General features: G+C 45.7%; 1 protein-coding gene and 1 long non-coding RNA gene across 7 annotated transcripts in view; both read left to right on the top strand.

Annotated features, from left to right (window-relative positions):
* The window catches only part of LOC120369491, a 22,467-nt gene extending 10,715 nt beyond the window's left edge, over positions 1 to 11,752 (top strand). Inside the window, exons 5-6 of the long non-coding RNA XR_005583184.1 lie at positions 4,655 to 4,874; positions 11,612 to 11,752. This is a non-coding gene — a long non-coding RNA (uncharacterized LOC120369491). The remainder of the gene's footprint in view (positions 1 to 4,654; positions 4,875 to 11,611) is intronic.
* Positions 11,753 to 15,853: 4,101 nt separating this feature from the next.
* AFAP1L2 (actin filament associated protein 1 like 2) lies at positions 15,854 to 125,542 on the top strand. 6 transcript variants are annotated; one of them, XM_039481875.1, is made up of 19 exons: positions 15,854 to 16,168; positions 80,741 to 80,869; positions 81,553 to 81,630; positions 88,941 to 89,035; positions 95,168 to 95,258; positions 103,950 to 104,152; positions 105,358 to 105,537; positions 107,860 to 107,949; positions 109,048 to 109,132; positions 110,034 to 110,144; positions 110,873 to 111,084; positions 113,031 to 113,176; positions 113,635 to 113,746; positions 116,367 to 116,579; positions 116,664 to 116,856; positions 120,327 to 120,533; positions 121,466 to 121,659; positions 122,765 to 122,887; positions 124,816 to 125,542. In XM_039481875.1, exons 1-19 carry the CDS (start codon positions 16,153 to 16,155, stop codon positions 124,840 to 124,842), a joined length of 2,505 nt encoding a protein of 834 aa, XP_039337809.1. In that variant the 5' UTR covers positions 15,854 to 16,152; the 3' UTR covers positions 124,843 to 125,542. The 6 variants fall into 6 exon arrangements, with proteins under 6 accessions (XP_039337809.1, XP_039337811.1, XP_039337808.1 ...); XM_039481877.1 differs by having other exon boundaries at positions 15,856 to 16,168; positions 103,947 to 104,152; positions 110,040 to 110,144; XM_039481874.1 differs by having other exon boundaries at positions 15,856 to 16,168; positions 103,947 to 104,152.
* The last annotated feature ends 1,087 nt before the right edge of the window (positions 125,543 to 126,629 follow it).

Below are 126,629 nucleotides of genomic sequence, written 5' to 3'. Positions count from 1 at the left end.
ATTGAAACACTTCATTCACTTTTGAGCACTTTACGATGTGTTTGTTTATTTTCCTAAAAATAAAATTAAAGGAAATCTTGAACCAAAAATGTTAAACAATTTATCTAGAAAATATCAAAATATTTTGAAGGGTTTTTTTTGTATGTTAGGGGAGATTTTTTTTGACTGAAACAATTGAGTGAAATCAACATGAATTCACAAAACATCTCAGTATTGCCAAATCTGCATAAGTTTTGTTGTTTTTTTTCCCACCAAAAAAAAGCTTTGACTGAATTTTTTTTTATCAGCTCTAAATAGAACAGAACAGACTAGCAGACAGACCTGTGGTTGTATGTTCAGTGGTAGAACTTTCCACTGTCCTTTAGCAGAGACAGCTTTTGTGCGTCAGTCTTCCGTGAGTGCATTACTCTTGCTATTTCTCTTTATGTGTTGGGGGAGGAAGTAAAAGACCTGACTTTTCTGAAACCCACAATCCCACAACTAAGTCCATCTCCTCCCCCCGAGCCAGTGCAGTGTTATGCATTTTGAATACGAGGCATAGTACTACTCATGAGGCACCTGTTCTGCAGTGTGAAATCGCCTTCGCAAGAGATTTTATCAGATGCAAATAATGGAAAAGGACCTAAATAAAGTCTTAATTGTGTCCCAGAACAGTCACTCCAGTCATCATCCATCTTCCTATTAAACAAGTGAATTTCAACTACTCAGCCCTGTTGGCATCTCTCTCTTCCCCTCCTCCCCACTCCCTTTTAAATTTCTATTTATATTCTCTCAGTTGTCTCTGCCAGAAGATCTCATGTGGCTACATTAGGCCTTTTCAAAAAGAAAGTTGGATTACAGTGATGTTTCTCCCCAGAGGACGCAGCATAAAAGGAAGATACAGTATAACATCATTATAGATGTACTGAATCTGGCCTATTTAAATGGAAAGCTTAATGATGCTAGGAAAGGCAGGAGTGCTTTAGTTCTGCTAGTCTTCATGGGAAACTGAAGCTGCTATTTTGTTGTTTCCTGAAGCTGACGGGTTGATGCTAACATAAATTCTGCTATGGGAAGATGGAAAAGAGAAAATTCAGTGATAGCGACCGATATGTTCCCCAGAAGTTATTTTCACTGAAGCAGGTTGTGTTGTCGTGTTCTGAGGTTTAATATTTATGGCAAATGGGTTCCAAAAAATAACTCTACAGACACATGTCCTTTAACACACTGGAATAAATTCCAATTTATTTGTGCTTTTATGTATGGACCACTGGCTTCTTTGCTCATGTAAGCAGTGTTGACCTCAGAAGGGTGCTTCTGGTTATTGACTTTGGCTGAGTTGAAGTGGTTTGTGCCTACGGAAAAGGCAACTGCTAAAAAACCTTGTCTTTGGGGATAATGCCAGAATAAACAACCTTCTGTGAGCTCACAATTGACATCAGACCACAGTCTGCGTAGTTGAGGGGGAACTAAAAAACAAAAATCCTGGTGATAGTGCAGCAAGTAACATGTCATATTTCATGTTTTCCCAGATTTTGGTTAAACTAATTTTTCTCTCTCCAATGTAGGAGTCTTAGTGCTGCTGAAAGATGCTCAGGGTATGTCTACACAGCAAAAAACCAGTCTCAGAGCCCAGGTCAACTAATTTGGGCTTGTGGTATGGAGTTAAAAGTAGCAGAATAGATGTTCAAGCTGGAGCCGGGGCCCCAAACCTTCCCCCTCTTCTTGCCAGGTCATTTTGACCTGAGATATAATACCGGCACAAGCTCTACAGTGGATGCAGTTATACCAGTATAAAGGTGCCTTCTACTGATGTAGTTTAATCCCCTTCCCAAAAGGGTAGGAGCACTTATACCAGTATAACTGTAGCCACACTAGGGGCACGGTCATGCTTTAACTAGTTGTGTGACTTCTCACTCTGGTGTGAAAAGTCCCCCTGGAAGAGCACTGGAAGTGAGAGGAGAACCAGCCCCAGAATGAACAGAAGTATCATCTTTCAAGCCCACTCCCACCCAAAGGAGGTGCCATCTGCAGGGGAGGGAGTGTTTGTTCCCACTGCTCGAGCTGACTATAATTCATAACATGTACAGTTTGGATCAGACCACTGAGAAGGAAATGTCAAAGCAATGCAAGCCAAGAGGAGGTGACCCAAAAGACAGCTGGCCCTGCTGCTCTTAATGGGAAATTCCCTCCCCCACCCCCAAAACCATGATCTTTTGAAACAGTTAATGGCTGAAAGAATCTAAAGCATCATTGGAATGTATAAAAGTCAAAGACTTTGTGTAGTTGAGTAGCTAAACAGCTCCTGCTTTTGTTTATATTGGGCCTAATTTGTCTCCCTTTCATCACTGCCAGTCAGAAATCACTGTAGGGAAGTCAAAGCAACCCTATCAGTGGAAGAGGAGAACCAGGCCCCTTGCCTTTCATGCACAGAATTTCACCGTGCTTCACAGAGAGAAGCAGTAAGCAACAGGGTGGAGTTAAGATGTCTGTGATCCTTCTGAGACTGAAGCTTCTCCCCATGGTCTCAAACAGGGACTTCTTTCTCTCTCACGGAAGAGCTGGCTATCTCCCACCTGCAACCACTGCCCCACCCCAAACACCGCCCTAGTTGCTGCTTTGCTTCCCTTTGCACCTTCTCTGAGGAGAACGGCCTGGCGGACTCCAATCACTTCCTGGAACAAGCGAGTAACCTGGCCTGAAGTACAGGATGAGCTTTCTGTGGGGAAATTAAGTTTATTGCAGCTTATGCTCATGAATGAGAGAAGTGTGGGATTCTGAGCTTTCTTATACAGTGAGCCATATGCCAGTGTCACTTACCACAATTTGTTCCACACTCTCCTACATGTGGGGGTCCGGATGGTTTAATGGCTTTAGTGATGGGCTATAGGTAGAGCTGTACACTGTTTGAATCTGAGCCACAGGCGGCCTCTAGGAAATAAGGTGATAGCCCCTGTTCAGTTCCTAGTGAACAAATGTGCATGTGACAACCCCTGTTCCCCATTAGCTTTCTCAGAAGAGAAGCAGGAGAACTGTGAGTGGCTTGTGGTGCCTGAAATAAAGTTCTACTGCTGGAGGAGACTCCTTCCAGAAACAGGCTTGACGCACAGGGGTGGGAGGTTGGGGTTGTACCTTTGTTCCAGGACTACCCAGATGATTTAGGCCCTGTTCCTTGAGACAGAACCTGGCAGGGGGACGATGACAGAAAGTGCCACTCTTATTCCCTGATCCCTGGGTAATCCAGGGGCTCGTCCGGCCTTCACACAGGTTAGAGCAGCCTCATGGTTCAACCAAAGGGGCTGATATGCCATTTTGGGGTTACCAGAGTGCAGCATTGCTCTGGCCATGGCATCTATCCTCAGTCCCATCTCCTGTGTGCCTCCCATGATGCCTGGAGATGCTCCAGAGCTCAGGAAATCCTCACTTTCCTGGTTAGGATAGCTTTATAGCCCATTTGTACTACCATACTACAGGGAAACAAAGAGGCTGGAATGGGGCCTTGGACCTAGCTGTTAGTTGCTGCAATTCTTGGTCAAGTAAATTAAGATTTTCTTTAAATGCCTCCTTTTAACATGCATCCGGCCTACCTTAGCTGTTGCTTATTCAGACCTTTGTGAGGTGCTTTTACACCTTCCTCAGCCACATCTGTGAAGATGTCATATCGCATCTCCGTGTAAATGCTCACACCTACTGCCACGTGTAAAAATATGCACGTACGCAACCTGGGCCTGACCATTACCGTTTCTAAACTGTACCAATTATGGCTCTGGTTCACGGAAATACGAGCCACTCTCCCCTCCCCCGTATCCGCACACAGCGAATATTTTATACAGCTCTTCTTCCTTCAAGATTTTAATGAGCCAAACTTATTTTTCATCTGATTTAACTGGGCTTTGCTGAAATGATCTGAGGGATATATTCCGCTGCTACACACCCAGGGAGGCTTTCCGAGGCTGAATTAGTTCACCATATCAAAAGTTGTCTGGTTTTGGCAGGAAGTGGAGAAACAAAGTTGATTTGCATTTTATTTTTCTTTCCTGCTGCAAATTCTAACTTGTCGCAATTCACTCAGTGCACAAGTGAGAGCAAAACTTTGGTGGACGACGCTCCCTGGGAGATGTGTGCTAACCACTGCACAACATGGCTGAGTATAAACCTAATCTGGCCCACAATATCCCATTCAGCCAGGGCTGAGCACCGCAGGCCTGGAAAACTGTAGACAAATTGGAGGGAATATCAGAGGTTTTAAACGACAATGATTAAAAAGCTGGAGGGGCTTATTTATGAAGAAAGATTTACAAGAGTTCTTTCTCTCTCTAGTTATTTGTTGTTTTATCAAAACAAAGGGGGAACTGTCTACAAGTATTCAAAGGGTGTAACAGCACCACTGAAGAAGAACTGTAAGGTATCATTAGGACTAATAGAATAACCTGAGCAAAGGAAAAGATGCCATCAGTCTCAGGAAGAAAATTCTGCCTCTGAGGTCAAGTAGACTAGAATAGTCTCCCCGAGAAAAAGTTGGAAGACTCATAAGTTGGGACATTTTGAACTAGACTGGATAAGGCACTGGATAATATGTTGTAGAGACCAGTCCTATATTAGCATGGGGATGGATAAAATGACGTCAAAGCTCTCTTCGCTTTCTGACATACTGAACCAAATTCTATTCTTACAGTGCAAATTAAGATTCACTCCTCTGAAGCTTAAGTATAAAACTGGTGAAAGGAGCTGCTCCGCTGCTCGCGGGAGACAATGAGAAGTCCACGAACTTCAGTGAGCTTTGGCTCAGGTCCTGTGTGAGGAGAGGATCAAATCCAAAGTTAGAGAGTTACAACAAAGGTTCCAACAAACATTAGATATTCTAACCTGGACTGGAGCCAAAAGGAGATGCATAGGTGAGTGTAATAACGAAGTAGTAATGAATATAAATCTTCGGTCAATATTGGCACAGTTTCTTGAAACAGCAGACTTGAATATCGCCCAGGGCTAAACAAAAAGGGAAATGATCAAATTTCAGTGTAGTGTTTCAGAACAAACAAAGCTATTTAGCGAGTGGCTGTCCCTGGCGTTAAAAAATTTATAATCGGGAAGAGACCCCTTTTCATGGCCTTTGTGTTTTACGACCAAGCTAGCTACAGAAGGCAGCTTGAAAAACAAATAGGAGAGCATAAAAATTACAGCACATCAAGACACATGATTAACTTGGCATTCACTAGCGACGGATGCACTTATTAGTATGCAAAGGCTCGTCTTATGCTACTATAACACTCTCTCTAAAATAGAATATGCAGCTCTGTTTTAAGGGGTAGCTAATTGGCCACAAAGATATCAGGATGTGGACAGCCCTGAAGGCCTGTTACATCTTAGACCCTGCTCATAAGAAAGAATAATGAAAAATGTAGGGAACAGGTAGGAGTCTCCTATAGACCCTTTACCTCCTGACATGCTCTAACAGACAAATGGATGGGCCTGAGACTGGTTCAAATGAAGTGCTGCTAGGGCTGGGAATTTTAGCTCCTTGCACTAAGGAGTCCATGTAATTTCTAGGGCTGTCAAGCGATTAAAAAAATTAATCGTGATTAATCGCACTGTTAATAGAATATTGTTTATTTAAATATTTTGGATGTTTTCTACATTTTCAAATATTGATTTCAATTACCACACAGAAGACAAAGTGTACAGTGCTCACTTTATATTTTTAATTACAAATATTTGTGCTGTAAAAAGCAATAGTATTTTTTTAATTCACCTCATACAGGTACTGTAATGCAATCTCTTTATCATGAAAGTTGAATTTACAAATGTAGAATTATGTTCAAATAATAACTGCACTCAAAAACAAAACAATGTAAAACTTTAGAACCTGCAAGTCCACTCGGTCCTACTTCTTGTTCAGCCAGTCACTCAGACAAACAAGTTTGTTTACATTTGCAGGAGATAATGCTGCCCGCTTTTTGTTTACAATGTCATCTGAAAGTGAGAACAGACGTTTGCATGGCACCGTTGTAGCCGGCGTTGCAAGATATTTACATGCCAGATGTGCTAAAGATTCATATGTGCCTTCATCTTCAACCACTATTCCAGAGGACATGCATCCATGCGGATGACAGGTTCTGCTCGAAAACGATCCAAAGTAGTGCAGACAGACGCATCTTCATTTTCATCATCTGAGTCAGATGCCACCAGCAGAAGGTTGATTTTCTTTTTTGATGGTTCAGGTTCTGTAGTTTCTGAATCTTGAGTGTTGCTCTTTTAAGACGTCTGAAAGCATGCTCCACACCTCATCCCTCTCAGATATTGGAAGGCACTTCAGATTCTTAAACCTTGGGTTGAGTGCTGTTGCTATCTTTAGAAATCTCACATTGGTTCCTTCTTTGCGTTTTGTCAAATCTGCAGTGAAAGTGTTCTTAAAACGAACAACATGTGCTGGGTCATCATCTGAGACTGCTATAACATGAAATATATGGCAGAATGTGGCAGGATACATACTATTCTCCCGCAAGGAGTTCAGTCAAAATGTAATGAATGCATTATTTTTTTTAATGAGTGTCACCAACATGGAAGCATGTCCTCTGGAATGGTGGCCAAAGCATGAAGGGGCATATGAATGTTTAGCATGTAAATACCTTGCAATGCCGGCTACAAAAGTAGCATGTGAATGCCTGTTCTCACTTTCAGGTGACATTGTAAATAAGAAGCCGCAGCATTATCTCCCGTAAATGTAAACAATCTTAGCGATTGGCTGAATAAGAAGCAGGGTGGATTTTATTTAAATCAAATTGATTTAAATCATGATTTAAATCACTAGTCAGGAAGACTCGATTTAATCATGGATTTCTACATAAAAGTGCATTCTTGTTGGTTGTTATAACCTTAATACATATTCTTCACAACTCCAGAGTTAGATGAGATAGATGTGACCCAAACTGGGTCTCTTTTACGGCCTGCTGCCATTACAGGTTTTCCCTTCTAGGGAGAGAATGGTATGGTAGATCTCAAATCAATGAAGGCTGCATTCAGAAAGACCTCAAGACTTCTGGAATATGCTGCTCAAATAGTTTCACTTTTGTTTCTACTGCCTGTCCCTCCTTTCTCACATTTATCTCCAGACTTCTCCTTGTCCAGATCTATTCCGCCCCCAACAATCTTCTATTCATTGAACTTTTTGAAACTTTGCACTTTTAGAGAGAGGTAAGGGATTGCTTCTGTGTACACGAATTTGCAGAGGGACAATAGGGTTGAGGTCTGTTATTTCTCACCTCTGTATGTTTTATATTTTTTTTATTTAAAAACATTTTTGCTGTTAACAAGCATGTTATCTCTGGAGACACAAATACACAATTTGAGCACTGCAAAACTAAGCACCTCTGATGGTATCTTCTAGACTGAGTCCCAATAGGTAGATAGAAAGATTAACCTAAATAATCTATACAGAAGCCCCTGGAATCCCATAAGATTGGGTCCCTAATCCATGAACTATTGAAACTAATTTACAAAAAACTTTTCTTAAACATTACATGAATATATTGTCTCATACTATAGAATTAGAATTTACAATCCCTATTCCATGATGAGATGTCTTTGAGCTATAATGTATCTTAATTATAACTATCTTTAGATAAGTTTCAGAGTAGCACCCATGTTAGTCTGTATATGCAAAAAGAACAGGAGTACTTGTGGCACCTTAGAGACTAACAAATTTATTTGAGCTAAGCTTTCATGGGCTACAGCCCACTTCTTCAGATGCATAGAATGGAACATATAGTAAGGATATATATATATATATATATATATATATATATATATATACATACACACACACACACACACATACAGAACATGAAAAGGTGGAAGAAGCCATATCAACTCGAAGAGATAGATATACCAATGTGATATATGCCATCATGTGCCAGCAATGCCCATCTACCATGTACATTGGCCAAACCGGACAGTCTCTATGCAAAAGAATAGATGGACACAAATCTGATATCAGGAATCATAACTTTCAAAAAACAGTAGGAGAACACTTCAACCTCTCTGGTCACTCAGTAACAGACTTAAAGGTGGCAATTTTGCAACAGAAAAGCTTCAAAAACGGACTCCAATGAGAAACTGCTGAACTTGAATTACTATGCAAACTAGATGCCATTAATTTAGGCTTGAATAGAGACTGGGAATGGCTGAGTCATTACATAGATTCAGAGGGGTAGCCATGTTGGTATGGATTTGTAAAAGCAGCAGAGAGTCCTGTGGCACCTTATAGACTAACAGATGTATTGGAGCATGAGCTTTTGTGGGTGCATCCGACGAAGTGGGTATTCAGCCACAAAAGCTCATGCTCCAATATGCCTGTTAGTCTATAAGGTGCCACAGGACTCTTTGCTGCTATTACACAGATTGAATCTATTTCAACATGTTAAGTATCCTCACACTTCTTGTCAACTGTCTGAAATGGGCCATCTTGATTATCACTACAAAAGTTTTTTTTTCCTGCTGATAATTGCTCATTTTAATTAATTAGCCTCTTAGAGTTGATATGGGTACTTCCACCTTTTCATGTTTTGTATGTATATATATCTCCTTACTATATGTTCCATTTTATGCATCTGAAGAAGTGGGCTGTAGCCCATGAACGCTTATGCTCAAATAAATTTGTTAGTCTCTAAGGTGCCACAAGTACTCCTATCTTTAGATAGGTTTTTTCCTCAAAAAAGCAAAAAAGCAAAAAAAATCCAATTTAAATTAAAAAAAAATCTGATTTTTTTTAAATCATTGATTTTTATCCACCCTGATAAGAAGTAGGACTGAGTGTACTTGTAGGCTCTAAAGTTTTACATTGTTTTGTTTTTGAGTGCAGTTATGTAACCAAAAAAAATAATCTACATCTGTAAGATGCACTTTCACAATAAAGAGATTGCATTATGGTACTTATGAGGTTAACTGGAAAATACTATTGCTTTTTTTTTTTAACAGCACAAATATTTGTAACAAGAATAATAATATAAAGTGAGCACTGTACACTTTGTATTCTGTCTTGTAATTTAAATCAATGTAGAAAAACATCCCAAAATAGTTAATTTCAATTGGTATTCTATTGTTTAACAGTGTGATTAAAACTGAGATGAATTGCGAGTAATTTTTTTGAGTTAATTGCGTGAGTTTACTGCGATTAATTGCCAGCACTAGTCATTTCTAGTTTTATTAGGGCTTGGCTACACTTACATTTTATAGGGCTCTAACTTGCTGGCTCAGGGGGGTAAAAAATCATCCCCCGGAGTGCAGCAAGTGTGAGTGCTTTAAAGCACTAGTGTAAACAGGCTCCGAGTGCTCGGAGCCAATCCTCTCATGGAGTTGGATTACCAGGAGCGCTGGGAGAGCTCTCTCCCAGCACTCACGCGTGACCACACTCGCACTTCAAAGCGCTGCCGTGGGAGCGTTCCCGCAACAGCGCTTTGAAGTTTCCAGTGTAGCCATGCCCTTAGACTCCAAAGAACAAGGTAGGTCTCTCACATAGTCTTCATATAGGAGCACCATGTGTTTAAGGTAGATACTTCCTTGGCAGAAGAAAGGGGAAAGACAGGAAGAACTAGTTTTTCTGCTGCCCATTACTGCTTCTTCAATCGTTCCTCTGTCATGGTCACTAATTAATCTCAATTGTTCTGGGACTGATCAGCAATCTTTGGATTCCAAAGAGTCTTAATCACAGTCATGAGGAGAAGTGAAGAGGGACAGTAGGTAACACAGACTCAGATTCATGTCTTCAGGCAGCAGAGGTCTCTAGGATTCTCCTGATTTTGCAAACACAGCTTGGTGATTAGTTTTATGCATATAACTAGCACTAGATTCCAGTGGGATTACTCCTGTTTTAGGATAAGCAAGTACCTTAATCATTTGCAGGATCAGGGCTAGGTCAGTAAATTCTGGAAGTTGGATTAAGGATCGAATAATGGCATATTACTCTAGAAAAAGTCTGCATATTAAACTAGTGGATCTAGGCAAAGATACATCTTGAGAAAAAGCGGGGAAGATGGGTTCTGTGTGGCTCAGCAGAGTTTCCTGAAAGAATTCTGAACAGCTCTGCGATGCGTCTCCCTGCTGTGTGAAAGCCTATGCACTGCTTGAAGAAGGCCCTCCTAAATCCAGGCTGTTTCTGAGCTGGTGATGGCTTTTGTCTGGATTTCTTCAGTCTTGCTGACATCAGAGACTGCTCCTCACCAGCCCAAACATCAAATCTGAGAGAAGAGAGGAAACAAGGGTGGGCAAAAACAACGGAGAACACTTCCTGTCTGTACCACACAAAACTGCTAGACAGCTGGGACAAATTAATTAGGAAAACTAACTTCCATTCACCTCCCCCCACCCCCAAATCCCCATGGTCTGTTTGTGCTGGGTTGGAATCCCATACGATTCTACTCCAGTCCTTAGCCAGGTTAGACACAACTTTATAAAAACCTGGAAGAACCAGAATCAAAGCAGTTTCTCTCTGCAGATTCAGGCTTCCTATTTTCTTGCTGGATTGAGGCTCCCGGAATTATGTAGCCACTTTTGTTCTCACGCTGATGTGTACGTAAACAATATCCCAGACCATATTCCAGCTCTGCTGTTGCAGCTGGGAAAGGGAACTGATTGTGTTTCCCTGATTCTCTGTGTTTTGTCCCAGCTCAGGTATAGATTAGGATGGCCTATATTAGGGGCATCACGGAGTGGCATAAGCACCAGCTCCATGCCAGCTGTGCCAGTTCTATGCCTGCTCAAGAGAGATGTCCAATTTCTGCCCCCTTAGTGCTGCATGAGCTTGTTCACATCTTCCAAATAAAGTAACAAGTACATTGAACTGAGGCATAGATCTCGCTTGTATATGTGGCACTTACACATCCCAAAGCTGCCTTTGACTTTAGGCCCAAAGACATGGATGATCTTGTGGTTTAACAGGATATGAAGATTCTATTCCCCGATTTGCCTTCCTACTTGATGTTAGGCAAGTCCTTGTCACTCACCTCACTGTGTCTCGTCTGTAAAACAGGGATGATAATACTCCCTCAAATAGGTGCTCTGAAGCTTAATTCAGGTTTGTGAACCACATTGAGTTCCTTAGATGGAAGACACTTGGATTGTATTTGAAAGAGCTCAGCTCCCAGTCAGGGGTGGCTCTAGGAATTTGGCCGCCCCAAGCACGGTGGCCATGCCTGTGGGAGGTCCACTGGAGCCGCCTGCCGCCCTCCCGACAAAATGCTGCCCCAAGCGCGCGCTTGGCACGCTGGGGTCTGGAGCCGGCCCTGTTCCCAGTCATGCAGCAAGGTAAGTGGCCATATCTTTGAAAGAGCTCAGGTCAGTGGCTACTGTGCCTTCCTGAAAATCTGTCCAGTGGGTCACAACGGGAGCTTCTGGGGGCTGAGTGCAAGGCATGACTCTAGTGAAAGATGGAGTATTGGACCCTTACATAGTATAGATATAATGTGAGCCCTCTGCGGCAGGAATGATTGCCTAAGCACCTAACACAGAAGGACTAAGTCCTGCTAGTCTGTTAGAGACACTGATGTGCTAGACAGCATATTTTACTATTTTATTTTCAGCTCTCATACATAGCAATTTTGCCTCATGGCAATATTTATTTTTATTTATTTTTTTGCAGAAGAACATGGGAACTGGTGGAATGGATCAGAACCACCGTTCCTGTCTCCACAGATATTCCTCTGAGGCATGTCTTGTAAAAATCCTACACTTGGCAGGTAAGGGGTAATCTTCCCCCTGCCTCCCCATTACATGTTTAACTTATTCCCTAATAGTGAGAGGCTGGTTTGAGTCCTAAAGCAGGAAGCTTTTATCCCTTGCAAACCTCTTTGTTAGCATTAACTGTTGTAACTCTGGGTATTCTTCTTGTTGTTATCCATATAAACAATCCAATTCCTCTTTGACTCCTCTTGGCCTCAGTGACATCCTGTGCCAGTGAGTTCCACCGGCTAATTACTCCCTGAGTGGAAAAGTATTTCCTTTCATCAGTTTTGAATTGGCTACTTTTCAGTTTCATTGACTGTCCCCTTGCTCTTATGAGACAGAGAGAACAGACGACTCTTCTCTCCCTTCTCTAGGCCATCTATTACTTTTATCATGTCACCTCTTATTTGCCTCTCTCCTGTCCAGTGGTCCTCCACTTCAGCTATACCTGCCTTTTTATTGGTCTACTTATTTTGTGGTAGAGGGGTGCATGTTTTGTAACTTCTGTAGGCTGAGCATATTGCACACACCAGGGGCTCCTTGCACCCCTCTGTTCCCACCCTCATCCCCCTCTCTTTCAGCAGCTCCCTGCAGCCCCTCCCCCCCTTCCTTATGTCTGGGGCTCACTGTGATCCCCACTGCCATTTCCTTCCCACCCCCAGGGGTTCTGTGAGAACTGCCATCCCCCAGCATGCCAGGAGTTCTGTGCCCTCCATTTCTCCTCTGCCACAATTCTCCTCCACGCATGCCAGGGCCTCTATGTGCAGTCCCATACCCCCCTTTCTCCAGTGCCCATTTCCCCCCATACCAGGCTCCCCTGTTTTCCCTCCCCATCAGAGGTCCTGTGACCTCTCCATTCTCCCCACCCCTTGCAGGGACTCAGGAGTTTTGTGCCCACCCATTTCTCCTTTCACCTTCACCATTCTTATTCTCCTTTCTTTCTCCTTCGAGGTGTCAGCATAGTTAAACTGTGTTGGGAGAATGGAGGGAGCTAAAATGAGAGGTATTGTTATGCTGGAATGTGTTAATGGTTGCCATCAAGCACCAGTTGCAGAGTGGGTTGAAACTGGCAGCTCTGCTAACCAGCTGCCAGGGGCTCAATGAGTCGCCCATTTCCCTCCCTTTCCGGTTTTTTTTCTTTCCGCAATCACAATAAAAGGGTCCAGCCCACGGATGCCTGGAATGTTCCCTGAAATTTTGGAACTCATCAGAAGCAGTGTTCAGGAGTTACTGTATCACTCAGAGAAATGCCGTCAAGTTGAGCATAGAGTTTTGAGAGCCCAGCCAATGAATATATAAATCAAGGGGAAAGCCAAGTATCTAAAATGGTAGTGGAGCCCAACAACAGAAGCCCCAAATGAGACCAGGGCCCCTCCCGACAAGGGACAACATACAAACACAGAGTGAGAGTCTCTGCCCTGAAGAGCTTACAGTCTAATTAGACAAGTCTAAATCCATGGTACGCCCACATCTCGAATACTGTGTACAGATGTGGTCTCCTCACCTCAAAAAAGATATTCTAGCACTAGAAAAGGAAAAAAGAGAAAAAAAAATGATTAGGGGGGGTTTAGAGGGTCCCATGTGAGAAGATTAAAGGCTAGGACTCTTCAGTTTGGAAAAAAGAAAAGAGAGAGAGGGGGGGGGATAGGTATATAAATCATGAGTGATGTTGAGAAAGTGGATAAAGAAAAAAAGTTTATATTTATACCATAATACAAGAATTAGGGGTCACCAAATGAAATTAATAGCAGCAGGGTTAAAACAAATAAAAAAAAGTTCTCTTCTTCATGCGCTCTGCAGCATCAGTGGAACTGAGGTCAACTGAGGAGGAGGGAGGCTGTATAAGCTAAGACTAAGGGGATTGGACTGGGACTGGTGAAATTCATGGTGGCTAAAATGGCTATGGGCCAGGATGGGATGGGTAAGAATCCCTGTCCTAGCCTCTGTCAGAGGATGGATGATGATGGCAGGAGAGAGGAGATCATCTGCCATCATGTTCTGTTCCTCCAGGGCACTCACACTGGCACTGGGCCTGCTCGATAGACAGATGGAGATGGACCTGACCTTGGTCTGACCCCTGCCCTTCCTTTCTTATGTTCTTAAGACTGACCGGGAAATGGAGGCCCAGAGGTGAAGTGAATTGGCCAGGGTCACAGCAGCAAATCAGTGGCAGAGCTGGGACTAGACCCTACGACTCTTTTGTCTAAAGCACTGGGTTGGCACTCGAGAGCTGGGTTCAAATTTTAGTTCTGACACACTTCCTGTGTGACCTTGAGCAAACCACTTATGGACTCCTTTGAGGTGCAGTCAGGGGTCCTCTACTCTGTCTGCATGCCTCTCTGGATTCCTTGTTCTGGCCCGTTGACTCTCCATCTTATCCCTGTTTTTTATTTTATTGTATTTGTTGTTCCCTGTGGTAATCGCTTGCTTTCTGGCTCAGTGGGCAGTTAGGTTTGGGAGAGCCTATGGACAGGTGTCCAACAAGGAGTCCGGTGGCACCTTAAAGACTAACTACAGTAGTATACTACAGGCCCAACAAAGAAAATAACAGAACACCACTGGCCATCACGTACAGCCCCCAGATAAAACCTCTCCAGCACATCAACGATCTACAAGCTATCCTGGAAAACGATCCCTCACTCTCACAGACCTTGGGAGGTGGGCCAGTCCTCGCTGACAGACAGCCCCCCAACCTGAAGCATATACTCACCACACCACACCACAGAAACACTAACGCAGGGACCAATTCCTGTAACAAACCCCACTGCTAACTGTCCCCATACCTACTGTAGTGACACCATCAGAGGACCCAACCACATCAGCCACACCATCGGGGCACATTTAGCTGCACGTCTACTAATGTTATATATGCCACCATTTAATTTGGGCTTGAACAGGGACTGGGAGTGGCTGGTTAACTACAAAAGCAGCTTTGCCTCTCCTGGAATTGACACCGCCTCATCAATTATTGGGAGTGGACTAGATCCACCCTGATTGAATTGGCCCTGTCAACACTGGTTCTCCACTTGTGCGGTAACTCCCTTCCCTTCATGTGTCAGTATATAATGCCTGCATCTGACAAAGTGGTTTTTTACCCATGAAAGCTTATGCCCAAATAAATCTGTTAGTCTTTAAGGTGCCACCAGACTCCTTGTTGTTCCTGTGGACAAGCTCATTTGACAGCACTGATGGGGAAGCTTGTGAAGTGACAAGGGAATTGGCCAAGGTAACACCAGCAACTCAGGGGCAGAGTTGAGCACAGAACCCAGATCTCCTGACTCCTAGTCCAGTGCCTTATCTACTGGATCATGCTGCTTCTCTTGGTGATGTTATAACACAAGTAAGGAAAAATAAAATAAAACCAAATCCCCTCCCAGAATAATATTCAGTCATTCTTTTATACAGTAACTTTCAGCTTAGAGGGTCCCAAAGCCCTGTACAAATAAGAGTCAGTATCATTATCTGCATTTTATAGCTGGAAGTCAATGGTAAGCACATTTCCAGGAAAGCAGGAACTGCTCCTATAATTTTTAAGCTGACTGTGTGAGAGGACTTGTCACTAAGAGCAGAAAGATGAAGCAATTTAAAAGTACAGAGGAATTATCTACTGGTAAATTGGGGGCTTTAAAAAAAAATAAAAGTTAGCTGAGGCACAAATACACAAATTTGGAACATCTCTCCAAGCCCCTGCAAGAGGTCCCCTCAGCTCCCGGCTCCCACTGCCCTCCTATGTGGAACCGTCCACAGAAATAAAACAGTGGATCCGACGAAGTGGGTATTCACCCACAAAAGCTCATGCTCCAATACGTCTGTTAGTCTATAAGGTGCCACAGGACTCTTTGCTGCTTTTACAGAAACAAAACAGTTTGGTCCTTCATCTGGGCACCACATTTCAGCAACAGTCATTAGCTGCTCCTCTTGCTCCGGCAGAGGAACTGTTCATAATACTCGAAGCCTGCTGTTTTCCACGTCCTGATTTCCCCCACCCCCTTGACAGGAATGGAAAAGGAACCACCTATTGTCCTGGGTTTGTTGTTTGTTTTTAAAGGTAGCTCGGTTTTGCTTAGATCTGCTCCCCACCCCCCACGGGTGCTGTCACGTGGGGGGCTGTAGCAGCAGCAGCTGTGACGGACCCGATCGGGGACAGCTACCTAGGAGCTCAGACACACGCCTGCTGGAGTTGCAGTCAACTTTGCAACTAGCTTCTTTAGCACCAGTGGGTACAGCTGCTGTGTGTGATCTCACAGGGAGGAGCGTTCAGAGAGGGGAGCGAGAGAAACTGACTGGAGCCGGAATAAGAGGCTGAGAAGTGGCTTTAGGACAGAGAAATACATAACTGGATTGGTGGGAAAGCGGTCGCCTTCTCGTGGAGGAATCCTTGGGCAGCTGGGAGGGTGAAATAACCGAGCCCCTGCAAAAAAAACCCCGAGCCCTTGTCTGGATCTGCCTACAAACCAGATGGAAAAATTTAAAGGTAAGCTAGGGATGGTGCTTATTATTCCTGGGTGGGTAGGGCTAGCGCGTGGGTGGGAGCGGAGAGGTTTTGTGGGGGAAACACGCCTGCAGAGGGATCTCTTTTCCCCCCCTCCATGGGTTTAAAGGGGTTTGGGGAGCCGATCCCAGTTTTCTTTCACTGTCAGTGCCTTCCCAGCGTGTCTCACTGGCGGCTGATGGGTTTCCGCTGGGGACTCTGAGCGCTGGAGCAGACGGAGGATCGGCTGGAAATTGCAGCTCGGGCTTCTGCACTGAGTAATTCGCCCCAGCAGCGGCGCGGGTTTGGGTTGATTTGGGGTTTTTTTGTCGTTCCCCCCCCCGGCAGTTTCAGGATCCTCGGAAAAGGGGGGGCAGGGCTAGACACCCTGCCGTGTATCGCCGTGGGGGTGTTTTCAGAGCTGGCTCAGTTTGGGGGCGGCCCCCCAGGGCTCCGCCGCTTGGCTCCGTCGGACGCTGGCCCTGAGAGCCGCGGGGGCTTTCCTGGGGCGGCTGATGATTAGCAGGGAGCGAGGGGAATTCAGGGATCGGGCAAAACTGAAGCCCAAGAAAGCAATGCGGGGCTGGAGGGAGCCGGAGTTCCCCCGGCCGGGTTCAGGTGGGCGCGTTGTCGCTTCGGGAGCAGTGGGGCGGTGTCCAGCCGAAATGGAAACAGCAGCAAGTGCAGACAGGCGCAGACCCAGGCAATAGAAGCGGGGAGCTGAGCAGATTTCCTGCTTCCGAGCCAAATCCTCCCTCCGCGCCCCTGCAAGATGCTGCTGCTGGGACTGGGAGGTGAAAGCTAATTGCAGCCCCCGGGCAAGCTCTGCTCTGCTTCAGGTGATCTAGGAAGAGAGGCGGGTCGGGCTTAAGCGAGTTCTTCACCGGAGGGGTTTTGGGGGGTCGCTGGTCCAGGGAAGCCAGTGGAAAGACGCCGTGTGTCTGAGTTACAACCAGTCTGACTAATCCCGTGCAGCGCTGGCTGGAGAAATGCACAGCCCAGGACTCGAGCCGGAGCACGGACCCGTACAAATGGAACTTGGCCCCAGAAAGCGAACCCCGGGGATGTGCTAAAATTCCCAGCCTCAGCCCTGGCAGAGGGTGGGCAAAGCTGACCTGCCTCCCTTCGCTTCTGCAGCGGAAAGGACTCCCACCTCCCCCCACTGTGCGCCTGGGGGGCATTCAGAGCACAGCCACACGAGTTGCGTTATTTCAGCAGGACGAGCTGCTGGAGGGGAAATGGCAGCTGGTCTCCAAATAGGTGTTTTGTTCTGCTGTTGAGCTGAGTGGGTTGTTTTTGTAATGAATGCTCTGGGTTGCTGAGTCAGTGGACTGTACCCTGTGGAGCCAGAATCTGAGCTGCTATGTTGGTGTAAATGCACCGAGGTCCATGGGTTACTAGGGACTGATGCCGGTGTAGCTCACTTTGAGGAGAGCAGACGCGCTCCTGAGACAGACGCCACAACGGAGGAAAGAAAGGGCACAACAGTCTAGCCAACAACAACGTCTCCTCCAAGATTACACCTGTCACGTCTGTGGGAAAAGCTGCAGGGCACAAATGGGGCTCCTCAGACACTGAAAAACCAGTGAAGCCCCTTGGCTGACATCATCCAGAGAGAGCAAAGATAAAAATCAACCTGGCCCCTGGGGTGGCCTGTTTTTAAATTCTTTGTAGCCTGTGCACACCCGCTGACTGTCCCTATTTAGGAAAGGACAATCACAGGGCAAGACCCTCAGCTGGTGTAAATCAACCTGCACCTACACCAATTTATGCCAGCTACGGAGCTTCCTGTGCAGACAGAGCCCTGTAGTGTAGACACAGTCTACTGCCAGAAGGGGCCTGTCAGTGCAGGAATGCCACCTCCCTGAACAACATCAGCTACATTGATTAAAAGCCCCTTTCCATCAGTATAGCTGCACCCACACTTGAGAATAATCCTGGCATAGCTGTGCCAGTCAGGTGTGTGGAAAAAGCCATATCCCTGAATGACATAGCTATGCCAGGATAAATGTAGACCAAGCCTTGGGCAAAACATAACTTGGTGAACTCTAACCACTTCCTTCTGGGGGGATGCCCTAAACTAGTGCGCACTTAGGGTCTGATCCTGCTCCCATACAAGACTCCCATCTCTGGAAGATGGAGCTGATCTGTTCTCGGCAAGGAAAACCTCTGAAGGCTTGTGCTGCAGAACAGAAGTGGCAGTTGCTTTATTCACTGGGCCCCTTCAGGATGTTTTGGTGATTTTTAACAGGGAATTTTGTGCTCAACCAACAAGTTCCAGCCTGACTTTTGATTTAATTGATACTTGTTAGTGTGACAGCAACAAGATTTTATTAGAATGAAAGTAGCTGCCCCAAAGCTGTGGTGGTTGTGCCCATTTTAAATGAGGTTTAACTGACCTGGTGTAACCCACACACCTGGTTCTGGTGTTCTGTCCCATCTAGTGGCACCACGATCACTTGGAGGGTACGTCTATACTACCTGGTAGATAGTGTTTGATGTATTGGGGATTGACTTATTGCATCTTGTCTAGTAATCTAGAACTCAGCCTAGGATAATGTTTGTAGTTGTTAGTTAACTTGATCTAATTGGCAACCTCTGAACTAGAGTTAAAATGGATTCCAGTTCAGGTGAAATGATTACATGTCACTGTAAGACTTCATTATCCACTTGCTGGCACACATGTGTACAGGAAGGCTTACAATTAAACAGAGCCATTTACAATCAATGGTCCTAGTTAATGGGAGGTATCAAGATTCCAAACCACCATTAATGGCCCAAACTTTCATAGAGTATCAGGGTTGCAAGGGATCTCAGGAGGTCATCTAGTCCAACCCCCTGCTCAAAGCAGGGCCAATCCCCAGAACAATGCCCCAGATCCCTAAATGGCCTCTTCAACGATTGAACTCACAATGGGGGGTTTAGCAGGCCAATGCTCAAACCACTGAGCTATCCCTTCCTTATCCCCTTTGCTTAATTTCAGTAGGACCTCAGAGTTATATTTCATATTCCTAGTTTCAGATACAAGAATAATACATTCATACAAATAGGATGAATACACTCAGTAGATTATAAGCTTTGTAATGATACCTTACAAGAGACCTTTTGCATAAAGCATATTCCAGTTGTTATATTTACACTCAAACATATTTCCATAAAACATTTACGGAATGCAACATCACACCCTCCTCCTGAACTTACTGCTGGAGTCTTGGACACAGTCCATGGCGAATGCAGTACATGTAAAATCCCCCCCCCCCATACACACACACACTCAGGTTGGGCTTGCTTCCAGCTACAGAGTCCTTGGGGACTGTTCCCACCGGAGCAGTCACCAGGACCCCAACTTCCACCTCCAAGATAAGTATCTCTGTGCACCTCTTCCACTCCATTACAGCCAGTTCGTGCTTCTGGGTCTCAATTTGTGCTTGTCTCTGGGCCTTAATTTTTTTGTCTTTTAAGTCCAGGCTTTGCTGATGCGCAGCCTTTTCTTTTTCCAGGGCAGCTTTTTGTGCTTCAATTTGAGCCTGTTTCTGGGCCACAAGTTCTTTGTCTTTTAAGTCAAGGGCTTGCTGGCTCTCTCTTTCCTTCTTAGCAATCTGTAACCTGTGCAGTTCTAGCTTGTTCTGAGCTTTACTCTCACCTTTTTGCTGATTTTCCTGCCTCTCTTTCCCTTATCTGAAATAAGCAAACAGAAGATAACAAACCAGTAACCACTTTGTCTGTTCTCCAGCCACCACACTCAAAACTCACTTAAAATCACTACCACAGTCTCAGAGCAATCAGCTGTGCACAGATCCTGCTCGACTACGCCGCTGTGATGGGTTCGGTCACAGAGACCCCCTTAGGATCAGCTTTTTTGCCACCCCAAGCAGCGAAGACGGGGGAGGAAAACAAAAAAACAAGCGGTGGCACTTCGGCGGCTGCTCTTTGGTGGCATTCGGTGGCTGGTCCTTCCATGCAAGAGGGACTGAGGGACCTGCTGCTGAATTGCCACCGAAGATCCAGATGTGCCGCCCCCTTCCATGGGCTGCCCCAAGCACCAGCTTGCTGTGCTGGTGCCTGGAGCCGGACCTGCTTGGGATTGTCTCCAAGCCCATTTTCCCTGCCAGCTTGGGACTCCAGAACCCTGCCTTGTTGAGCCAGACCTTCTTGAGCTAGTCTGCTGCAACACAGACCCAGGTCTGGTCCATGCCGCCAAAGCTGCAGACTTTAACCAAAAACTGTTCAGCAGATCACCTGTCCAGCACCCAGACACCCAGCTCCCAGTGGGATCCAAACCCCAAATAAATCCATTTTACTCTGTAAAAAGCTTATACAGGGTAAACTCATAAATTGTCTGCGCTCTCTAACACTGATAGAGAGAGATGCACAGCTGTTTGCTTCCCCAGATATTAATCACTTGGGGTTAATAAACAAAAGTGATTTCATTACATATAAAAAGTAGGATTTAAGTGGTTTTAAGTAATAACAGACAGAACAAAATAAGAACAGGAGTACTTGTGGCACCTTAGAGACTAAACAAGCAAAATAAAACAAAACACACAAGTCTAAGCCTAATACATTAAGAAACTGAATACAGGTAAATCTCACCCTTAGAGATGTTCCAATAAGCTTCTTTCACGGACTAGATTCCTTCCTAGTCTGGGCCCAGTCCTTTCAGCTGGTACTGACTTTGTTAGTTCCAGCTCAGGTGGTAACTCAGGGATGAAATCATGGCAGCCCTCTTTATTCTGTTCCAGCCCCTTTTATAGTTTTGGCACAAGGCAGGAATCCTTTGTCTCTGTGGGTTCCCACCCCTCCTTCTAACTGGAAAAGCACCAGGTTTGAGATGGATTCCAGTTCACGTGACATGATCACATGTCACTGTAAGACTTCATTACCCACTTGCTGGCACACTGTATACAGGAAGGCTTACAATTAAACAGAGCCATTTGCAACCAATTATCCTAGTTAATGGGAGCCATCAAGATTCCAAACCACCATTAATGGCTCACATTTTGCATAATTACAATAGGACCTCAGAGTTATACTTCCTATTCCTAGTTTCAGATACAAGAATGATACATTCATACAGATAGGATGAACACACTCAGTAGATTATAAGCTTTGTAATGATACCTTACAAGTGACCTTTCGCGTAAAGCATATTCCAGTTACGTTATATTTACACTCATAAACAAATTTCCATAAAACATGGAATGCAATGTCACAGATGACCCCATTATTAAATATTTGTTCTCCATGTTGGCACTTATAGACTCTGATCAAGTTAATCTTTAACCACCTGTTTGTTTAGATAAATAGATTGAGTTATTTCAGTCTACCACTATAAGGCAGATTTTCTAATCCTTTAATCATTCTCAGGGCTCTGCAGATGTAGGCTTCATTGAAGAAAATGAGGGAATTTTTTGGCATCAGCCACAATTGAATTTGATGAATCATATATATTTTTGTACATACCTTTAACTATTAGGTATGTGAATATTCCCTTATTCTCTCCACACTGTGCAATGAGCATTGGGGGTTTGCTTCACACACTAGCAGCCAGAAAAATGGCATTGGTGGTGAGACACTGTGTGCGCAGTCTGTAATGTACTTTGGAATGAAATGGGCGGCATAAATGGGTTTTATTATTACAATACCCTTCCCTCCACTCCTTCCTGCCTCCCCCCCCCCCCACTCCAGGATGGTACCACTGAACAACTTAACAAAAGGAAACAGCTCACAATGCAACAAGCCTGCACTCCAAAATTGCCCCTTGTAAAATACCTGTAAAACGTTGTGGGCCCCACCCTTCCTTTATGTTGCAGTGTTTATTTCTTTGTCATGTTGCAGCTTGGCATTGGGAAAGCTTCCTCCCCTCCCCAAATACACACACCTTTGCCCCTCTTTCCCCCCCGCCTCTTGTCCTTACACAACAGGATTTGTTTGCATTGATTCCCAGCTGGGGAAGAGAGATTGTGTTTGAATGAGCTTATTGTTTTGGAGTTTTCACTGAGTCTTTTCACTGAAGACCACAGCCCTGGAACATATTAAGTGGATATGCAAAAATGCCCATGGTATTCTTCTGGAATGTTTGAGGTTTGTAGTGCTCTTTGCAGCAATGGACTGGGCACAAGTGGGTAATTATAGTAATGTGGCCAGGTCTACACTAGGAGCTCTAAGCTGGTATAGCTGTATGGGTATGCTATCCTGGCAAAACCCTCCTAGTCTGGATGCAGCTTGTGCAGGCACAACTGAGGTAAAACTATGTCTGTGCTGCTGGCTTCTACGTTGGTCGGGGTGTGAATTTTGTAGTGGACTTGGCAACGACCCCCAAGGTTTTGTGGATTCCACATAGGGATATATTTGACTTTTCAAATGTAAATGCTAGAAATAAACTCACTCCAACCATTTCCAACTTTGGATCTGGGGCTAAACGTTTGACCCACTTTATAATATGGTTCTGTATAGCTGGAAATGGAGTCAGTAGAAATGTCCATCTAAGATACTTAGGTGGCCCCTATACAGATAGTGTCTGCGTGCCTCAATCTTTAATGTATTTATTTATTTGTTCTTGCAACATTCCTGTTGCTGTTGTTCAGATGGGGGAACTGAGGTACAGAGAAGCTAAGTGAGGTGTCCAAGGTGATAAAGGAAGTTTGTGGCATATCAGGGACTTCAACCCAGTCTCCCATGTCCTAGGCTCATGCTATAAACACCTTCCCGAAGGGGACCTTTTCTCTGTGAAATATAATTATGCCCTGACCTTCCCTTCAGAAATATTACAACCATTCACATAACCTGTTCTGTGCTCTTCAAAATGACTGAAGCCCATTTTGGATTAAAGAAAACCATGACAACAAAATCTGTCCCAAAGTGACAGCAGTTGAAGTGCTCACAGTAGTGGGGGGAAGAAGAAGAAGAAGAAGAAGTAGCAGTGGAGGGAGGGATAGCTCAGTGGTTTGAGCATTAGCCTGCCAAACCTAGGGTTGTGAGCTCAATCCTTGAGAGGATCCCACTCCACTTAGGGATCCAGGGCAAAATCAGTACTTGGTCCTGCTAGTGAAGGCAGGGGGCTGGACTCAATGACCTTTCAGGGTCCTTTCCAGTTCTATGAGACAGGTAAAAGAAAACTTGGAGGGATAGGAACCAAGAAAACACATGGTAGATGTGCAGGAAACAAAGACTAGGCAAAACATGGGTATGTATGTATAGGGCTGAGCATTCTTCTTTAAAGCTGTGTGAGTGTAACCCTACAGTATTCAAGCAGGCTCCTGCAACCTGAGCTTATTCACTTGGTTTAGACTGTTGAGTTATCACATCTTATATCCCAGGCTGACAAGCAGGACAGACCAGCACCATAAGTTTGCCAGTGGCTGAGGAAGCTTCATGAGGTGACACTAGTTTATTTGCAAACTGTTTTTTATTTTTCTGGTGCTAGGAAGTCTACATGCATCTTTGTCGTGAGTGCGCACACATACGCACCTTCTTAAGACTCAAGAGAATGGGTTCCATGTAGAAATGAGCCTGACCAAAACAACCTGAGCCAAACACGCTTGAATTCTAGGAAAATGCAGATCCAAGTCTTAGAATATAAAACTACGCATGATCCTAACAGTGACACTTCTCAGTTTTCACTCAGGGAGAGGCTTAGGTGCTTATCTGGCCTCATTACCATTGTACCCGAGCCCCTCCCCATCTTTAATTGTATTTATCCTCACAACACTGCAGTCAGGCAGGAAAGGGCAGTGGTGTTATCCCCATTTTACAGCTAGGAAAGCTGAGGTTGAGAGACTACAGGTGAACTCCTGCCCCCAAGTTGGCAAAATTCTCATTGACTTCAGTGGGTCAGGATTTCAAGCGAAGTGACTTGCCCAGGATCAAGCACTGTGGTGGAGCAGAGAACTGAACCTCCTGCTGCTGAGGCAATGCCTGAGTCACTGGACCATCCTTCTGCTTTGGGAGGGTTTCCATACATATAGCAAGGCCTCAAGGGGAGGATCTTCAATCTTCCCCTTTTCTCCATGCTTTAGGTGAGGGGCCTGCTCAAAGGATCATCACACCTAGCCATGCTTCAGAAGGAGGGAATGGCAGGGTCCTGTGAGGGAGAGGAGTGGGCTGAGGGGTCTGCGTATGTGCACTTGCTTCTCATTAAATCCCACAGAGGAGAGTGGTGTGTGCCCCAGCCAGACAAAGCTTTAATAAAACAAAGACCCCCTGGGAGACTTCCTGATACTCCGGTGGGCCAGGCCGACCCTGCTTGTGGTGTAGCCTGATTTGAGGTGGGTTAGTCGGGTCGGTGGAATTTATCCACTTAATTTAATTGTATTTGATTAATTTTCTAATTAATTAGTAATATTGATAATAATTAATAGATATTAATAATATGGGTATGGCTCGCCAATGTGTATGATCAGAAGATAAAGTTCGTCCTGAATCAGGCTTCACAGAGTTTATAAAAGGAGCTTCGGGGTATATGACAGGAACTTACACTGAGACCGAAATAGTCATAAAGACCTTTTATTAAAATCAATGAAACAATAAGTAAATGTAAAAACAGTTCAAGATTACAAAGTTACAAAATATCACAGTTCTTTAAGAGAGAGATTTATGATAATACACTGTTATAAACTCACTCTGTGCAGTAGCACTTTGGATGTTTTTCACACTTCTGATAGAGGAAGTTAATAGTATGGGTTTGGCTTTAACCCTCCATAAACTAGATGCTTTAAAAGGTAAAGCAGAAGCAGAAATTAGATTTCTTTATACTTACAGCTTTTGAAAAGAAATAATACCACGGCCTATTAATAGTTAATAGCCTTCGTATATAGGTAGCATCGATGCGTAGATGGGGTGGAGGCGATGGAGTAGACAGGAACAGATAGATGGGTGTATCGCCTGCCTAATGGTGATTTGTTTCACCTTTTATAGAGCATTATTCGGAAATCTTCCTCCTATGCCCAAATTTCATCTTCCCCCCCACGGAAATGTTAGGGTACACCTGCCTCATAGGCTAACGTGTGTGCGTATGAGTGACAGTTATGTACGCATTTGTGGTGTACTTGTTAGATTTGTGGGCAAAAATCCCTATTTCCACCCTTTACTGTAATTGGTTCAGTTAAAGGTCTCCAGACATCTGCGTAGGTATTTTGTCTTATTATTACTTTTCTGAGTAAGGGTCCCAAAGGTTGCTTTCAGCGTCACAGGATGTCTGACCTGGATGTATATTGCATTTCAGCTATTGCAAATCTATAAATCTATAAGCCTATTACATACTTAAATTTATCAAAAAGACATTTTATACAGACCAACAGATTAATCCTCAGGGCTACAGTGACATGCTGCAAAGCTCATCTGTGGGGGCCGCCACTGTATTGCCAGCCCCAAGCATTCAACAATCATGAGCCAGGCTCCCCCAAAAAATCATGAGACTGGCTTTTTTTTTTAATGAAAGCTGTGAGTATCTCACAATCACAGGTCTCCAGGAGCTGGAGCTTTAAGAAAAACACCAAAGAGTGTGCGACAAAACCTGCACCAGCTGATGAAGCTGGAATGAGTGGGGGAGTGAATGTGGTCAGGCAGTGGCTATCGCAGTCAGCGTGGTCTGGGAAGGTCAATGTGGATTCTGTCCATGTGCCTTGTGGATTTTACATTTTGCCTTGTACATTTAAATCGCTGTGAAGGCGAGGTGTTCAGAAGGCTAAATAAATAATTCCCCAGTGAATGCTTTTAGAGGTGGCCATTTCACTGGGCCAGGAAGAGAGGGGGGATTTCTGGACACTGAGTTATGTCTACACTGCAGTTAAAAACCCACAGGTGGCCCGTGCCAGCTGGCGTGGACTCACAGGGCTCCGGCTAAAGGGCTGTTTAATTGTGCTGTAGATGTTTGGGCTCAGGCTTTAGGACCCTGTGAGGTGCGAGGGACCCAGACCCAAATGTCTATACCACAATTAAACAGACCCTTAGTACTAGCCCCTTAGCCTGAGTCAGCGAGCACAGGCCAACCACAGATGTCTAATTGCAGTGTAGACATATGGTGGGAGGAGGGTTAGGTGGGGAGCCTTTCTGATCCATTTTCCCCATATTGTAAATCATCCACCCCACTCCCTGTCATCTTCTTGGTCCTGAGGAGGTTTGGTTCTCTCTATGGCTGATTCCTGACCTCCCACTTGGATTAGGAGCTAACCTCAGCGAGCTGAGTCATGGTGGGAGAAGCGTGAAGGAGCCGGGAGACTGGGGCAGGCAGGGGTATGAGGATCTCTACTTGCTCCTGGGGTGGAGTGGCAAATTGAGAGGCTGTGCAGGTCCAAAGGAGATTGAAGACCCTAGTTTAAATGAGGATGGAGAAGGGAAGAAGGGGAAAGAGGTGGACTGGAGACCTACTCCTCAGTGAAGATCACCAAGGATGCTTATGCCTATCCTTGGAGAGCTAAATTGTTAATCTTCTCCCTCCCTCTGAAGGCTCGTGTCATATCTGGAGTCTTCCCAGCAAAGGAGGATGATATGGGAATCTTTTCAGAGCTGTTAGCCATTCAGGGCCTGCTCTGTGAGCGGGCCAGGGAAATGTTGTCTGTGCTGAGCATACTGGACCAGATTCTTTTATACAGTCTTGCCAGCCCAAGAGTTCAAAAATAAGGAGTGAGGACCCTCAAAATTATGAGTTTGGCTTAAAAATGAGATTTTAAAAAAATCTGGGGTTCTTTTTCTTTGTCTTCTGGTTTCTGAGGCTTTATGTTATACATCAGACATGGTTTCAAACTTTTTTTCTCTGCAATCATGAAGTTGATAGAAACATTTTTTAATGATGGCTGAGAATCACGTGACTCCAGGAGCGGTGGCTTAAAAGACCAAACATCATGAGATTTGCAATAAACTCATCAGAGTTGGCAACGCTGGCAATGACCTGACTGCATTAGGCCACTCGGGTAGCATAAAGGGGTCAGATACTGGCCTGCTGAGAATTCCACCAGTGGAGATGCTACTGGTTTGTGAAGTCAGCTGCCCTTCCACCTGTCCCATCATGGGGAGTATGCCAGGGAAGGGAACATGGAGGAGGCATGGCTTCTCTATGCTTTGGTGATGCTCCATGATCTTGTAGTGGAGCTCAGCTTCAGCTGGGAACCTGTACTGCTGTTTCTGCAGCAACCACAGCTCAAAGAGTGGATGACTGCGACTGAAAGGAATTGAAGCTAGATGTCTTCAGAAACAAATGGTAATGCTAATGATTGGCGTTGTTTAGTAAATGTGGTGGGTGGGCCAAAAATCAGTGAGAACAGCTGTTACTAAAGGAAAGGCAAGCATGGGTAATTGCAGCTGGCAAGGAAAGCCTGACTTACTGACTGTTATACTGCAGACTAGAACGTGGTGAAAGAGTTTAGCTGTGGAAATATGGACCCATTGGGTATCAGCAGCTGGGGATATGTTTGAAATCATACAGGGAAAGCATGAGAAAATGGCAATTGTTTGTTCTAAAGTTCCAAATATGAAGGGTAACTTTCACTTAAATACTTTTTTCCCACTGACCTATTGCCTTCTTCGTAGGCAAAATTCCATGGAAAGCACATCTGATGTTTTGGTGTATGGCAACATTATTTCCAGACAGAGCTGTTTATAACTGAAGGCAAATATCCTAGTAGTATGGGGTCAGACTGTGACTCCCACATAACATACATATTGTGCCAATTGTGATTTTAAGAAAAGCTGATATCTTTTTTTTTTCCTCAAATGGAACAGTCTGCTTTTCATGGGTGCTTTCTCCCCACCCCGTTGTGTTGATGTTTTTGGATATGCATAGCATGATTCTTATCAATGAAGGGAAATATCTGAAAGTCTTGTTGGCAATTCAGCCTGTGGGTTTCTTATCACAGTTTATAAGGGATTCCAAAATTTCCCCAAAGGTTATAGGGAAATTTTGGTGCTCAAAAGAAGTCAGTGTGAACCCCCCAAATGGAGATGATATAGGGTCAAATTTTCAGAAGCCCTTAAGTGATTTAGAAGCCTAAGGGTACGTCTTCACTACCCGCCATATCGGCGGGTAGCAATCGATTTCGATCTCATCTAGACGCAATATATCGAACTCCGAACGCGCTCCCGTCGACTCCAGAACTCCACCACCGCGAACGGCGGTGGCGGAGTCGACGGGGGAGCCGCGGACGTCGATCCCGCGCCGTGAGGACGGGTAAGTACTTCGAACTAAGGTACTTCGACTTCAGCTACGCTATTCGCGTAGTGTAGACCAGGCCTAAGTCTCATTTTCAAGTGACTTAGGCTTCTAAATCACTTAAGGGCTTTTGAAAATTTGATCCATAATATATCAGCAGAAACGGATCCACTTTTAACTAGAAAGGAGTCTGATTGGGAAAATTCTCCAAGAGGTTTTTCCATTGCCATAGGAACTCCATCTCCCTGAGCTACAGTAACTAGGTTGACTGAAGCATTTTACGTGAAGGGTTAGGTGGGCAGTTTTTCATACCCCTGAGTGCCGTAGTTACATCAGCCTAACTTTTAAGTGTAGATCAGGCCATAGTTAGAAAATGAAGAGCAGACTTTGGCATTGGTGGTAAAAAATTAGCGTAATGGGGCTCCCATCCTTCCGATCCTGCTTTTGCACAGGTAACTAACTCTTTCAGGTGTGCATGGAATATACAGGTACAGGCTTCTCTGTCCTGATAGATACATATATCCAAGAACAGATCTCTGAGCTAAATTCACCCCACAAATCTTTTTATTATTGAGTGTGAAAACCATTAAGACTCAGGAGGAAACAGTTGGCTGACAGCCAACTGTTATGCAAGCTTATGCCATGTCACTGGTGGATTTAAACTGTACGTTTCTCCACAAGCAAGTTTGCAACTTGGAGTTTTCTTGCATGAAGAATTTCATCACATCAGCTGCAGCTCTGCAACATTGCAGCAACTCGTTTGTTTCATTTAGTATTGGACAAACCACTGAACATGGCTGACCTGTCTAGTTGGCTTCCATGCCAGACAACTCAAACTTCCAACATTACCATTCCTATTGTGAATGATATGTGCACTGCATGTACTCAGTGTAAATATAATCAGAAGCCACTTGGTATCCACAGGCAGTTTGTGCATAACAGCATGTGCACAATTTGCAATTGCAGCCATAAAATTGTAAATACAAAAATGGAGGCTGCTTTTAAAAACCAGTGACAATAACTGCATAACTATATAAAGCAGGCATAGGGTCAGATGTCAATGGAGCGTCACTGATTTATGCTCGCTAAGGATATGGATATATGTATCCAAATCTTGTTGCAATCTTAACTTTGGAGTCACGACTAATGGCTGCATAATTTCACTTTCCATAGAGCAGATTAAAGAACATTTGCATCTCATAAAAAGGTATAAAGGTCTGTTGCCCAGTAGTTTTACCAACATAGGATCATAGGACTGGAAGGGATCATGAGAGGTCATCTAGTCCAGTCCGTTGCATTGATGGCAGGACTAAGTATTATCTAGACCATTCATGACAGGTGTTTTGTCTACCCTGCTTTTAAAAATATCCAATGATGGAGATTCCACAATCTCCCTAGGCAATTTATTCCAGGGCTTACCCACCCTGACAGTTGGGAACTTTTTCCTAATGTCCAACGTAAACCTCCCTTGCTGCAATTTAAGCCCATTGCTTCTTGTCCTAGCCTCAGAGGTTAAGAAGAACAATTTTGCTCCATCCTCCTTGTAACAACTGTTTATGTACGTGAAAACTGTTATCATGTTCCCCCAGACTAAACAAACCCATTTTTTTTCAAACTTCTCTTATATGTCATGTTTTCTAGACCTTTCATCAGTTTTCTTCCTCTTCTCTGGACTTTCTGCAATTTGTCCATCTCTTTCCTGAAATGTGGCACCCAGAACTGGACACAATACTCCAGTTGAGGCCTAAACAGCGCAGAGTAGAGCGGAAGAATTACTTCTTGTGTCTTACTTACAAAACTCCTGCTAATAGATCCCAGAATGATGTTCACTTTTGTTTGCAACAGCTTTACATTGTTGACTCATTTGGCTTGTGATCTACTATGACCCCCAGATCCCTTTCATTTCTTCCTAGGCAGTCATTTCCCATTTTGTATGTGTGCAACTTCCTAAGTGGAGTACTTTGCATTTGTCCTTATTGAATTTCATCCTATTTATGTCAGACCATTTCTTCAGTTTGTCCAGATCATTTTGAATTTTAATTCTATCCTCCAAAGCACTTGCAACCCCTCCCAGCTTGGTATTGTCCGCAAACCTTATAAGTGTACTTTTTGTGCCATTATCTAAATCATTGATGAAGATATTGAACAGAACCAGACCCAGAGCTGATCCCTGCAGGACCCCACTCATTATGCCCTTCCAGCATGACTGTGAACCACTGATAACTACTCTCTGGGAACGATTTTCCAACCAGTTATACACTCACCTTATAATAGCTCCATGTAGGTTGCATTTCCCTAGTTTGTTTATGAGAAGGTCATGCGAGACAGTATCAACAGCCTTACTAAAGTCAAGACATGCACAAATTTCCCCCAGGAACAGAGAATTACAGAAACCCCTATGACAACCCAGTTCATGTTTCTCTGTCCTCCAGAGCCCAGCCAGGGGGCCAGACACCTGCACCCCCCCCCCAAAGCCCAGCTGCAAGGGGGGCCCCCAGCCCAGATACCTGCACCCTCTCCCTCCCATGGGAGCCCCTGGCCCAGATACACCCTCCCAGAGCCCAGCCCCCTACCCCTTTGCCCAGATACCCACATCCCGTCTCCACTAAAGCCCAGCCATGGGGCCCCCACAGCCTACATGCTGGATCTCAGGCTTGTGTGGAGTTTCCTGCACACGGCTGTCTCCTTCCCTCAGGGTGTGCGGGGAACTGCAGCAGTTGGGAACCATCTAGCTTCCTCCCGCCTCCCCCCAGCAATGTCTTCTATGTGCGAGCTGGGCTCTGCCAGGTCCAGCGGCTCCCAGTGGTGGCCAGCAGCACTGCAGCCAATGTCTGTGGGAGAAAGGAAATTCTGTGCGCACAATAGTAATTTCTGCAAAATTCTGCATTGCGCAGAACTCCCCCAGGAGAAATAAATTATAATCAGGACCATTTCTTGTAGATAGTCCACTTACATGGCTTTGATAACTAAAACCTTTGAAATGTAAACCTATATTGTTGGAGAACTAGAAGTAAATACTAATTGTATTTATCCGTTTACACCTATATATTGTTAGATATTAACAGTGTAACCAGATTAGCCTGTAGATGCTAAACTTCTGTTCCTATCTGTTCCTATATTCTATTGCTGCAGAATATAGCAAAAGGGAATATTTACATTTAGATGAAACTTTGGATGTAATAACATCACTGTCTGTACTTCTCTTTGAAGTTTGTAGTAAACTGTCTATGAACTGCTAGAGTGGTTAATTAGCTGCATGCATTAGCATGAGATAGTTACCAGTGTGTGCCTAGGAAATAGGCGGTTTAATTCAAAGCACCAATGTATATTACCTATTCTTCATCCAAGGAATGCCTACTGTGTTATCTTCTGTCAAGAGGCTATCGTAGCCTGCCAGAGATCTGCCAGGACTGGATTGCTTGAGGGGAGCTGTGATTTTTGGCTTCTGGGTAACTAGGAAGGTGTAGTAGAAGCTGTTTTGTTGCTGAATCTAAGTATTAAAGTAAACCACCGGTTTTGGGAATCATCTGCCCCATTCTTTGCACTTTGCCCTGATTGCTCAGTCTCAGTGAAACCCCTCCAGCAACCACAGTCACATACCCTTTATATCTCTAGCCAGTTTAATGTTGTTTTGTGCCTAGGCCTTTCTAATTTTGTCCCTACATACTTGTGTTATTTGTTTATATTCACCCTTTGTAATTTGACTTAGTTTCCACTTTTTGTCGGATTCCTTTTTTTGAGTTTCAGATCATTGAAGATCTCCTGGTTAAGCCAGGGTGGTCTCTTGCCTTACATTTCCTCTCTTTCCTATGCAGTGGGATAGTTTGCTCTTGTGCCCTTAATAATGTCTGCCATGTTTCTTGAACTGTTTCCCCCCCTTAGACTTGCTTCCCATGGGATCTTACCTACCAACTCCCCAAGTTTTGCTGAAGTCTGCCTTCTTGAAATCCATTATATTTATTGTGCTGTTTTTCCCTCCTACCATTCCTTAGAATCACGAACTCTACCATTTCATGATCACTTTTACCCAAGCTTCCCTCCACTTTCAAATTTTCAACCATGTATTCCTGTTGCTTTTATTGTCATTCTCCTTCAAAACTAGAGGCGTTGTTGTTGCCTTAGGGCAAATCCAGTCAGCCCAAGAGGACAGATTACAATGTAACACTCCATAGCTGTTACGGGATAGTTCTGTTGTGGCAGCCAATGAACAATGATAAAGCCATGCATAGGAAGAAGACTATGAAGGAGAATTGGATTCCAGGGCTTTGGGTAACAGGCAGTAGCACATTGTACCTCTGTAGATTTTACTTTTGCTGCTCATGGTTGAGGTAAATCCCAGAAAGGATGTGTGTGGAATAGACCTTGATTAGCTACATCAGCGCAAAAGCTACATGTGCCTGGTCTCCACTAGGATTTCATTTGACATAGCTGTCTCCAATTAAACATACAACTATTTTTTGCAGTGGAGACCTAGTGTGGTGTTGATCATAACTTCTTGCACTTTCCATATATGTAATGCCCTTGCTTTCCTAACACCATAACAGGCTGAATTGTGCAACTAAGATTCTCACTCAGCCTATTGTTTATATGACTGGATATATTTGCACCTCCCTTTGAATTCCCCTGCTTTAGTCATTTGGTTCATTCAATTTCATGTGTTGCTTATTTACCTCCCTTGTTTTAAACCCATGGCAGCTTTATTCTCCTGCAGCTGGTAATCTTGTGATTGCTGTTCAGACCAGTTCACTTAATGAAGACACGATAACCCAATGGTGCACCCAGGCATCTTCCACTTGGTGACGGCCATGCTAGTGGAATACCGTATAGACACTAACTGATTCAGACCCTGTCATAATTGAATAACCTTTGGGAGCTGGGCTTGGAGTCTGTTTGCCTCCATATGCTATAAAGCATTGGATTCTGCGGCCTTGTCTGTACTAATAAAGTTGCACCTGTTTAACAAACTAGATACATTTTTAGATCAATTTAATGTGGTGCAAACCTCTGATATAGATGTGCAACTCGCTGGTCAGCAGGTGTTACAAGTTCCTCCTCTGTGCTTAATCCAAGGAGGACATGAGGTGGTTACAGATCCCAGTGTCAGAGCCTGGGTCAAGCTAGAGAGACTCTCTCTCTCTTTCAGAATTGTAGGACCTGGTTCTCCCTTTCAGCACTGGAGGTCCGTGGGTCAGTGACCGGTATGGGCCAAAATCATGGCCATCATGGAGGTATTTACCCTTGCTTATGTGTATTCAGCTTAAATCGGTAACCTATAGATGAAGCTAAACAGATTTAAGCGGGACTTAAAATGGCTTAAGTGTGTCTACATTGGGATTTGCCCAAGATCAATTTAAAAATTGCTCTAGATTTAAAATCTTTAGTTAAACTGTTGTAGTCTAACTAGTATAGACAAGGTGTATTTCTAGAAATGGGAGTGAGAGTTAGAGAAAGAAAATAAAATGAAAATTCTACTGCAGAATTGTAAAGTTTGAGTTCTCTTACGTGGCCAAGACCAAAAACAGATACTTTATAAACTCAGGAGGTCAAGAACTCCAGCATCCCAATAACCGAATGATTTCTTTTTAACTCACTAGATATTGTCTACTAAAACTGCCATTGGTCCTTTAGCCTGTCAGTGCCCTTCCAGTGCTCAGTAAAACAAGCCTGGGGCATCTCACAAGGATAATGATGATGATTTCTGGGCCAAAAGGTGTCCTGACTGCTAGTCAAGTGCTTTGACTATATTACAGAGCACTTCCTTTCATGAGTGCAGCTTGTTAGTAGATTCCTGGGTGGCACACACAAGCAACATTTTATGTTGGTTCACATTTGAATTTATTTATTTATTTACTAGGGATTGTGGAATTGAATTGCTGTGGTTATTTAGATCAACCTTCCTGCTATACTTTTGATTTAAACAACGCCATTCCCCCAGATTATTTATTTATTGCCAATACCATGTTAGCTCTTATGATTGTTGTTGCAGCTTTGTGCAAGAACACTGCAGGAATTGCATGCTGTGTTGTCAAACAAAAGCACTTGCAGCATGTTCAGGCACCAGGGAATTCTAATTAATCATCAGAGTGGGACATGAGGATCACTTATACAATATCTGGTTAGTGTTGTAAATAGTTCTCACAGCTCTATACAGGTGATGAAGTGAAGTTGTTATCCACATATTTGGGGCAGGTTTGTTTGTGCAGCCGTTGTCTATGTCCAAAGTCAATTTCACTATAGAAAAGGATACACACCCTGCCTATTGTATTCTACTTCAAACAGCATGCTGGGACCTAGTTCAGTTATTTGGACTCTCTTTGTTACTAAGATTTAAATTCCGGAAGGTGCTCTTGGGCTGTATAACGTTATCTTCTCAGTACAAAAATCTCAGACCAGGTCTTCAGCCAACCACAAAATCTTTGCAGTTGAATTTCATTCCCAGGGTGGACTAAGTTTTTGTTGGAAACTCTCTGTTTTCAGCATATGTTCTTGTTTTTCCCCACAAACATAGCTGTCTCCTTGGCCCTAATTTAAAGGAAACACAAAAGGCCAAATTCGTGCGTGGTGTCACTCCAGCAAAGTCAATGGAGTGACTCTGGGGATCAGTTTGGTCCAAAGATCTTATGCTGGGTTTACTGAGAGGTTACCAGTTTTATTACTCTGTTACTTAACTGCGTTTCTTGCCTTTGACAAGTCCCAAAATCAAATTTTAACCTAGCAAAATCTGTTTCTATTACAGGAGTAAGGCAGAGTTGGCAAATCATTAGCAAAATGAAAGCACTAATATTCCAGGGCTTTAGTATAATTAACATGACTAACACTTGTTCTAGAAATAATTAGGACTATTAAAAGGCAATAATGAAGCAGCTTGCAGCCACATACTCTGTTCTATTATTGTTGGTTGGCATTCCAGTACTACCTAGGGGCCCTGACCAAAACTGAGACCCCATTGTGCCAAGCACTCTGCAAACACATGAGAACTTACATTGTAAGTAGACAAGACAGACAAAGGTGGGAGGGAAAACCGGCACAGAGAGATGAAGTAATTGCCCAAGGTGACACCACACCTAGGTCTCCTGACTCCCAATCTAATGCCCCTGCCTAGCCATTAGCATGCTGTTTCCTGGCATCCTAATTATGACCTACTAGGTGTTGTATCACTGCTCAGTTATATCTCACCTTGGCAAGTAAACAGACTCCATTTAGTCCCATGGAATCAACTTCAGATGTATAGAGGAAAGCAGCCCTTAACATCCAGTTGTGCGGGATGCTGACTTCCATCCCTCTACGTGAGCACACTTCATCTATAGAAAGGCTGCAGCCTGGATTAAGAACTATAATGAACACTCATTAATTAACAAAGGCACTGCCATATTTAGCTCAGAAGTGGCCCAAGTGTAGTTTCTAGGCTGAATGTGCCCTATGCACTTCTGCGATTTGGCCTTACTCTCCCTTCACCTTTACCAAGCTCCAAGGAGAAACATTGACTCCTTCTGGGGCAAAATTTGGGTGCCCCTGTTCTAGCCTGAATCATGCTGTAGAATTACTTTCAGAAGCAATTTAGACTAAGATATTAATTTAAAATCAATAGTGGAAGAAATTACTAGGGAGCTAAGTTGTGAGTATTCCTCACTTAATGAGCAAGGGAAGGATATAATGAATCTGAAGTAAGTACATGTGCATTGCAGAGGAGGTGATCTGGCCATAGTTGTGATGGGCTGGATCACAGAAACCCCCTTGGGAACTGCCAACTGATGTGCCAAGACTACTTCTGCCCCTGCTTTCCCTGCCAGCTTGGGACCCCAGCAGCCTGTCTTGCTGAGCCAGACACACCCGTCTGCTCCAACACAGACCCAGGGTCTGAATTACTTGCCACAAAGCTGCAAACTTAACTGAAACCAGCTTACAGAAGCGTTCTTCTCTTTAACACTCAGATGCCCAACTCCCAATGGGGTCTAAACCCAAATAAATCTGTTTTACCCTGTATAAAGCTTATACAGGGTAAACTCATAAATTGTTCGCCCTCTATCACACTGATAGAGAGAGAGACGCAGCTGTTTGCCCCCCCCCGGGTATTAATGCACACTCTGAGTTAATAAGTAAAAAGTGATTTTATTAAATACAGAAAGTAGGATTTAAGTGGTTCGCAGCAGTGATAGACAGAACAAAGTGAATTACCAAGCAAAATAAAATAAAACATGCAAATCTAAGCCTAATACAGTGCTATAACTGAGTACACACAAAATCTCACCCTGAAAGATTTTCCATAAGTCTCTCTTTCACAGACCGGATGCCTTCCTAGTCTGGGCACAGTCCTTTCCCCTGGTACAGCCCTTGTTCCAGCTCAGGTGGTAGCTAGGGGATTCCTCATGATGGCTCCTCACTTTGTTCTGTTCCACCTATTTATACGTCGGGACTCCTTTGTCCCTCTGGGTTCCTAGCTCCCCCTTCTCAATGGAAAAGCACCAGGTTAAAGATGGATTCCAGTTCAGGTGACATGATCATATATCATTGTAAGACATCATTACCCATTTGCCAGCACACATGTATACACGAAGACTTACAGGTAAAACAGAGCCATCTGCAGTCAATTGTCCTGGTTAATGGGAGTCATCAAGTTTCCAAACCACCATTAATGGCCCACACTTTGCATAATTACAATAGGCCCTCAGAGTTATATTTCATATTTCTAGTTTCAGATACAAGAGTGGTACATTTATACAAATAGGGTGATCATGCTCAGTAGATTATAAGCTTTGTAACGATACCTTACAAGAGACCTTTTGCATGAAGCATATTCTAGTTACATTAGCATATTTTCATAAAATCATATAGAGTACAACGTCACAATGGTTATCCAGCCATCCCCTCTTCCTCTGGCCACATCTCCTGGGCCAGTTAAGCCAGCACCGCAAAGGGGCTGTATCCCAATAGAGAATTGAGCTCTACATATGTGGGGATCTTTTCACCACCTTATGAAAACACACCCCGCTTAGAAGTGGAAAATGGTGCAGAGCGGTACTGGCAGCTCTTCTGCACAGGAAGTGAACAATATTTTACGCATTTGAAAGTAGAGGGAATTTTCGTTAGGCAAAATATAATTAGCCAGGGAGAATGTAACCACTATTATCGATGTATATGTAAAAAGTCATATAAATGTTCTTCATTCACCATTTTCTATAAACAGGAAATATCTTTCAATCCCTTTAAAAGTTGGCATCATGGGAGATAAAATAATAATAATAGGAGATATACCAATCTCCTAGAACTAGAAGGGACCTCGAAAGGTCATTGAGTCCAGCCCCCTGCCTTCACTAGGCAGGACCAATTTTTGCCCCAGATCCCTAAGTGGCCCCCTCAAGGATTGAACTCACAACCCTGAGTTTAGCAGCAAGTGTAACACACTAGCTATGGTTGTGTATGTGACAGATCTATGCTCCCTTTAGCAGTTGGTGCTGGTAGATAGTAGAAACCTGCTCTCTAAAGCTGTGCGGGTCACTCATGTAGCTGAAGCAGAACCGAATTGTGCTTTTGGTGCTCATGGCCTGGGTTCTAACCATTCTGCTGATACAGTGGATCTGTTCCAGAATCAGGACTAGGAAGCTGTATAATTTCTCACAGAAATGAGAGCTGGAAAAAAACCTTTTAGGTCATCTAGTCCGTCCCTTGTTCCTTAAAGTACATTTTTTTGTGTGTGTTTACTCCAATCCCATTTTAAATATTCCAAGTCATGTGGCTTCTGCCATTTCCCTCTGGAGTTTATTCCACAGTCCAATAGATCATTAGTCTTCAAAATGTAATGTGTACAGTGCCTGGCACAATGGGGCCCCATGCAATGACTGGGGCCTCCAGGCGCTACTGAAGTGCTAATAATTACAGTAACTCCTCACTTAACGTTGTCCCGGTTAACGTTGTTTTGTTGTTACGTTGCTGATTAAGTAGGGAACATGCTCGTTTACGGTTGTGCAATGCTCCCTTCTAACGTGTCGTTTGGCAGCCGCCTGCTTTGTCCACTGTTTGCAGGAAGAGCAGCCCATTGCAGCTAGCTGGTGGGGGCTTGGAACCAGGGTGGACTGGCAGCCTCCCTATCAGCTCCCCTAAGTTCCCTGTGCAGCAGCTGCCAGCAGGCTAGCAATTGCAGCTGTCCCTCCCCCCACTGCCATGTGCTGCTCCTGCTCTCTGCCTTGGAGCTGCTCCCCAAGACTCCTGTTTGCTGTGCGGGGGGTGGGAGGGAAGGAAGAGAGGGACTAATGTCAGGGTGTCCCCCCTCCCCACTGCTCCTGCACCCTGCTTACCCCATCTTCCATAGAGCAGGGGGGACACACCAGGGCTCAGGATGGAGGGAGCTTGCAGCAGCTGTGGTCTCAGCAAGCTGATCTAATTAACAAGGCAGTGTACTTAAAGGGGAAATGCACATAGAGTGTGTGTCTCTGTCTGCAATGTCTCCCCTCGCTCCATTCGTGCTGCCTTGTCGAGTGAGAGAGTTAACCCTTGAGGGCTCAGCCAATTGCTAGTTCATCATTTAGCACTAAGGGAAATATCCCACCCTCTGACTCCTCTACCTCAACCAAGCTTCACAATCATCATCACTGTGTACCAGTATTAAACTGTTTGTTCAAAACTTATCGCATGTGTGTGTGACTATATATAATATAGTCTTTTGTCTGGTGAAAAAAATCTCCCTGGACACTAACCCCCTCATTTACATTAATTCTTATGGGGAAATTGGATTTGCTTAACATCGTTTTGCTTAAAGTTGCATTTTTCAGGAACAGAACTAAAACGTTAAGTGAGGAGTTACTGTAGAATAAATACAGGCCTTGATCTCGGAAAGCACTGATGTGCATGTTCAATGTTAAGCATATGAGTAATTCCTTTGGCTTAAATGGGACTGCTCGTGTGTTTAAAGTGATGTACGTGCTGAATTACTTTCCTGGATTGGAACCCTAGTAGGGGAAAAACAAGTACAATGAAGTCAGGAAAGGAAAGAAGGTATAAGAAAGGAACACAGTGTAGGTAGGATGTTTATGTAAATAGAAAGCAGGATGGCAATAGGTGACAGTTAAATACAGTGCATAACTGTTTTATGGCAGCACAGGTTGTTTTTTTATCCTTCCCTTTGGGCTGCTAGTTGGTGGATAATGTTTTCAGTCTCTGCCTATGTGTCTCAGCTTATTCATCTGTACAATGGGTATATACTATTTCCTTACTTGAAGAGGTGTTGTGAGAATTAATTAACTAAAGTTTGCAAAGTGCTTTGAGATCCTTGGATGAAAGTTTATTTTTTATTACTGTTACTGCATTGTTAATATGTAAATTATAACAAAGGAGAAACTGGAAAATGCTTTCTACTCCCTCCATGAAATATGCCATGCTATAACGTGATGAGGTCTTGTCTACACTAGAAAGAGTCTCGTGGTATAACTATACTGGTAGAGCTATACCTGAAAATCCACTAATGGTGTAGCAGCAAGAGAGTTCTTTTAGCAATAAAGCTTATTCTAGTTCACTGAGAGGAATAAACTAGACCAGCAAAAGGATTATTATTTATTATCATCTTGCTACTATAACAGCATCTACCCAAAAGCTTTTTCCAGCATCACTGACACAGGTGTGCCAGCAAAACTCTTAAGTGTAGTAAAGGCTCTGAGTGTCTGTAACTCTTACTGAAGTTGGAGGATGTTCAGGGTGCTCAGCATAGGAGTGAGCCTTTGACATTAAACTCCTGTATCCACAAAGCAGACTTTTCTGTTGAGAGGAAACTGGAAATACACCGTTAGAAAATTAATTTAACTTTCTATGCCCATAGCTATACCCTTTAGAATCTCTTGGTGTCTTTGGACAGTTTCCAGGTCTCATACAATTGATGCATATGAATTATAAACGTCAATCAGTGGAAGTATTTAAAAACGATGGTACCAGAGGAACAGTTACTAACTTTCTTTTAGTCTATTTTAACAAAATCTGACCTCCAGCTAGAATAATGAGACACATACTGGGAGGTTTGAGGCTCCATAAAGCAATATTGGTGCTGAGGGGCATTTAAGGCAGCGAGAAACTGATACAATGAAAATGTCTGCAGGCGTATTTTGATCATCTGATATAAATGTTTATTTGACAGTGACGATCAGTATAATTAAGTGGTAGGAGAAAATAATGAATAATGAGTCCAGCAGGGAAGGAGGAAATTGTGCTTCTATGGAGCAACTGCAAAAGGGTCCAAACATATGGAAAATTCAATTCTATGGCGAGTTAAATCACTCTTATGTAATCAGGATCAATGGAAATGAGCTGATGTCAGTATTGGACTGGCCTAACACACAGATGGAAAACTGTATGGTAACATCCTCTAAGAGAGACCTGCTAATAGCAAGAGAAAGTTCCATTCAGGCTGGTTTTCCATCATTTTTTTTTTTTTTTTTTTTTTTTTTTACCCAGGAAGGGTCTGATCCAAAGCCCATTGAGGTCAGTGGGAAATTTTCCATTGACTTCAATGGGGTTTGGATCCGGTTCTAAAAGAGAGGTGGAAGACCGCAGAAAGTAGCACTCTGCAGTGAAAAATCCTTGTTCTACTAGTCATTTAGGGTGAAATTCACCCCTGTCTAGAGGACTAGTACAAGGCCTGTGTAACGCTGCAATCCCACCTCATCACCCAACATGGGGCTAAAATGGTACCTAAGCCTTGCTGGCCCCTGCAAAGGGATGAATTTCACTCCCAAGCCCCATCACAATGTGTTAGAAGGGATGGTTCGCTACTCTATGCCTGCAGGAGAGCAAGAAGATGGAGCTGTGAGATAGGAAAATGGTTTTGTTTAGAAGACAGAACTGTTTTTCCTTGGAGAGAGAAGAATGGAGACTCCACGTGGACAGCATGGCACTAACAGGTGACAATCCAGTACAGAGGTTTGACTAGGAAACTGAGAGTCAACTCCTGGTTTCAGTTCCCAACCCAGCCACTGTCTCGCTGAGACCTTGGACAAGGTCACTGAACATCAGGCTATGAATAATTTGGAAATCAACATAATACTCTCCTACCTTGTAGGGGATTTGTATGGTTTAATTCAGTAATATTTGTAAAGATCTTTCGATTCTTTGTGCAAAGGGTTCTATTATATGCCACATTTTCTTTAGTGTTTTGTTTATGTCTATAGGTGCTGGAAGGGCATGGGAAGGTGGCCAGGGAAAAAGGAGCATTGCTCAGAGTTCTACAGCATTCCGGTTACACCTCGCTACTGGAATAGCCCTTGAGACTCTGTTACCGGTCGATGCAACTTAGAGATGCTCCCACTTCAAGCCATCTTTGTTCCTTCAACCTCCTGAGCAGCACTGGGTGCCAGTTGGCCTATCCTGAGAATCTGGCCTAGCATCTGTATTACTAATCTGAAAGCCTGTTTAATTTGGCATGAAACAGGCTAACATTTGCCAACTGATTTTTATTTTGAATGAGATTGAAGGGGTAGGGGTGAAGGGAGGGAAGCAAATGATGATTTTGGAGAGAAGATTGCATTGCAGGTAAATTGAGCAGTCTGTGAGGATTGCCACAATGCTGCACCCGGCTAATTGGCAATTCATTTAGTGATGAATATCAGCCATTCACACTAGCAGATATTAACTAAATGGGATCATTTGGCAGGAAACAATGATCCCTCTGAGAGAGTCTCCCAAAATGAAATTGGTTCACCAGTCTGAACTGGGTTAGTATATAAGAAAAGATGCCATTGATTCAACAACTAAGGGAAAAATCCCAACCTTTAAACATAATTGGACTCAGCCGTCTCAGAAAGTGGAATGTGCGTGTGGGTCAGTATTAACAGAGAAATGCCAAAGGCAGAGAGAAGGATGGAATGATCTGACCAAAAGCCATTTCTAAATAAATAAAATAAGAGAAGGAGGTGAATACATGAAGTGAATGCAAACTCCCTCAGGCTGATTCTGCTCTCACGCTGATGCAAATCAGGAATAACTCCACTGAAATCACTGGAGGAACAGCTGTGTAAAGCGGACGTGAGCAGAAAATTTTATGTCTTGTTTCCTCAGTATAAAAACATCTGTGAACTAGAAACAAGACGATCTATCACCCATTCAAAGCATGTTCTCTGGGGAAGCCAAGCCTGGGGGAAAACTGAACAGGGTAGAGGATGTTCAGGAGCCTTCTTCCAAAATAATGTAAAAGCCAGACACATTGTATTTACATGGTAAACTCTGGAGGCAGCTATATTTTGTGTTTGTTGTTATATCCTTGGGGGCAGCCGGTTTAGGAAGAAATCACTTGAGGCCAGACAGCAGACAGCTAACAAAACTACCATTTTATTTACAGACACAGAGCTCACCCAACCGGCCGAAGCTGGCTGGGCTATCCCCTAATAATCTAACTCAGTTGCCATGGGAACAAAAACCATGACAACCAAATACACAACATTTGTACAGTGCCTAGCACATTAGCATCCTGGTCCATGACTGGGGTATAATAAATACAATGACACTAGCATTGTCTCCTGGGGTTAACTAACACAAGTTGCCTGGTGAAATATGGAGAAGAGTTTGGCTTAAAACGCACATTCACGCAATAATTTTACCTTAGACACCACAGACATTTCCTTTACATTTGGTGCAATAAATAAGCCTCTTCTGCTTAGCTCTAGAGACACTTTCTGTACTGTGGAGAAACCACTCTTATGATGGGGCTTCACAGGGGAAAACTCAAAAGTGCCGAGTCCAATGACAAAGCAAATGCATATTTTTTCTGCATAAGCTCTGTCCAGCCCTGTTGAAAATTGGCATATGTCTTCTCTGAGAAACAGCTGCCGAGAAATCTGGGAGGAAAAATATTTTCTTCCCAATCTGGATGATCTGAGACCAACCAGCTGGTTGGGGAGCTTGCCAAATCTCAGTACAATTGTGGAAATGTACAGTAACTGGACACAATGGTTGTGGTCCAGGAGCAAAGGGACTTATGAGCCCTTTTCAGATTAAAGTGTGAGTGCCTCTTAATATTAGGAAACTGACGAATATCTTTTGGCAAAGATGGAGCCATTATTTACTTTGCAATGGATAAACGCCTTCTTCTGTGGAATTTACCATGTCCCTGATTCCACTAATCCTCTTGAATCATGCCTGTCTGGACAGAACCCCAATGTTGTTAGCCTCTTCATTTGAAATATCCTCTTCAGACTAAAAACCTAGTTTTGAGACTGTGATTTTCCTGGTTTGTTGTATAAATTTGTGAAACAGATTATCCATCACTCCGAGAGCCAAATTCTGGCCCAACTGAAGTCAATAGCAAAGTTCCCTTTGAACTCGATGGGACCGGGTCTTGGTCCTAATAGACCAAACAAAATAATTGGAACTGGTTGTGAAATTTCCATTTAAATTATTTTTTCAAAAGAAAATGCAGTTTCTACACAACTAAATTTCGCATTTTTTTTTTTAATTTTTACTTCAGACAAACTGAAACAAAATCGTTTTTGGGTTTGTTTGACCTGACTCCAAATATTTGTTTGTTGAACTGACCAAAAATATTTCATTTCAGGTCAGTCCAACTTTAAACGGAACTTCCCATGATGCAATGCAGTGTCCCCTCTGACTGAGACATGTGATGGTATCATGGGAATCAGATGCCTGCAGGTGCATCATGGGAGATGCAGTCTGGCCAGAGAGGTGTTACAATCTTTTCAGTGGCGTGGGTTGCACGGTCAGTTATGCAGCCCCTCCACAGGCCACATACAGAAATAAAATGGCATCCTCCTTGTGCTTTGACCTCACAAGTATGATACATGTGAGGTCATGACCTCACATGCACTATACATGCAAAGTCATGCCACACACTGGACTCCATTTTTTAGAGCAGGTCTGCTGCAGGGGCTGATGTGTTCTGGGGCTGACTGAATTGGCCTGTGGGCCAGAACAAGTGTGTAAGCCAGCAAGTGGCCCAGTTTCATAGGGAAAAATGGGACCATCGGGCACCTGAACTACAGCTCCTAAGAGGGAATGTGGCACTGTAGGGAGTTGCAGTTTAAAGTTGAACTGGCTGACAATATTTGATATTTCAACTTTTCATCCCTATTCATAATTAAAACAACTGTTGAAATATCAGAATTTCCCACAGGATGGAAATTCTCATTTTTTTTCACTCCGCTCCTTTTTTTTTAAGTGCGCTCAACAGTCACTTCTAAGAGAGAAGGGGAAAATCTCTGTCATAAGCCTGGGTATCTCTATTTGTTCAGTATAGAGTTCTGTAAACTTCACACAAAGTGTTTTTACACATGCACTTAAAGGTCCTGGACCTGATGCTGTTCAGGTTTATGGCATAACTCCTGTTAACTTCAGGGAGAGCAAAATTGGAGCCAAGGTTTGCATCATCACGGCATGTAATTAGCTTAAGCCGTGTTCATTCTGGCATCAGTCCTGCCCTTACAGCATAGAGGGTGTGTTTGTAGTAGCTCTTTAACATCTGTCAGTCACAGTGCAAGGGACTGAATTTCCACTGTATGGATTTCTTCTCCTTTATGTCTCTTCCTTTCATCAGCTTTAGTGTAGCCATGTTGTTGGGTGCAACAAGGAAAATTTTCCATTAAAAAAAAAATCAGAACAAATGCTTAGAAAAAAACAGAAAGATTTACTTGCATTAGGAAGATAACTGAGCAAGATTTAGGGAGGGAAAGCTGTGTGATCTAATGGCTAGGGCCGTGAGTAGGGACTTGCTTACATTGCCCCACAGTTTGGACTACGGGGGTGTGAATAGCAGCGTGCACCTGTTTTGAAGAGGATTATATTGATACAAACTAGGAACCTTTCAGTTTGTGCCTGCAGCCTCCACACGGGAGAGACAGTGCAGCACTTTGGTGCGCCCTGCTATTTGCACCCCTGTAGTCCAAACTCAGGGGCAATGTAGACAGAGCCTTAATATAACTTACGTTGTTCAGGGGTGTGAAAATAACACCCCTCTGAGCATCATGTTACACTGACAGAAGTGCCGATGTGGCCAGCGCTATGTGGGCGGGACATTGCTTGTTGGAGGTGGTTTAATTATGTTGACAGGAGAGCTCTCTCCCATTGGCATAGAGCGGCTACACGAGTGATGTTTATAGGGGCACAGCAGCATCGGTACAGCTCAGTAGTGTAGACATGACCCTAGTGTCAGGACATCTGGATTCTATCCCTGATCTTCCAGTGACTGGCTGTGTAATCCGTTAGCAAGTCACGTCACCTTTCTCTGCTTTGGGTCCTTATCTGAAAAATTGGGATATTTCCTTTCTCCTACCATTTGTCTGTCTTATCTATTCACATTGCCAACTGTTTGGAGCTGGGACTGTCTCTGACTATGTGGTGGTGCAGTGCCCATCCCTGATCTTTGTTGTGTAGATGCTACTTTAATATAAGTAATAATAATTAGACGGAATCACACGTCACTTAATGCTCAGTTAGACATGTTCAGGATCTTCCAAGGGAAATGGGGAAAGCCCCGTCACATGAGTGATTAAGACTAGACCAGGGGTCGGCAACCTTTCAGAAGTGGTGTGCCGAGTCTTCATTTGTTCCCTCTAATTTAAGGTTTCGTGTGCCAGTCATACATTTTAACGTTTTTAGAAGGTCTCTTTCTATAAATCTATAATATATAACCAAACTATAGTTATATGTAAAGTAAATAAGGTTTTTAAAATGTTTAAGAAGCTTCATTTAACATTAAATTAAAATACAGAGCCCCCAGGACTGGTGGCCAGGACCCAGGCAGTGTGAGAGCCACTGAAAATCAGCCTTTGGCACGTGTGCCATAGGTTGCCTACCCCTGGACTAGACAAACCCCCTTGGAGATATGAGGGATGAGATGCAACCATCCTGCATTGACTGGGGATAGACTAGGTGACTTAAAGGATATTTTCCATTTCTAATTTCTATCAAATGAGTGTTTGCTTTTTGGAAGCTCTATTCCCCTCTTTTCACTATTCCTGTTTTTAAACAAGGCAACCTGTTTGGTTGATGAATGCGCAATGATGAATTCAATGATGAATGCACAACCTTTGGCTCTCTTGTTGTCACTCCTAGCAGTCCATCTGGCTTTCTCTGTCTCCAGTACTGACCACAGCCAGTGTCTCGTAACCTTTCTTGGTAGATGCAACGTGTCATCCTATGCCTTAAACTAAGCATTCCAGGACATGTACTACTTTATCCTCTTCCCATCTCTTTCTCTTAGAGAAAGAGAATTTATTTTCCCTGTCTCTAGGGCCTGGTGTACACTGGGAATTTTTATTGGCATAGATATGTCGATTAGATTGGGGAGGGGAGGGGAATCGCACCCCTAGCCAACATAGATGTGCTGGCAAAAGCTCTAGTTGAGACTCCATTATGCTGGGTACCTTATTCCCTCCAGGGAACTGATGCAAGCTATAGAGAGCTTTTGCTATACTCGCAACCCCTTTCTAGGCCCTTCTCTACATTTAAAAGCTTTTGCCTATATAAGGGAGGAGAATCAGGGGTGCCTTCATGGTGGAGGTCTATTATAGACCACCAAACAGGAGGAGGAGGTGGATGAGACATTCCTAGAATAACTAATGGAAATATCCAGAACACAAGATCTGGTATTAGTGGGGGGACTTTAACTACCCAGACATTTGTTGGAAAAGCAAAATAGCAAAGCACAAAATAAATTCTTGGCATGTACTGGGGACAACTTCTTGTTTCAGCAGCTGGAGGAAGTAACCATGGGGACAACCCTTTTTAGACTTGAGTCTAACTGGGATGAACTTGCAAAGAATCCTGTGGCACCTTATAGACTAACAGACGTTTTGCAGCATGAGCTTTCGTGGGTGAATACCCACTTCTTCGGATGCAAGCAGTGGGATGAACTTGTTACAAATGTAAAGGTTGAAGGCAAATTGGGTGACAATGATCATGAAATAAAAGATTTCATAATTCTAAAGCAAGGAAGGAGTGAGAGCAAAAGCAAAAGGACTTCAAAAAAGCAGACTCTAGCAAACTCAGAAAACTGGTGGGTAAGGTCCCATGGGAAGAAAAATCTAAGGCAAAAAGGAGTTCAGGACAGCTGGTGGCTTCTCAAGGAGACAATAATAAAGGCACAACAGCAAACTATGCTGATGCAAAGGAAAGCTAGGAGGAATAGTAAGAGGTCACTATGGCTCCATCAGGATCTCTTTAATGACCCCCAAATCAAAAAGGAATCCTATATAAAGCAGAAACATGGACACACTGGTAAGGATGAGCACAAATAAATAGCACCTGTAGGCAGGGAGATATATCATGATTTTTAGGTAAGGCTTTTGACATAGTCTCACATGACATTCTCATAGACAAACTAGGGAAATTGGTCCAGATGAAATTAATGTCTGTGGGTGCATAAGTGGTTGCAAAACTACATTAATGCAAACTAGTTATCTTTTAGTTCGTGCCAGCAGCATCCACATGGGCCAATTAGAGCACAGCACTTTGGTGCACTCTGCAGTTCACACCCCTGTAGTCAGTGCAGTATAGATGTCCCAGAGAAGCGGTCCATTTAGTCATGTAGCTATTTTTGTCTGTCTTCTGGAGATGACAAAATGGCCCTCTAGCGTTCTGCACAGGGACAAATGTACATGCTGCACTTACAGAAACCTGATGGACAATAACTCAGGCCAGAAAAAGAGAGTTTCTCATGTGAAGTTCATATCCGTGCTGAAGATGAAGAAGTCCACGGTGGGATCCTTCATTTAAAATTTGTAAACAAAATGGAAGCTACATGAAGCTAAACATTGTCCTCAATGGCTGTGCAGTCCCAAACCCACTTTTCCATTGATTATGGAGGGAGGAAGGGGTGCTGTCTGTTTCTGGATGAACTTTGATCATTTCTGAACTTCTGTGAATTTTAAAGAATCTCAGATCTGTACATGCCCTGCTTGGAATTTTAGGGGCAGTTTCCATCCCTACAATAGGCCAAACCAACACTGGATTCAGATAACCATGAACTTTGGGGAAGCTGTAACCCAGGCTCATTCCTCTTACAAGCCGTGGGTGCTGTTCATGTTGGTTATGTTGAAGGGAGGCACTTTCAGTGTGCAGCTGGGGCTCCGTAGCAGCCCTGCCAAGGAAGGCTAACCAGGGGATGGGCTGAATCAGCACATTTCATCACTGTTCTGGATACACTCCTTGTCTGGCCAGAGGCCCCCCACTTCTGGGGTGTGATCCGGGTAGCTGTGGCTCTTACAAATGAGACAGGGTTGCCTACACCATTCATATCCCCCCCCACCATCAGAATGGACTTTGTTACTGGGGTCCCCCAGCCATGGAATGTGCTAGTGAAAACCATCACAAGGTTACTATAGTCCAGTGACTGTTTAAAATGAGTTGATGTAAAACAAAAGCCAAGGTTTTCTTCAGGAGTTACACAAGCAATCACGCTCCTATGGTGAAGTTCACATGTGTGCAGAGGGCCAGCCAGAGACCTGTGCACTAGTAAAACACTCAAAATATGGCACAAGTAGCATTCAAGTTCTGCATAAGCTTTGTGGTCTCCCTCAGCACGAGGGGGAATTTTGCCTCTCATGATCAGTTTAAAGAGGTGGAACTGCTCTTACGTTTGCAGCTATATACCTACAGTGAAGGTCAACTCAGAAATACAGCAAACTCTATAAAAACTACTTAGAGCCATAAGCAAGGAATGTCTTTTTAATAGTCCCCATATCCAGTTGTTACCCAGATGACCTGTATTCTGAGCTTGGGAGGCAGGGCGTGGGAAGAAGTTAAGTTGTAAAAAAAAATTCCACTCTAAAATAGCTACAATAAAACTGTAAAGAGGAAACCTTCTTGACTGAGACACTTTTATCTGTTGCTAAACTCGATGATCTATGCCCCCAGTTTACACTGAATCAGATGCTTCATGATGTACTGTACTGTCCTTAAAATATTGAAGCTGAGATCTCCGTTGGCACCAGAGACAAAGGGAACTGCCCTGGCCACGAGGCCTATTTTATAGATTTCAGAAGTCAGCCTCTTGTCTCTTGACATATAAACATGTTCCCGAGGATTAGCAAAGTACCGTGTCATTTTGAAGGGAGAAAGGGGAATTCCTTACATCACATTAAAAATGACTGGAATATTGATCTTTTTGTGACCTTGAGAGCATCCTAATTGTATATCCCAGTGTTGTCAACTCTCTTGCCATTTTTAACTCAAAGCTCATACATAATCTGTGGTGGTTTTCTTAAAGTGCCAGTTTCTGGAGTCATGTGATTCTTTAGTGTTGTAAGCAGTGACTCTGAAACAGATTTGTGGGTCATGGTGGATATACAGCTAAACATGAGTGTTGCACTGGCTGGAGTAGCTCACCACTGCGAGTGTGCCTACCTCAGGGCAGACTGTCAGAAAACGGGGCAGATTCCCCCAGCAGCTGGTGTGTTCTATAATTAGATTTCATCATATCGGTAACAAATGTGAATTCGTGAATCACTATACCACTCTGACCATGGAGTCACAGACAGTCCCCTTAGACTCGCCAGTCTATCTTGCCACCCAGACAAACTGGACTTTGTGATAAAAGCTTATTTAAACCAAAAAAGACACCACATCAGGTTGCCCCTACTTCCCAGAGACCAGTCACATACCCCAGATCAATTGGTACTCTAGATCTTGTACCAAAGACAATGCTGGTAGCCAGTTCTACATTGTGAGGATGTTAGTATAGAGGGAAGTAACATCCTTGGTGGCAAGGATGATGTTCTGAAGGAGGTTGTTAATACTGCAGTGTTCTGGAGGAAGTCAGTTGTGTCCTGGAGGAAGGAGGGTGGTGTGAGTGGCTTGAGGATGGTTTCTATGCATCCTGATTCCTTCAGTAAGAGTGCCATGGCCGGATATGATGGGTCTGCCTGGGTTCCCTTGTTTGTGGATCTTGGGAAGCATGTAGAAAGTCCATGGGATGGGTTCCCAGGAGATGATGTTTTAGAGTTACTCATGCAGTTATTTGAGGAAGGATTTCATGATATCCTCAAATTCCTGGAGGAATGTTAGTCTATAAGGTGCCACAGGATTCTTTGCTGCTTTTACAGGGCCAGACTAACACACTCAAATTCCTGGATGAATTGTGTATGGATCTTTGAGTTCTTTGTCCTATGACTGGAGAGGTGTTAACAGGCCACTTCACTTTGAATGGTCTCTTAGCACAGTGTTTTTCAAACCAGCTGCATGTAAGGCACTGGGTCACCTGGTTCTGGTCAACACCACTGACCAGGACATTAAAAGTCCCATCGGCAGTGCTGCCCAGCTAAGGCTGGCTAGTGCCTACCTGTTCCGGCACTGTGCTGCGACCTGGAAGCGGACAGTGGCAAGTCTGGCTTATAGGCGGGGGGCCACGGGGCTTTGCACACTGCCCTCGTCCCAAGCACCAGCTCCACACTCGGCCAATGGGAACTGGGGTGGGGGACGGCGGTGCCTGAGGGTGAGAGTCGCGCAAAGCCACTTGTGTACCTCCGCCTAGGAGCCGTACCTGCTGCTGGCCACTTCTGGGGTGCAGCGTGGTCCGTGGTGCCAGGACAGGTGGGAAGCCTGCGTCTGCACCCTGGCTGTGCTGCTGCCTGGGAGCCGCCAGCGGTAAGTCCGTGCCCCAAAGCTTGTCTCTCTCACTAACAGAGGCTGGTCCCATAAAATATATCATCTCACCCACCTTCTCTTTCTTAGAATATGTGTTAACTACTGTTCTACTTTTTCTGTGACTTTCTGAGTACCTTTTCCAGAGCTAAAGAAGAAAGTTCTGTGTACCTTGAAAACGTGTCTTTCACCTGCTGAAGTTGGTCCAGTAAAAGATATCACCTCACCCGCCTAGTGTCTCTCATATTTGGAACATACAGGACTACAACAATGATAACTGTAATAAACAGGGATATGAATTTGCCAGATGCCTTTTTCTCTTTCCCTCCCCATGAGGAAAAAGCCTGGGTAAAAACCTGCAGTAAAGTTGTTCTCCAATCCTGCTATGAGTCCTTGTTTGCTGTGGAGATTCTCTTTGGCTGCCCTCTATTTTTAGAGGTTTGGAAGCCTCCTATGGATGTTCGGAGCCAGATGATCTAACATCTGGGTCTCAGCTTGGCTGGGCAGGAGAGCTTTCTAGTGTAAGTGCACATCTGTAACTCTGGAAATGGGACCACTGTCATGGTTTCCATCCCTCCAACACAGCAGGGCTCTGCCAAATGTCCAGCAATCTGTGGTGTTTGGGGGTGGGGAGTGATTGGTTCCAGGACTTTTTTTTTCTTTTCTGCTTAAGGGATGAGATTGACATAAACTCTGTTAATCGGCAGCAATTCAACATCTGTAACATCAATAGCTGCATCTGGGAAATGCTGTTTGAGGATTGTTTTGGGAAGCACCCCGGTTAACTCCAGTTGTTCAGTAAGCCAGGAGATTGATGGTTACACCTTGGGAGTGATCTTGCTTCACTATAAAATTGACCACAGCCAAACTATAAGTTTCTTGCATTTTCTTATCCACCGTACCTTGCATATCCTTTCTGTGGGAGAGGTTGGGAGTTGCATGGAAAAACAAATGCAAGTTGGAAAAAACATGACATTGTTTTCACGTGTAGTAACCCCTCCCTCGACCCAAGCATGTGCTACTGCCCATATCTCCGCTTTAAATCGGGGAGGGGGTGGAACAATAGGCTGAGTCATCTGGCTCCATGTGTATATTTACAAAACAAAGGCTGGAAAATCTTCATAGGGCGGTGGCGAAAGCAGTGCACAGATGATTCTGGGCAGATACAAAGGCAGTTGTAGTGTCTCCAACACCTCTGCTTTGTCATGTGATTTGCAAATACACTACTGAAATTTATTTGTTTATAACAGGATCACCAAGGGTGAGATTCAAGAAAAGCAGCAACCAGGGATAAAATAACGGGGCCAATTTGTTCGATTTTCCTTGGGAAACATTGTGTATTAGCACTAGGGAGGAACAGAAAGGTGAAGGGGTTAGAACAATAAAGCACTTTAAGATTTCTAAGGGCTTGGCTACACTTACAAATTTGCAGCGCTGCAGCAGGGTGTGAAAACACACCCTCTCCAGCGCTGCAAATTGCGGCGCTGCAAAGCGCCAGTGTAGTCAAAGCCCCAGCGCTGGGAGCGCGGCTCCCAGCGCTGTCCGTTATTCCCCACAGGGAGGTGGAGTACGGACAGCGCTGGGAGAGCTCTCTCCCAGCGCTGGCGCTTTGACTACACTTAGCGCTTCAAAGCGCTGCCGCGGCAGCGCTACCGCGGCAGCGCTTTGAAGTGCTAAGTGTAGCCACAGCCTAAGACTCGTGACTCCATCCAAGATGGGGGCAGTGCAGAAAAGCATGATTCTTTCTTTCTCTCTTCCCAAAGGACCAGACTTGATGGAAGAATTTAGTGTGTTGTGTTGACAATTCCAATTGCTGGGGCCTTATTTTGATCTCATTTACAGGCCCCAGATTTATTAATTCCAGGCCTGAGCCTCAGATTCGCCTGTGCAGGGAGAATTCTCTGGTCTTGTGGAGCTGCCGTAGAGGCATCTGTGCCCTACCCCCAAACTGTAGCCATATAGGGTGTGGCAAGGGCTAGTGGGGCATTGCTGGGGTGTCCCTGCACCCTACCTATCCCCAGAACAGCCCTTTGGGGCAGTGGCCATATGGCTGATTGGAATTTAAGGTGCCCCAGCTCCTCACCAGAGACACTCAGCATTTCACAGGACTGGATAATGTACTAGTGTGGTAGTGTTTGTGCTAATATAATATCTGTGTTAAGCTGCCAAGTGGGAACGGGATATTTCCCAGAGATAAGCAGAGCTGGATTGAGTTGATTTCAGTGGGAGCTGGGTGCATCTGTGCTTTTGAAAATCCGACCAGGTGCCTATCTGCATCTTTCTCATTTTTATCATAAATTATAAAATAAATCTATTGGAATAGAAATATCGTACTTGCATTTCAGTGCATCGTATATAGAGCAGTATAAACAAGTTGTTGTCTGTATAAAATTTTAGTTTGCACTGACTTGGCTGGTGCTTTTTATGTAGCCTGTTGTAAAACTAGGCAAATATCTAGATGAGTTGATGTACCCCATGGAAGGGGTCTGCGTACCCCCAGGGGTACATATACCCCTGGTTGAGAACCACTGCTCTAGAGATCATACTTGTGTTGCTTTGCACAGCATGCAGGCAACCTGTAGAATTCACTACCTTAGGTTGCAGGGCTTTGGAGCGGAGCCCAGAGCTGGAGCGCGGAGCAGCTCCAGAGCAGTGGAGCTGCAGGTTTTTGCCTGGAGCTGGAGTGGAGCCGGAGCACAGCTCCAAAGCCCTGGGTCAAAGAGTCAAATGCTTTTATTAACAGGGCTGGGTGGTTTTAAAAAAGGGCTAGATGACTGTATAACTAACATTAGCATCTGCCTCTGTGCCGGGAAGAACAATTGGAACAATTTACCAAGGATCATTGAGAATCCACCATCACTGGCAAATTTTAACTCAAGATGGGCTGTTTTTCTAAATGGTATGTTCTAGGAATTCTGTTGGGGAAAGTCTGTGGCCTGGATTCTGCGGGAGGTCAGATTAGATGCTCACAATGGTTCCTTCTGGCATTGGAATCTATGAATCAGGTAGCATGCTATTGTAGTACCTAGCGCTCCCAGCTGAGATCAGACCCTTTTGTGGTAGGCAAAAAGCAGCAAAACTGGGGATACCACCCATGTCTCCTGCGTCTCAGTCCAGTGCTCCAGCAACCAGACCACACTGACTGATTCAGGGGTCAAGCTGTCTCATGGAAGGTCCACTTTTCTCTGCAATATCACCAGGTACAGGTCATAGCTGAAAGCAGGATTTGATGGATTAAGGATCTGGTCTGTTCTTGCAAGCCCTCTTTTCCTGTGGTCATGCTGTGGAGATTTAAGACAATGGAATTTCTGTTTTTATTCATTCGTAATCCCATAAAGTTCTAATCAGTGGTCTGGTGGTGACTTTCAGCTATCTTGGAAGGAAAAGCTAATACATGAGTTGACTTCTAGTACCCAGGAGCCAAGGAAAGGCTTAGCCAGGGCCAGATTGTAACGTGGCAGCGCAGACACTAATAGCCATTTTGTCGTCCCCCACACAGTAAGTAACGAATAGTGGATGGTTTTCAGAAGGTTACCAGGAGGATGATAGCATACAGGACCCTGGTGTCTGGATGCCACAATACTAAGCCTGATGGCAATGAGCTTGTTACTGTTTTTTATTTTTGATGCTGGTTTCACACTGTTTTTTTTTTAAACGAGTGACTCCTGCTGCTAAGTACGGCCCTTGTTATGACTAATGCAGGGCCAGCTCCTCTTATAGGGGTCACTGCACCCTCCACTGCTCACCTCCTGCCGGAAAAAACAGTTCCCTGAGGAGGGCAGGGAGCGCTGCTCAGTGGAGTTCACTTCTCTGAATACTGAGCCTCCGGTACCCAGGCTAACGTGCTTAACAGCTGCTGCGGGGCGTGGCCATCGACTCTTACTAACAGACCACATCTTGTGACTCTTCTGTGGATCTGGGCATTGCTCCTAAGGTTCCCTTAGTGATAGGGAGTGATCGTGTCCTATTGCCAGCAGGTGTGTGACGGGGATTGGATGTGGTGATGCTTACTTTCTATCTTTACCATCTGTCTTCCTTCCCTCCTCCAGGACACCCACGGAGAAGAGAGCAGGATCATTGCATTATTTATTTGTTTGCTTAGATTGCAAGCTCTCTGGGGCAGGGACCGTCTCTTGGCACAGTGCCTAGCACAGTGGGGTCCCTAAGCACGTCCGCAATACAAATTATTATTTATTACAGCAGCTCCAAGGGGACCCAAACCAAGATCAGAGCCCAACTGTGCATCCAAACACACAGTGAGAGACAGTCCCTGCCCTGAAGCGCTCAGTCTAAATAATATCCTGTAGGTAAACTCAGGGCTTGTCTACACTATCACGCGGGGTCGATCTAAGACACGCAACTGCAGCTACGTGAATAACGACGTACTTAGATCTACTTACTGCGGTGTCATCACTGCAGTAAGTCGACAGCTGACGCTCTCCCATCGACTCCGCTTGTGCTCCTCATTCTGGTGGAGTACCGGAGTCGACGGGAGGGCACTCAGCAGTCGAGATGCGATAAATCGCTGGATCGATCACTGCCCGCCGATCTGGCAGGTAGTGTAGACAAGCCCTCAGTCTTTGCTGGTAGAAAGTGGCTGCTGCATGCTCTGAGCTGTGCCTGCTGCTCATTCATTCTTTCTCATAGTATTTTTAGTGGAGGAATGCACCTCTTGACCCACTGTTTGTAGCACTGCCTGTGAGAGCTCTGGCCTGGGAGGCCACTCTACACAGCAGGAGTCTGCTCCCAGGCATGTTCCGGCTGTGGCTGTCTAATCTGTTTGTATTCTGGGAATAGCTGGGTGTTTCCATGTCCCCTGGGGATGTTCTCTGTTTGCCTTCTTGCCTTTGTTAATGCTGCTCGGATTATGGAGAGAACTTGGAAGTGGAACAGAATCTTGATTATTATTATTATTATTTATAGTGTATTAAACAATAACATAGCTCCTGGCTCCTTCGCTACTGGGAACACAAGTTTGGGGGATATTCCTGCATGTACCAGCCAGTTTTCTCTTCATTGTCAGATCCCTTAGGATGCACCTCACTTGGAGAGCAAATGAAGTTCATTTCTAGGAAAGTTTTCAGAGTGTATTGAAAAGATTCAGGGGGCGGTGTGATGTCAGAGAGCAAGTTACACCTTCCTCACTCTCATGGTGAACAGTTTTCCCTCTAATTTTTCCCACACACTTGCGGCATGCGTTGTGTTATGTGCACCGATATGGAGGTGATGTGTGACACATCACCTTCATATTGGTGCACATAGCAAAATTCATGTGGTGGGGGTGGGGCCGAGGGGTTTGGTGTGTGGGAGGGGGCTCAGGACTGGGATGCAGGGGTGTGAGGGATCCAGGTGGGGGTGGGGACTCTGGGGTGGGGCCAGGGATGAGGGGGGCTCAGGGCTGAGGCAGAGGGTTGGGGTGGGGTGGGGTTCCAGCTGGGGGTGGGGACTCTGGGGTGGGGCCAGGGATGAGGGGGGCTCAGGGCTGAGGCAGAGGGTTGGGGTGGGGGTGGGGTTCCAGCTGGGGGTGGGGACTCTGGGGTGGGGCCAGGGATGAGGGGGGCTCAGGGCTGAGGCAGAGGGTTGGGGTGGGGGTGGGGTTCCAGCTAGGGGTGCAGGCTCTGGGTTGGGGCCCGGGATGAGGGCTCTGGGGTGGGGCGGGGTTGAGGGCCGGGATGAGGAGCTCAGGGATGGGGCAGAGGGTTGGGGCTCTAGGGTGGCACCAGGGATGAGGGGTTTGGGATGCAGGCTGCCCTGGGGCTACGACAGGGAGCGAGAATTCTCCCCAGCTCTCTCTTCCAGAAGCAGCAGCTGGGCTGTAGTGGGAGAGGCACCTCTCCCCGCCGTAGCAGCTCCAAAGCTGGTGCCATGGGATAGGTGCCTCTACCCCAGCCTTGGCAGGTCAGGGGCATGTACTTAACTACCTTGCTGAATGGGCCCTGGGTAGGTAGGTCAGCTGCAACGACTGCATTTTGTAGAGGTTTGGTCTTTCCCTAAGTATTGAAATTGGCTTCATGAATCTGGGATAGGGGAATACATGAACACTGCCACCCTCTGATCACTTTTCTGTTGCATAGGGGTCAAAGGGCTGTGCTCCGAGTCCAGCGTGTACTTAGGTGCTTTGCTGAATAGGGATAACTTGGGGAACTGGAGCCAAGATTTCTGAGCCTGTTGCTGCTGAGAGTCCCCTGGCGTTGATTTCAGTTCTGTCTTCATTAGATGATTTCAGTGGCTTATTTCAGGCTTTTCATCTTTTCCCTGTTTTCTTGGGCGTTACGGAAAGTTTTGTTTTGTTCAGGGCAGCTCTGAAGCCGAGGTCCATCTGGAAACCAGATGTGTCAACTCAGTAAGATATCCTGACTAAATATTTTCAAACAGAAGTTGAATTTTATATCGGAGGTGGATGCTTTCTGACTCCTCCTGATTCTGGGTTGGTTTGTTCTTAATGCTGGTTTTCCATCTTGTTGCAAAGAAGAAGCCCTGAGACCAGATTCTGATGTGATTTACACTAGCCTAAACCAGGAATAACTCCTACCACACCCGATGGAGTTACGCTGGTGTAAGTACGATCAGCAGCAGACTCCTTTATTTCTCAGAAGCTTCTAAAAGAGAGCTAAGAATATTGTAGCTATTCCTTAATGATGAGGTAAGTGTGGGACAAGCAATTCACGGAACCAACCCACGGTCTTGCTCTTGTGTCATGCACTTACAGGAATTGTTAGCAATGGGAAAAAATAAGGAAAGTGGGCAAGCTATGATTGCAATGTTTTTCTCTGCCATGAAAGACAGAATAAGAAGCATCTCTCTGGTGGGAGCACGTGTATTTCGACTAGAGATGGCCACACTTAGATTCTGATCTGACCTACCCAGAGGCTTGGGGTGAGGGTGGGGTTCACGCCCAGTGTTCTGGTTTGGGGCCATATTTAATGGTGACTCCGAAACACTCTCTGGAGTCTCCTCTCACTGAGGCCAGGTCTATATTAGAGAGTTTTGCCACATCTCTGCAAAGCAGAAGCAGGAAACTCTCTCAACTCTGTAGCAATGAGTTGTGTATTAAACTGTAAAGTAAAATCTAGGGCCCGATCTGTGCTCTCTTTCACATAGTGCCCCTCCATAACTTGCTCCAGGTACTTCTCAGGGTGAATACACTTGAGGAAGAGATAATGGATCAGATCCTCAAAAAGATCACCGTCTCATGTGGCCCAAGGAGAGGGCGAGAGATGAGATAGGAGAAGGGTTACAGTGGTAACACTTGCTCTCTTTGGGTGTGTGCACAATCAGTATGGCTGTTGCTTTATTTTGCAGTGTGTCAGGAGACACCTGTCTGAGTTGAAAAGTGATTGGTGGGGCAGTTCACACGTGGGGACGCCATGGCAAAAGGAACACAGAGAAAGAAAGTGAGGGAGAATCAAGGCTGGTCTTGTTTGGGAGATGGAAGGGGGTGTGAGAGGAGACCAGATTAAAGAGGTAAGGTGGGCAGAGCAGTGTAACTTAACCCTACAGCGCCACCCTATGACTAAAGAGGGTAACGTGTGGCTGTAATCCTACGCAGATTCAAAGGAACAAGGGAGCTGCAGCAGGGTCTGTTCTTTCTCGATATGCAGGAGCAGCATTTTGTGTGCACGTAACTTCCCCTGATTATTGGAAGGGGAACAGAGGCAAGGAGGCAGAGTGGTCCAGTGAAGAGAACACTAGACTGGAGTCAGGGCCGCTGGCGTTACCACTGGCCTGCTGTTGGTCCTGGGCAAGACACTTTTGTGTATCTGGTTCCCTCCCAGCCTTTGTCTGTTCTAGGCCGGGATTGTCTCTTATTATGCGTATGCACAGTGCCTAGCACAATGGGGTTAGAGCCCGCAGGCACAACTGTGATGATAAATGTTGGGCAAACTTCTCTCACAATTGTTCCCTACCATATGGCGGAGTCTGGAGACAGAATAGAGATGCTGCGGAGCTTTATCTGCATGTGAGTTACCTTAAATAGAAAGGCAAGGTATCCATTCCAAGCATGCCAATATCTCCAGGAGCAATATTTTATCTTTTCCCTTTTCATTAATGATCTGGAGGATGGCGTGGGTTGCACCCTCAGCAAGTTTGCAGACGACACTAAACTGGGAGGAGCGGTGGATACACTGGACAGTAGGGATAGGATACAGAGGGATCTATACAAATTAGAGGATTGGGCCAAAAGAAATCTGATGAGGTTCACCAAGGCCAAGTGCAGAGTCCTGCATTTAGGACTGAAGAATCCCATGTACTGCTACAGACTAGGGACCGAATGGCAGCAGTTCTGCAGAAAAGGACCTAGGGGTTACAGTGGATGAGAAGTGCCCTTGTTGCCAAGAAGGCTAATGGCATTTTGGGCTGTATAAGTAGGGGCATTGCCAGCAGATTGAGGGATGTAATCATTACCCTCTATTCAACAATGGTGAAGCCTCATCTGGAGTACTGTGTCCAGTTTTGGGCCCCACACTACAAGGAGGATGTGGAAAAATTGGAAAGGGTCCAGCGGAGGGCAACAAAAATGATTAGGGGGCTGGAGCACATGACTTATGAGGAGCGGCTGAGGGAACTGTGATTTTTTAGTCTGCAGAAGAGAAGAATGGTGGGGGATTTGATAGCTGCTTTCAACTACCTGAAAAGGGGTTACAAAGAGGATGGATCTAGACTGTTCTCAGTGGTACCAGATGACAGAACAAGTAGTAATGGTCGCAAGTTACAGTGGGAGTGATTTAGGTTGGATATTAGGAAAAACTTTTTCACTAGGAGGGTGGTGAAGCACTGGAATGGGTGGTAGAATCTCCTTCCTTTAGAGGTTTTTAAGATTAGGCTTGACAAAGCCCTGGCTGGGATGATTTAGTTGGGGATTGGTCCTGCTTTGAGCAGGGGGTTGGACTAGATGACCTCCTGAGGTCCCTTCCAACCCTGATCTTCTATGATTTCTATGATCTTATGGCCAATAAGCAAACTTGTTCCATTGCACAACACTGCTGGCCTTGTATCAGGTTTTCAGTTCATGTTTAAAATAACCCTTTTTAGTACCAAGATCCATGAGATCAGCTGTTTCAATAAAGTGTACAAAAGACCTGCACCATCTTGGTCCCATCAGATCTCACAAGCTCAGCAAGGTTGGTTGGAAAACCTAGAAGGAACAACCTGGGCTGCTGGACATGGTAATGGTTATTCAGTAGGTGACACACCCTTCCACTGAGTCAGTGCATCAGCATGGGATTACAGGTGCACTGCTGCTGGAAGTGACATCTTTCACCACAGAGCGTTACCTCTTGTGCTCATGAAGGATCCCAGGATGCTTTTTGGGAGTTTAGCCATGTAAACTCTGGTTTACAGCCAGATTACCACTTGGGGCATCCTCTCCAGCTAAATTTCCCCATGCAGTTTCAATCTGTCGTAATGGTCTACTTCATGTCCTGTCCTAAACTATTGGCCCTGAACTGTTGTATAGTGCTGCTCGGTTCTTTTAAACCTATACTGCATCCCTTCTCAGAGGTGGCTGCCTTTTAGTGGTGGGATTTCTGTCGCGTACCTCCCTCGCAGAGGTGTTGAGGCTGAATTAATTAGTATATGTAGATCCTTGATGGAAGGCAATATAGAAGGGTAAACTTTATTACTTTGACTTTTTTTTATGAATGGTGGGTAAGTTTTGGATAAGATGGGGAATTCATGGAATCTAAAGAGAAGAGCATCGCTTAACCAAACTGAACCAATCATCTGAACACTTTTGGGTTATCCCATCATTAATCATTTTGATTTTAAATTTCCTCAATTCAGCTTATCACATTATATTAATGTCTGGACATAATTTCTGGCAACCTGGCACTTACTCCTTTGAACATGTGAAGTTATAGCGGGTGAGTGTGATTGAATAGGACCATAGAGGCAGAGCTGTGGGCGATGCTCAGGTGGTGTAAGTATGCATAGTTTGGAATGGAGATTGAAGTCACATCAGTTTGAGAGCATGCTGCCAAAATCCTGACCAAGTTTCAGGCTCTGATTGTTTCCTACATTCCAGAAATGGTTATTGTTTCCTGATTTAGATTAAACTATTTCAGCTGTGGCCACACATCAGGGGCCTTGGAATGGGGGGGGGGGGAAATGCCCCCTTCTCTTTTAAAAGTGGGAGGGCTATGTGGTCTGGGGGGGGTAAGGAGGTGGAGCAGGAACTGGGTTGGGGGGGAAGAAGGCAGCGAGGGACAGGGACAGGGGGGAGGGGAAGGAGGTGGTGCAGGAGCGGGGCTTGAGGCGGGAAGGAGGCGGCATGAGTGCAGGGCCTTGGGGAGAGGAAGGAGAGGGCACGGGAGCAGGGCCATGGTTCAGGTGCCAGTGGCCCCCCCCAACTTTTAGGGAGTTTTTGCCACTGCTGCCACACGTTAAATAACTCCGGGAAGAGAGCTGAAAAATAACACAAAGCAAACAAAGATAAGAGTTAGTCATAATGTTGAAGAACTCCCCATGGTAGCTTCTATCACTAAGAGCTCATTCCTCCCATATGACTCACAGGATCGCACCTGAACCATACACGAGCTGCTAAGTCTTTCTCTTTTGAGCAGATGTTGAGTCATATGTTAATTGTCTGTGCCAATGTCTGGGTCTGAGATGCAGCTAAAATTCTGTTGATGAGCATAGGTTATTCTCAAGAAAATGGCAGCATGCAGGAGTTAAATCAAACAGTGGGAGAGACTAATTTTGGTCATTACCACTGGGTTCTTTCCTCCTTTTCTAATGACCAAACAGAAAAATAACCATCGTCATTAACCAGTTTCCCTAGTCACTGTGTGCTGCCGATGAAATTCTCATTTAGTTAGTTTTGGAGATTCACAGCCACATTGTCAATAAGGGAATCTGGACGAGAATCAAGAGACCACATTCTGGTCCACGTGACAGATTCAAGGTATGAAAACATCTTCACCAGGGCCACCCAGAGTGGGGGGGGGCAAGTGGGGCAATTTGCCCCAGGCCCCGGGCCCTCCAGGGGCCCCCATGAGAATATAGTATTCTATAGTATTGTAACTTTTTTTTTTATGGAAGGGGCCCCCGAAATTGCTTTTTCCCCAGGCCCCCTGAATCCTCTGGGCAGCCCTGATCTTCACGGCCCCTTCCCCACAGAATGCTCACATTGACCCAGTTGTGGATGCTTGTCACTAATGACCCGATCCTTGTGAATAGCACCAGATCCTGTCCTTGCTGTTTTGAAGGTCTTATACTGCCTGTGACCGTGGACTTCCCTACCACCTTCATCTGAATCAGACAAAGATGACAAGAGAGAACATTGCTTTGTTTTCCAGTATTAGCATTTACCGTACAATGCAGCATTAGCATTTGCTATAGTAATATTCTCATAGACATTTATTGTAAGGGGCAAAGGCCCATGAAATTTGAAATCCAAAAGAGCTTGATGGGGAAGGACGTTATTCTTGTTGGTACTTGGTTCATTTTATTCTTTGCTATTGCGGTAGAGCCTCACACTAGACATGTTCACTTATAGAGCCTAATAATCACTGCATTACTCCAGCTTTACACCAGCGGCTCCATTGGCTTCAGTAGTGGGATGCTCATTCTCCATGGCAAGGAGAACATGGAAACAGTAATGAACACACGCATGGTATCTGGTCCCATTCCAGAATGGGCCAAAATGTTTGTAACTCAACCCTGGTTTGGGGTTTTGTTACAAACCGGTAACTCAGGCCAGACTCACTAAGAGGTTTGCAAACTGTCTGCTGGAACTGGGCCAAGTGGTGAGGGTTCTCAGGCTGATTCACTGTGTTGGGTAGAACTAAGGTAAAATGTAGTGGGCCTCAGCTGAGTTTTTTTGTTTTGAGTCTTCGGGTGTGTTTGAACCCCCAAACTTAAAAGTTAAATTCATGTATCATGAAGATTTGTGAATCCAAGCACAAAAAAATCTGGCCCAAATCACTAACGACTTGAAACCACTGAAATGTGCAAAAATCTCGTCTAACATCACATATGCTTGGTTCTAATAATCATAGAATCATAGACTATCAGGGTTGGAAGGGACCTCAGGAGGCCATCTAGTCCAACCTCCTGCTCAAACCAGGACCAATCCCCAACTAAATCATCCCAGCCAGGGTTTCCTTAAGCCTGACCTTAATTGGAGATTCCACCACCTCCCTAGGTAACCCAATACTCGACCCAGCAGGCCAGCAATCAGCAGAGCAAACATTGCTTTGTACAGATGTGACTTGAAGCCTCTGTTTCAAGAAACAACACCTGGGGGAACACGGGAAGACAGATAAACCAATGGCTTAGCTATCATATAAATCCAGACCTCAAGAAACATCTTTTCCCTCAAGGCTCTACAGAAACTCTCTCCTGCCTAAAAATGGCGAAGAAGAAGTTGCTATTAATAAACAGAAAAGAGGAAGGAGACTAGGATTCATTTAGTTGTCAGGGCAGAATTCTTCCTTTTGTTTTCAGCAGTCAGGGCCGGCTCCAGGCACCAGCTTAGCAAGCAGGTGCTTGGGGAGGCCACTCCGGAGCGGGGCTGCACATTCAGGTATTCGGCGGCAATTTGGCAGAGGGTCCCTCACTCCCACTCGGAGCGAAGGACCTCCCGTTGAATTGCCGCAGATGGTGATCGGGGCTTTTTTTTTTTTTGTGGCTGCTTGGGGCAGCAAAACCCCGGGAGCCGGCAGCAGTGGCAATAGTTTGCTGGAAGGCGCTTTAAGAAAGTGATATTTATGGATCCTGCATTTCTAATGTGGGGCGGGAGCCGGGTAAATGCAGAAGAGACCTTCTGCTATTTGGAAGTGATTCAGATTCTGGGGCTTACAGTGGTTGTTTGATTTATCTATCTTTTAAATGTTAATGACTTCCTCAGGCATATCACAAACACTCCTGTTCTTGTCACTTCTCCTTTTGAAGTTTGCTTTCCTAACACTGCCTTTTCTGAAGCTTTCCTGCTGCCAGTCAGCCAGCTAACCCAACTCCGTTCTATTCCCCCTCCCCAAAAAATAATTTCTCTTCTGTTCAGTTTCAAACCGACTTTTCCTGTTGCTTGATGCTGATTTGGGCAAGACAGGTGCCATGCCATCCGCATTTAATCTGCTCAAGTAGGGCAGATTAATAGAGGAACTACAGAATGGCCAAAGGTGCAAAAATGCTGTGAAATATTGGGAAGCTGCCCTAATGTAGCCATGGCCTGGGAGAGATTTAGTGGTTGGGGTGTGTATGTATGTGCGCGTGTACACACATGCAGTGCGCAGACATGATCAGTAACGCTCAGAGGTATACGCCTTATTATCGAGTTTCCTTGCTTTGACATAGGAAGCAATAACCTGAGGAGGGAGCACAGGAGTAAATGGAAGTGTGTATGTTTCTATGTGCATTGCAATGGCTGCTTTATCTTACAGCCTGTCACTTTTGGGCTGCTTCTGTCTAGCTAGGTACTTGTGGCCCTCATCATCACAGTATCTGAGCACCTGCCAATCAATACATTTTAGCATCACAACACTCCTGTGATGGAGGGGAATGCTAGCCCCCATTTTACAGATGGAGAACTGAGGCACGGGGTAGGTGAAGTGATTTCCCCAAGGTCATGCAGGAAGTCTGGCTGAGTTGGGAGTTGAACACAGCTTTCCTGAGTCTGCATCCATATCGGCATCGCAAATCCCAAAGAGAGGTGGTGTCCTTGCAACCCAAGTGCCACCTGGATTGATCTCTGGCCAAGGGCCCTGTCCACAAGACCATCTGTCCTTCCCATTACCATTTTGCACCATCACTGAACAGTTTGAATGGGACTTTCCCCTGGTCACACACCGCTTTTTTGATTAACCCTTCTTCCCTTTTACTCACGCCACCTCCCTGGGTGACTAGGAGGAGTTAGACTCCTTTTCCACAAGCGAGGACGAGGACTCTTGCATCGCATTGCCAGACCTGCTTTCTGACTGACCTACGTGCAATTCTCATCACACCTTCGGATGAAAGTAGCCCTTTGCAAATGTTGCAGCAAAACCAAAGCCCGAATTACATTGTGCATCAGCAAAAATATGATCAGTAACACCCTGCATGAGACTAGCTTGCCCAGGGAGCCTCTGAGGTTATTCTTGTGGCATTCTACGTGATGGCTCCTGGTATAATTTTACAAAGCACGTACCATGGTATTGGCTTGAATGCAGAGGCAGCAAAATCTAGCAGAAGCTGGTAGCTGGGACAGTACCATCTACACATTTCCATTTTTATGTGGGGGAACCCTCTTGACTTGGTACTTGCTGCTTGGGAATCTCAAAGGCTGTTGTTCAGGATGGAGGAGTATATGAGCTGATAAAAGGATTTTGCAGACCATTGAACACTGCAGTGCAGCTGAGGGGATCGATCCGTGCCTGCGCCCTTCATCACAAATGTGATCCCAGAGCTGCTTATCTTAGCCCTGTGATGTATTTATTGTGTATTACTCGTTCCTCTGCCACGCTCCAGGGGCGTAATAGGAATGTTCATTCCAAGCGTGTGGACTGAACCAATCTTTGTCCCCAAATCCTCCCTGCCATTGCTCCTCTTGGTGAGCTATTACTCACGCAAGTAGTTCCACTGAAATCAATGGGAGTAAATGCTCATCAGTGTAAGGGTTGCACAGCAGGCCCAAGGATGATTAACTTCTTCCGCCTCTCCCCCATTCAACTCACTTTCAGTTTCCTCAGCTCCCCGCCCATGTCTCAAAAAGCTGGGGAAAATAGATAAGGCAAAACAAATGAAACAAACAAAACCACAACCTCAAAATCCTCATGTTTTCTTAGCCTTGTGAGGATTTTCAAGCCCTATTGCTGCATTCTCCGACTTGCCATTGATTTGCCTTTGGGAGCTGGAGTTTAAATGAATAATTGTTTGAGAGAAGGTTAAAATTATTGACTAACTGTTTGTGGTAGCAGCCTGCGTGGGAAAGGATGGATACAGGAAGAATTGTCGGTGGTGGTTGTGAAAGGAGAATGCGTGACTCTCCTCGCTCCCATCCCCCAGGCTATGATTGGCTGGATCCCTTCTCCATGTATAGAGCGATGTCATTCTCCAAAACTGTAGCCTCCCTTAAACGGCATCACTGAAGTCAACTGATCAGAATGGAGAGAGCTGTGATCTGAGTACAGGACTGGATGCTACTCTCAGCTCTGCTGCTCACTTGTTTTGTGGCAGAGGCAAGTCACTTCACCTATTACTCTGTTACCCTGCCTTGAAGTTGGAATAATATTGCCAGGATTGTGGCTCTTCGTCTTCAAAGTGCTTGACAAACATCTGTGAATGAACATTTGTATATGTCCCCAGTATTAATATGATCACTTGCGGGTGCTTTGTGTTTGCAAGATAGTAATCGTAGGATCAACTGAATTAATTCCACAGCTGAAGGCAAAAGGATTCTTTTCCAGCCACGATATGGTTTTACTAAGTCAACAGGGAGCACCTACAAGTTAACAGCTATGATAAGGTTCTTAACGTGAAAATTTAAATTAAACGTTCTTATTTTCAATGGAAAAAAATGGCAAGAATGCAAATGGGCTCCCAAGGTTTGGAAAGGGGGAAATTGTTGAACATTGGAAAAAGAATGAAGAACATTTTTGCCTGTCTGCCCTTCATGCACCATTATCTCCTCTTCCTAGCCTTCCCATTTACTTACTTCCCTCACTGGAGTGTTTGTCAGGACCTTTTGAAGATGTAAAGAACCATACAAGCGATGAACGTCATTATTTATCTTTGTCTTTTCAACAATGGATCCACTGTAGTTTCCCGGCTCCTTGAACTATCTGTGGGTGAGAGAGAGAAGCTTTCCTAAAAAAATCTTTCTCAGGAGGAAGTTGAGCTGGTTAAAAGCTTCTCAAGGTGCTGGGAAACTACAGTCCCCAGCTGTGCATTGTTCAGCTGGTGGCCCATGGGCCAGATGATTCTGTCCAGCCTCCACCTACTGTGACTTCACATGCACAGTATGTGTGAGGTCACGCTGCACGAAGAACACCATTTTGGACTGCCTCAGGCGTGCAAGTGAGTTGTTGCATGCCTTACTAAAAATGTCATGGCACTCCACTGCAGAGGTCACTGGGTTCTTCTTATGTGCTTTCTATGGAGCTAGGCCCAGTATGGATTTTGCTGGCCATGCTGTGCTGCCAACCCATCCTCTTCAAGGAGCAGCAGACTTGATAAACCCAAGGATTTCCTCTTCCATACCTTCTACATATGAAGGGAACAGAGGCCAAGATCAAGCCCACCAAGATCTTATTGAACTTTCCCTGGGTAGCTGCAGGATGGGGAGAAAGAGGATAATGTATGTAACAGAAGTGACTGCTGCACTGGAGCCATGTAAAGTAATGTTGCCTCTCCCCACTGCCGAGCGGGATTCCCACCGTGTTTACTTAACCATGTGAACAACTGCACATATTGCTGAGTTAAGCAACTTCCGCTGTGATCTGCCTGATCATGCCCCTCCTCTAGAACAGAGCAGAAGACCTTCTCAAGCCCATTAACACTCAGTGCAGAAGTTCCTGTGGGAGTAAACTTCTGTGGCAGCAAAAATCAGGGACATGGAGCTGATGGGAATATGACATAAGCCTGACTTTGTACATCACATGGTTGAGAAAGTTGAGCAAACAGTAGGAGCACATGGTTGGATTCTCTCCAAACTTACCCCGGTGTAAATCAGGAGCAACACTATTGAAGTCAATGGAGTTACACTGGTGGAAAATGGTGTGGGGAGAAAATCAGGCCAATAGTAACTAAATGCCACCTTTGCAGGCCAAATTCTGGACTGATTTACACCCATAGCAATCAAGGGGATGTAAATAAGTTCAGGTTATGGACCATGCTTTGCAAGTGGGCTTTTTTTACATGAATCAGCCAGATCCTGCCATTGTATCCTAACAGTGAAGCTATATTAAGGTGCACAGGAAATGAGGGAAAGTTCTCTCAAACACAGCAAAACAACCATTTACCGGATAAAAGAGATTTCGTTACTTAGTCTGTCCTGGATTTTGTTTACATGAACAAGAGCCAGTTATCCAGAGTGGAAATAATATTCTGAATTAAACCTCTGTAACCCATTACATAAACACTGAGAAGGTATCACTAATCCTATCACAGATTTAAGAGTTAGATCATTGTTTTCATTTAATGTTTCAGCAGAAAATCTGCAACAAGAAACTGCTGATGAACAAGTTGAAGCCCTTCCAGGGAGTTCCATTTCCTGGGGACATTTTAAACTCAGATTTGACTCTTTTTAATCTCCCTTTTTTTATTAACAAACCTCCAACGAATCATTGTAGCTTGGCTATAATTTAGCCAGTCTGGTGCCTTCTCCTTTCTCAGCATTAGAGCCTAATGAATACTTACCTCATCCATTGTAATTTACATTCTACCTCAACACACATTGCCATAAGCCCCTCTCACCTTCCATCTTCTAATTCCAGATTGGACTGGCCTGCAAAATTCTGATCCAAAACTGGATCCAAGGCTGAACTGCCCCTAGAGGCCAGAAGTGCTCAGGTCTCCGAAGGCGGTGGGGGTGGAGGGTATTGCAGGGAGAGTTGTTTGACTGAAATACTCTGAAATCTGGTGGAAAGGAAAGAACCCTACTTAGACTGTAAGATCTTTGTTCTGTGTTTGTACAGTGCCTAGGACAATGCGGTCCAGGACTGGGGCTCCCATGTGCTACTGCAATATAGAGAAATAATGGCCCCAAATCACAAGTCAAGTCCTAGAAGAAAGCGATGAGTTTGATGTACAAATCGTGGGATTTGGAAAACTGACAAGACAAAATCTGGGGTTTCAAGTGGTTGAGGGGAAATCTCTACTTCAGTAATGGAATGTGAGTTACATTGCATGGACTGTCGCTGTGGCAAATGATGTCACTTATAAAATATTGCTATTCTCCCCTGCACGATGCACATTTTAAACTGTGCCTGATTATTGCAGTTCTGGGCACTGCATTTCAAGAAAGATGTGGAGAAATTGGAGAGGGTCCAGAGAAGAGCAACAAGAATGATTAAAGGTCTTGAGAACATGACCTACGAAGGAAGGCTGAAAGAATTGGGTTTGTTTAATTTGGAAAAGAGAAGACTGAGAGGGGACATGATAGCAGTTTTCAGGTATCTAAAAGGGTGTCATCAGGAGGAGAGAGAAAACTTGTTCACCTTAGCCTCTAAGGATAGAACAAGAAGCAATGGGCTCAAACTGCAGCAAGGGAGGTTTAGGTTGGACATTAGGAAAAAGTTCAGGGTGGTTAAACACTGGAATAAATTGCTTAGGGAGGTTGTGGAATCTCCATCTCTGGAGATATTTAAGAGTAGGTTAGATAAATGTCTATCAGGGATGGTCTAGACAGTATTTGGTCCTGCCATGAGGGCAGGGGACTGGACTCGATGACCTCTCGAGGTCCCTTCCAGTCCTAGAATCTATGAATCTATGAATAACCAATGTGCTGTGTTATGTGCTCCTGGCCAGCTGTAATTCTGCCTAGAAATCAATGTAATAGACTCATAGACTTTAAGGTCAGAAGGGACCATTATGATCATCTAGTCTGACCTCCTGCACAAAGCAGGCCACAGAATCTTACCCATCCACTTCTATAACAAACCCCTAACCTATGTCTGAGTTATTGAAGTCTTCAAATTGTGGTTTGAAGACCTCAAGCTGCAGAGAATCCTCCAGCAAGTGACCCATGCCCTATGCTGCAGAGGAAGGCGAAAAACCTCCAGGGCCTCTGCCAATCTGCCCCGGAGGAAAATTCCTTCCCGACCCCAAATATGGCCATCAGCTAAACCCTGAGCATGTGGGCAAGACTCACCAGCCAGCACCCAGGAAAGAATTCTCTGTAGTAACTCAGATCCCATCCCATCTAACATCCCATCACAGACCACTGGGCATAATGCGTTATGTGAGACTGCAGATGTGACAAGATGTTGCCCTGCTATAAGGGATCACACGTTATATGCCAGATCCTGCTCTCATTGAAGTCAATGGAAATTTTTTCATTGATCCAGGGGCGGCTCTAGACATTTTGCCGCCCCAAGCAGGGCGGCATGCCGTGGGGGGCGCTCTGCCGGTCGCCGGGAGGGCGGCAGGAGGCTCCGGTGGACCACGCCTGCGGCAGGTCCACCGGAGCTGCCTGCCGCCCTCCCGGTGACCGGCAGAGCGCCCCCTGTGGCATGCCGCCCCAAGCACGCGCTTGGCGTGCTGGGGCCTGGAGCCGCCCTGCATTGATCTTAAAGGGAGCGGGACCAGCCTTTATGATGTTTACAGCTGTAAGTGGGGGACTGGCATCTTCTGAGGCCTCATGGTATTAACTGGTCTTGGAACCCTGCAGAGAGATGCTAAATGAGCCAGTCCTTCTGACTCGCCATGGGAGGTGGGTGGAGTTTGTTTCACCATGGATATCAGAGACATGGAAGTGGCAGATACGGTTGAGAAGTATGGAGGGAGAAGTCTTGGGAACAACTAAGCCAGAGAAGGCATGTGCTGAAGCTTCTGTTGTTTTATATTATGTCATTAGGAGACAGATGGGTTTTGATTGTGAACAGAGTGTGTAGATTGTGTTTTGGAGAGGGTTTGCCTGCCCCCTGTACACAGTTGCACAAGAGGATGCCAGAGGAAATAACTGGTTTGCGTATTGGCACAATGACTAGAGCTCAGAGTCTAACTGAATGCTCCCTGCTGTCACTCTAGAGATTGATGAGGATCATATGAAACATTTTTGACAGTGATTGAGCAAGAATATTAAGTGATGAAACTTATTCACTAAAAGCCCTGCGATGGCCCCTGGTAACCAACATCTCATAGTACTTGGTATACATCCCTTCCCTGTGAAATAACAGTGTCATCACACCCATTTTACAGATGGGTAAGCAGAGACACAGAGTAAGTTAATATGGCCCATCAGTGTAACACAGGGAATCAGTGCTTCAGTGGAAGCTGAGGGGGAAAATCACATATCCCCATTCTCAGTCCTTTGCTTTGAATGCAACAAAGTTGCTTCAACATTTTTTCTTTCGCCTTCTGTTATGTTTCAGTTGCTCATTTTAAGAAAGGATGGTCTTGAGCCATGTAAAAGATTGAAAACGCTAGAAGAAAAAGACAGGAAGGATACTAACGGGTATTAAGACTCGGTGGTGTGTGGGTCCTTCCTCCATGCAGGTCTGACAGATTCCTTTGAATTGTATCTTGCCTGCAAGAGAGAGATCCTGCTCCAGCTACTTTGGGTAGGGTTAACCTCCTTTATTCCTATGGTTCTGGTACACTTGGCAGAGTTTTGCTCCCGTGCTGTAACTGGCAGTAATTATGGTAGCACTAATCATGAGGAATTTGCGGTCCCACAATCATGGTAGCTGGTGAACTTGTTGTAGAGAGGGGAAGACTGAGCTACCAAGGAGGGTCCCACAGCCAAAGCCCCCAACGTCCTCAGGGAAGCTGTGTTTCTAGCCAGGTGGCTGATGAGCCAGGGTCTGTGGGAACCAACTTGTTAAAATAGACACGAATCTGTGCTGCTTTCCCTGCCGGCACAGATAGTAGGGGAGGTGCAGTGCTTATGCCCAGTACAGGAGGGCAGGAACAGACAGGTGGGTGGGGTGGGATAAGAGGTGCACTGGGAACGAGGAAAGTCCCGTGACCCTAAATCTGCCTCAGCTGTACCACTACAAATGTACTCCAGGAGCTGCTGGTAAAGTGCTTGGTGACCCTTTTAAGAGCAGCCAACCTTCTTTCACTGATCTGCAGCAGCCCTTCATTCAGACGTCTGCAGGAGCAGCTCATGCGCACAGCAGCCCCACGCCCAGGTAGGAGCCCGCCGTCCGAACCAGTTGTGTTGTGACGGAGTTAGTTCCCCACGTCTCTGTTCCCGCAGGGCTGAGCTCAGCCAGGAGACCATATGTTGCCCATCTGCTTGGAGCAATCAGTGGATCTCCCCCAGTTTAACTAAAGGAAGCAGAAGATAGGTGTATGAAAAATACTGGACCAAGCTTGTTGTTAAGGGACAACTCTCTCCAGTGCTTGCTTCATGGTACAAAGCCCTGTGCTGTCTCTCTGTCAGGTCCTGTGCATGATTCTGTCTTGAAAACAGCTGTTTTGTAGGATCCAATGTCCTTTCTGGGCATGGTTAGAAACCACATTAGACACCAAACAGCTGTCTGTTAGCATCAGGGCAGCTGGTCTCTCTAACTCCCAGACAAAGTCAGCAGCATGTAGCCCTTCTGGTGAGTAGGGAACGGGCATGGAAAGCAAAAAAAAAAATCCCAGCGATCAAACAAGAGAAAAAATAGAAAACAAAAGCAGGAAAAAAGCAACCTGAGGAGAGGAAAAGGTCAGGGTAGGGGGAAGAGACAAGGTGACAGCTCTAGGGGAAGGGATGCCTGCATGCCAAGCCCTCATAGGGTTCACTTCAGGCGCAATTCATCTTGGCTTCTTTGGCCAAAATTTTCCCGCCCCCGTTATGGTGCAGTGGGTATTTGTCTGTCTGTCCCGACTCCACCCCAGAAGTGTCTGCTATTGCTGGGAGTGTGTAAAACTCGAGATATGTGCACTTACAGGTGCAGTGCTTATTATCATAAGCAGCGCTCTTGGCTTCAGGTCACTGAGACATCTTACAGGACTCTTGGTTACATGGTTATATTTATCGGTGCGCTGGGGAGTAACTCACAGCATTAAGCGCTACGCCTGGTAGTGAGTGCATGCAGGAGTCAGCCCACAGACTGCTTATAAAGCTCTTTCGGGATGACAGGTGTTCTATAAAGATGCTGTTATGAAGGGGACATGCTGCTGGTCTTATTCAAATCTCATGCAAAAATTTGCTTGCCAGAGTGAGACCTCCTGTGGCACAGCTGAGTCTGGTGTGATGCACTGGCTGGGTTGTAATGGAAAGGGTGGGAGACCCACATCTCTGCGGGGCATCGCTGTGTTTGTCTTGAAAGCTACAGTAAGTGACCCAAAGGCGTGGGATCGCTCAGAGAAAAGCCCCTGTTTCAGCTGTCTGAGTGCTTTTCATGCTTTCTCTCCCCCTCTTCCTCCCCGGCCCCCCTCCCGCCCCCCGGATGCTGTTTCTCATCTTCCGATTGAGCAGGGAAAGTAAGTCTGTTATTTGTTCAGAAAACTGAAAAGCCTTTTGTGCATCTTCTGCTGCCAGTTTGTTAAAGTTCAGAGTTTCTGGGTTAGAGCTGCCGGCTCGTCAATAAGATTCTTGTTCAAACATCCAAAGCAGCCCACGCAGAGCTGGTTGGGCTCAACTGTTCCGTTCTCAGCCTACGACCCACAAGACGCATTGTCTGCCCCTCTTCCTCCATTTCAGCCTTCGCAGCAAGACCAAGCCAAATGTTTCCAACTTGGATGTGGGAAACCAGGCAATTAAAACCTTATTTAGGCACCTCAGTTGAAGTGTGTGTGTGTCTCTCTCTCTCTCTTTTTTCTTTTCCTCTGACAGAGCTCAGCATTTTGGAAAACCAGGACAATTTGTTCAAGTGCCAAAATGTGCTCTGAGTAGCTTTCTACAGCTGGTTGAAAAATGCGGGGGAAGTTTACAAAATTTTGAAATTTCAAAATGTGTCCATTTTGCAAAGCGCAAAAATGCCGCATTTTTCTTTGTAGGGGTTTTAAAAATATATAAATTTGCATCTTAAACATCAAAATGGTATTGGCTTTTTGTTTGCTGGAAGTTTCATTTTTTTAATAAATAAAAATTTCTATAATCCTTTTGATTTTTTGATTGAAAACATTATGAAAATATTCATGAAGAGTGAAGCATTTGGGCAAAAGTCAATAGTTTTTCATGAAAAATGCTTGAGGGAACCCTCTCCCGTTTTTAATTAAAAAAAAATTGTTTTCATTCAAACAAAGTGCCAAGTCTAATTCCTAAGTTGACACACCCACGTTTGAAAATTGTAGCCTAAATTTACACCTTCCAGTGGCCTTGAATTGATAACATCCAAACCAAGTTACATTGCGGTGTACAACATGTGTTTAAAGGTTCAGCATATTATCCTACTCATGATGTGGCACCTATCCAATCTATGTGAGCATCATTCTACAGCAGTACCATGTATCAGTTCTGTACAGTACATGAAACATTTGCTATGTACCAATTGGCATGCAAATGCAGCTTGCTTTCAAAGTGTGCACTGTCCGGTTTTGATCCTGTTGAAGTTAATGGAGGAATCCTGCCTTTATGCTGTGGCTATTTTACCATTTTTGCAGCTCATCCTTCATAGGAATCTCAAGTGGGTAAGGTAGAGAGATGGCTGCTTATTTGAAGAAGTAAGTGCTTTGTTATTTTGGAAGACCGTCTCTTCTAAGGGTCATCCAGCTGTTGCAGCTGTCACTGGCAACGCATCTGGCTCTTCTCACAACTAGAGAGAATAGCTTTCTTCTGCTGTCACCACAGACTACTCTTGCCTTCCCAGCCACAGTCAGCCCTTATAAATGTCCCAATTAGCCTAGTAAGAATGGGGTAGATCCCCACGGTATGCTGCTAACACTCACTATTCAGGGATTTGAATGCTCTCTCTAAATCGGCTTTTACCCAGCACGCAATTCTCACATGGTCTATTGATTTTTTCCCCCCACCCCCTGCAGCAGAGAAAGAAAACCAAAGTGAGAAGGCAACTGGCTTCTGCCAAAGCAGCCTCATGGGAGAGCTTAGAATGCTGCCAGCTTAGAATGTTTAGTAGGGGAAACCAGAGAATGAAAAGCTGCTACGGAAAAGCCTCCACTCTGCATTGTGTTGAGTAGACGCTTTCAAGGGAATCCAGGGTAGCACAGTGCTGTTCAGAAACACCTCCACTGCTTCTGCCCGCTGCAATTCTAAGAATCAAGGGAGCATGGTCAGTTTCACTATAGTTTTGGACATTCCAAGGGGTTTGGAACAGTACACTATACTCACCAGATGGGGATACAGAACTAATAGTGCTTATAGCTCCCTCCAGGATACATACGGTATGAGAGAGGTGCTTGATTTCATCTTCCCCTCCGCCCCCTGTCTTAACCCAGCCTGGGACAGGCGTAAGAGCAAGAAGTACTCTACTCTATCAGTAGTAACGCTCTGCTTTCAACAGGCGTGAACGCTCCCAATCGCTTAGAAATTCTTCCAGTGAATCTCTCTTAAAGGTTTGAGCAAAAATGGTCTTGGGGTGAAGCACTAGAGTGGGATGCAGAAGGACCAGGCTCAGTTCCTGGTTCTGCCACAGAATCTTTGGGCAAGTCATTTAATCTCTCTGCGCCTTGGTTTCCCATCTGTAAATAAGGGGGAAAGGAATGCTTCCTTTTTTCTACCTTGTGTCTGTCTCATCTACTTACAGCGTAAGCTCTTCAGGGCAGGAGTTATCCGTTACTACATGTCTCTACAGTGCCTAGCACAATGGGGCTCTGATCTTGGTTGGGATCTGTACCTTGACATAAATAACTGGTAATAATTAATTTAGTTTAGATTAAATGAGATGGTTCGATCCCGTTCAACAGGGATTTCTAAAATCCTTGTGTGAAGGTTAATCCTGAGCCTGCCTGCCTTGTTTCCTTATAATGCTAGAGTGTGACCTGGTCTCTTCAGATTAGACATAGATGTGTATCATCATCAGAGCAGAATGGCAAAGATCGGAGGCTGTTGGAAGGAATATTTTTGTAGCCCCGTTTAATGGTCATTTACCTTTTAACAACATTACTGTTGGGTATAACTTGTGGTTACTTGACAAAGAGTGCGTTGCCTCCGGATCTGATGTGAACTGCTAATTTTTTGGCTCTGGTTTCACGTAAACTGAATAGCCAATACTTTGAGGCAAGAGACTTCTTTTCATCTACCAAGCATAGCCCTAGACTCGTGCCAAGATGGGATCAGATGCATCGACAGCCAAATGTCATGAGTGGAGCATGCAGCCTTTGTGTGGAAAGCAGCTTTGTTATTGCAACATTAAAGTTCCCGACTCTCCATGTGTCACTCTAGCAATGAGGCTCCTTTGCTGGAATTAGGTGGAATTACTGGACTAGGCTGCTTCTAGGAAGCTATAGTAGAAGTAGCAGTAATAAAACTGGATAGAACACATCATCAACTCAGGTTTCAGAGTGGTAGCCGTGTTAGTCTGTATCAGGAGTCCTTGTGGCACCTTAGAGGTATGAGTACTCCTCGTTCTTCTTATCATCAACTCATGCTTTTAGAGTTAAATATAGGATGGAAGAACCTCAAAAGCATCCCAGAGGCTGATTGTAAACCCACCCTGACAAATCTCTCAGGGCTGCCCATCTAGCCCATTCTCTTGCACTCACTTTCCTTGCCCTTTGCTTTGGTGCCCATCTAGATCCAAACTAGAGCAAACGGGCTTAAGACAAAATTGTTAAGGGTCTGCAGACAAACTCCAGACTAGATGCTGTATGGGGTTTGGCAGAGCCGTATAGTTCTTTTCCCCAGTTACCTGCTGTCCTCATGGATCTGAGATTCCTAAATGCCCTTTAAACATTATTTAAATTTCTAGGGGCCCTTTGAATGATCATTGCCTAGTAACCACGTGTTACAGGGCACAGATGGTCTGGTGGTTAAGGCACTGGGCAGGGATTTAGGGGACTGAGGTTCATTTCTTGACTCTATGACAGAATTCCTGGGTGACCTTGGGCAAGTCCCTTAATCTGAGCCTCACTTTCGATAGGCTTCAAATGAGGATGACAATCTCTAGCTCTCTCAGGGTAGGTATCAGGCTGATAAGTGTTGTATGAAAACATCACATAGATAGGGGCTGCGATTCTTAAAAGGAAGGTGCTAGAACAGGGTAAAAGTAAAGCCCCTCACGAGGTAAGAGGCACAAATCTCATTGACTTTCATAAGGACTCGTGTTCCTAACTCCCTTTCTGTGCTTTCAAAAATCCCACCCTGATTCTACTACTCCAGTCCCCTTCCCTTGCTGCTGCTGCAGAACCCTGGCTTTCTAATATGCTAAACAAAGGCCCTGGAGATGCTGGCTGAAGAGCCCCATGGGGCTGCAATTGGAATCAAGTGAGTGTTGTCAGACGCCCCATGGGGACAGGACCAGCAAGGCAGCCTCGCTACAGCAGTGGTACCTTACCATGTGATCGCTTCTAGACCACCAGGGTGAGAAGGCAAAAACACAGGAGAAAGAGAGAGTCCATGGTTCGGACACTAACCAAGGACTGGAGAGACCTGGGATCAATTTCCTACCCCTGCACAGACTTCCTGTGTGACCTTGGGCAAGCCACTTAGCTCATCTGGGCCTCAGCTCCCCAACTGTAAAATGGGAATAATAGCACTGGCCTGCCTCCCAGGGGTGTGGAGAGGATAAATACATTAGATTTTGAGATGCTTCGGTACTACAGTGATGAGGCAGTATAAATATCCAAGTTACACATTCAGGGCAGAGGGGCGCCACTGAGGACATTTGGATCAGGCTGCTCTAGATAATTTCCAAACTGGTTTGCCCATCACTAGGTTCAATATACCGTACACATAGTGGGACAGATCCTCAGCTTGTTGAAATCACTGTAGCTCCATTGATTTCAAAATCCTACCTTGGCTTAAGATAGAGACACTTCTGGACCATTGCTAATTCTTACCCACCTGCTGTGGTCTTTTCTTTTTCCTCCTCATTTGCACTGAGTATCCCTTTGGCTCCCTTCATATCCATCCTTGAATATTTCATCTTCACTTTCCTGCTTGTGCTCGTTGCTTTCTTATTAAAATTAGCATGTTCCTCCCTCTCTTCCTTCTTCTCTCTGAAATGAATAGTCCCATTCATTGCAGTGGCGATTTATTTGTACAGGTATCAGGTTTGGATATGGAGCATCCCACTGAGATCAGAGGGAGATTTGCATAGGAACAGGCCACGCATACATTGCTGTTGTTTGAAGAAGAGCTGAACGTTTTTCCTTGAAGGCCCTGATCCAGGTCCATGGAAGTCAATCGGCATCTTTTCACTGATCTCTGTGGCTGTTGGATCAGGCTCTCAATGAGCTGTTTGAGTCACGGGAAGCCTGAAGCCAGTTTTGGCATTCTGACTCCCTTGCTGGAAAATGAAACCTATTGCATGAGCTGTGTTGTTCGTAAGAGATTCGACCCTGTGTGCTATGGTAGTTCTGGATGCCTGGGAGAAGAACGAGGTCATTCTCTATAGTAATGGGGGATGGGAGGAGGAATCATTAACCTTAAGGAGAAACACAAACTCTATCTTGACTTCCATGTGGACAGCTGTTGGGGAAGCTGACCCACTTCAGTAGCTCCGAGATAAGCTGTGATGTTGTTTGGGTTGTGCTCTTACTGTTATTGTTGCTTATATGTAAAGTGTCATGTCCGGTAGAACAAGCTAATAGGACAGTATATTTTGGCCTTGTCTCCAGTGGGATTTTGCGCCAAGTCCAGCAGTTGATGGCCAGCCACCCAAGTCACTGCGCCAGCGCAAATTCCACTGTAGACAGGAAAATTGTGATTTACACAGTGGTGTTTTGTCTGTTTGCTGGACTCAGAGCAAATCCCCCAGGTTAGAGAATGCCTGAGAGATGTGATTGATACCAAATAATCACTCCTCCGTTTGAATCACAGTTATTGGTAAAATCCCAGTATTTACAAGTAATTCCCCCTTTCCACTTGCTTGTGAAAAGCACTGGGACTTCTTGGTCTTACTGGTACCTGATTTGTGTTGCAGTGGGTTGTGCCAGGTGACGAGACAAGCCAAGCCGATGCAGCACAAGGCAGACATTTGAAGTTGCCCATTGGTGCTCAGCCAGACCAAAATAAAAGTAATCTAATGTAGAGAAGTCACAATAAAATATAAAGGGCTCCCAGGCAATAGAACAAAGGCTCCTGAGCAAATTAAGTTAGGTTATATAAATTGATCTGGAGGAAGTGGACTGGTGTTTACAGTCAAGCCCAGGAGCGATGGTCAATTGTTGGATCCACAAAGTTAGCCAAATAAAATCATATGGCATTAGAGTACAAATACTTGCTACCACCCAGTAAACTGGCTTAATAATATAATATATGCCTATCTCATAGAACTGGAAGGGATCCTGAAAGGTTGTTGAGTCCATCACTCAGCCTTCACTAGCAGGACCAAGTACTGATTTTGCCCCAGATCCCTAATTGGCTCCCTCAAGGATTGAACTCACAACCCTGGGTTTAGCAGGCCAAAGCTCAAACCACTGAGCTAGTCTTCTCCCCTTACACGCACACCTTCTTAGGGCATATCTACACTTACAGCATGTGGTGTGACTATGCTCTATGCCAACAAGGGAGAGCTCTCCTGTCAGCATAAAAAACCACCCCCTGTGAGTGGCAGAAACTTTGTCGGTGGAAGACGCTCTCCCACCAACATAGAGCTCTGTGCACACTAGCGCTTATGCTGGTGTAATTTATGTCGCTCGGGGTGAAATATTAATACTGCTGAGTGTCATAAGTTTTGCTGACGTAAGTGGTAGTGTAGACATAGCTTTAGTAGGGAAAAAATTGCCTTGTGATTAGGTACTAAGACTGAAAACTAGGCACTATTCCTGGTTCTGCCACACGCTTTCTCTGTGACCTTGGACAAACCACTTAATCTAGCTGTGCGTCAGTTTTCCTGTCTACAAAATGGGGATATTAATGCTTTCCTACCTCCCAGAGTGTTGACATATTTCATTGCTGTGGGGTGCAGATCCTATTGTAAAGAGTGCCATGGAAATGCTTATAAATAATCGCATCTCCCCAGCTTAACCACTCCGTGTTTTGTAGCCCCACATCCCCTAGTGGTGCAGCAAGGCATTGTAACAATAACATTAATATGCTTATGCATTGTAACAATAACATTAATATGCTTATGCATTGTAACAATTAATATGCTTATGCAAAGCATGTGAATATAGGAAGTGACTGAGTTAATGTAGAAGAGGAGAGTCCTAAGAGAAGGAATCACCATACCTGGCTGACTCCTTGCCCTTCCCACCCATTGTCGTTCTTATTCTGCATTTCCTTTCTTCACAAAACACTCTGTTCTTTCTGCGCTGGAATGGTCTCCTGCCCCTGTTCATAACTTACCCCTGGCAACAGTAGGCGAAATCAGAAGTGAGTAACTGAATGCCAGCTAGTAGAGTGTGGGCCTTTTCACAGAAGTTATTTGACAGGGAACCGTTCAACAGAAAGAAGAAGGATTTTCTTATAACTAATAAACTGATTGGCTCTGCTTAGTGGTGGTGCTGGGGGCATGATCTACTTGACCTGTTCTCCACTCGCTCTTTAGGTTATTATAAAGGGGGTGTTCTGTCCATGGCGTCTTTCTCCTGAACACTTACTTGTTCAGGTGCTGATCAGTCCTGCGCTTGCTTTCAGATCCTCTACATCTCCATTTGATGCAAGAGGCAAATTGCTGGAAGCTCTTCAAAGCAACATAGTCCCAGAAGACCCTGAGTATCATGGGTATACTCTATTTCTTGTGCATGAGTCTTTGAGTCACTGCAAAGATAAATGGAATCAAATTTGAAGTGGCCCCAAAAAGGCAACGTTTGGAGCTGGATCCCAGTCTGAATCAGGTTGAGACTAGGGCTCAGGGCTCTAGGCAAAATCAGGGTCATATTCAACGGTGCCAAAACCTTGCCAGCTGCTTTCATGGTAGTTCCAGCAGCAAATGGCCAAACTCTCACAAGATCAGCTGTTCTTACAAAGCCTCTAAACTCTCTGGACAAAATCTTGGTGTGATTTCAGCTATAGCTGAACTGGAATCAGAAAACAAATCCCTTCCACTTAGAGATGTGATCCAGAACCAAAACCTTAAGAATGGTTCAGCTCAAATCCAAATCCCTCCTGATCAAAACCATGTCCAGCGGTTGGGAATTAGAGGTTCAGTGCATGTCCCCTCTCTAAATGTAACCAGGTGGCCCTGTAAAGAAATTATCCCAATTGTTTGCTGTGTCTCCTTTAGCACTAGAACAGCTGCTTACGGAACTCGAGGATTTTCTGAAGATACTGGATGAAGAGAGCCTCAGCAGCACAGCTGTAGTGAAAAAATGCTTCCTTTCCGACCTCCTGCGAGTGTACACAAAGACGAGCGGTACGTGTGGATACAGCACGTTGTGGGTGGGAGAGATGAGTTATATGGGTTTTTTATAACTTGGGACTGGGGAGAGGGGATATGCGAAAGAGAGAGATGGATTTTGTTTTTAAATTGTACACCTCTACCCCAATATAACGCTGTCCTTGGGAGCCAAAAAATCTTACCGCGTTATAGGTGAAACCATGTTATATCAAACTTGCTTTGTTCTGCCAGAGTGCGCAGCCCCGTGCCCCCGGAGTGCTGCTTTACCGCGTTATATCCACATTCATGTTATATTGGGTCACGTTACATCGGGGTAGAGGTGTATATAAATTACTAGAACTATATACAAAAATAACCACAGTTACACATTTTTAAAAGTAAAGGATTTCCGAGATTCCTGATCATTTCTGTTTTCCTTGTTAAAACTTAGTTTATTTAATCCACACCATAAGATACAGAGGACATGCCGTTTGGTTGAGTTCATATCAAAGCAGAAATTTTAACTCATGGAATTTCCTGGTTCTTCGGTGTTTAATTTAGCAATTTAACATTGTATAAATGGTAGTTCTTTGCATTTAGTAGAGATTTAAGGGTACATACGCATGCATGTGCACATATTTTGCTTCTCTCTGTGTGAAAACTTAGCAGCGTGAATGGGACTGGCTCATGAAGACATCTCTCCTTCCCTTTGTTTGCAGGTGGTGATGAGGAATACATTTACATGAACAAAGTGACCTCGGTTAAACAAAAGGATGGAAAGGAGAAAGATGGTGGAGGTATGGAATCTATGGCTACCAAATGTCTGGGATTTAACTTCCCAATGGAGAGAGAATAAAGGGGCATAGGATTTGATCCTGCTCCCAATGAAATCAGACATGATTCCCATTGATTTCAGTGGGTGCAGAATTAAGCCAATGGAAGGGGTGGAAGGACTACCATATTTTTACATATTCCATGCTTTTGGCTAACACAGTGAGGTTATTCCTGGAAGTAGCACTTTTGAGGGCAGTACTTAGGGATAAAAATGTCTCCTTGCTAAGTATGCAGCTTCATGCAACCCTACTGAAATATTTAAAGAAGTCATCCCATTTCGTATAGACCCAAAGCAAGTCAATCCATGTCTAAAAGCTTTCGTTTGATTACTGTGTTCAGCATGCTGCTTTGCACCATGCCACTGGTGGTTTCAAAGAGTCTAAACTGGCTCAGGATGAATTATTGATGCACAGAATATACATAACATCCCTCCCCCCACGTTCTCAGGAAGTTCCTAGCACTGTATCCTTGCAAACTGTATAAGTTGAGAATAATAACCCTGGGTGAAATGCTCGTGATTGTCTTCCAACAGTTTTTCTGACTAGATCCACCTGGTTTTGCATTCACAACATGGGAAGGAATTCTCCAAAAATTCAGAACTATTTTGTGCAAACTTGTCCCGTTCACAACATTTATGGAAACTCAAAAGGGCCACTTATCTTCAAAGCTTCATGCTTACAAATATAGATCAGCCCTTTAGCCACTTCCTATCGTCATCATTATTATTCATGTTTATTACAGCCTAAGGGCCAGCTGAGAATGGAGCCCCATACAAACATAAGAGACAGTCCCTGTCCCCAGATTGCTTACCCTCATTCTGTCTTGTCTATTTAGACTGTAAGGGAAGGGGGACAACACACAAGCAAAGTGCACAATATGGTGGCCTGCAAAGGTCATGTTAGTGCCACGATTTTTATTGTGTTTAAATCTGCTTCATGCAGCCAAATTGTGGATTAATGTCAAATGCTTCTGAAAATGAGACATTCTCTTTTTACTATATGTAGGTACAGCCCCATCACAATGGGTCACAATCTTGGTCAGTTCCACTAGTTGCATAATTATAATATTAAACCATAGCCACAGAAGGCCTGCTTGTATCTACCATGACTTGAGCATGGAAATCAGTGGCAATGGAAAGATTTATTTACATGGATTCTCTATCCTGGGTCCCATGACATGTACAAAATAAGGCTTGGCCAGGCAATGCAGTGAGCCATGGAGCTGTGTCAGGCCGTTAAAGCCTGCTGTCATTGTTTTTATTTCAGCCATGTCCCTATCATGGGCCCTGAGCCCCCACTTGCAATCATTCCCTAAAGGATATGGCCCTTGCTCTTTCAACCACTTCCCCAGACCAAGTTAAACTTCTAAGTTTTGTTTGGAAAAACTGAAGTCAGTGGCTTCAGTTCTATGCGTGTGTGGTCTAAATCCTAGTTATGGATGTGTAAAAGACCTCAGTTCTGTGACTGACTGGATGGGAAACCCTGCATCTGTGCAGAGCCCTGAATGGGTGCAGGTGCTGGAATCTGCCTATCAAGTCAGTTTCATTCATTCAAGCCCTGATTGTGCTAATGTGGTCTCCTAAACCCATGCGAAGTCCCATTGAAATCAATGAAACTTTGCATAATAGGTGCTGGGTGCATGCTAGCAGATTGGGGCCTGGGCCCATTCACGGTTAGATTGCATTGAAAGCATTCCCTTTAGGAGCAATGCAAGGTAAGATATTTTCTAGAGACAATGACATCAGCTCAGAGAAAGGGGAACAAAGCAGGTGAGGGATGGCCAACAATTTTTCTCATTGATGAATCTACTTTTGACTGCACTAATAAGACGACGAGCTGAGCAATACAGTCCTTCAGAGGTATCTTTTTATGGCACAGTAATTGAATTCACCCTGGTAAATGACCTAAGAGGCTACAATCTACTTGAAAAATAAAGATTGTTCTTTGGTAATACCAGCAGGGAAAATACAGTACAAACGCAGACATAACAGCAGTTTTTTGGCTGGATACAGGAATTTGCTTGGTGAAATTCTCTGCTTTGCCTCATACAGGAGGTCAGACTAGATGATCCCAATGGTCCCATCTGGTCTTGGGATCTGTGAATTATTTGCCTTGTTTGCAGATAATGGAGAGCATAGTTGTATAAGAATGAAGAAGTAGGACATTTTATTTCTGTTAAACCTGTGCATGTTTACACTATTTCCTCTGGCCTGTTTTTTGTCTTTCTAAATGTCACCTGCCCAAATTCCAGGGCTAGGGGAATTTCAGATCCAGTGAAACGTGTACTAAGTGCCCTGTTATTAAGCAACTTCATGCCTTAAGAGAGAACCTGAAAATATATCCTATTGTATTAGGGACAATTCTGCGATGCCTTTGCTGGAAGCCAGTGTAAGCAAACTGGTTTTGTAAGGGCTTGGCTACGCTTATTGAGGGAACGATGCATCGGCGGTTGATTTAGCAGGCCTAGTGAAGACCCACTAAATTGACCGCACATCGCTTTCCCATCAACTCCTGTACTCCTCCTGAACGAGAAATGCAAGGGGGGTCGATGGGAGAGCGTCTCCCGTCGACATCGCATAGTGTGGTCCCCGTGGTAAGTACAGGGCTGGCTCTAGGCACCAACCCAGCAAGCAGCTGCTTGGGGCGGCCAACAGTGAGGGGCAGCACGTCCGGGTCTTCGGTGGCAATTTGGCGGTGGGTCCCTCACTCCCTTTCGGAGCGAAGGATCAGCCGCTGAATTGCTGCTGAAGACTGAAGCGGTGGCGGTAGAGCTGCAGATTGCGATCGCAGCTTTTTTTTTTTTTTTTTTTTTTTTTTGCTGCTTGGGGTGGCAAAAACCCAGGAGCCGGCCCTGGGTAAGTAGATCTAAGTACGTCGACTTCAGCTATGTTATTCATGTAGCTGAAGTTGCGTAACTTAGATCGATCTCCCCCTGTAGTGTAGACAAGGCCTTAGACTCTTGAGTTGATGCTTACAGCTGGTTTAGAAAAAGAATTATTCCTCAAGCAGATCCCTCCTTATAAAGGGAGGAGAGAAGAGCAGGAAACTCCTTAAAGCCCGGCAGGGATCTCACCATACACATCTGATTTACCCTGAAAGTGCCCAAGTACCACAGCAAAAGGCTATATATAAAACCCTGAGATCCCCAGACCCAAACTGTGCTGCATCCCATGGCCAGCTCCTCAGCTCTGTGGAGCTGTGCTGATGCGCATCAGTTGAGGATCTGAAAAAAGGTCTCCATCCTGCTCTTGATTTGCTGAGTAGATTTGTGGTGGGGTGGAGGGTGGGGGAATGAATACGGAAAACAAACTATGTATTCCTGGCATGGTGATGCTCATTAGGATGATTCCTAGGCATGTGGTGAAGCCAAACACTCGCTATGCTTAAGCAGATGCTGGCATCACACAAGGAATGCAGAATTTTGAATGTGTGATCACTGCACAAAATGCCACTTGTCCCTCTAGTTGTCTGCAGTGTTTGGAGGGAGGCTGTGTTCTGTGCAGTAGTTACAAATTGGCAACGTGATTTTTTTGCTAAAGCTGCACCTACACAGCGCACTTCTTGAGAGAGGCTGGGTACCTGTGAATGCGCTGGTCACCAGCGGGTATGTCGACACTGCAAATTACAGTCTGTGGTGATGAGCCACAGAGCCTGGGTCAGTTGCCTTGGGCTCAGGGAGCTAAAAATCACAGTGTAGACATTCAGTCTCCAGCTGGAGCCTGGGCTCTGAAACCCAGCGGGGGCGAGGGATCTTGGAGCCCAAGCTGCTGCTGCCACTTTTAGCCCCGCAAACCGTTGAGCCAGGCTCTGAGACTCTGTGCCATGGATTTTTCTTTGCTGTCTAGATATGCCCAGTAAATCGGAGTCTCCTCATCTCTCTCTCAGAACAGTTTCATGGTGCCAGGGCCGCCGGGGGGCAAGAGGGGCAATTTCCCCCGGGCCCCACAGGGGCCCCTGGAGCGGGGTCCTTCACTCGCTCCGGGGGGCCCGGAAAACTCTTGCGGGGCCGGGCCCAGGAGCTTCTTCCGCTCCCGGTCTTCGCCGGCGGGGGGTCCTTCCGCTCCGGGGCGGAAGGACCCCCCCGCCGGCGAATTACCGCCGAAGCAGGACCCGCCGCCGAAGTTCAGCTCGGTCTTCGGCGGTAATTCGGTGGCGGGGGGCCCTTCCGTTCCGGGACCCGCTGCCGAAGGGCCCCAAAGATCCGCGGTGGGGGCCCCCCCGCCGCCAAATTACCGCCGGAGACCGGGCTGCACTTCGGCGGCGGGTCCCGCTTTGGCGGTAATTCGGCAGCGGGGGGGCCCCCGCCACGGGTCTTCAGGGCACTTCGGCGGCGGGTCCCGGAACGGAAGGGCCCCCCACCACCGAAGACCCCAGGCCCTCGGAATCCTCTGGGCGGCCCTGCATGGTGCTACCCTTTGGGTTCTCCTCTCTAGGAAATATCCCCCTTGATGTCCCATCAAAAAAGCAAACAGGGTGTTAGGAATCATTAAAAAGGGGATAGAGAATAAGATGGAGAATATCTTATTGCCCTTGTATAAATCCATGGTACGCCCACATCTTGAATACTGCGTACGATGTGGTCTCCTCATCTCAAAAAAGAGAGGGGCAACTAAAATGATTAGGAGTTTGGAATGGGTCCCCTATGAGAAGAGATTAAAGAGGCTAGGACTTTTCAGCTTGGAAAATAGGAGACTAAGGGGGAATATGATAGAGGTATATAAAATCATGAGTGATGTAGAGAAAGTGAATAAGGAAAAGTTATTTACTTGTTCCCATAATATAAGAACGAGGGGCCACCAAATGAAATTAGTGGACAGCAGGTTTAAAACAAATAAAAGGAAGTTCTTCTTCATGCAGTGCACTGTCAACTTGTGGAACTCCTTGCCTGAGGAGGTTTTGAAGGCTAGGACTATAAAAGGGTTTAAAAGAGAACTGGATAAATTCTTGGAGGTTAAGTCCATTAATGGCTATTAGCCAGGATGGATAAGGAATGGTGTCCCTAGCCTCTGTTTGTCAGAGGCTGGTGATGGATGGCAGGAGAGAGATCACTCCATCATTATCTGTTAGGTTCACTCCCTCTGGGGCACCTGGCATTGGCCACTGTCAGTAGACAGGATACCGGGCTGGATGGACCTTGGTCTGACCCAGTACGGCCTTTCTTATGTTCTTTCCAGGAGCGATGGTACTGAAAGCAGCACTCCTGATGCATCACAGAAGAGGGAAGGCTCCCGCACCAGCTAGTTAGTAGGGTATTTGCAGTGTAACCATGGGGTGCCTTTCAGGGCCATCTCTTCATTTCTGCACGATGCAGTAAAGCAGCCTTTTTCAAGGCTGATGATCAGACAAACTGCGCCTTAAACCAGGGGAGGCCTAATTTTAATGTTAACTGTGCAAGGAACCGAGCAGCCTTGCCTGTCGTGGCTGTGCCTAGCAAGCAGATGTATTCAGTTGGTATTCACTGACTGAGCTGTTTGGCACATGGCTGCCTCTGACCTTGTAGCTTAATGAAATTGTCCAGCATTAACAAGGAGGGAAGCAGAGAAGCTTCACCACAGGCAGCAGACAGCCTGGGGGATTACATCACTGTGTGTTTCGGATTGTACCGATGCTTCTGCCACCGTGCCAGAGGCTCATTATAGGATGCAGATTCAGAGCTGTCATTGTGGCTTCCGAGACTGGGACTGAAATGGAGCAGTGCGGGTCCAACTTTTATTTATAAACCACAGAGAAATATGCAGCGAAGTTCATGCCAGAGTCTTCTGAACCCCATGGTAACCTGCCCTAGGAAAGGCACAGCACCCTGACTGTTCTAATTTATATTTTCCCTATTCACATAGGGAGTGAGGCTGGGCTTTTAAAAGGAGCCTACAGGAGTTAGGCAATCCATTCAAAGGGAGCTGGGCACCTAATTCCCTTGTCCATCTATGGCACTTTATATGCCTCCCTTTAGTGTAGTATCTTTTAATGTATTTCTCTGCACAACACTCCAGTGAATTAGGATAGTGCTATTATATCCATTTTACAGATGGAAAACTGAGGCCCAGAAAGATTAACTGACTTGTGCAGGGCCACATGGGAAGTCTGTGGCATGGCAGGAATTGCACCTGGGTCTTCCGAGTCCCAGATTAAAACCTGAATCACTGAAATATCCTTCCTTCTTAGATCTGTTGGAAATGCCTCCCCCTACACAGAGTGCCAGGTTCTCAGCTGGCATATACCGATGTAGCTCAGTGCAGCTATGCTGAAAATGCCCTCTGAGGGTTTGGCCCTATATATTTTTTCCTAACAATCTTTTCCTCGGCTATTAAGTCCTATATAAATGCATTAGTTACTAGTGTCACCATTCTCATTTTATGATTAGAGTAAGTGGACGTTGCACCTTTGTGGCAAACTTTGTGCTTGAAGTGAGTGGTGTTATCACATTTCATGGATGTGGAAATGGAGGCACAGAATCGGAGATTAGCCCGATCAGAGGGTGTCAATGGTAGAACTGGGAATAGAATGTACTCTCAGAAGATCCCCTAACATGCAGCCCCCTGCTTTCTTCACTATGTCACACTATCTCCCAAAAGCCTTTGATGTTCCTAAGGCCAAATCAAGATGGCCAGCTGTTAGCTACGACTCATTTGTGACAAAATTCAATAGGAACAGGTTTTTGTAGAAAATAAATCTGTTCCTTATGTTCTAATTGTGGTGCAATAGATCAATGACGTATGTATTCCCTACGGGGAAAGAACTTTTGAAACTTTCTTCTTTGAAGGCTTTCGGCCCGGACCTCCATTGAAGCCAGTGATTTCCACCAACTGAGAATCTGGCCCTTTGTTTTTAAGGTTGTTAGTGAGTGGAACTGGGAGAATGAAAGTGATTTTTTTTTTTTTTGCCTGCAAGTGAAACCACGTACAGCAGAGTAATAACAGGGTGAACGTTTTAGAACAGCTTAATATAGACATCATCATTACAAGTGAAGTGATTTTTATTTTAAAAGACATGTTGGTCTTCATAGTTTTCATTCCAAGAGGAAAAACATTCCAAAAGAAGAAGAGCGTCTACCAAGAGAACTGGTTCTTTAGCTGTGGTGCCATAGCACTGTATTCTTGGCTATGGTCTGAAATGACATGGTCACCACGAAGCATCAAAGGCAGACTCTGTAATTAACACCCTGCTTCCTACTCAAATATAACGTAGCACACGGATGTTGCTGCACCACTGCTAGGTAATAAGTGCATTGCTGGGACATGCCACATGTCATTATTCCTGCTTGTTTCTGTTTGTAGCACTGGATTGCGGAGAGTCTTTGTCCAATGGGGAATCAGGACACCATTCATCTCCTCCTCAGAAGAGTCTGCCAGACCTTCCTCCTCCAAAAATAGTATGTGTTTGATTCCTGATTGCTCTTTCTTCTCTCTTTTTCTCCTTTCACAGTCTTAATATTTAATCAAATCTACCTCTAATGATAAAATTTTATATCTTTACATTCTTCATGGCACATACTGGCTCTAAGCACTGACAATTTTTAAAATTATGCAACATATAATGTATGTCATTCACAAAACTTTCTGTAACAGGATGCTATTGAGGCAAACACTTTAGTCCTGGTAAGTTTCAAAACAGGTTTAGGTAACTAAGGGAGATATTTTCAAAGACACGAGTACAAGTTAGGCACCTAGCAGCCAGTTGTCTTTGAAAATCTCCTTCTAGATGTGTAGCAGCAATCGTTAGACTACCTGGGAGAAACTTACAAAGGCCAACAATCCTCAAACTACAGGGCATTCGGGTAATCACCATGGGGTGTCAGGACAATATTCTCTCTCTGTTGTGTAACACTGCACTTGATCACTGCTGTGGAAGACAACGGGATTTGCTAGCATTGTCCACTTTCTGAGACAGGCCAGACCCTAGACCATTGTTCCCTTCCCGTATAGCAGTTTCTTACGAAACCTGCAGCCAAGTGGATGTGTGAGAAAGAGGAAGAAGATGTGAGTATTGGGACCTGCTCCCTAGGCAAAAGCAGAAAGGAAGCTTGATTAACGTTGCTGTTCTCCTTGCTACACTGTAGGTTTTAATCCTTTAATCCTAATTTAATCCTATTTCAGGGGGAGTCAAATCAGTCAGTGTCTCGCCACAGAATTCAAATGAGTTTGTTACGTGTAAGACTTGGAAGAAAGTTTGCAAACTCTCCTGTGATGAAGGGCTTATGTGCCCGACCATCCTAACACCTCTGATGGCCAGGAAGGAGTGGAGTTTAAGGCACTTCTCTTCCTTTTTCTTTGGGCATAGAGTGCCGCTGCTACCTAAGACTATAGCAGCCCCTGCATCTGCTCTGCAGAATGCAGTGTGGGGTGGGGAACACTATTGTGCAAGTTGCAGCCTGAGTGCAACTTTTTCTCCGTGCATACTTTTTGGTGCTTGAAGGTTTGCTGCGTGTGTGTGTGTCTTGAGAGAGACCAATTATGCATGATTCAGGTTTCCCTGAGACTTTGTACAAAAGAAATCTACAACCAATGTTCCCTTGGACTTTTCCATGGGCCAGTTATAAATGTAATTAGGTTACAGTTCATCACAATCAGCTTTCAGTGGGATTTTGTTTCCTTGCCAAAAGAGCAGCCCTAGCTATCCTCCAGAGACCCTGACAAGCGGGGCTTACTGTGTAGCAGCCGATCAAACATGGGAATCTCAGCAGTAAGGACTTTCTGATGTAAAAGGACAGCAGACTTGAAAGAGGGGTTAGTGGGTGGGTGGATGTGGGGATGTGTGTGGTGACAGAGAGAGGGGGTAGAGTTTGCTAGGGGCTCACTGGAGAAACTGTTCCTTTAAAAGGAAGGAGAAGTCAGAGGGTCAGAGAAGGGATTACCATAAAGGGCCTTAGGGGATCTCTGCTGTAAAGGAGTTTAAGGCATGGATGTCACTTCGGGGTGCTGGGAAAATGAAGCCTGAAAAGGAGAAAAGTAGGGCTGGATTATACAGAAGCCTTTTAGATGCACTGCAGTTGTCCTAATGGATGCGTTCCAGAGCCTGCGGAGTTTTTCCAGCTAACCCATCTGGCTTAATTGTTAACACTGCCCATGCTCTCCTTGCTGAGAAGGGACGGCAGCCCTGGCCTGTGACTGGGAGCAGTGATCTGTGTGTCACTGGTTCCGATCGCAAGGGGCGCTGTTCCTGGTGGAGGTGGTGGCGGCATTAGCAGTAGCAGGATGGGTAAATGAGGACACAGGCTGGGGTAGCAAAAGAGTCCTGTGCCAAAAGGAAAGCCTGCCTGAAGGATCAGCAAGCAGATGCAGCTCTTATCATGCAGCCTGTGCTGTGCGAGATGGCCGGAGGAGCTACAGCTGCACAGGCTGAGACGCACACTGGCTCTGACTGTGGGAAACTTCGAGGCAGCTTCTCCTGGTTGTTCAGTGGAACAAATACAGGAATGCACCTCTAGCTCAGCACAATGTAGGCATGGGAAAAACCACTGCCCTCCTCCTGCCCCTACTGTTGCCTCCAACAAATCAGTGGCTCCTTCTTGATACCCCTCTTTAATTCCTGTCCCATTAAATGAAGATTGCCCAGTTATTGATCAAAAATGCAAGTCTCTCATGCCCTTGTAATGACTCTCACATCCAGTCAGTTGAGTTTGAACCTAGGACCTTCAGTACCGAAGCCCCAGCATATACAACTCTAGCTAAAGGAGCAACTCTATTAGATGGTAGCAATAGTAGGATGTTATCCTCTATGTGAACCAGCCACTAGCGAGGAATGTGGCACACACTTTATATGTGTGTTACACTCTCTCCATATGGCTTTCTTTTCCTGGTATACATGTAATGGGATTGACTGTCTGTGCTCAAGGGAGACATCCTGGGCTGGATGGGCAGAGGTCAAGATGATGGTGCTTTGGCAGAACGAGGCAGGACATGCTGGCACTGCCCCAGCCTGCTCTGCTCGTCATTTGGATTCACGTTGATTTTTGAGAGCAAGCAATTCGACTGCATATTTAAAGAGGGATGAGGCAAGTGAATGAATAAGACTAAGGGTATGTGTACACTACCCGCCGGATTGGCAGGTAGCGATCGATCTAGCTGGGATCAATTTATCGCATCTAGTCTAGACGTGATAAATCAACCCCTGAGCGCTCTCCTGTTGACTCCTGTACTCCAGCTCGGTGAGAGGCGCAGACAGAGTCGATGGGGGAGCAGCAGCAGTCGACTCACCGCAGTGAAGACACCACGGTAAGTCGATCTAAGTACATCGATTTCAGCTACGTTATTCACATAGCTGAAGTTGCATAACTTAGATCGATTCTGCTGTGTTTTGTCCCTGTGGTGCTTTTCCTTGATGTTAAGGCAGTGGGAGTGTGTTTTTTAGGAATTTGCTGTGGGAATATCAATCAGCACCAGATACTGCAGTTGGGTGTCTCAGTGTGCTTGCAGGGAGATGTAATTAAGTGGGCATGGCTTCATTAGCCTCTGGTTAAAACCCCCCAAATTCTTAGATGACTGATCAGCATGCTCAGAAGCTATAGAACTTTCCACTCTGGGCTAGTTGTGCCTTTTCCAGAAGCCCTAAGCGAAGGGCAGTGAAGCGTTGTGCTGTCCTGGAAGCGAGTTTCCCCCTTGTTTCCAGCGGGGGAGTTATCGGCGCCAGGTATAAGCTTCTCCTCTCCCCCTCTCCCCTCATGCATCGGTTCAGCTATGTTGGCTGAGAAGGCTCGAGTTCACCCACTCCCTCCTCACCTGCACGGGTTCATTAGCGAGCTACCATCCGGCCCTCAATATCCTGCCAATTTTCCTCTCACTTCCTCATAGACATATTGGACAGCTGCAGTCTGCAAAAATAGGCTTTAGTTTTGCCTATGTCCCATCCTCTCCAGCGACAGCGTAGTGAACCCTGCAGTGTCTGGGGTGCTCAGCTGCTCTCAGTTTGGGGAAATTTTTCTCCTTTAGCCAATTGTACCAGTTTCCCTAACAGCGCTGTGTGCACTCCAGAGGCCCGTACTGCGATTGAGGTGTAAAGAATGATGGTGTTGAGTGAGGGGGAAGCTCAGAGATTAGGACCCCGGGCGCTTGGCTTTTTTTATTTGTGTGTGGAGGGAGAATAGAGAGCGTGGTCAGGATTGAAAAACCACATCAGCTCCTTGCTTTGAACTTTGATTCAGAAAAGGGCAATGGCCGGAAAGCGATGCTCTCAGGGAGGCTGAGTTTAATGGACAGAGACCACAGAAACTGAAAGCTACAAAGGAACCGCGTTGGTCTTTAAAACCAAGTGTGGGAAGTTGCTTGTAGAACGATGAGGCGATGTCGGGGTGTTCATTATCCTGTGTGTTGGGAATAGCTGTTCATTATCTGGCACTTACAATGTTTCTTTTCTAGGTTCCTTTTTCAGTGCTAGAGCCCAGCATAAGTGGATCTGATCCAAAGCCCACTGAAATCAATGGGGGGCCGTGACCTGACTATGTGTATGCACAATGCCTAGCACAACGGGGCCCTTGCTTTGAGTGAGGCCTCTAGGTGCAATCACAATGTAAACCTCAAATAACGACAATGATGTCTATGGGCTTTGGGTCATACTTAATTCCTTCTGTCTCCCTGTTCTTCTCCCATGCCTTAGCACTATCTAGCAGTTCTGCGCTCTGCTCCGCTTTTCACCACATGCTGCCAGTTGCCCCTGTGAAAACACACTATAGTGTCTTCTTGTACCATTCCCACTTATTAGCATAGAAACTGCAGTGCTCTGGGCCGTTCCTGTACGATAGTGTCAGGTGTTTGTTAGGGTTTGCCTGCTTTATTGTGCCATTGTGAAATGGACAAGTGTGCTGAAATGACCAGACTGGGTTGGCTAATACACTACAGTATATTTTTGATCTAAGCTAGAGACAAAAGAAGCCCACGCCTTTTGGTAAAGAGAAAAAAATAACCTCTAAAGAAGCCGAAGCTTAGTCCCACGTAGTCCCCTTTGGTTTCCATTGTAAGGATAGTAAGGAGCGGGGGACGTGTTCCCCTCATTGCCCGCCAGTGGCTGCATCTCTACTCCGGACAAGTGAGGTTTCAGCCCCTATGTATAGGGCTATTGCAGGCTGGTCCTTGCTGGAACACCCAGCATCCTCGCCAGAGCTGATGTCTTATGCTGGTACCAACTAGAATCTAGCTCATACAGTTGCAATCCAGAACACATCATCACCCAGGTAGTAAGAGAATCACCTTTCCAGAGGGTATGGCTGGAGAGTCTTGCGGCCTGCATCTTGCAGGAGGTCAGACTAGATGATCATATTGGTCCCTTCTGATCTATGATTCTATGATTCTATGATTCTATGATTCTACCTGCCACTAGCTAAAATAACTCGCCTTCAGCTATTTTTAACTGAGTTACATGAACATAGCAGATACGGATTGTGTTCTATTATGCGTGGCATGGGAGAGGAAATCTTTGGTGCTGGACAAATTGAGGAGCAGGGCTAAGCTACAGGATGGTAGCATCATCCCCCCCCCCCCAACTCCCCTTGTGTGGGCTGTAACTCCACCCACTATCCTGTTCTGTGCAGGTTTTTATGCTGCAATCCTCACCGCAGGATCTGAGCCCCTCCTGCTACTGCATTCACGTTTGCAGTCAGTGAAGTCAAGCGCAGTCGTATGAATGGCTTGAGAAGTAAATGGGTTTGGTTTTTACCCACCTTCTTGCTCGTGTGCTGGTCTTTCCAAGGGATCAAGGAACTGTTTTCTCTGCCAGCTTCTGTTTTGGGGAGGGATTTGGCAGATGAAACAGGGTTTTTCCAGCACTTGGACTCTTTTCAAAGGCTCTTTTCACTTTAGTTTTGTTTATCCACTTCCTTCATTTTTGCTCATATTGACTTTAAAGACGCCTGATGTGTTTCCTAACTTGGGACTTTGTGCCGTGTGACCCCCCGGGCTGTGAACGTTCAGTTAGGGAATCTGAGGCAGGGTAATAGACTTCTAATGCCTGTTTGGGCTAAAGGTAGGTAATAGTTCTACCTCTGCTCCCAACTGTCCTCCACTCAGGTACCCCCGAACTATTCTCCTTAGTGTTGAACTTCATCCCCAATTGAAATGGATGGAGTATGTGCAGCCATCTGGACCTAATGGAAGGGAGGACATTTACTGGGACAGCAGGATCAGATCCATGGCTAGAATGAACAAGCTGCCTGCAGTTTTTCCAGGGGTCTGTCCTATAACCCCAAAATTGAAGCTTTCAGGAAAATTGAAGCCTTGACTATTTAAAGCACCGCAACATTGTGACATTGTATAAGAACTGCCAAGTGCAGCATCACAATACTCCTTTAAACCTAATTCAGCGAGCTGTATATCGAAAGCCAGTTAAATACTAGCACTTACCGATGTGTCTTTCCTTGAATCTGAACCCATTTACCTAGAGGTCATGAATTGCACATCTAAAAGGATCCCTCCGTGGGGCCACACTTTAGCATTACCAAAAAGGGTTGTTCAAAGTTTCAGAGTGCTCAGCTCTTTACTACAAAATATGCTTGCTTTATTCATTCATTCCACAGATTGCAGAAACGAAACTGCCTTCGATCCCCAAGATTGAGTCTCCAGAGGCATATTACGAAGAGGCTGAGCCATATGACATCTCCGTGAATGGTACGTCAGAGCCGGTTCTCGGCTTTTCATGGCTATCATTAACCTGAGTGAGATGCAGAACTCAATGTTTGTGGAAACAATCAAACAGAACTACTTTCATACAATTCTTTTTGGATTCCTGTGGATTTGCTGGTCATAAGAAGGGTACTTTTATAGTTTATAAAGGATTAATAAATGACTAGTAGATGTTATATGCCTGCTATAGACAAGAGCAGTATGTATTATAGATGGCTATAAAATATTAGATGTGTTGGTGGATTCTCCATTTCCTGAAGTCTTCAGATCAAGACTGGACGTCTTTCTGGAAGAGATGCTTTAGCCAGATTCAATACAGGGGTAACTTTGTGAGATTCAATGGTCTCTGAAATACAGGAGACCGGACTAGAAGATTTAATGGTGCCTTCTGGCCTTAAAATCTATGAACTCAATGGGCATATTGGACTTTATATCAATCTTGAAGCATTTATTAAAACAGTTTTAAATTGTTAATACATTTTGAAGAGCTATTTATAGGTGTACCCTTTATGTAAAGCGTGACAGTTTGTAACCTGCAGTGATCTAGATCACTAGACCGTCCCCTCTTTCAGTCTCGTGTACCAGAGTCAGGGAATTCAGAGAAGGGTAACAAGTAAGGCTGATGATTTGGATCAGAATTCATTACCATTGGGTGAGCAGCACTAGACCCAGCTGTGCAACCCTGAGCTTTAAAATTTGTGATGAAGAAACAAAGTGGGGGACGTTGCTTGAAATTATGCGGGGTTAATTTATGTTGACAGCCATCTCTTCGGGATAAGGACTGTATCTTCCCAGGTGTTTGTACAGCACCTAGCACAATGGAGGCCCTGATCCTGAGGGGGAGCCTTTGGGAGCTACAGCTCTCCTGTTGGCTTAATTACTCCACCTCCGCGAGAGGCGGTAGTTATGTTGGCGGGAGAAGCTCTCCCACTGACCCAGCACTGTCTACATGGGGGGTTGGGGTTGGTATAACTCCGTCACTCAGGGCTGTGGATTTTTCACACCCCTGAGCGATGTAATTCTGCCGCAGTAAATGAGTAGTGTAGACCTGGCATTAGTTTGAGGCTAGGCTGAATGATGTGATCAGGTGCAGTTAAGTGGAGTGAGTTGGAGTATTAGCTCCTAGTTATCACCCCATCTGCATCAATCTCTTTCTATGTTCAAATCAGCGCCACCTTGGCAGCATGGGACCCGATCCAGCTAGCTACGGGGGCTTGGATTAGCTTCCATTTTCTCCAAATCACCATAGTTTGGGGCGGTGCAGATAAAAGCCTTCCGGTTGTCCCATCTTTGTAATGAGGAAGCCAGGTTTGGGTTTTCAAAACCTCACCCTGGACTGGTTGGCTTCTAGATGTCATTTTATCTAAATGGCTCCACTCCAGTTAGAATACTGTGGGCCAAATTCTGCTCCGTTACTCCTGATCAGCACTTTGGGGGTGGTTACCAGGCCCTGTGAGTGCAGAGAAAATCCTACCTCCAGCAGGATCGGTGGGTAAAGCACTTTTAGAAAGAAAAGTAGGTGATTTTTTTTTTTCAGTGCTTGGTGTTGCAGCCTTGACAGAGATAGTGCAAGATACTGTTATGGGGTTCAGTGTGCAGTCCATACCACTGAGGGAAGGACTGTGTCACCACCTGCCCTGCAACCCTGGGTGTTTTGCAATGCTTTGCTGCTGTAGTTCACAGCCTGGGGTGCTCACAACCAGTCTACAAGCCTGCTGGCTCCTGAACAGCTAGACAGCCCTGGTTGAGCAGGTCTTACCTCAGCGGCCTGTCTGTAGCCCACTCTGGCTTCCACCAGCCTTGGTTACAACCAGCAATAGACCTTTGTTGTCTTTGCCTGAGGACCGGACTGGTCAGAGAATCCAATACGTGTTCCTTTGTCTAAGGCAGACCTGTTTACCAACTGCACCAGACATACCTTAGTCATAATTCCAACATAAATCCATAACTCTTAATACACGCTGCACACATACATCATGCAAGACTATTAATGGTCAGTGAGTTATTAGTTTTCAAGTGATACCTCACAATGGATATTTTATACAAACACTATTGCAATAGGGTGGGAATACAGGGATGCTTATGGTCACGCCTGCCCCTTTACAAAGCTGTAGGAGGGTTGACCCTCGCTGACCCAGAGGCGGCGGGGCAGAGCCCTCTTTCCTGGACAGGGCATCTGCCACCATATTTGCTTTCCCCTTTATACAGAAGAAACCTGTTTTGCCACCTTTCTATTTAGAGTCTCCAGGACATAATATCAGACAATATCCATAATTTCAGCTACTGGGTTTTTTACAAACACTTCACTGTGATGCTAATGACCAGCGTGGTGTTAGATTTCAAATGATATATTACATGTCACTTTTTAAATAAATATCTTGATACCAGTGTGTGAGCTGTGATGAGCATGTCAGGCCTGATGAGTTGCTGATACAGAGCAGTGAACTGCAAATGGGCCTCTGGGTCACAGACACCCCACAGTGTCATGCTCCCCAGTGCTCTGAGTCCAAGGATTAGAATTCTGCTGACAAAAAATTCACCATCAGCTCCACCTCCCGGAAATAAAATAACCTCCAGTTTTTGCCAGTTTCATGTCAGATTCTTTCCCTACCCAAGCAAAAAGGCAGCTGTAAACTTCATCCCACAGGATAAAGTTGGGAATTAGCTTGCAGGTAAAAAGAAAAGGGAGTCATACCTCTTGTTTCTTTTCCTGTTGTTTTAAATTGTGTGTAGCCACCTGCCAGCCCAAGACTGCCTCTAACTTGCTTTGGGGCCTCATTCAGGCCAGAAAGCATCATACACGCCGGGGTGTTTTCCAATTGCCTTTGCAGTGAGATAATAGTTACATTTTTTGCCATGCACATAGGAAAAGATAATTGTCCAACTCTGCTGAGAACCACAGCACGTAGGGACATGCACCAAACTTATTTGTATGTAGCCAGGTGTTCTATCTCGTATATATGCCATTTAAACTGGGTTATGTTACTCAGACAGCTTTATAAAACCAACATTTTTGTGCAGAGAAAACCTCGTGAGGGGGAGAAAACTAGAATTCTACTGAAATCTCTTTTGCTTGGCAATACAGGATATTTAATTCAACATATGCACTGGCAGGGAATGCCTCTAATAACTGTGATGGCACCTTTGTTCTGAGAAGTTTCTAGTGAATGATTATGCAGGCACGAGGCATACAGCGAACAGGCTAAGATGGTTTGGGATAGTGTCAGAAATATAAGATTTTGGTTACCAGGAGCACTGTCTAGTGGCTGCTATTGTTAGTTGATCATTAGCACAATGAGAAATGTGCTCCGTGTTATACAGACCAATGAACAGCATAAACGCAGGGGACTGGGAGTCACGACTCCTGAGATCTGTCCCCAGTGTGTTACTGGGTAGCTAGGCCCCTTTGGGCAATTCACTCAACTGTTCTGTGCCCCAGTTTCCTCCTCTGTCAAAATGGATATAATCATACTTCCACGTACTGTATATACTCGTTCATAAGCCGAGTTTTTTAGTAAAAAAGGGAAGCACCAGAGAAGGGGGTCAGCTTATGAACGGGTATAGAGAGGGAGAGGTGGGACACAGCCCCTCCTCCCAACAGAGGGAGCAGGGAGAGGCGGCACAGCCAGCAGAGCCAGAAGGGAAGAGGCGGGGCCAGAGTCTCTCCGCTTCTGGCCACGTTGCTCTTCTCCCAGTCTCTGAAGCAGCTGCAGCATCGGGGCTGGCAGGCTGTGGCTGTGCCGCTCGGCTCTGCCCCCCAGAGCAGGTTGTGGCTGTGCCGCCTGGCCCACCGGAGCACGCTGCGGCCGTGCCACCCGGCCCAGCCCGCTGGAACATGCTACGGCTGCGTCGCCCGGTCTGGCCCGCCAGAGCAGGCTGCGGCCGTGCCGCCCAGCCTGCCGGAGCAGCTCCAGCCAGACCAAAGACATCCTCCCCTGGCCCTCCCCAGCTAAGGCGGGAAGGGATGGGATGGGGAGAGTGTGGGGGTCCTGGACTAGGGGCGGGGTTATGAGGGGGGTGGTCACAGGGGTTACTCCCCTGACTCCCAGTTTCTTCCCCCTCCCCCCCCAAATGTCCCCACCAGTTGCTGTCCCGGCCCATCAGGGAAAACAGCTGGCGCACTAGGACACTTTGTTTACTTGGGTTTACCTCCATGCCTGCAGACGCAAGGTAAACAAACCATCTCGGCCTGCCAGCGGCTTATCCTCATGGTCCAGGAGCCAGAGTTTGCTGACCCCTGAATTATAGGGTCAGCTTATGAATGGGTCATAAAAAAATTGCATTTTTACATATCCATCTTGGGGGATGAGGGGGGTCAGCTTATAAATGAACCGGCTCATGATCGAGTATATACGGTACCTATCTTGGGAGAGTTGAGGCTCACTGGTGAAGAACAATGGGACATGTTCTGATCTCCTTTCTTATGCTGAGTAGCCCTTGCTCCTCAGATGGCTCCATTGACTGTGGGTCTGAAATCTGATATGGGGCCACTTGTGGAATAAGGTGCTATTCAACATGAGTAAAGGTGATCTTTGGTTGGAGAGTGTAACACGTCATTGTTAGGTGTCAGTGTTCTCCTTCCTAGGCATCAGCTGCTCTTTGGATACTCTTCTAGTTCAGATGGTAGCTTTGTTTGTCTTTCCTGACTATTTTAAATGTGAGGGCTCTGGTGAGGCCAAATCTTTACCTGCAAACTGGTCGCTGCATCCTTGGACAGTAAAATGGTAATGAACTTGGTGGTGTACACCACTGCCCTCTGCTGGATGGAATCAGAACAGTTCAACTGTGCCAAAGGCCCTGTAGTGCAAACAGTTGGTGGAGATTCTCTGTTAGCTCAAGTGCTAGGGGAAGGATCTGAATTCTGTTCCCTCTACGGCCACCGTGCATAGCACAGTGATAGGTGCGAAGTGGAAACAAATTACAGTATGAGATGAGAACCCTATTTTGGCTGGTTGCTGACCTGGACTGTGTTTTAAGGCTTCTTTGTCAAATGAATCCCTTTTCTTCATAGGCCCACCTCCTCTTGTCATTTATGCTGGGGGAGATCATGGGTAGCTAATGGAGTTACATCTGATAGCCTATCATTTTAATGAAGTTGCATCTGTATAAAATGCCATGAGAGGAGAATCAGGCCCATAAAGTGAACTGGGATGGGAATATGCCGGTTCAGATAAATGCAGAATGTCAGAGTAGACAGTATTGTTACCCACATCTTAACTGCTGAACCACAGGGCTCCTCAGCTGGTATCTGCCCCAGACATAAATAAGGCACTTTGCAGGTGGTTATGCACAGACGCCTTTGCAAGGGGATTATATGGGAAGGAAAAAGCTTAAGAATTGGCCAAGAAGCTCCATGGTCCTAATGAAAGTTACTCTCTGACCAGTTCACAGTTCAGGCAGCTACTTTAGGTGAATGAAAATCTGGATGGGAGATCTGTAATGAGATTATGATGTTAGGAAGAAATTTAATTAAGTGGCTGAAAAGGAGCTATAGTAGAAGGGGAAAGAGAGAGTTTGTTGTCTAATGGCTACAGCATAAGGCTTGGGTAAAGAGACCTGAGTTCAAATCCTAGCTCTGTCTTTAAATCTCCCTAGGCTTGATCCTGCATCCTCTGGGGTTGGAGTTTTGCTGTTGACTTCGACGGGTGCAAGACTGGACCCTCTGTCCCTCAATTTCCCCATCTGTAAAGTGGGGATAATGTTACTTATCTCTCTCATATGGAGTGATGGAAAGTGCTTTGAGATCCTGGGGCAAGGATGCTATAGAAGGGCATCCTTTCCTAGCGGAGTGGTGAAGATGCAGGTAGCTGGGGAGCCGCTGTTCATCTCTTGTTACTGAGTTTTTGAATTTAAGTCTTGTATCTCCAAGCAAATAGATGTAGTAAAATAAAACAAGAATAGTAGCACTAATAAAATTAGCAAATATGTTGCCAAGAAGAGACATCAAAGCAAATCCTCCAGATGGGCTGAGGAGATAAGCAAGTCATGTGGCATCAGAGGTGGGACCGAAAGACACCGTAACAAATGGTGGATGAATAAATTAGAATGAACCTAATAAAGACAGGCTTGTTAGGTCTTGTGGCTGTTCCTTCATCTGCAGTATTTTTGCACACAAGCTAAGAATGCCATCGCCCTTCGTTACATCTGCATTAATTACTAGGATCCCCTTTTGCTTCGAGTCAGTGCTGAGATGGATTCCATCCTTATCAGTCTACCCCTGCGCTGCATTTGCATAATTGAGTGGCACGATATGAAACAGAATGGGAATGTGAATGACAATATGGCTGCCTAATTAATAATAATAATTCGAACTGAAATAGTTCATCTGCACCAGTTGATTTTAATGTTGATGGTCATTTTAAAAGGAATTGCGTAGTTCAAGGGGAACCAATGTAAAATATGGGTGCTCTCTCTCTGTCTCTCTCTCTTTGCTTGTGACTATGCAGGTATTCTTGGTAGGCTCGCTGCTACTGGAGCCAGGACAGGGTTGCAGGTTACCGAGGGAGTAATTTATGCCACAATAACCATGGGTACGGCATGTTTTCAAAGCCTGAACTTCTGGCATTGTCTTTCTATTTATTGTCATCGTAGCAGAGAGGATCCCCTGCCCAAACTATCCATTTTGTTACCACCAGCATTCCTCCCTTACAAGCATGGATGGATCACCACCCCCATTTGGCACATTGTCATCCTGGATGGATACATTTCCATTCAGGAGGGCAGGGGTAGGGTGGGGGACATATTCAGAAGTTCGCAATCACTTTTTGCCAATCAATGGTTCATCCCATATAGAAAGAGTTTTTATCAGAGTACATCTGAGTGGCACTGCTTTTTATAGCTGAAGATGTTGCAACCAGTGGAGGGGCTGATCATTAGCTGGTGTAAATGGGCATAGTTCTTCTGGAAGTGAAGCCATGCCGATTTACAATAGCTGAGGATCTGTTCCAAAGTCTTCCAGGAGGTAAGCTATAGAGTGGCATGTATGCGGGAAATAATACAGTCATCGTCTTTTGAAAGCTGAACTATCTAATCAGTTGATGGTGGGCCATTAACACGATACCCATGGGCATTCAGTGAATTTTGAAGTGGATAGTCTCCTTTCGAGACATTGGCTTAATTAGTGTTGCTTTGCACTAATCACCTGCTGGCGCTATCATGTAACACTTAATTGGGAGAGATTTTGGGAGCAATATTGTCACATTGCTGTGGCTTCTCAAAGTTACTTTTATTTTAAAAATGAATACACCTACCTTACCGGATAATGCTTCAAGGAATCACAGTAAAGTGTTTTAACTACACCTCTGCCTTGATATAACGCTGTCCTTGGGAGCCAAAAAATCATACCGCGTTATAGGTGAAACCGTGTTATATTGAACATGCTTTGATCCACCGGAGTGCGCAACTCCCACCCTCCCCCTTCCCCCCGACCACTGCTTTACTGCATTAGATCCACATTCGTGTTATATCGGGTGGCGTTATATCGAGGTAGCGGTGTATTTTCTCTGTTTTTCTCACAGAAATGCCTACACTATTAAGGTAACACTGCACTTGAGTGGACGTTTGACTAAGTCTTGATCAGAGCAGCATAATGAGATCAGTATCGTAATTCTGTTCAGTAGGGATGAATGCACGAATTAAAGACGAGGTGCACAAATCTTGGGGTATGCCTCCGATGGCTCTATGTGAACCCCACTAACAATAATGGGTGGCTGGCAGATTACATCTGTATCATGAACACCTAGGTCTTGTTGCAAATCTCCTGGAAGTTGCTGGGGAGTCTCTCTATTGACTTTAATGGACTTTGCACCAATGACCAGCCATCTTCACCTTTTGAAAACCTTCATGACCTATGTACATCAGAGCTGGGTAGCACTTGGGTGTAATTTTCAAACGTGGTCAGCATTGGCCTCTGCTCTCATTTGAATGGTAACGTTTCCCTTGACTTCAGTGGGAACAGAGTTAAGCCAACGCTGAGCGTTCTTGAAATCCCACTCCTTATTAAGAATGTGATGGACAGTTACATACTGTTCTTGACTGAACATAAAAACAATCACTATTATTTAAGGCTGTAGTTTATTACTACTTCTTACTGCCACCACTCAACATCGCTTCACTGGTGCCACCGCTCAGATGTTACGTTCCAGGTTGAGTCGATATAGCCGTTGGCCCAGAAAGGGAGCCACAGAATAACATACAATGACTCATTGCTTGTTGCATGGCCTTGCAGAGTTTTTTACATACAGGAGGCAGGGGCTGACTTGGAAGGAACTGGACATAGCTTGCAATCACGTTGCAGGTTTGGAAATTTTGGCTTCTAGTTGGGTATATAAAATATATAATTGGAAAAATACAACCACCATCTGGTAGCGCATCTGAGGAAAGCTCTTAAATTGTAGACTCCTTTGAGTATTTGCAAAGAGAGAATCTCAGGCGCAAAACATCAAAGCAACAGTTTGGGCTAGAAGGAAAAACCAGATGTTGGGAGATCAAATTCACTAAGAAAATGGCCGTAGGAAATCTTCAACAGAGGAAAGCCCTGGGGCAGAGCCTGAGCTGCTTGTGCCTGTGGCATGCTGTAAGGACACTCTCACTTGCCTGATGTGAGCATGCATGAAACAAACAGGAATTACCACCCAGAAATACACCTGGTGACCAGCTTTGCCTTTTTTACAGAAGACGGAGAAGCAGTCAGCAGCTCATACGAATCCTATGATGAAGAAGAGAGCAGCAAAGGGAAGTCAGCAACCCACCAATGGCCATCCACCGAAGCCACCATTGAGCTGATGAAAGATGCCCGCATCTGTGCTTTCCTCTGGAGGAAGAAATGGCTGGGACAGTGGGCCAAACAGCTGTGTGTCATTAAGGACACCAGGTTGCTGGTATGCAAACATTTGCATTTCTTCCCTGACCCCCCAAATAACCTATTTTCTCAGACCGGGAGTGGGAAGTGGCTTCTCAATTGCCATAGGGTAGAGAGTCTTATTTTAATTCAGATGCTTTAAGAAATATCCACTTAGCCTCCACGTGGAATTCCCCAAAGATTTCCACTCAGTAACATAACCAATAGAATACAGGCAGGTGATACCACAGGCCAAAGAGCAGGTTAAGCAGCATTGCTGTTAGTTGTTATAGAAAATGATGTGGGGTAAAATGTTCATCGATTCCAAGGCCCAGGGACCACAATGATCATCTAGTCTGATCTGATGTATAACACAGGCCAGAGAACTTCCCCCAAATAATTCCCAGAGCAGAGCTTTTAGGAGAACACCAGTGATGGAGACTCCATTGTGATCCTTGGTAAATTGTTCCACTGGTTAATTACCATCACTGTTAAAACTGTACACCTTATTTCCAGTCTGAATTTGTCTAGCTTCAACTTTCAGCCCTTGGCTCACGTTCCATCTCTGGAGACTAGGTGGAAGAGCCCATTATCAAATATCTGTTCCCCATTTTTCAAAAGTGCCTAAATCCGATTTTCAAAAGCGAATCAGGCACTTAGAAGCTTAAATCACATGGAAAACCAATGGCATTTAGGGACAGATTTACAAAGGCATTTAAGTGCCTAAAGAAGCAGATCGGTGCCTAGTGGGATTTTCAGAAGTGCATAAGCAGGCAGCTGACTAACTCCTGTTTAAACTCAGTGGGAGTTAGGCACCCAACTCGCTGAAGAATTTTAAAAATCCCACTAGGTGCATCTGTAGGCCCCTAAACACTTTTTTAAAAAAATCTGCCCCCCCAGGTGCCTAAGTCTCTTTTGAAAATGGGGCTTAGGTGCCGAAGGCATGTCAGCACTTTAGAAAATTTTACACGTGGCCTAGTGGTTTGTAAGCAAGTCAGGGACTCCTTTGTTCTAATCCTGACTCCTCTGACAGCAGCCTCCCATGGCTGTTGTTTTACTCATAACATGTTGGTTAGACCCAGTAAAATCTCTTGAGATATAGTTTGTCTGAAAGATGCTGATGTGCATGGTGCTCCACTTGTGCTGATGTTAGGAAGTGGGTTATGTTGAGTTTACATGCATTTAATCTCTTACATAAGGCTTACTTAATTACTTACTTTAATCTCTTACTCCTTCTACTTTCAGTGCTACAAGAGCTCCAAGGACCACACCCCTCAGCTTGATGTGAACTTGCTGGGCTGCAGTGTCATACACAAGGAAAAGCAAGTGAGGAAGAAAGAACACAAGCTGAAGATCATTCCGATGACGGCAGATGTGATTGTGCTAGGCTTGCAGAGCAAGGACCAGGCAGAGCAGTGGCTCAGAGTGAGTGGAGCTGTGTCACTTTGTAACCCAAGAGCCCGTGGCTTTTGTTGCATGATCACACCATGGTGGGCAATGTCAGATTAGCTGTACCAGTGGAAAAGGGGGGCTGTTCATTCCGCTGTGCCCCTGGGGTAACTCCCTCTGGGCTTGTACTCCTGTACCCAGGGCTGGATTAACCTGGAGGCAAATTAGGCACGTGGCTAGGGCCCAAATTAATGTTGAGAGGCCAAAATCATAGGCCAGGATCCTTCGCTGCCTCCCCTTTGCCCAGCTGAGGGGGCGCAGACCACCCACAGCAGCACCCTCTGCCCTGGCACTGCAACCCTAATCCTGACCCCATGGTGGTGTTTGGAGAGCACCACCCTGCAAGAGCAGCTCCTCGACTGGGGGGGCGGGGCTGGGCCCAGTTTCCTGCTCTGGGCATTGCCACCTGGCACCTGGGGTTGCAGCCCCATTCAGGTTTGACCCAGCCAGCCTTCCATCATGATGGGAGAGGGTGGCCGGCATAACCTTTCCCCCGGGGCCACCTCTCACACCAGACTGAGAGAAGTGTATGTTTGCCCCAGTAATGGGTTAATCTGGCCCTGCTTGTATCTCGTGCCTGTCGTCTTGGCACTCCCTTGCGCTCTGCCCTGACTGACAAACATGGTGAATAAGTTATTCCTTGCAGTTTTCTCGCAGTGAAGAAGGTAAAAGAATATAGAAGGTCCTCGGGTTCATCGAGGTGAAATGGCTGTCTCTTCCATTCACCCTTCTGGAATCATTTTTGCTGCCCGGGAACCTCTCCATCCCCTCCCCTGGGTTCTCCGTGCTGGGCTCTTCACACGTCTCCACGCTCTGCAGGCTCAGCACTTCTGCCGGAAGATTGTGCATGCTGAGATGTCAGTCATTCGGGGCCAGCAGGATCAGATCAGCAGTGAAAGCTCCAGCTCCCTGCACTATGGTCTGAATTTAAGGGAAGGGAGGGGAGGATACGTTGCCAGGAAAGGAAGCGTCTAAAACGATCCTTTAGGATTGTTGAAGTTGTTGGAGACTGTGTGTGGGGTGTTAGTAGAGCAGGAAGAGGGGATTAGAAAGAGAAGGAGAGGGACAGAGAGTGAGTGTCAGGGGACAAGAGCAAAGAGTTTGGGTACCAGGCTACATACCTTTACTATATTCATAGGGATTCAATGCACTGCACCGGAACTTAGCTGTACAACTCCCATAGATGTTACGGTGGCTCTGCTTGGAGGCTGTATCCCATTCTGCTGTTCTTCCGACATACACTGGCCTCATTCACAGCTGCAAGCACGTAGACACATGCTCCGCTTCGTTTTCATGTCCAGGGCAAGCATGTCGGAGAATGGAGAGGACCTCCCCAGCCCACCCTTTCCAGCCAGAATAAAGAAGGTCTTTCAGCAAGAGAGCACTGAACTCCCAGCTTCAGTCTAATTGATGTTTAATGGGAAATGCTGCAGAGACAGAAGAACGCTTAAGGCCTCTCTCTGTAACAATGTGTGGGAACGCTTTTTGGAGAAAGTCCCAAACACAGAATAGCTAAGGACTGTACAGGAAACGTGGTTGTTTCATGGAAACTGCAGCAGAACAATGAACCTTTACAAAGATCAGCGATTAACTCAAAGCAAGCTGAAGAGCTCTGTTCGCTTGCAGCCTTCAGCACACCCACTGGACTGATACAGAGGGCCAAGTTTTGCCCTGACTTAAACCCAGTGCCGCCCCATTGAAGTCACTCGGGTCGCAACAGGTCAAGTCAAGGCAGGATTTGGCCATCAGAATTTTTGTTCATTTGAACTTTATAGGCCAGGTCCTTAGCTGGTGTCACCCCATTGAAATAAATTATGAAGAGTTACATGATTTACACCAACTGAAGACCTGACTTTAGTGATTTCAGTTCCCAGAGTTTTATGGAAATTGTGTCATCTCATTTTGCTCCTAGTGCCTAGCATCCTCTGAATTTTGTTTTCCATTTACAGTCCACGCAAACCCAAAATCTCAAAGAGAAATTTTCTCCGAACGGCTTGCTCCACCTACATTTATGTCCGCACCCTACATGAGCAGGGCAGGGGTTTGACATCAAACCCTAATTCTGGTTTTGCTTGCAATGGGTCCCAGGTTTTGTTCACCGTGCGTTCCGGTTTTGTTGGTTATGGAGCCTGCATTCACGATCCCTTTGACAAAGCCGGTCTGAGGTTCAGGTTTTTAACATGAGGTGAATTTTGGCATGATGTTGAGGTTTGCTGCCTATGCTCTGCATACCTCTGAAGATGATGAATATTGGTAATTTAACAACTCTTTTAGCTTGCTGCTTTGTTCTCTGTGCAGGTGATCCAAGAGACCAGTGGCCTTCAGTCTGAAGGAGTGAGTGAAGGAAATCAATACGTTCCAGATTCCCACCGTCTTAGTTACCTCAAGGTACAGCTTGTATCTTTAGCGAGGTGATATTCAATGTGTAAAATGCTTTAAATCCTTCTTTTACAGCCTACTCCTTTAACAAAAAACATGCAGAGTTTACACAAGTGCAGTAACTTTATCTGGGCAGGAAGGAGGCTGACACTGATACGAATGCAACCAAACTTTACTGCTGAAAGAAGCATTATTGGAACAATATTAATTTTCCTTTATATACGTAGAGGGCCTGAACTGCCATCTGCTGAGTTTCTTGCTCCTTCCACTGAAGTGTCTGGTCTGACCTAGCGTGCCAGGAGCTATGTTCCTACCCATTATACCCAAGTATAATGATTTGCCTACATCCAAACTCTCCAAAAGTTTGGATCATTTCAGATCCAGATTCAAACATTGAAGCCTGGGACCATCTCCAATACAAATAAGTGTTGGGAGTCTTAAGAAACAGCCCATGGAGCAGCACAAAGGTGACTATCTGAGAGCTGGGGAACTGGAGATTCTCCAGTATTAGGCCATCACAGTAGCACAATAAACCCAAGTAGGTGCCCAGATACCATGGTGAGGGACACAGCGTGGACAGATAGATGGGGAAAAAAGAGGCGGCAATGGATCCCATCTTACTTTTAGGAACATATTTATTAAAAAAATAATAATAATTAAAAAGGCTTGGCCTACAATTTAAAGGGGAAAGGACTCTAGCTAAATTGCCTGACAGGAGTGGATGAGCCTCCAAAGCACATATTATAGACTAGATCCTCACCTAGCTCCAGTGATTTCAACCCAGCTATACAGCTCCAAGCCAGCCAAGGTAGGGGGCCCACACATTTAGAGACCTGGGTTTGCAAATGTGCCTGGGTTGCTACATCGGACACATGTGACTTTTCATGCTTCCTTCTGTGATGTCCGGACTTTTCCCCCGTAATTATGTCAATACTTTCCCCAAATTTCCCTTGACCAGCATAGAGACCCAGCCCGCGGATTTTGTGTGTGTGTGTGTGTGTGTGTGTGTGTGTGTGTGTGTGTGTGTGTGTGTCAGCAAAGACATTCTTGGTGGTGTTAATGTATTGCCTTGGCCCCGTGGCGCTCACGTCTGGTCCTCGTTGACAGGCGGACATGTCCGAGAGGCATTCTGTGGTATCAGAGAGCGGGAGCAGCACGGACGGCCACCCGGAATCCATCGAAACAAAAGATGGTAAAAGAAACTAATGTCTGGTGTAACAGGACACTCCTTTGCTCTGTCTTCTTACCCCATAGACTCACAGGGCCATGTACTTGAGTTCTCTCCACTGCCACCACCACTCTGGTCCCCATGCAAAGAAGGCAGAGAACTCAAAGGACCTGGGGGGCTGAAGGGAACATAGACCAGCCCTGCCCTTCTGGGAGCTCTGCACTGGGAAGAGGGACTTGTACTGGGACAAAATCGTATCCCTGACAGTAGGGTCCTGGCCTGTGAGTGGAGCCCCTAGCGCTACAGTTATACTAATAATAAGGATGTTAGTCTGGGACTCGAGACCTGGCTCCAGCTCTGCCAGACTTCCCATGGTGTGTAAGTGCCTCAAGAGGCAGTTAGGTACCTGGAGGTTTTGAAAATTCCCTAACTCCCATTGCTGTTAATGGGATTCAGGCACCTAGGTGCTTTTGAAAACCTTGCGTGGTGCCTATCGGCATCTTTAGGCATTGAAATACCTTGAAAAATCTGGCCCTTAGTCTCCCTGGGCCTTGGAGTTTTATAGCTGAGCCCTGCCTCACAGGGGTGTTGTGAGGATAAATTCATTAAAAAAGAAAGATTGCGAGGAGCTCAGATGCTACAGTAATGGGGGCCTTAGACCATATCCTGCATGTTGTGTACAAATTAGGGTACCCGTTGATATGCACAGCCTGTGTTGTTTATGGGGAGGACCTAGAGTAAGTGATGCATTTGTTTACTATTGGCTCATTTTCGGCATTCACTGCTAGCATTCTAGATTTTTAAAAATATGCCCGCCAGCTAGTTTGGAATGAGAATCGTGTGTTCGCTTTACCGGCAGGTAACATGGTAACATGTGTGTGGCCCCAATGACACGACTCACATATGGTACATTTCTCTCTGTTAGTGTTAGTCAAGAAGAAGGGTACAACTGGCCTTAAACTGAGCAACCTGATGAACCTTGGGAGAAAAAAATCCAGCTCATTGGAGAGTCCAGAGAGGACACTAGAAACTTCCAGTAAGTGTCCGGAAGGATGTTACCATGAAACAGAACCTACAATTTTGTATTTTCAGCCTAGCACCCTAAAGATAATTGTGCTCACAAGAGCAGGTAGCAGCATGAAGGATGAGTTGCCAGTCAGCCATCAGCCCCTGGAAAAATCAGAGATATATGTAGAAGGCCTCTGTGCTTCCGTCCCCAGAAAGCAACATAAGACATAGGGTTCCTGAACGCTCAACAGGGAGAGGTTGGTGTCGGATTTAAAGCTTTGGGTGAACAGGTCTCTCGGGTGTGAAAAATCTACAGCCCCCGAGTAACGTACTTAGCTGACCTACTCTGCTATTGACAGTGCTAGGTTGATGGAATAATTCTTCTGTTGACCTAGCTACCACCTCTCGGGGAGGTATATTAACTACGGCAACAGGAAAACCCCTCCTGTTGCTATAGTGAGTGTCTACGCTGAAGTGCTGCAGCCTAAGCATCCACAGTTTGTTTGCCACTCTGAACCTAACCTGAATTCTGAAGGTAAAAGTGTGACTAGTTTTCCACCCATGTCACAGCAAAATTTGGCTCCAAACCTTTACAGTTAACCTATGTGTAGTGAGCCCTCGCCTTTGAAACCAGCAACCAGATGTGTCTCTGTTGACATACTGGCCCAATGGAGGCTTCAAATGTGCATGTGATTCCCAAGCCCAGGTCCCAATGTGGTGGAAGATGTTACTAAGCCAGCATGTGCTTGCTTGCAGGTTACCTGAACATCCTAGTGAACACCCAGTGGAGATCCCGTTGGTGTCACATAAAAAATGGTCACCTCCATTTCTACCAGGACAAGAATAGAAGTAAATCTGCACAGCAACCTCTGAGTCTGGTGGGCTGTGAAATTATTCCAGACCCCACCCCTGACCATCTCTATTCTTTCCGTATTCTGCACAGTGGGGAAGAACTAGCCAAATTAGAGGTATGGTGGTCTATGTTTCTCATAGGAAATTGTTGGGATATATCAGCTAAGGTGGCCATAAAAATTCCTACTGCCCTGCAGGGTGAACTCAGCTGAGTAACTCTTTAGCCGCAGATAAAATGTTAAGTCTCCAGGACTGCTGGTAACTGGAAACAGAGACCTTCATATTATGAAGAACACTAATCTTAAAAGGCCAGGATCTCAGCTGGCATAAACTGGTGCAACTCCATTGACTTGCCATTCACTTACCCCAGTTAGGTTCTGGCCCAGAAAGCACAAGTGAATCTACTCAGATCTGCTACTTTCACTGGCCTGTATCCTGGACTGTTTATCTCTAATCTTAGTTTCCTCTGACATCAGCATGATTAGAGTAGGAGGAGGACAATGTGAGCAATTTCCTGTGTTTTCCAGTAGGTGGAATATTTATAGCTAAACAACAGACTTGAAACGACTGCCACAAGGTCTGAAGGTGTTTTGTTTAGCCGACCGGCCGCTCTATGTCTGAGGTGCCCAGTGAATCACAGACCATATGTCTGCTGGCAGATGTTAAAGCTAAAGAGGTGTTTGAAAAGATAACAGTAGTTTGTAAATGGGGGAAACTATACTGCATCAGAGTGTCCTAGCCAAGGTCCAAGCTGACTGGTTGGTTTCTAGGTTGCACTGATTTTATTGGGATGGGAGGTGGAGGAAGAATTGAGTCCGAAATATAGATTCCACATTTTGCCTGATTTAACAAAAATCTGCTTAATTTTTGGGCTATACAAGACCTGGTGACTTTTAACAACAGGGATCTGTGCAAACTTTATCCAGTTTTGATGGATATGAGTTCTCCCCCCGCCCCCACAAGTTTTGCTTTGTTTCTTTGAAATATTGGGGTTCAAGCAGCAACGCTCAGCTGTATCTGCCCAGTCTTGCAGTGTTTCAGGTGGACGCCATCTGAAACCAGGAGTTCCACAGGGTTCTCCACTAGAGATGGTCTCAAGTTGCAGAATTCCTATCTGGACTGAGAACACTCCAAACAATGAACTGTGGCTCGAGCTGTTGGTAAACATGGAGGGTTTCAGTGTGTCTCATTACAAAGAGAAGGGCCTTTTTCCAAAGCCTGATCTGGATTGGGGTTTAGATTTCAAACCTCCCTCGCATGCACTCAGAAAATGGTCAGTGGGTGTTTGGACACAGGGTTTTGATTCGGACCCATAAATCAGCCTGAGTTCTCTTGAAACTTGTCCTGTTCAGAGACCCTGCAGATATCATTGTTGGCAGGTCTCCTAATACTAGCAATCTTGAAAGTCTTATCACTCCCCTCTACTGGTCAAAGATTGAAAATTCAGTCTTTCCTTTGCAGGATTGGATTGCCTGAAATACTCCAGCAGGGTGGGGGCTATAGGCAACTGAGATCTCTTCCACTGTAATGGTGAAAACTCAGAGCCCTGGTCTTGGCAGGGAGGTAAATGAGGAATTGCTTTTAGAAATACTTTAGTTTAAAATATAAATCTAATTATAAAGTCTACATGTGGGACCTTAATCCCATGTTAATTTGATTAATTTCAAAGCATTGCAGTTTATTTATCCTAACCAGGGGCGGCTCCAGGCACCAGCACGCCAAGCACGTGCCTGGGGCGGCAAGCTGCGGGGGGCGCTCTGCCGGTCGCTGCGAGGGCAGTAGGCAGGTTGCCTTCGGCGGCTTGCCTGCGGAGGGTCCGCTGGTCCCGTGGCTTCGGCGGACCTCCTGCAGGCAAGCCGCCGAATCCACGGGACCTGGGACCTCCCGCAGGCAAGCCGCCGAAGGCAGCCTGCCTGCCGTGCTTGGGGCGGCAAAATACCTAGAGCCGCCCCTGATCCTAACAGACCCCAATAAATCTGCAATTTACCTTCCCATCTAAAGCAAATTAAGCATCTTGGAAACTGCTGTTACAGCCATTTCCGTTTCTTTGGCTATGCTGTAGGCCAAGTCTTCTGAGGAAATGGGTCATTGGCTGGGCCTCCTCTTATCAGAGTCAGGCTCGAAAACGGACCCAGAAGAATTCACCTATGATTATGTTGATGCTGACCGGATTTCCTGCATCGTGAGTGCTGCAAAGAATTCATTCTTGTAAGTCACAGTGGCAGCACTTTTGGCTTTGAAAAATTCCTTGATCATCTAGGCAGCTGTAGCCGGTGAGGGGTAACAGGTAGGAGAATGGAGTCCGGCCCTCAGCTGGTGGGTGGCTGTGTGACGCAAGAGGCACTTGATCTCAAAAGAAGAGCAGCAGATCATGTTTTCCTGATGCTCAGCTGCAGACACCTCGCTGGGCACTCAGGAAGGCAGTGTGGTGCTCGCTCTCCTCCATTGTCACTCACAAGCGGGACTGAGGCAAGGAGACCATGCATTGCACTAAGGAGCAAATCCTACCTCTGCCACAGAGGATACTCTGGCAGTGGAGTCAGTGTGGAGGGCAGACTCTGGAGGGTCTGGCTTGTGGGGGTGGGGGTGGAGGCTGCACTGCAGCATGGTGGGAACACGGGGGACACCTGCAACTTTTGAAAGCATGTCGCCTTGGGTATTTACAGCTTAATGCAAAGGAAGTGCTGTGAGCCCAACACCTATATCGATAACCTGCCGAAGATAAGGACCCAGGAGGAGGAACTCTACGATGACGTGGACCTGTCGGAGGGGACCATGGTACGGCTTTACAATGGCAGCAGCCTTCTGCTAGTTAGGCCACATCCTTATCCCTTTTCTCAGAGCAGCTGAAACAATGAGGGTTGCTTTAAAGCTGTCATGATTCAGCGGTGATGCTGATCTGCCGGCTGAATGCCCTGGGGGGTGGGCTGGGGGGAGTCCCTAGAGATCACTCAGATACAGCGCAATAAAGGAGCCCCAGGCGCGCTAGCTCATTCCCTGTCCACACTGGCAAGGCATGTAGAGCGCTCTGACGCTAAGGCGCTGCTGGTACTCCACCTCGGCATGTGGAATAACGTTTGCTATACCCCCACTGGAGCGCCACGGCGCCAGTGTGAACGAGGTGTTGCATTACTGCACTGTGATCAGCCTCTGGAAACGTCCCATAATCCCCATAAATCAAGTGGCCCCTCTGGTCATTGTTTTGAACTTGCTGTATGAATGCAGATATGCCCTTTCAAAGCTCCGTTTCTGACAGCCGGCTGCTTAACTGCTCCGGAACAAAGGAATGCTGCTTGCTGTGAGTGAGTGAGAGAGAGGCGTGGAGGGAGGGAGGTCTGCTGCTGTCTGAACTTACAAGACAGCATGCTGACATGCTCTCAGCCCCCCCAAACCCATTCTCTCTCCCTCCACATACACACAACACACTCCCTGTCACACACCACCCCCCATCCCACCACCCCCCACGTCCCATTTGAAAAGCATGTTGCAGCCGCTTGCATGCTGGGATAGCTATCACAATGCACTGCTCTTTGTGGCCATTGCAAGAGCTGCTAATGTGGCCACGCCAGTGCGCTTCCAGCTGAGAGTGTAAAGACTCGGCAGCATTTTCCCTGCTGCGCTCTCCGAAGACAGGTTTAACTCCCAGCGCTCTACAACCGCAAGTGTAGCCATGCGCTTAGACAAGTAATTGCATTGAACCCTGTGGCCTCTAGGTGGCAGCGTTGCAGCTACGATCTGCTGAAGACAGCCTTACGCATGGATATTTGGCTAGCAGGGCAGCAAAATATTTCAGTGAGGGTATGGCCACACTGGCGATTTGCAGCGCTGGAAAGCCTCCACCAGCGCTGCAATTAGTAAGTGGCCACACCTGCAGGGCACTTCCAGCGCTGCAACTCCCTGGCTGCAGCGCTGGCCGTACACCTCACTCAGCATGGGGAATAAGGATTCCAGCGCTGGTGCTGCAGCGCTGGTCATCAAGTGTGGCCACACACTAGCGCTGTGATTGGCCTCCAGGGTATAAGGTGTATCCCAGAATGCTTTTATAAATTACTGTCTTTGTTTTGTTATGCAGCCTCTCTTTGTTTTGTTGTGAATGAGCTCTGTGCGGAGCTCCGTTGCCGCTTATCTAAAAAACAAACAGAGCTCCTGTTTGCTGTGATCATCTGTACCTGGCTGTAAACAATCAAATGAGATTGCAGGCAGGGAGGGAGTGAAACAGCGGGGAGTCGTGTTGGCTGCAGGCTGTTTGCAATTAAGAGTTCAGACTAAGGGGTCGGAAAAATGTTGTGATTTTTCAAGGCAGGAAGCTAACACACAGTGTTGGCTCCAAAAATCCACTCTCTCTCTCCCCCCGTCCCTGTCACACTAGACCCCACTCCACCCCCCTCTTTTGAAAAGCACGTTGCGGCCACTTGAACGCTGGGATAGCTGCCCATAATGCATCACTCCCAGCAACGCTGCTAATGCTGCAAATGTGGCCACACACCAGCGCTGGTAGCTGTGAGTGTGGCCACACACCAGCGCTGCTCCTACACAGCTGGATGACCAGCGCTGCAAACTACCAGTGCTGCAAACCGTAAGTGTAGCTATACCCTGAGAAATCTCTACCCTTATAATGAGAGGTATCTGCAAGTCAAGCAGCCTTTATCCTTTAGCCCTGAACACCCCAGGCTTCCTTCAGCAATGCAAGGGGAGATCTTTTTAAGCATCCACCGAAAGTCAAACTCCCTTTGCTCCCTGGGAAATTTGCTAAATTGTTCAGGAAAATTCCCCTTTCTTCCCTGCAGAGCGTGCCTACCTGCTCCCCTAGCTTGTTTATTCAAAAGCAGTAACGTGGACTCGCATGGCTTAGGGGATTGTCAGTGGAATACAGAGTCTTTCCTGTCTGGCTTGCTGGCTTTGAATTCAGCCCAGAAGGGTTGTGGTGGAAAATTGTTGCCATTTAACAGCTGTTCACTGGTATGAGTGAAATAGGCTGGTGGTCTCAGTGTGGAACCTTGACCAACACATCATTGCAACTGGAATGGCCATGAACACTGGCCCTTTACGTAGGATGGACAGCGTGAAGAAGTTTGTCTTTCTCCTTCCCATACTAGACCAGACCTGAGGGTAACAACCAATGGGTTTTCATTCACTGCGGGTCTCAGGCCAACACTCATTCAATTCATTTGAAAAAAACGGAGAGAGGGGGTAACGTTTTCAAAAGCACCTAAATCCTAGGAGGAGTCCAAGTCCACTGGCTTTCAATGAGACTTTGGGCCTTAGACTTAGGTGCTTATGTAAATGTTACCCCCAAATCATCCAAGTCAACATTGTTGCTTCCTAGCGTGAGACTGACATTCTGCCTGCCAGCAGGGTTAGTCAGGATTCTTTTCAGATGATACTTTCTCTTTTGCAGGAAGAAATACCCCAAAGCGAAAGCAAAGACGAAGAGGACCCAGACAGAGTGTACCTAGACCTCACACCGGTTAAATCCTTCCTGCACTCCGCTGGCAGGAAACCAGCACAGCTGTCACCTCCACTCTCTCCATCTGTGGACGATGTAACAGAAACGCCCCTATTGGCTAAGGAAGCAGAGCCCTGTAGAACGTCAGTGGAAATCCCAGACCAGGTGCTGTCACGACGCCAGTGACAGATGTCATCAGTTGATTAGTCCCTACTGCCAATTCATTCCTAACATTTTTTCTCTCAACAGACACTTCAGGAGAAGATGGAGCCGGAAGAGTCACCATCACAGACAACCACTGTCAAAATCCAGATGCAGCAGCAGAAAATCGCCTTCCCCCAGAGCAGTCCTGAGATCAAAGCCTCCTGCCCAGTCACGGCCAGTCCACAGTTAGCGTCGGCGCCCAGAGAGAAAGTGGAATGGCCCAAGGTGGCAAATACAGGTGGGTCCACTAGACGACATAACTATGCTGCCAAAGGGAATGGTGGATGGGTGCGCAAAGCCCACCACTTATCCGACTGCTAGAATTGAAAGTTTTCTGCTCTTGGCTGATCTTATGGTGGTTTTGCATCTGCTAGTGGTGAGTAAGGGCCTGACCCTGCAGGGCATTGAGTAGTGCCCAAACCTTTGTGCAGCCATTTCAGCCTGGATCGCTGATTTTCCTACCTCTGTCTATGGCAAAGTGGCTCATCTGCTTGGTGACCTCAGCTGTGGCTCCAAAGCCTGGCAGGAGGCAAAAGAAGGAAAGAAATGTGTGTGCTGATGAGTTCAGGACACATAATGCCAAGCTGGGCCAAACCTGTAAAGTGGGCCTGCAGTGGACGCTTGCAACTCTGGCTTGGGCATGTGTCGATAATGTAAAGCAGAAGGCTTGGCAAGAGGGAGTGGTAAGGGCAAAAATGCACACTGCCTTTGAGAGAGATGTCGGCTTGGTCCCAGAATTAACACCGCAGCTTAAATCAGGGGAGAGGAAGGCTACAAAGGTGAAATGAGTCTGCCTTCAAGTGGACACACAGCTTCCAACCAGCCCTCTGGAAAGGCAAGAGCCCAGGAATCCCTCCCCCAGATTAGTTTCCCAGGGAGAATGACTGTGAAGCATACAGTGGATATTGCCTTTGAGACAGGATGACGACTGCCTCCGACGGGGCCGAGGGGTGGAGTGTGGGTGGGAGCTATCTAGTATGATGATGATAAACCCCAGCAACTGGCTTAAACCCCATTTTGTAAGAGCTGCTGAATGCTGAAAAGGATTGACATGGACTATGAAAAAAGGGGCTTGCAAAGCAGATCTTGGGCACAAAAAGGAGATCCTTGAGACACAGAAAACAGAGGGTACATCTGGCCCTGAGAGTCAGAGGGGAAAATGCTGTGTCTTGAAATGTGTAACATCTTTTCTTTTCGCTGTAACTAAACTAAGGGGACCATATCCAGATTTGCTTTTGCGACGCTTGGATCTAGCTTTGTTCTGAAAACTGTTCCTTTTGTTTTAAAATGCATTTCTCTCTTTTTAATAAACCTTGCTTTCAAGAAGACCAAACAAGTGTTACTGTTGCTTGGGTAAATGCCCCAAAGAGAACCACACCCCTCTAACCTTCAAGGAGAGGTAGTGAAGAGGCAAGGGGTCTGAAGCCTCTTCTCACTTGGTTTCTTGGTCAGAGATGGGCTTTGCTGCAGGATCTTTGCTGCAAGAAGCTGTGCCATGGAGAGCCCCTTGAAGGGGATAAGGCTAAAGGCGTAGACACTTGTTTCGTGTATTCATAACACTTTCTGAGTGGCCTAAAATGGGGTTGGCCTCTCATGGAAGAAGCAGAGTCACATTCCCTAACTGGATGCAACAAGTGCAAGCCATAAACAGACAACGGGAGTGGGGAGGAGCAGAGGAAGGGGGCCCATAATAAGCTATTCAGTAAGACACAAGAGCTGAGTGGTTATCTAGCCTCCTCCCCAGGGTGAGGGAAGAAGTGAGAAAAGGAATTGATTAGATGGAGGTGGTTTGGCAGATGGATTAGGGAAGGGCTTCCATGCGTAAGGTGCTGCATGGAGACAGAGGTAAGAGAAGACAATGAAGGGGACCTGGTGGCATTGGTGGGGAGAGGAGAGGTAAATGGAGAGCAGGAGGAGGCCAGGTCAGAGATGTAGGCAGAGGCTGCATGTTGTAGGGCCTTGAAGGCAAGGAGAAGATGTTTGTGTTGGATGTGTGGCACAATGGAAAGCCAGCGATTCAGAGACGGGACGGGGTGGTTGAAGTGGTCAGTAAGAGAGGATTTTGGCTGCAGTGTTTCAGATGGAGGGTGGAGGGACCTGAGTATCAGTGGTGCAGGAGAACGAGCTGAGGTGTGGATGAATGCTTTGGCCACTGGGACAGGAAGGGGAGGTGGGGAGAATGGTGGGTGACAGGATGTGGCCATGGTTTGGATGTGGAGGGAGATGGAAATAGACGTTAAACACTGACACTGTGTTCAAGATACAGCTAGACACAGCCTATTCCTAACTGGGCCTAAAAGCTAAGGGAGGTAGACCTGGAACGAAGCACGAACTGTGTCCAGAAGTGCTGGAATCTCCATCAGGAGGAGTAAGTACATTCTGGGACTCTCAGCAGACATATGACAAGGCCTGCAGTGTCCCCTCTCTAAACACAGCTACTTTAGGTATACGAGTTAGGAAGCCACCTCCTTCCATGTTGTTGTAAACTTGGCTCCAGTCCTCCTCCCTGCCCCGACCACCCCCAAATCGCCAGCGTTAAAATTTCAAAACAAGGATTCTGGTTCCCTGCCCCTCCAAATTTGCATACCCAGGATGATGGTGTGGTGCTGCTCCTCAGTTAAGATGAGCTGGCTTTAGAAGCCACGGAGTAGTGGTTCTACAAACGTTGGAGCCAAGACTTTCAGAAGTCACTAGAGATTTTGGGTGCTGCAGTTTGGGATGCCTAACGTGAGTCACCTCCGAGAGGCCTGATTTTCCAGAGGATGGGAACTCAGCTCTTTTGGAAAAAGTCCTTTCAGGTGATTCAGGTTGGGCACTCAGCAACTGATGTCTCAAAATCACTAGCAGTACCTGAACAGCTGGGCCTTGGCTTGTTTTCAGAGCAGTGTTATTAAATTGGTTGTGTCCTTTAAAAGTGCATATACAATTGTCTTTAAACTATAGTACTTTTCTACCTAGAAACTGCTCTCCAGGGGTGACTGGAATATGTCATGGTGTGGATGGTGTTGCCAGTGATTTAAGCACAGGACAGGGAACCAGGGACTCCTGATTGCTAAGCCTGGCTCTGCCACTGATGCCTTTTTGTTTTAGAGCTGTGAAAATAAGGGATTTTTCAGTCTGCCGGCAAGCCAAAAATTTTGGGGTGGGAGGATTATCATTTTGGGTCAAACCAAAAACAAAACTTTTTGAAATTTTTGACAAATTGAAAAGTTGGGGGAAAATGTCGTGGGTCAAGTGAAATGTTTTGACAGACTCGAACCATTCCATTTCTAGTTCAGCCGTTTTAAAACTTTTTTTTTTTAAATAAAATAAAAAAATGTCAAAACACTCATTTTCAGCTGAAAAACTGACATGGCTCGTTTCCAAAACATCAAAACTAAATGTATGTTTTGTGATTTTATTTTATTTTTTAATCAAAACAATTTGGCAAAACTGACAAATTCATGGAATGTTTCTGAGTTGCCAAAACTGTGTTTTTCACTGGAAAAACATTTTTGGCTGAAAAATGTCACCCAGACGGGACTGTTTTTTCCATCATTAAAATGAAGACAATATCTCACAGGGGTGTATGAGAATTTTAATTCACTGAAGCTGCATAGCGGTATATCAGGCCTAAGTGATCTTGCTACTTTCTGGAGTGGATTGCTTTGCTTTGCTTTGCTTTGCTTTCGTGGATACATGAAGACTCTGAAAACTTTTTCCCTTTAGCCTTGTCCATGGCTAAGCCTGGCTTTGCTGATGTGTTTGCAGTGCCTGTAGAAACCAAACTGGGCAAGAACAGGATGGAGGTTGAGGTGAAGAGGTACACAGAGGAGAAGGAGCGGCTGGAGAAGGAAAAGGAGGAAATCCGGTCTCAGCTGACCCAGCTTCGGAAGGAGAGACGGGAGCTGAAAGAGACATTAGCTAACTGCACAGGTAGGAGCCCAGGGAAATTTCAGCTCAAAGGAGCAGGTTCTGAAACAGACCTAGGCACTGCCAGAGAGACCATCTGGTGCTTTCTGCAGGAAAGGAAGGATGCATCCAGTGGTTCAGGCGCTAGCCTCGGACTTGGGAGTCCCAGGTTCAATTCACTGCTCCAAAACTGACTTCCTGTCTGACCTTGGGCAAGACACTTAGCAAATACCTTTGAGGCTCTGGGCCTAAGGTACTATTTCCGTGGGAGTTAGCTGCCTCAGGTCCCCATTAGTAAAATCGGGAATAGTAGCACTGCCCTACTTCACAGGGACGTTGTGAGGATAATTATATTAAAGCTTGTGAGGCGCTCAGATACTGCCATGATGGAGGCCAGCTAAGTACCATGGATATCTAAGATCCACGTAGCATTTAGTGTTAAGTTTTGGTCACTCACTACGCATCTGAGCTAGGAGGAGAAGGGCCCCTAACTCGTTATCATGGGTCTATGCAGTTAGTCACGTACGATTCGGAATACTCCTTGTCGAATACACAGGCTGAGCATGTCTGGCAATGTCTCCCACTAGCGGCTGGGGCCAGGCTATGAGGCTGCCGGCAGCCATAACCATACTGTGTGTGCTACAAGGGACACCAGACTGTACAGTAATAAGTGTTCTTATTCCAATCACTATTCCTCCCTCACGAAGTCACGCGAGTCCCCTGTCACACATACTAACCAGCCCAATCCCAGCAAACCTAGTTATGGAGGGACAATTGCCCAGATCCGCCTCTAACAATAGAGCCTTCAAAGCTTGGTACACAGGTAATTGCTCTCTCATACACTCTGTCTGCGCCTGAGAAAAGCAGCACATGCACGGGAGATCTGTGAGTGCAGTTATCCCCACGGCGCGCTGGCTCAGCTGGGTGCATGTATTGATTTGGGCTTCCCTCTGCAGATAGCAGCCTGGTGGCTAATGTGGAGCAGAAGCTGAAGGAAATAGACGAGGAGTGCAAAAAGAAAGAGAGCAGGAGGGTTGACCTGGAACTGAGCCTTGTGGAGGTGAAAGAGAACCTGAAGAAAGCAGAGTCCGGCCCGGTGACACTTGGCACAGCTGTGGACACCACACACCTGGAGAACGCAAGCCCCAAGGTACGTGCCATGCTAAGCAGCTGCTGTTTCCCGGCCAAGTGGCAGGGAGTTGCTAATGAAGGCCTGGCTCTGGGGAACTGAAATGCTTTACATCTCCCCTGTGGTGTAGCTAATACTATATAGTCTTAGGATTGCAGCCTCAGAAATAGGGAAGGGCCCAGACCTGAAGCCCAGCTCCGGCCGCTTCTGCACTGTGGATAAAGAGAGATGAAAGGTGCTAGTTGGGCCCTGGAGAGACCTGAATGTAATTCCTTGCTCTGCCACGGGCTTTGTGCATGCTGAGGTGACGTGTGTGTGGAGGGGAGGGGGACACAGGGTCACATGCCCCCACAGATTTCTGCCAGGATTTATATTTTTATTTTTTGCAACCCTCCAGACAGGTCAATAGGGCCACACGTGAGGGGCAAATTTCACCACCATTAGGCCACTGCAGGCCTACGGGGCCGGGTGCCTGCCCTGGTGTTTGTTTGGGTCTCCCACAGGGACCAGGGGGGATTTAACCAGGGCCATGTGGTGGCTAATGTGCAGGAGCCCCCAGCCGGGGGCCCTTAGAAGCCGTGGCTGGAAACCACCTCACCTCCAGGGGCTTGGGGTGGGACTGCTTCTGCATGTGTTGACTCAGAGTCAGCCCTGCTCCGTCCCCCCTCCTGTGCCTCAGTTCCCCATCTGCACATTGGGGATAATAGCACTGCCCTGCCTCACAGGGGTATTGCGAGAAAAGATGCATTAAAGAGCATGAGGCGAGCTCAGATACTATACTAATAATGGCCAGGAGCTACCTAAGCTCATTGGAGCCAAACTTTGCAGCTTGTGTCCAACCCTTCTTGCAACCTTTGTCCGTACTGATGGCTGAGGCCAAAGAGCATGGTCGCCAGCAGTGTACGTGGTTGATAAATATAGAAATTACAGACCAAAAAGACTGACTGGGTCATTGATGTGACACTTCTGTTCATGCCACTGCATCATTACATTTCAGCCTCATTGCTGGGTTGATGCCTCGGCATGAATGGGCTCTTAGAGTGGTTAACTCTTTGGCTAATGATGTGAGAATTTTAGTAACACAAAATCATCCTGGTGACGACTGTTACTTTTATTGTAAATACAGGTCAAAACGGCCAGCCCGGCAAGTAGCACCGAGAACTCCCCAGTCAACTCGGCAACAGCTTTAAAAAACAGGCCTTTATCCATCATGGTTACAGGGAAAGGGACAGTTCTACAGAAAGCGAAGGTAAGACCCAGTTTAAGGGGGGGAGCAAAACGAATCCCCTTGGAACAGATGCGTATACTCAGCATCATTAGGTTCCATTCTCTTCTTTCAAAATCCTTTGCTTCCAGTCTTGCCTTCTGAGCATTGGGAAGCAGCTGCAGACTGCGTGTGACCTGTGACGGGCAGGAGTGAGAACCATTCTTCTGCGTCTTGGTCCGTTGCTCAGAGCTGATTAGCCCTGGTAATGGTTTTGCCTTGGTGGGTGTCTGCATCTGGACAGGCATCTTCATCTTCTAACTGCAAATTAACTTCCTTGCTGTGGCTCTTAGAACACTTTCTATATTTACACAACCACGCTGAGCTGAGCAGTATCGGTCATGCTGAAGGTAGCACAGTGTTAACAACCCAAGCATTAAAAATCAATGCGTTGAACATTCCCTTCTTCAGAAACTTGCCTGATCTTTGAAGCACAGTGAGGGAAGGTGAAGACAGCTCATATTGTAAGCGTAGGACACAGGACAGGAGCAGCTTCCCAGTTCCACTCACTGCGTGACCTTGGGACAGCAATTTAACTCCTCTCAGCCTCAGCGGGCACTTCTGTAAAAGGGTGGGGGTGATACTTGGTGGCCCCTGTTAAGCAGAGGGCCATTAAAACACTAGAGCAGGGGTTGGCAACCTTTCAGAAGTGGTGTGCCGAGTCTTCCTTTATTCACTCTCATTTAAGGTTTCACGTGCCAGTAATACATTTTAACGTTTTTAGAAGGTCTCTTTCTATAAGGTCTATAATATATAACTAAACTATTGTTGTATGTAAAGTAAATAAGGTTTTTAAAATGTTTAAGAAGCTTCATTTAAAATTAAATCAAAATGCAGAGCCCCCCAGAACCGTGGCCAGGACTCGGGCAGTGTGAGTGCCACTGAAAATCAGCTCGTGTGCCGCCTTCGACACACGTCCATAGGTTGCCTACCCCTGCACTAGAGACACAAGGTGGGTAGGGTAACCCCTTTCACGGGATTAACTTCTGTTGGTGACAGAGACAAGCTTTCGAGCTACAAAGAGTTCTTCTTCAGGTCAGTGTAGCTTGAAAGCTTGTCTTTCTCACCAACCGAAGTTGGTCCAGTAAAAGATATTACCTCACCCACCTTGTCTCGCTAATATCCTGCACCCAACACTGCAAACATACAAACCCGAGGTTGTATTTATGATGGCCTATGTTTTCAGAAGTGACTTGTGATTTTTTGGGGGGGGGGGCTCAACTTGAGAGACCGAAACAGGGCCCAATGGTCATGGGGGGGGCTCCTCAGAGCTCAATCAGAGCTTTGATGGAGTTGGATGCTGGGTACCCAAAATTAGTATCCAGGTGGGAGCACTGAGGCCTAGCCAACTAAAGTGAGCTGGTGAGTCCTGTGTCGTCATAGGGACCCACCTATCTTTCCCTTTGGGGTGTGACGTGCTTAGTGCACTTTTCGGCTTCCCTCCCCGTACCCCATATTCATTGTCCTATCACAGCCAGACAGGTAAAAGCTCCCAATCTGCCCCTTACGGCCATGTTAGTGCCTTTTATCACACAGTGACCCTCTGGGGAAGCTATGAAACTAGCTGAGCTGCCTTCACGCCCTTCTTAAAACTCTTTTCATGAAAGCTGAGCTCGTCAGTGCAATACGTTCGCTCTCAGGCCCGGTCCCTAACTGCGGGTGTGGTTGCTGTCTACTTTAGGTTACAAACATGGCTGGGTGTAGAGGTCCCTAGCGTCTTATGTGCCTACAGTGCTGTGAGTGGTGCCACTGAAATATCTTAACCCCTCACAACACTGGCTGAGTGAGCGTGAACCTGTAGGTGGAAGAATGAATGATTATATGATGCAAATTCACTGCTAGTTGATTCCTTTCTGGACCATGTGGGACAGAATTGTCTTCACGGAGGTTTGTGGTGTTGTTTTTTTTGGCAGGAATGGGAGAAAAAAGGAACCAGTTAGGACAACTCCATTTTCAAGGATGGACTAAAAAGACTGGAATTGCCCATACATGGACCAGAGGATTCAGTCATCTGTAGGCAAAGGGCCAGGCTAGAGGGGCAAGCTAGCCTCTCCTCTATCACCACCCTGTGCCATTTGCTCAGTCAGAAGGAGTGGGACAGTCTGTGAGCATCACAAACCATCCTGCCCATTCCCATGGCACAGCTGAGAATAACACAAGTGGCAACCTTTGCATCAGCCTCCTAACCCGATTGATGTAAACAAGACTGTTACTGTACAGAGGGCTGGTTTGCGTATGTCTACTCTGAAGTTTTATCATTGCATTATTAATGTTTGTTTTAGTGAGCATGTCCCTTGGAGCAGAGCCAGAGGGGGATGTCGTTACAGGCCTGTGCTTTCTATACTCCATAAGCCACACAGGCTAGGAGTGACAGTGAAGGTGTCCATGCAGAAGTAGGGAAAAACCCCTTCTGCTGAGATGCGAAACCTGCACCATGGAATGGGAAGCAGCATTAGCCAGGCCTAGGAAGTCAGGGTGGAGGTGTGGTAGAAGGAAGTGAGGGGGAGCTAAGCGTACCCTTTATCCACATACAAGTCAAGTCTTGGAATAACTGTCAGTGGTAGGAACCATGTAGCCACCTCAATGTCTCAGAACCATTTTCCTAGCCTTTCATGTGCCAGAATACAAGGATGAACCCTGCTTAATTGTCTGTCTGTCTGTAAGTAAAGGGGCAGGTTTTGGAGCCTCGTTCAAAGGGATATACCCAAAAGCTGTTGCCAGGAGATTGAATTCACCTTGCTTTATGGAAATGGTGAGTGTTGTCAAAGAGCCAGAGCCTCAACTGAGAACAATAGGATAGTGTTGGAGGTTACCTGTGAGGGCCTAATGGTTCGTGTGTGTGTAGTACAGCCCCAATATTGTACAGCATATACAGACAACTTGTCCTTTTGACAGAGACCCCTATGCTAATGCCCTGCTCAAGGGAGAGGCTTAGCTGCAGCGTTGCCAACCCTCCAGGCTTGCCCTGGAGTCATCAGGAACTAAGGATTGTCATGTGATGAAACCTCCAGGATTAAGTCCAACCAAAATTGGCAACCTACCTGAGACAAGTAGCAGCCAGAACAGAGGCCTGATTCTTCTGGCTCCCATAGCTGACAGTGGGCTTTACACCGCATTACTATGACGCTGAGTCTAGCTGTATTTGAGGGGGCAGCAGAAGTTGCTCTAAAACCCTGTCTGGCGTTTAAGGCTTTTTACAACTGAAAAATGGACGCTGGAGGCAGAAGCCTGGTTGGCAAGGACTGAGTCCCACCCACCCACACTTTCCAATAGAAGAGCAAAATCAATGAGCAACAAAGTTACACATGAGATGAAATAATCAGCTCACTGACAGTGCTGGTGGCCTGGGGCCAGCCTCCCTCCCAATCCTAGGCTGGGGAGCTGGCACGCTCCTTCACCATCCAGCTAGGTTGGATTAGCTTTTCTAGAGGTCCTGGTTCTGCAGGCTCCCGTACCAAAGGCCAGTTCCTGTCAGGGCGGTTCTCAGCGCCCCACAACTGGAGTCCCTAGGGATGCTCCAGGACTGAAGACAGACCCTGCAGCCAATCCACCCAGCACGGCCTCCTACACCCTGACCAGCACACCAGGCAAGGAGCTCTACGAGGGATGCTGCCAGATTTCCTCCTCCCTGGTGTTTCTCCAAGACCAAGAGTGTTTTCAGCCTTTAACACTGCACCATGGAGGAGCTGCTGACCATGCACAATTAACCCACAGGGGCTGGACAAAG

This window comes from Mauremys reevesii, linkage group 7 (genome assembly GCF_016161935.1).
Source record: "Mauremys reevesii isolate NIE-2019 linkage group 7, ASM1616193v1, whole genome shotgun sequence".
Classification (NCBI taxonomy): domain Eukaryota; kingdom Metazoa; phylum Chordata; order Testudines; family Geoemydidae; genus Mauremys; species Mauremys reevesii.
The sequence above is the reverse complement of the archived record's forward strand: the minus strand, read 5'-3'. Positions and strand labels throughout refer to the sequence as shown.

What these genes read in the sequence shown, in the direction of transcription:
- AFAP1L2 (XM_039481874.1), top strand. An exon ending in AAGAACTAGCCAAATTAGAG is followed by an intron (nt 111,085 to 113,030) that starts GTATGGTGGTCT and finishes GCTATGCTGTAG; the next exon opens with GCCAAGTCTTCTGAGGAAAT. An exon ending in GCTGCAAAGAATTCATTCTT is followed by an intron (nt 113,177 to 113,634) that starts GTAAGTCACAGT and finishes GGGTATTTACAG; the next exon opens with CTTAATGCAAAGGAAGTGCT.